The following is a 144179-nucleotide window of genomic DNA, read 5'->3' as shown; positions in this document are numbered from 1 at the left end:
CACAAAAGGTCACCTACAATGTCTAGCTCATTCTTCTCTGTCTCTCATTTTTTCTCTTGAGGCAAATAGAAAGAACCAGGCTGATCATTAGATACTTCTTTTTTAAAAAAAAAATTCATTATTCATTTATTTTTAAATTTCTTTTCAGTGTAACAGTCCTCCTGTCCTCCATGTTACTTGTTATGCTCCACAAATAAGTGAAACCATATGATAATTGACTCTCTCTGCTTCACTTATTTCACTCAGCATCATCTCTTCCAGTCCCGTCCACGTTGCTACAAAAGTTGGGTATTCACCCTTTCTGATGGAGGCATCATACTCCATAGTGTATATGGACCACCTCTTTCTTATCCATTCATCTGTTGAAGGGCATCTTGGTTCTTTCCACAGTTTGGTGACCGTGGCTATTGCTGCTATAAATATTGCATGCAATTTTTTTTTTAAGCTTACTCCCTAAGATTATCTATTTTATTCTTTAATGCTTCAGTTTTTTATAGTTTTCATTTTATAAGTGTGGTTTGGGAAATTCACTGGTGTTCCTTCATCTTAGAATAAGATGCACCTTATAGCTCAGAATGCAAGAAGGGGGCCCAGAAGGCTGCTGCCCATCCTCACAGCAAAGTCCCAGCACTGTAGAAGGAGAGCACCTGCTCTGGGGACACAGATGACAGAGGTCTGGAAACCACAAACTCAAAGCTAAGTGACGGCCAATGTCCCACACTGATTTGGACACTCATTTTTATTTTTATGAGGCTTTACCATGAAGCTTGTGCATTTGCAACTTTGTTGTTGTAACCCTCTCTCTGCTCCATAAAGGGATAGCTGGGTACTGTATTTGTGCTTCCAGCATGGAGGGAAGCTGGGAGCAGCCAACTGGGGAGACCTCTGAATAGTTCTGTGAGAGAGAGAGAGAGAGGAGAAACACTTCTGGAAAATATGCAAAAATTGCCAATACAGCTTAGTTGCCAAATAAACAGTGAAACACAAGATGAAGGTCAGAAGAGAGCAAGGCAGAGAGTCAGTAACCTGCTGCACCAGTTCTAAATCTTCCCTCACGAGGCACCTGCCCCACCAGCATCGTGACCTAAAGCCATGACCTCCTGGCACATGTGCTCACCCAGGAGGACACATGACTGGCCTCCCATGAGTTGAGGGAGTTGGCTGAAGTTCACTGGAGGGTCGGTTCTGAGCCTGACCCCTGGAGTGGTATGACTGAGGTTGTGGTTAGGACCATAATCCCAGGTGAATCAGAGGCCTCGGGGAAGTTCAGTGGGAGCACAGAGGCTGGAAGCACAGATGGGCAAAGCCACGGACATACAGGGTGTCCAACCATTCTGTTCAGGAGCAACTCATAGAGCATAGGGCTGCATACAGGCTGGTGAGGACCATGCATCTCAGAAAATAATTCTATTTATATGTCTATAATAGGAGCTATAATAGTCACTGCAGCATTATTACCTTTAGAGGGCACTTGGCAGACTGCATGGGTGTCTATAAATCAGTGCTGGACTCAAGGTGAAAATGGCTGGGCAGACAGCCTAGCCTGCCAGACAACAAGGAAAAAAATCATCAAATGAGACCAATCTGGAATTGGAATTAAATGTGCAAAGAGTCCCCAGGACTCCAACAGAAGTAGGGCTTCTCATAACAAAGGGAGATAGATGGGAATGGACTCCTGGAGGCTGTGGGAAGACATTACCCAATGCTCTGTGTAACAGCTTATGTGTATTGAGCATTTGTGTCCCTGACACTAGTAATCTAACCCTCCTCACAAGAGGCAAGATCTGTTTGTATTCCCATTTTACAGATGAGGAAGTTGATCCTCAGGGAATAGTTTGTGGTGATTTCCCTAATAAGAAGTAAAATCAGGGTCTGAACCCAAGTAACCTGACTCTAGAACTTGATGCTTCCCCCCACCCCCGCTTTGTTGAGGGATAACTGGCAAATACACTTGTATATATTAAAGGCCTACAGCTTGATTTAATATAAATACATTTTGTTCTCTCTCTCTGTCAAATAAATGAATAAAATTTAAATAAATAAATAAATACATTTTGTGAAATAATTGCTACAATCAAGTTAACACACCCTTCACCTCCCATAGTTACATTTTTTGTGTGTGAGAACACTTAAAATCCACTCTCTTAGCAACTTTCAAGTGAACAGTACAATATTACTAACTGTGTAGCCACCATGCTGTCTCTTAGGACCCCAGAAGTCAAACATCTTGTACCTGAAAGTTTGATTTTTTTTTTAATTTTATGTTTTTAATAACTCTATTCCTTATCTCTTTTTGATCATCCTCCCCACCACCTCCTCTCTATTCCAATCACTTCAAAAGTGAGTCAGAGAAGGGCCAGCTGCTGGCCCTGGAAAAGCAATTTTTTGTGTAAAGGGTGGAATCTGGTTTATGTCCCAGCATTCTCTGAACCCTGACACCGGTTCAACAGCCTCTAGGGAGTTGCTTCCACTCTCGCTCAGAGGGTTGGAAAAGGTAAACCACACTTTATGACAGGTGGAAAAGAAGGGATTAGACTCAAGTTCACTTTTCGTTTTTAAAAATAAGAGCAAATTAGGGGCACCTGGGTGGCTCAGTCAGTTAAGCATCTGCCTTTCAGCTTAAGTCATGATACCAGGGTCCAGGGATCGAGCTCAGCATGGGGCTCCCTGCTCAATGGGAGCCTTATTCTCCCTCTCCTGCTTCCCCTTCTTGTGCTCTCTCTCTGTCAAATAAATAAATAAAATCTTTTTTTAAAAATTCAAAAAAAAAAAAAGAAGAGCAGATTGGAAGGTACATAATGGAGATAAAATGATACTTGAATGCATGCAAACCAATGGTTTAACTTGGTTAAACGTGACTGCAGCCAAGCATTTTCTAATGGTACAATGTTGGCTACTCTGGTCATTTTCCTTGTCACAAGGACTAGCCAATAAGCTAAAGAAAGATCACTAGGCAATTGCTTAAGCCAACCATTACAGTAACTGAATAATTATCCCACTGCTTGTGGTTCTGTTACCACGATCCTTTCAAAAAGAGATCAGAACCATCCACTTATCTGCCTGATGGGTGGTTCACACCTGCCATAAAACCTGTGACCAAGTCTGTTTGGCTTTGGCTTCCCTCTGAAGACAGCCTGTTCTAACTGGACTGCTCCACAGAATCCAGACTGCCGTTGGAAGAGGCTGCAAGGGCCACAGTAAACTTCTCTGATGAGCGAGAATGAATGACAACTAAAATCATGAAACCACTCCTGATTCACTCAGAAAGAAGGAAGTGAGGCAAAACCTCTCAGGGCAGACATAGAGAAAGTAAGGCCGCCAAAGAGGCAAAGAAATGGAACTTTGCAGTGGGCACTCATCTGCAGTAATGGGCCTGCACGTTACAGCTGCCACAGGAGACACAGAAGAGGAGGTTTGAAGAAAGGATTGGTGGGTCATTTTTGTTTAGTGTTTACTGCTGATCCAGCCAAGTATCAGAAGAGGCAAAATCCAAAATGCCTGCCATGACTTCAGTATTGATCCCGGCTTATCAGCAGCAGAGGACCCCGTTATCCCCAGAAGAAACAGGCCATCCTGGGCAACCACTCACGGACCAAACACCACATTTAGCTCAGTAGGAGTCGCCCTACCTGGGGCTCTGGGAGCTTGAATGTGGGTGGCGGTTACACAGCTCCACCCAGACAACTTCTCCTGTACCACATGCTCATTCTCAGCAGAGCATTCTCTCAAGAATATAACTCCCACAAGGCTACAGGCCCACCATCTTCCAGACAAGTCCATTTAAAGAACCCAAGCTGGGAGCCATCATCTCTAATTTTAGCACATCCCCGAGACTTCAGTTCATTACTTAGCTGATAATGAGCCAAAGACTCAATTGGAAATGTAGGTTTCCCAATCAATATATCTACAACAGAATACTCTTCTCAGAAAACAGAACTTCCTATTTGTCATGGAACTGCTTTCATGTTTTAAATATGTCCATATTTCTTGGCACACACGAAGAATTTTGTGTTCCTCTAAAAATGGAACTTTCCAATAAATACATACATACATACATACATACATACATAAAAATAAAGCTTTCCATGGTATATCTGGTGCAGGGATAAATCTTCTCTACAGGGAAATTCAGCCATGAAATATGTAGAGGACTAAAAATCCAGATGTACCAGGTGCCTAACGCTTGTTGTGCAAATAGCCCAGTGCTCTGTTTCTCTCTTTACAAAATGAGCTTGTTATCACCTTACCAGCCTCACTGCCATTCCTTTTTTTTTTTTTTTTTTTAAGATTTACTTATTTGAGGGAGAGAGAGAGAATGAAGGGGGTAGCGGCAGAGAAAGAGACACCACACTGAGCGCAGAGCTCTATGCAGGGCTCCATCTCATGACCCAGAGATCATGACCTGAGCTGAAATCAAGGGTCAGATGCTCAACCAACTGAGCCACCCAGGTGCCCCCTCATTGCTATTTCTATTCTTAGACCAAAAAATGCTGATGTTGCTTTGTAGAAAGTAAATTGTGACGAAAATCTCAGAAATAAGAAGTAGTTAAAAGATATTACCATGACTCATGCAGCCATATCTAGCTTGTCTGAGCATCAGAATCATGGACACTGTTGAGGAAAATGACAAAGCATGACCCATGAACATGTTTTTGGACTCCACTTCAGCTGGATACAGTCTAAGCTGCATTTTGAAAGTTATCATTTCACATATTGATGGGCTTGAGGAAATTTCATGGATGGGATCAAAGAAATGTCACTAGATCAGGCAGACTCAGCATCCTGCCATAAGGTTATCACCTGAACTCTGTGGGGTTAGATATGGGATATTACGGCTGTCACATAATTCCTTCTCAGCACCTGCCACTGGCTACCTGTATCTGTTTGTATTCCAATGAACTCTCATTTTTTGTTGGACCTTAAAGTACCTATCTACCCCATCTCCTTTGCAAATCTGTTCTACACTGCTTTTGACTTGCTTTTGTCCTGAGGAGTAGAGAAATACCATTTTCCCTCACTTTCCTTGGGATACTCCTCACTATGCCCTGTGCCAATGGACTGATTTCAGAAAGGCGGTCAGACTTGCAGCTGAAAACTATACCTCTGAAATTTATCATGAAAAACAGCTGTTAGGCTTGATTCTGAATCAGATTTTTATAGAAAATAGTGGGAGCTATTCTCTTCTTCTTTGAAAGGGTATGAACAATAACCAAACCCTAGTCAAGGCCTTGAGTGCAATCAGAGCTAAGAAACCTTTGCACGCACAACATATGCCAGTTTAAGGTCAAGCACAGGATAACAACACTGTCTGGCCTTGTCAGCTAATGATTTGACCATTAGACTCCCACTCATGCTTCTATTGTGTACTTTTCAAGTTTGTGTGAAATAATCTTTATTATTCTACCCTACTATACACTCCTTCAAGGAAATGATCTATTCCCCCATAGTGCTTGGCACAAATCTTCACAAATATTATAAAATGAGTAACTTTCATAAACATATTTATAAATAACCAATGCAGGCAGGAGATTCTTTGGGGAATAGTAATTTTATAAAATTATATGTATAACAAAGGTACATGTTTCAACTTAAACCCACGTTTACTATGGCACTAAAACAAACCTCTATTTCACCAATTTGCTCATGCCTTTGGCATATACAAGCCTTCCATCTCTGGTCAGAAGTTACTAAGAACATTCCCAGAAAATTCTTTAATTTCAAGACCCGGAGCTAATGTCAGCGCTAGCTGGAATGGGATCATACACATAAATTCGAACAACGGAGACTGAGAAGTGCCTTCCAGCAGACTCTAACCTCTTCTTCCTGGAAGAACTCGAATTTTCAGTTGGGATCATTGATTCTCCAGACGTCCTAGCAGCTGATGGTGTGCATGTGACCCCGTCTTAGTCATTGAGATAGGAGCGGAATATTGCATGTGGTTCCTAGAAACTCATCAGTGGGAAGGAGCTAGCCCTTTGCCTTCCTCCTTCCTGCCATCTGGAAGAAGAGCTGGAGGCTGGAGCTGGTGATATTGGACCACGAAGCTATCTTGGATATGACAACCCCATATGGTAAAACAACAACAGTAAAGCTCTTCATTTCTCTTTCAAAAACAAAAAATAACAATGAAAACTCCACTTCGCATGACTTTTCACAATCAACTCAGCCATCAGTCAACCTGGTGCCTCCCAATTACTACCACCACCATTGGATTATTCATATACAAAATATTTTTAGAATACCATGTAGTTGTTAGGGTGCTTAAAAATACACCACAGGGGGTGCCTGGTTGGTTCAGTGGGTTAAAGCCTCTGTCTTCAGCTCAGGTCATGATCTCAGGGTCCTGGGATCAAGCCCTGCATCAGGCTCTCTGCTCAGCAGGGAGTCTGTTCCCCCCTCCATCTCTGCCTGCCTCTCTGCCTAATTGTGATCTCTTTCTGTCAAATAAATAGATAAAATCTTTAAAACACACACACACACACCAGCCCTGACTCCGTCCTCATATTCTAGAAATAAGAAAACTCAAACCGATTAGACAACTTACTCCAAAACAGAGTATCTGTCCTGAGTCTCAGCATTCTTCAAAACCTCCAGAGCAGTCCCTGTCATCTGTCTCTAAGAGCCGGGCCCGTGGATCTGTGACTCACATGTTCTTCCCCATCCTCCTCAAGTTCCCACTTGCCCAATGCTTGCAAGGATGGGGGAGCTTGGGTGGAGCTGGGTGGCTCTCATTCCCCTGCTGCTGAAGATGCACCCTCTTTAGTGTCTCCCTCTGCCTCCTCTATTCCCCTTCTCAGAGAACTTCCCAACCTTGTTGCCCCTCTGTCCATTTAGAATGTCTCTATAAGATCTAGTTTTGTGAGCTACACCATGTCAAGGAAATGGGATGGTCTCACTTTCATTGAGCATTTAGTATCTGACACAGCACTTTTTTTTTTTTTTCACATTTTTCTCATCTAATACTCACAGCTAATCAGAGTGGCTTGTATCAATATTCCTATTTTACAGATGAGAAAACTGAAGCCTTTGAATGGATAGGAAATTTTCCCAAGATCACAGCATACATTATAGCCAACATCTGAATCCAGGCTTGTATGATCTCAAAGCCCATCCTTCCACTACAGCCCAAAATAGTGCATCTCTAATAAATAAATACATTAGAAATTGTTAACATTTAATAGCTACCTAAAAATACAATTCAATTTCTTTTCCTCTGGATCCATGGAAATAAGGCGGTGAGGGAAGTAATTGGCCCAAGTTGGAAAGGATAAAAAGTTGGTTTAAGGGAACTCTTTTTTACCCAAAACGCCTCAAGAGAATAGCATGCCAGTTTTCAAGACCAAGCTAAGAAAGAAGCATTTAAGTCCTTATTTCATCTTAAAAGAATTAAGTGTTTCATTAAGGTAAAAAATAGAGCTTAAGACACGGAGTCCAAAGTTTAGCTGTCCTAAATCTTAGGCAGCAACAATCCATCTAAAAAGAAGTAAAGTAATAGTATGAATAATGGAAGGAAGAAACATTTTGTAAGTTTAATATATAAAATTAAATTTGGCATTATAAAGTCCCCACTTAATATGTATTATGCCAGTACAGCCTTAGCTCCATCTGCTTCAAGCATACTTCAGTTTCTAGAACTGCCAACTTTCTCTAGTACCAACACATAGGGAAAGGAAAGAAAACTTGCTTTCTCATATTGCCTTCTTTGTTTAAAGGAAATGAAAGGAGGGTTAATCTAGGTGAACATCTCGACAATTCTTATTACGTATGTGGAAAATGGAGCAAAATTGTCAAGAAATTGATTTATGTAAAGCCGGGAGGTCCACAGGCAGGAGTTTATTCTTAGCAGTTAAAGTCACTGCTTATCTTTTTTAAATAAATTTTTCATCTTTGGCTTTCAGCATGGGTGCCAAAGTTCCATGAGAGGATGCTCAAAGATCCGTTAGAGAAAAGGGCCTCTCTGTAGTCTGAGAGTAGTCCCCCAGCCCCCGCCCTGTAACCCCCAGGGCCTTTAACAGACACAGAAAATGCATAAATTCCATGTCTGTATGTGGCTTGGAATGCTTCTTGTCCTCACGCTATTGTGTCTGACCTAAGTATTTGCGCTCTGGGAAAGGGGAAAGGGTTTGCTTACAGCTCCCTGGGAGGCGGGGGACCCTCGGCCTTTTCTCTCTTTCCGTTTCCATTATCACCCCCATTTTTCCTCCCATCTGAGAAACTGTAGGACTGTGGGAAGTTCTGAACTCAGGGAAATTCAGGTCATCATAACCAGAGGTGCGGAGACGGGATCCAGTGCTCACGCTTTCTCCTCACCACAGGGCTCACCCGCATAGCCCAGGAGGGGGGAATGAAGGGGAGGGTGGTCTTCATTTCAAGTGGGCAGGCAGTGCTACCCTTAGTCTTGAGGCTCCAAGAACTCTTAATACAGTTCAGCCTACCTTTTGGTGTCTGGTAGCCTACCTACCAGACACCAAAACAGTCAGCTATCAACTGCACCAGGATGCCTGCTCCCTACATTTTTCCTAACAAATAAAGATCACTGTCATTGTGAAGTATTTTAAAACATACATAAAGAATACTATAACAAACACCCATGTGCTCATCATCCACATTTTTAAGTGTTGAGGATACAGAAACCTCTGGGCTGGTAGTCGTTCCAGATCAGCTTTGTAAGGCGACCATGTCCCTCATTTGCTTCGGTGTCTGTGTTGTGACATTCGGGATTTGTATCACTTCTGTCAGTGAAGCTGTGTGACCAGCACTTGGAGTTCTCGGATCCGATAGAAGACACTGTGGGACCCTGGTATGCTCCGCTCTAGCAGGACTCACTCCTGCTTCTCATGCCCAGAATACACATGGCCCATCAGAGGCTGCAGGCCCTCAAGAAGGGCCTCCCATGCAGCAGATGAATCATAAATTTTTCTGAGTCTAATAGTCATAATCATCCTAATTTAGAGCTGAAAGAAATCCCAAGGCCCATCCAGTTCAACCCCTCATTTCACAGACGCAAAAATTGAGTCTCAAAGGGATTCAGGAGTGTTCACATGTCACACAAACACTTGATAGAATCTGGGATGGAACCCTGTTCTCTCAGAGCCCTCAGCCCAAGGTGTTTCCCATTAGCTCATCATACGGCTTTCCTAATATAAACAGTGCAGTCCTTACTCAAGCCATCAGCCCTGCCTCTTCTTACCGTCTTTGCCTCCTGACAGGTTCTAAGGACGCTCACTCTCTTCTGATTGCTCGGAACACCGCCCTCTGTGACTTCTTCCCTCGCTTGCCCCATTTATCCCTTGAACACCACACGGGACCCCATTCTCACTACCCGTATCTGTGCTGGCTAATCTGAGCAAGGAGTTCTCTTTGAGGAGATTGCTCTATGTGGTTAGTGGCCCACTGTGGCCCTCAGATCTCACCACATTAATAGTATGCCTAACACTTGACATGAATCTCCTCCTACCACCATTGGACCAATATTCCTTGACTGGGTCTTCTCTGTCGCCCTTCCCTCCACTATCAAATAGCATAAGGGCAATGTCCAAACTGCAGAAACATAAAGGTAATAGAATAGAGAAGGAAAAGACCTGGATCACCCACTAAAAGAACAATCTAACACTGGAAAAAAAAAAAAAAAAAAAAAAAAAAGAACAGCCATAAATACCACCCTTCTCTCTAACATATTTCCAAGTGACTTACACTTCCACGCCTTCAGTCACTGCAGCAAAACGGAACTCTGAGACACCGAGAAGGCTTCCACACAAACATTTCTAGGTCATGGGAAAAAAGGCATCTGGACTTCTAGTTACCTGTGGTGCTGACTCTTGCCATGAATCCGAACCCCATTTCCCAGATACCTCCTTGAAAAGCCCCAGGCCCTACTTTCACGGCACAAGCCCACCTCAGAATAGGTCAGTGCCAGGCATCCCCAGAGCCTGAAAGATGCAAAGGAGCCAGAGTCTCAGTCCAGAATGAACTCTGCACACAGTACTCTGAACTCCCCCGTCAGCCCACCCTGGGGAGCTCCAGAGACTGGAATCTCCTGCAGTTCCTCTCTTTTTCTTTCTTTCTTTTTTTAAATATTTATTGTTTGTTTGTTTACTTGAAAGAGAGAGCAAGAGAGTGTGCCCAAGCACAAGCAGGGAGGAAGGGCAGAGAGAGAGAGAGAAGCAGACTCCCCACTTCCCCACTGAGCAGGGAGTCCAAACTGAACCGAATGCAGGTGCTCAGCCAACTGAGCTACCCAGACGCTCTGCTCCTGAAGTTTCTGGATATGGCTTTAGGCTACTGGTTTCAGACGGACTCACGTATTAGAGCTGCTGAATGCAGAAATCCTTTTATATCTAAAGTCTTAAGACTCTTTGATTCCCAGGTCATTTTTCTGCAGAGCTGGGGTATCCCTGAGCTGGGGCCGAAGGGTTGTGGATAATTCTTCATTGACCTTCCTGGCTCCCCCTTTGAAGATGAAAGAAGAAAACATTGAACATGAAAACTATTGAGCATGAAAGAAGAAAACATCCTCCAGCTTACGAGAGGACCCCAGAGAAACTGACATTCCGCCACTGGACTAGAACAGATTTGGGACCAGGCTGGCCTCTTCTCTCTGGATGCCACAGGGACAGAAGCAAATCTCCTGAATCATCCAGTCAGCCCTTCTCAGAGTTAACGCTGCCTCCAAAACCTTTTATGCCTATGCAGCTCACCGAGTTACTTCACTCTTTCAAGACTCCATTTCCACCCCTGAAATAGGAAAAGTTTTACTTAGCCCGTAGGGATGCCTGCAAAGAGTAAATGGGAAAACATATATAATCTCCTAGCACAGTGCCTGGGACATCGTAAGCAAACAATACATGCTGCTCGTCCTCAGTGGGCCTCCCAGAAGCCAGGGACTAGGATAATATAATATTGGGAATCATAAGGCCCAAGGCCCCCTCTAATACAGGAAAACACAGAGACCCAGAAAGATGAATTATTCTCCCAGGCTCATGTCCCTGGTCAGCATAGAACACAGATCAGAATTTGGGTCCCTAGCCCACATCCAGCGTGTTCATGTGCCTTCAGCCTGCAGGTAGCTTTCTCTCTCGGCTCAGCCCTTCTCTCGATGGCCACAAAGCCATCTTGATCATCTACTTGTTTGTTCCTTTTTCTTCATTAAACAAAAACCAGCACCCTCTGAAGGGCCCATTCACTTTCCAGAACAGACCATCTGCCTTGAGTTGCTTTTCACACAGTATTTCCATAGACTTGGCATTAAGCTGCCTTTCCATTCCCTCCTCTCTTTTTCCAGCCCTTTGGATACTCAACAGAGCCTCGTCCAAAACTTCCTTTGGAAATCCAAATGCTCATAATGATTCATGTCAAAGAGCTCTCCCCTTACCTACTCATGACTCAGACCCTCCCTGCTGACAACTCATGTGTCCCCAAGAGGGGAAAGGTATGGGTCTGGCTCCCAGAAGTCACCTCAGGTCCAGAAGCTACTGCAGGGCTGTGGCCCATGGCCCCAATTACAGAGAAACAACTCACACAAGGAACAGCTTACAACTGAGCTGAAGAAATGTGGTTTCTGCTCAGGAAATGAATTTGATAAATGTGTTTTCTTACTACGATTCTCACCCAGCTTCCCCCACATTTTCTGCCATAAGACACATTTTCAGTACCCATTGATCCTGGGTGAGTTAGATCAAGGACTCCCAAAATAAATTTGCTGAGTTCTTGGGTGAAAAATGTATTTAGAGGCAGTGCCACAATTTGTGAACTAGAAATTCTATTTTCAAAGTCATCTCAACTCAACACATATTTATGGAGAATCCTCTGAATACAGGGCTCAAGCCAGGCATTTTCATATACATGTCTTATTTACCTCACCACCTCCCAGTAAGTAGATTTTCTTCTGTGTCAGTTAGCATTTTAGGAAGACAGAAGTAAACAGTGGGACAGCTCAGGGTCAGAGGCAAAAAAGGAATGTCTTTGTCATCAATCCAGTATAGAATTTACACATTTCTCTACTTACACGATCTATAGAATAAACGTTTCATTAGTGAAACTAATATTCCACATAGCTTGATGTAAAGAGAATTGATTAAAGTTGTTTTATTCTGAGCAAGCAAATTTATGACAGGCCTTTAGCAACTATTTTTTATTTACATTATCCTTCAGGAAGCAACGTGGATGGTAGAGACTCAGAGGTTACCTGTGATTCACCAAGACTTTCAGATTTTTTTTTTTAAAGATTTTATTTATTTATTTGACAGACAGAGATCACAAGTAGGCAGAGAGGCAGGCACAGAGAGAGAGAGAGAGAGAGAAGCAGGCTTCCTGCGGAGCAGAGAGCCCGATGCAGGGCTCGATCCCAGGACCCTGAGATCATGACCTGAGCCAAAGGCAGCAGCCCAAACCACTGAGCCACCCAGGCGCCCCAAGACTTTCAGATTTTAAGAGTCTTCTCAGTGTGACCAAGACACAGCAGGGTCCAGGTAAGGGTCTTCTTGTGGTGAATGTTTGCAGGGTACACACAAACCCCTCCACCCCTGCAAGGCGTCTCCATGGCGGGTTGATTGCATCCTGGAGTGCCGGTCTCACATGGTGACACCAAGTTGTGAAATCCCAGATAGATGAAGTGTGTGTTGGTCAACATCTGCTCTGTCAATTAGAAACAGCCCAAGGAAATGATCATTCTTTTTGCTGGGTAATTTATAACACACTCTCTGATCTTCTGCCCTGGGAACCGTGTGCTCCAAGACATCTTCCACGGGGATGAAAACACTCTGCTGCAGTAAAGCATTGTTTACATTACTATTTATTGAGATGCCTTGAGGCCTCCCACTAGTCCAAGCTGACGGATTTCAGCAGGGTTTTATCAATGCTGGGAAAGCTGGCTCTTGGGCCTTGCCATGGTAAATAAAGAAGCAGCTCTTTCATGAGGTCGTGGGTTGGCCCCTTTGGTAATTTGCCTGCACAGGTCGAAATCTCGGGGTGGGGGTGGAGGGCTCAGTAGTCCTGGTTGAATTCTCCTTCCCTCCACACCAACAACATCTTCATTTATTTTTCATCCCTGTTATCAAGCTAGTGTGTCCTCTTATTGCGTATGCTGATGTTTGTTACTAAGTTAAATAAAGCATAAAAGAAAGGCAAGTGTCCGGGCACAGATGGACTGAAAGAGAAAAGATAATTTCAAAGTTTTTGCAGGGATTATTCCACTGATTCCCGCCAGTAATGCAGCGGTGGAAGCTGCTATAGTAAGTATGCATGTGTGAACATAGCTTTGATGTTATTTCTGAATTGTGGACACAGCAAACACCTCACTTGCTTTGGAAGTATGTAGGACCACATACTGCTCACCAGCTGTGGTGAAGGCAGAGGAAGGTATCAGCATCCCTCTGGTTACCACCAGTTTCTCCTGCATATTTTCCTGCTAGAGAAAAACAGCCTGTTTTTCACTGTAAACTGAAATTTTAATGATTTGATGTCTAATGTCTTTCCAGAGTGCAGTCATGGGGAGCCAGCTCCCCTCAGGTGATCAGCCCTGAGATTGTGTGGAGACCCAGAACTCAGGCGGAAGAGAACCCTTATCACCTGCCACCAAAGGCTTTTTCTGAGCTCTTGGATAGTCTCTCAGTGTCCGGTGGCCTGACTTCAAGGTCTGAGTCAGCCTGAAGCAACCATCTTTCCTACAGAGCCAGGTTCATCCAGCAAACCAGATATGGCAGGAGGCTAACCAGCATGCTCTGTCCTTGCCCTGCCCCCCAACAGTGGAAGATCTCTCAACAATTCTTGCTCTACAACTTCCCTCCCGTGGATTCTATTCAAATCATCCTGTATATAAAATACAACATGATTGGGGTGCCTGGGTGGCTCAGTTGGTTAAGTGACTGCCTTTGGCTCAGGTCATGATCCTGGAGTCCTGGGATCAAGCCCCGAATCAGACTTCCTGCTTGGGAGTCTGCTTCTCCCTCTGACCTTCTCCCCTCTCATGCTCTCTCAATCTCTCTCTCCTCTCTCAAATAAATAAATAAAATCTTAAAAATATATGCAACATGATTGATTAGGTTCTTTATTAGTCACAACTTTTGTGCTGCCATGTCCCTGAGTCACCTTGATCAGACTGTGTGATCCCAAATCTCTCAGACACACATTTATAAATTATTGGGAAACCATTCTTAGAAGGCAATCTCCTTTCCAATTTAACATATTTCACTTAATAAGGGGTAAGGGAAATTTGGGAATACTAGAGGTGGGACACAGTTGAAGCTTTAAGTAGGAAGATCAATGCAGACCTTATGAGAAAGTAATATTTAAGAAAGACTATACTTCACTGCAGTAGATACTGCAAGACATTAAGATGAGTGAGACATAGCATCTGAATGTAGAAGTTTGTCATCTAATGGTGGAAAATTTTCAAGAGACAACAGACTGAAGTCATAAAAAACTGGCAGAAAAATGTATATAAATAACAGTGAAAGAAAGAGCATTCTAACTCTAATAAGATACATATACATGAACAGCGTTGGTGGGTCCCAGAATGAAGACAGGGTTGTAAAAATATACCAGAAGTGTATTGGTTTCTGTACCAGAAGACAGTGATATCTATACCAGAAGTCTGATGAGGAAGGGAGAGGAAAAATGAGGGACCAGCATGACAGGACTGGCCTCAAAGACAGGGGTGTTATAATGTTGGGAAGAACTGAGCATGTGTGAAGCCTAGGGAAGGGAGGAGGAAGACCCTGTAAGAGTCATCAGAGAGAACTGACTGTGGATAATATGACAGAGGAGTCCCTGAGGAAGTGATGGAGGGTAGACCAAATGGGAATGTCGCCCCTGGAAGTGAGGCAGAGTTCTGTCTCTGAGATGCATGGGAAGTAGAACCAAAGTAGGAACGCAGAGAAGGTTAAGATGAAGAGAAGCAAGGGGAGTCAGATGCCTTTATCAATTTCCTGCAGAAAGTGGGAAACAAGGTCATTTGCCAAGAGTGAGTAAGTAGGGATGAAGTGCAGGATTTGGGAGACCAGAAGAGATTTAGAATAAGCACACTGAAAAATATGCTTATGGGTCAGATAAAGATAATTTAAAAGGAGCACAGAATATCAACAATTGGACCGCAAAAGTTCATTTTCGCTTTTGTTTCCTTTGCCTTTGGCGATATGTCTTGAAAGAAGTTGCTGTGGCTGATATCAAAGAGGTTACTGCCTATGTTCTCCTCTAGGATTCTGATGGATTCCTGTCTCACGTTGAGTTTTTTTATCCTTTTCGAGTTTATCTTTGTGAACGGTGTAAGAGAATGGTTGAATTTCATTCTTCTACATATAGCTGTCCAGTTTTCCCAGCACCATTTATTGAAGAGACTCTCTTTTCTCCACTGTATATTTTTTCCTGTTTTGTCAAAGATTATTTGACCATAGAGTTGAGGGGTCGATTCCAGGACCCTGGGATCATGACCATGCTGTCTTGGTGATCAAAGCTTTGTAGTAAAGCCTGAAATCAGGTAACGTGATGCCACCAGTTTTATTTTTGTTTTCAAGATCAAAAGCTTCTGCTCAGCAAAGGAAACAGTCAACAAAACAAAGAAGCAACCCACGGAATGGGAGAAGATATTTGCAAATGACAGTACAGACAAAAGGTTGATATCCAGGATCTATAAAGAACTCCTCAAACCCAACACACACAAAACAATCATATCAAAAAATGGGCAGAAGATATGAATAGACACTTCTCCAGTGAAGACATACAAATGGCTAGCAGACACATGAAAAAATGTTCAATGGACGAATGGATAAGGAAGATGTGGTCCATATACACTAGGAGTATTATGCCTCCATCAGAAAGGACAAATACCCAACCTTTGTAGCAACATGGACGGGACTGGAAGAGATGATGCTGAGTGAAATAAGTCAAGCGGAGAGAGTCAATTATCATATGGTTTCACTTATTTGTGGAGCATAACAAATAACATGGAGCACAAGGGGAGATGGAGAGAAGGGAGTTGAGGGAAATTGGAAGGGAAGGTGAACCATGAGAGACTATGGACCCTGAAAAACAATCTGAGGGTTTTGAAGGGGCGGGGGGTGGGAGGTCGGGGTACCAGGTGGTGGGTATTAGAGAGGGCACGGATTGCATGGAGCACTGGGTGTAATGCAAAAATAATGAATACTGTTATGCTGTAAATAAATAAAAAATTAATTAAAAAAAATAATTCCCCTGTCAATGTGGCTGTCATACCTTTACTTAGAAGGTGGGTTTAAAGAAAACTGAACAATCCTTCTCTTCCATTGGAAAAAAAAGTTCTCTTGCCCAAGTGCCACAGAGTTGGAAACGCCCACCTCTTGATTAATACACATGGCTCTAAAAGTCTTGTGTTAAAATGCAACTTCTCATTGCAATGGAGGATTAAAATAAACACTTAAAAATTGCAACTTCTCATCAGGAGGAAGGAGTATTAGTCATTGTTCACTCTCAGCTTTATACAGTGAGTTAATTCATGGAGTGCTTTCCACTGCATGGCTAGGTAATGATGTTGGCTTGGAGTGGGGTCACAAAGGGATAAACAGAAAAATTAATTTTGATAGAAGGAGAGAGAAGGACAGCTTCTGAGCAAGGATCACAGCCGTGGGAAGTCTGAGCAGTCTGAGGAAGCAAGGTAGGACAGCCTAGACAAGGGTTGCTGGCTGGGAGCATTGGTTCCTGGCAGTGAGTGGGGGATTGCTGACCATGTGTTTCAGGGTACCTCAACTTTCAGCTCTGAGCTCTTCAGCTCATGCGTCCCCACTTCTTCCTCAGCTGTGGCCTTGAGAAAATGAAGTATCAGATGAGAACTTTTGCCACTAAGTCAACAACTTCATTTCACAAACTGCCCTTCTCCTTCTTACCAATTTCCCTTTGGTCTTCTGCTTATAAATGTTTGAATCTCTTGCATTAAAAACCCAAACCAAAATCCCTTTACTGTGATAAATGCAATAGAGTATTCACTGTACAGAATCTGGAATATACACAAAATTACGAAGAAGAAAAATAGAACCCACATATAAACATCCCTAGAAGATAATCACTTTTAACATTTTTGTTTATTATTTTTTAGATTTTTTTTTTTAATGTGTGTTCTCTATCACTGTCTAACCCTCCTCCCCACCACATACAAAATTAGAATGGTAATGAAGATCCATGTTCTAATTTACTTCATCTTTCTATTGCTATGCTTTTTCTGTCTTGTTATTGTGTTTTCCTGTCTTCTTTTCCCTCATAAACATAAGGCTACACTCCCTGTCTACAATTCTGCCTTCTCATTCAGTCATCAAACTCTCTCTCTCTTCTTTTTTAAAGATTTTACTTATTTACTTGGAGAGAGAGAGAGCACAAGTAGGCAGAGCCTCAGGCAGAGGGAGAGGGAGAAGCAGGCTCTCCACAGAGCAGGGGGCCTGAGCAGGGTCGATTCCAGGACCCTGGGATCATGACCTGAGCTGAAGGCAGCTATTTAACTGAGTGAGCCATCCAGGTGCCCCCTATCCTCAAACTCTTGAAGACTGTACTCTGTGCTCTCCCAAGTCCCTCTTTCCCATTCCCCACCAGAAGCTGACAGATGCTGTCAAAGACCTTGGCACTGGTGAATCTGATAGACATTTTTCTTTCCTCATTTTATTGAACTTGCAGTGGCAATTGTCACGATTGTTTCCTGCCTCCTGGAAGCTCTCTCCTTCCTCAATTTTCATGAACATTTCACCCTAATTTTCTTTTCCTTTTTCCTTCTTAAACTGTGTCTCCAGCTTCTGGGGATAGTTTCACTTGTTAAGTGCTAGTGGTCTTTATGGATCTGCCCTTGGCTCTTTCTCATTCTCCAGTCTCTGGGCAATCACATCTCTGTCAGTGATTCTACTTGTTTTTCCCATGAGCTTCTAACCCACAGATCTGGATGTCTCAATGTCATGTCAGACTCAACATGACTGAAGCAGAACACCCACCGCATTAGGGAAGGTTTTGTGGGCCAGTCTGAAAATAGTGGACCTCATTCTGTCCACAGTCTAAGTCTAGACTTCCGTCACATGGGTGCCCCTAACAGCAAAGGAGTCTGGGAAATGTCATAGCTGGGTGCCCAACAGTAAAGAAACACAGCTTGGAGAACAACCAGCTAGTCTCCATCACAGCTACTTATGAAGAATATTACATAGCAAAACTCACTGAAGGAGTGACTTCTGCATTTATAGATAAATGATCAGAATGGAGTGCCCTGGAAATAATATTTCAGGAAAGTTTGGAACTGAAATTACTCTGGAGATTATGCAAAGAGAAATAAGAGAACAAGAACAAATATTAAAAGCAGCACATCCAACATGATTTGCTTATCCACGAAGCCATCCAAGATGAGCTCAGTGAGTGTGAGGTCAGTGAAGGATGTGTCCAAAGCATCCAGATGGGGCTTTTCTCTTGGCATAGAGATTTCTAACACTCTTGCAGGACACCCAGGACAGCTTAGACCATGTTTTGGGCATGCTCTTACTTATCATTATCCTTTTTTCCATTTCAGTTGCAAGTTTGAAAAGGTTCTATGTTTTTAGATTTCTGGTCATTTTCAAAGATAGCTGAAGTATTTCAGCTCTGTTTTTTTTCTCTTGATCCCTCTCTTTAACTCTTCCAGTCTTTATATTCTTCTACCTTTTATTGCCAAGTGTCTTCTAGAATGCATGGCCAGGAAAGATGAAGGAGTCTCACAGCAAACACAAGCTGGGTGCCTGTCCTTCCTGTGTTTTCTTTGCTTGAGCCATTACTTATTTGGTTTCTGTGAGGCATTGGTCCCATCAGACCAAATAATGGGCTTGACAGATAGAAGGAAATTCTTAAAACATCTGTGAATATTTCCTTGCCTGCAAAATGTGGATGAAGATGAAAATGACTCATCCTTACCAACCGTCCTTCTATTTATAAAGATGTTTAATAAGACATCTTTGATCCACCTGGCAGGTAGATTTCTACAAACACTAAATTATATTAGAAACTTACATTTAGGGTATGTGCTATGGTGAGTGCTGTGAAGTGTGTAAACCTGCCAATTCACAGATCTGTACCCCTGGGGCTAATAACACATTATATGTTTATTAAAAAAATGAATAAATTACATTTTTTACATTTATTTGTTCTTTTAAAAAAATTTTTTTTTTTAAGGATTTTATTTATTTATTTGTCAGAGAGCAAGCGAGAGCGAGCACAGGCAGACAGAATGGCAGGCAGAGTCAGAGGGAGAAGCAGGCTCCCTGCGGAGCAAGGAGCCCGATGTGGGACTCGATCCCAGGACGCTGGGATCATGACCTGAGCTGAAGGCAGCTGCTTAACCAACTGAGCCACCCAGGCGTCCCTGTTCTTTTTAAAAATTTTAATCCAGTATAGTTAACATACAGTGTTATATTAGTTTCAGGTGTACAATATAGCAATTCAACAAATCTATACATTACTTAGTGCTCATCATGATAAGGGCACTCAATCCCCTTCACCTGCTTCCCTCATCTGCCACCCACCTTCCCTCTGGTAATCATCAGTTTGTTCTTTGTAGTTAAGAGTCTGTTTCTTGGTTCCTTTCTCTCTCTTTTTTTCCTTTGCTCTTTTGTTTTGTTTCTTAAATTCCACATATAAGTGAAATCCTATGGTACTTGTCTTTCTCTGACTTATTCACTTAGCATTATCCTCTCTATCTCCATTCATGTCATTGAAAATGGCAAGAGCTCATCCCTTTTTATGGCTGAGTAATATTCCACTGTATATATCCACCATGTCTTCTTTATCCACTGATCTATCAATGGACACTTGGGCTGCTTCCATATCCTGGCTATTATAAATAACGCCACAATAAAACATGAGGGTGCGTGTATCTTTTCAAATTAGTGTTTTTGTTTGCTTTGTATAAATATGCCCTGCCCTAAGGGTGGGTGCGAGAATTAAATGAGTTAATTCTTTTTTTAAGTTGAGGTATAACTGACATACATCTTATTTGTTTCAGGTGTATAACATAATGATTTGACATTTGTATACATTGTGAGGTGCTCATCACAGTAGGTCTAATTACCATCCATCTCCACACAGTTATAAATTTTCTTTCTTGTGATGAGAAATTTAAAGATCTTCTCTCTTAGTGACTTTCTGATATGTAATACAGTATTACTAACTATAGTCACCATCTGTACATTACATCTTCATGATTTATTTATTTTATAATTGTAAGTGTGTACCTTTTGCCCCTCTTCACAGGTTTCTTCCATCTCCCCATCCCCTGCCTTGGCAACCATCAATCTGTTTTCTCTATGAGCTCTTTCTTTTTTAAATGAGTTCTTTTTTTAAAAAAAATTTATTTTTTTTTTCTTTTCAGTGTTCCAGAATTCATTGTTTATGCACCATACCCAGTGTTCCATGCAATGCGCATCCTCCATAATACCCCTCACCAGGCTCACCCAACCTCCCACCCCTCTCCTCTCCCAAACCCTGTTTGTTTCTCAGAGTCCACAGTCTCTGATGGTTCATCTCCTCCTCCAATTTCCCCCAAGTGACTTCTCCTCTCCATCTCCCCATGTCCTCTTTGTTAAGTGCCTTATTAAGTGCTTTGCTTTTAGTATCATCATCATCTTCATCATCATCGCCATTTTAATCCACTTAAAAAGCTGGGCCAGGGTGCTTGGGTAGCTCAAAGTGACTGCCTTTGGCTCAGGTCATATCCTGAGTCCTGGGATCGACTCCCATATTGGGCTCCCAGTTCCACGGGGAGTCTGCTTCTCCCTCTGACCTTCTCCCTTCTCATGCTTTCTCTCACTCTCTCTCTCAAATAAATAAAGAAAATCTTTAAAAAAAGAAAAAGCCAGGGCCAGTGTTGAAGCTATCAGTTTTTCTGCTAACAATCTTCAGCAAACTGAATTGTCAAGCAAATAAAGTGTAAATGTAATTCAAAGTACATTATGATCTGGCCAGGATGCTTCCTGCCAACATATTCTCTTACTCATCAGAATCAACTCTGAGCTTGTTCTTCAGATGTATCCATTTCTTTCCTGTCTCTGCATTTTAGCACATGGCCTTCTCTTCACATAGAACCTTATCTTTCTAGTAGAACTTTCACTTCAAGCATGCTGATTTCCTCTTACCCTGAGCAGTTTTTGACTTAATGAATGGCTGTTTACTTGGGGCTTCTAACCAACTCCCCGTACACCTGTGTGACTACCTGGGGAGGGGGTCAGATGTGCACTGGGGAAGTTGGTGGTCAAGTGAGAAGAGCAGGAAGGTGTTTGTTAGGCATTCAGATGTGCTCAAGGCTAATCTTTACACTGCCATAAAATGCAAGTTTTGCATCTATAAAGTGAGCAAACATAACATTCTCTGCCCCCTTTCAGAGTTACTAAGAAGTCTACATGATATCAACAATGCGAAACTTCTGTGGGAAGAGGAATTAGCTCTGCAAATATACAAAAGATCATGATATTGTAATAGATAGAGGTCAATGGGAAAAGTATACTGAAGACTTCAATTCATTACCAATATTTATTATCAGTACCAGCTTGAACATCAACTGTGTACTATGCATGGTCTTTAATTTTTACAACCACCCTTGGAGTTGAAGTTCAGAGAGGTGTAGGGACTTGCCCAAGTTCCCATGGTTGGCTGTCAGTGAACCCATAGACTAAGGCTATAGATTGAATCTAGATCCACCTGGCTCCAGAACCTGGATTTTTTTGCAGTGAAATTCTGCCTCCAGAGCCCATGAGTGATGTTAGGGGTGTGAGTGCTTGGAATTTGGAGTAGTATCTTTAGGGCAGAGGCTTTCAACCATGGGCAGCATCTGACTCATCTGAAGTAGCTTCTCCAAATACAATTGTCCAAATGTAGCCTGAGAGATTGGATCCATTGGGTCTTGGGAACAGCCAAGAATTCTGCATTTGAAAAACTTCTCTATTTTCCCTTTGATATTTTTTCCTGCTTTGTCAAAGATCATTTGACCATAGAGTTGAGGGTCCATATCTGGACTCTCTCTTCTGTTCCATTGGTCTATGTGTCTGTTTTTATGCCAGTACCATGCTGTCTTGGTGATCACAGATTTGTAGTAAAGCTTGAAATCAGATAATGTGATGCCCCAGTTTTGTTTTTCTTTTTCAACCTTTTCTTTGCAATTCAGGGTCTTTTCTGGTTCCATACAAATTTTAGGGTTGTTTGTTTCAGCACTTTGAAAAATGTCATTGGTATTTTGGTTGGGATGGCAATGAAAGTATAGATTGCTCTGGGCAGCATAGATATTTTTAAAATGTTTATTCTTTGGATCCATGAGCATGGAATGTTTTTCCAATTTTTTGTGTCTTCTTTGATTTCTTTCATGAGTGTTCTATAGTTCCTAGAGTATAGATCTTTTACTTCTTTGGTTGGGTTTTTTCCAAGGTATCTTATGGTTTTTGGTGCTATTGTAAATGGAATCCATTCTCTAATTTCTCTTTCTACAGTTACATTGTTAGTGTATAAGAAAGAAATTGATTACATTTCTGTGCATTAATTTTGTTTCCTTCAGTATTTAGTGATGGGTGTTAAGGAGGGCAGATATTGCATGGAGGACTGGGTGTTATATGAAACAATGACTCATGGAACACTACATCAAAAACTAATGATGTACGGTGACTAACATAACATAATAGAAGAAAAAAAGAAAAATCTCTCTAGAAGATTCAACCGTTTATCCCTGTTTAAACCCCGCATACTCTTACATATTAATTAGTTACGCACAATGTGCCAGTCTTTGTGTTAAGCACTGGGGTGTAGACATGAATAAATCTTACTCTTTGTCCTTAAAGATCTTGCATTTTCAAAGATAACTGATTATGTGGAATTTGCAACACAGAGCAATGAATGCTGCCGAGACTGTGCACAGTATTAAGAGATGGAGGAGAAGCAAATGCCAGGCTTTACTCTGGAAGGCTCCTCTCTTGAGCAGAGACTTGAACAGTGAGCAAGCATTTATCAGTTGGAATAAGTAAGCAATATGGCATTTATGAAATGTGCATCAGTTCAGTTCAGATTTTGCTGTTGGAATGATTATTCTGGCGATTTTAAGAAAGATAGATTGGAGAAGGAAATCCAGACACACAGTATGTCAGCCTTCTGATCCCCAGTGACCTTGGGCTCCAGTCCAGATCAGTTATCTCATTCACACTTGGAGCTCTTTCATTAGGAGCTACAGTACCTGTAAACTTGGGCCTTCCCTTCCTGAAAATTCTCTCTGGCACTTCTTACTTCCTGCATCCTCCCTGGACTTCCTCACCCTCATAGAACAGTTCTTCAGTCTCACCATCTTCACATCTCTTCCTAGGCCTCAGGAGACCCCAATCCTTCCAGTTCATAATTCTCTGTCTGACCTTACTTGGTTCATGCACAGCATGGAACTCTTTGCTAGTCATCTGATGACACATTGGCTAATGTATCCCCTTTGCCTAAATACAGAGAAGGGTTTATTTTGAGTCCATAAGCGAATCATTTTCATAGCATTATTTTTTGAAACCCCAAATGTTTTAACATAAGAGGTATGATTGCAGAAAGATAAAGCATTGACATTAAATGCATAGACAATATTGTGTCAATACTGACATACTTCAGAACATAGAGTTTGGATGTATGGATTTGTATTGGGTTGTATAGGAGGTGTGCTTAGGCCAAATGATTTAGGAGCAAGTTGTCAAATGCAGTACTTTATGGAGACATGGTTTACAAGCTGACATTTATATTTTCTTCAGAACTATGCAATTTGGTTTTGTTCCTGCTTAGCTGACTATGAATTAAAAAGTTGAGATGTGAATGTCTTTGTACAACTGACAAAATGATACATTAGGGGCTTTAAAGTTCTTTGAGGAGCAAATAGGGAAATTTTCTCCTATTCAATTCTCCTATTGTGGAGGCCCAGGACCAGATTAAAGTAGGTATGCCAGGTCAACACTGTATGGCATTCCAGCCAAATTTGAATGATTTTCCCAACAATTTCATTTGCTTGCTCATGATGATGTACTGATTTTTAGTGCAGATACTGTAGGACTACTGAGAGGGCCCATGTGGCCCATGAGCTGTGAGGTAGATCACTCAACCTTCTTTGCTCTCTCACAGTCCACATCCCTGGTTCTTTAGTCCCTGGTCTTCTGCCTTGTCCCATGAGGCTGAATATATCAGGGTAAGTCCTGAACCAGGGCTTCTTGATTCCAATTGTTTTTGGTGTTGTTGTTTTTTTTTTTAACATGATTAGCTTTTTTTTTTTTCCAGGAAAGAAGAAAACAGATAATGGATATGTTTTCAACCATTTGTGAATAAATTTAAGACCTTCTGCTCTACCTTTAACTTAGAAAAATTAGACATAATTACTGTAACTTCTCATCTCTTTTTTGAGAACAAGAAATACCTCTTCCCCAAAATGACATTGATTCATTACTTGTGTCCAAATAGTTAAATAACTGACAAAGTAATGAACATAACCCAGAATACATTCAATGAGAGCACTTTAACAATTCAAAATGTTGGTGTAATTACATAGAAAGACATGCTTGATGCTTCCTGGCAGAGCCCAATTTACATATGAATTTCTTTTTTTTTTTTTTTAATTTTTTAAAATTTCTTTTTCAGCATAACAGTATTCATTGTTTTTGCACCACACCCAGTGCTCCATGCAATACATGCCCTCTCTAATACCCACCACCTTGTTCCCACAACCTCCCACTCCCTGCCCCTTCAAACCCCTCAGGTTGTTTTTCAGAGTCCATAGTCTCTCATGGTTCACCTCCCCTTCCAATTTCCCTCAACTCCCTTCTCCTCTCCATCTCCCCATGTCCCCATGTACAGATGGCCCTTCTTTTCACTACATCTGTATCTTTGGGGTAAATACCCAGTAGTGCAATGGCAGGGTCATAGGGAAGCTCTATTTTTAATTTCTTGAGGAATATCCACACTCTTCTCCAAAGTGGCTACACCAACTTGCACTCCCACCAACAGTGGAAGAGGGTTCCCCTCTCTCCACATCCCCTCCAACACATGTTGTTTCCTGTCTTGCTAATTTTGGCCATTCTAACTGGTGTAAGGTGGTATCTCAATGTGGTTTTAATTTGAATCTCCCTGATGGCTAGTGATGATGAGCATTTTTTCAGTGTCTGATAGCCATTTGTATGTCTTCATTGGAGAAGTGTCTGTTCATATCTTCTGCCCATTTTTTGATATGATTGTCTGTTTTGTGTGTGTTGAGTTTGAGGAGTTCTTTATAGATCCTGGATATCAACCTTTTGTGTGTACTGTCATTTGCAAATATCTTCTCCCATTCCGTGGGTTGCCTCTTTGTTTTGTTGACTGTTTCCTTTGCTGTGCAGAAGCTTTTGATTTTGATAAAGTCCCACAAGTTTATTTTCGCTTTTGTTTCCTTTGCCTTTGGAGACATATCTTGACAGGGGAATTCTAAATACTCATCAATTACAAGACACTTCAAGAGAAGGATAAATAATGGCATCAGAAAAGAAGATTGTATCCATCAAATACACCTTTCAAGGACCAGGATAAAATAGAGATTTTTTTTTTAAAGAAACAAAAACTGAGAGTTTGCTAGCAGCAGAGGCTCACTAAAGGAAATCCTTAAGCATTTATTTCAGGAAAAGAGGATATTATCCCAGATGGAAAGAATGAGATACAGAAAGAAATTAAAAACAGAGAAAGGAAAATATGTGGGTAAATCTAGGAAAACATTGATATATATAAATAAGGAGAAGAATGAGATAATAATAATAATGTTCTTGGACAGTAATTTCAACAAATAGAATTGAAATACACAACAACAATAGCACCATGTTAGAAGTGGTGATTGAAACAGAAGCATTGTAAAGATTTCATGTTATTTGGAAAGAGAGTTTAGCACCAATTAACTTTATAGTTTGATAAATTACGCATGTTAATTTTGCAGTAACTATGCCTGAGTGGCTCAGTGGGTTAAAGCCTCTGTCTTCGGCTCAGGTCATGATCCCAGGGTTCTAGGATCAAACCCCGCATCAGGCTCTCTGCCAAGCAGGGAGCCCACTTCCTGCTCTCTCTCTGCCTGATTCTCTGACTACTTGTGATCTCTGTCTGTCAAATGAATAAATAAAATCTTTAAAAAAAAAAAAAAAGGAAATAAAATGCATAACTTTTAAACTACCGAACAAAAGAAATGATGTGAGAAAAACTAACCAAGCAATCCAAATGAAGATAGGAAAAGACAAGAAAAAGAATACAAAAATGGTGAAAAAGACAGAAATCACAAAATAATATAATATTATGGGAAATATAAACACAGATAGTTCATTAATTATAATAAATGTACACATTAATTTCCCCAGTTAAAAGGCAATAATTAAGAGACTTTTTTAAAGGAATACATTAAAAACATAGATACAGGAAGCCAACATTAAAGGAAAAGGATAAAAATATATATGCAGATGAATACAAATCCAAAAAAGAATACTGCATTTGTAGTAATTTTAGAAAAAAACTGGACTTTAAAGCAGGAAAAGTATTGCTAGAGGTAAAATAGGTCACTACATAATGATAGATGCTTTAATTTGCTAGAAAGTTAATGTAACTTTAGACAATTATGCACCTAATTACAAGGCCTCAAAATAGATAAAGTAAAAATAAGACATTAAAGCCTACCACAATTGTGATAGATTTTCATATAATATTCTCAGAAATTGTGAACCCAAGCTTTCAAAAATCGGCAAAGACATAAAAGCTTTGAAAATACCACAATTGTATCCAATAGCTACTGGGAATATTTATAAATACTTACCATATACTGTGCCATACAGCAAAATTCAACACATTTAAAAGAACTAGTATCATACAGAATATATTTTATAACAATGCTAGCAGTAAAAATCAAAAACAAAGACATCACTGAAGTTACCATGTTTGAGTTAAGAAATTCTTTTCAATAATGTATAGATCAAAAAACCAAAATAAAAGCTGAAAATATTTTAACTGAATGATAATGAAAATGCTACTAATAAAAATATAACAAAGTTGCCAGGACGTAGCTGAAGAAGAGCTTAGATGGAAATTCATGATAATTTAGATAAATTTACTCATTTAGATAAATTTTTTAAAATTTTTTAGATAAATAAGTAAAAAAGAAAGGCCAGGAATGAATGATGCAAGCACACATCTCCAGAGTCAGAAAGAACTGCAAAAGAAACCATATTGAGTAGAAACAATGAAGAGAGAAAACAACGAAGATAAGAAGAAAATATTATGAAACTAAAGAAAAGATAATGAGAGAGAACTACAAACTGTGAGTGCTTTGTAAAGACTAATACAATGATGGAACTTTGAATCAGAGGAATAAAAAAAAAGAGAGAGAGAGAGATCACAATCTCCATAAGAGACATAGCTTCAAGTATTGTCAATATTAAAAACCATAAGAGCATATTAGGAACAGTATTCAGGAGCAAAGTTATACAAAGTTTGTAATATAAATGAAATAGTCCAACTCCTAGAAAATTATTCCTTACCAAAACTAAGTTAAGAAAAATTAACCAGCGCCATTTATTGGAGAGACTTTTTCCCACTATATATTTTTTCCTGCTTTGTCGAAGATTATTTGACCATAAATTTGAGGGTCCATATCTGGGCTCTCCTCTCTGTTCCACTGGTCTATGTGTCTGTTTTTGTACCAGTATCATGCTGTCTTGGTGATCACAGCTTTGTAGTAAAGCTCGAAATCTGGCAACATGATGCCCCCAGTTTTGTGTTTCTTTTTCAACATTTCCTTACGAATTCAGGGTCTCTTCTGGTTCCATACAAATTTTGGGATTGTTTGTTCCAGCTCTTTGAAAAATGCTGGTGGAATTTTAATTGGAATGGCATTGAAAGTACAGATTGCTCTAGGCCATATAGATATTTTAATTATTTTTATTCTTCCAATCCATGAGCATGGAATGGTCTTCCATCTTTTTGTATCTTCGTCAATTTCTTTCATGAGGGTTCTGTAGTTCCTTGTACAGATCCTTTACCTCTTTGGTTAGGTTTATTCCCAGGTATCTTATGGTTCTTGGTGCTATAGTAAATGGAATTGATTCTCTAATTTCCCTTTCTGTATATTCATTGTTAGTGCATAAGAAAGCAACTGATTTCTATACATTGATTTTGTATCCTGCCACATTACTGAATTGCTGTATGAGTTCTAGTAGTTTGGGGGTGAGTCTCTTGGGTTTTGCATGTAAAGTTTTATGTCATCTGCGAAGAAAGAGAGTTTGACTTCTTCATTGCCAATTTGGATTCCTTTTATTTCTCTTTGTTGTCCAATTGTTGTTGCTAGGACTTCTAGTACTATGTTGAACAAGAGTGGCAAGACTTGGCATCCTTATCATGTTCCTGATCTCAAAGGGAAGGCTGTGAGATTTTTTTCCCCATTGTGAATGATATTCACTGTGGGTTTTTCATAGACAGATATTATGAAGTTGAGGAACATTCCCTCTATCCCTGTATTTTGAATTGTTTTAATCAGGAAAGGACGCTGTATCTTGTCAAATGCTTTTTCTGCATCAATTGAGAGGACCGCGTAGTTCTTCTCTCTTCTCTTATTAATTTGTTCTATCACAATGATTGATTTGCGAATGTTGAACCACACTTGCATCTGAGGGATAAATTCAACCTGGTCATGGTGGATAAGCTTTTTAATGTACTGCTGGATCCTATTAGCTAGGATCTTGTTGAGAATCATGGCATCCATATTCATCAGGGATATTGGTCTGAAATTCTCCTTTTTGGTGGGGTCTTTGCCTGGTTTGGGTATCAGGGTAATGCTAGCTTCGTAAAAAGACTCTGGAAGTTTTCCTTCTGCTTCAGTGTTTTGAAACAGCTTCAGGAGAATAGGCATTATTTCTTCTTTGAATGTTTGGTAGAATTTCCCCAGGGAATCTATCAAGTCCTGGGCTCTTGTCTTGTCTTTTTTGGGTTTTTGGCTTTTTGTTTTGTTTTGTTTTGTTTTTTGTTTTTGATCACTGCTTTAATCTCGTTGCTAGATATTGACCTATTCAGGTTGTCAATTTCTTCCTGATTCAGTTTTGGAAGTTTATACATTTCCAGGAATGCATCCATTTCATCCAGGTTGCTTAATTTTTTGGCATATATTTGTTGATAATAATTTCTGATAATTGTTTCTATTTCCTTGGTGTAAGTTGTGATCTCTCCCTTTTTGTTATAATTTTATTAATTCGGGTCTTCTCTCTTTTCTTTTGGATTAGTTTGGCCAATGGTTTATCGATCATATTGATTCTTTCAAAAAAAAACCAAACAGCTTCTAGTTTCGTTGATCCATTCTACTGTATCCCTAGTTTCTATCTCATTTGTCTCTGCTCTAATTTGATTATTTCCCTTCTTGTGTGTGGAGTTGGTTTAATTTGTTGTTGTTTCTCCAGTTCTTTAAGGTGTAAAGAAAGCTGGTGTATTCTGGATTTTTTTTTTTTTTTTTGAGGGAGGCTTGGATGGATCAGAAGAATAAACATTGTTAAAATGTCTATACCACCTAGAGCCATTTATACTTTAAATGTCATTCTGACCAATATTCTACCGGCATTTTTCAAAGAGCTGGAACAAACAATCCCAAAATTTATATGGAACCAGAAGAGACCCTGAATTGGTAAGGAAATGTTGAAAAAGAGACACAAAACTGGGGGCATCATGTTGCCTGATTTCAAGCTTCACTACAAAGCTGTGATCACCAAGACAGCATGGTATTGGCACAAAAACAGACACAGTGGAACAGAGTAGAGAGCCCAGATATGGACCCTCAAATTTATGGTCAAATAATCTTCGACAAAGCAGGAAAAAATATACAGTGGGGAAAAAAAAGTCGTTTCAATAAATGGTGCTGGGAAAATTGGACAGTTATGTGTAGAAGAATGAAATTCAGCCTTTCTCTTACACCATACACAAAGATAAACTCGAAGTGGATAAAAGACCTCAACGTTAGGCAGGAATCCATCAAAATCATAGAGAAGAACATAGGCAGTAACTTCTTTGACATCAGCCGCAGCATCTTCTTTCAAGATATGTCTCCAAAGGCAAAGGAAACAAAAGCAAAAATAAACTTTTGGGACTTCATCAAGATCGAAACCTTCTGCACAGCAAAGGAAACAGCCAACAAAACAAAGAGGCCACCCACAGAATGGGAAAAGATATTCACAAATGACAGTACAGACAAAGGGCTGATATCCAAGGTCTATAAAGAACTCCTCAAACTCAACACCCCCCAAAACAGATAATCGTGTCAAAAAATGGGCAGAAGACATGAACAGACACTTCTCCAAAGAAGACATAGAAATTGCTAACAGACACATGAAAAAATGTTCATCACCACTAGCCATCAGGAAGATTCAAATCAAAACCACACTGAGACACCACCTTACACCAGTTAGAATGGCCAAAATTAGCAAGACAGGAAACAACATGTGTTGGAGAGGATGTGGAGAAAGGGGGACGCTCTTCCACTGTTGGTGGGAATGCAAGTTGGTGCAGCCACTTTGGAGAACAGTGTGGAGATTCCTTGAGAAATTAAAAATAGAGACTCCCTATGACCCTGCAATTGCACTACTGGGTATTTACCCCAAAGATACAGATACAGTGAAAAGAAGGGCCATCTGTACCCACAATGTTTATAGCAGCAATGGCCATGACTGCCAAACTGTGGAAAGAACCAAGATGCCTTCAATGGACGAATGGATAAGGAAGATGTGGTCCATATACACTACGGAGTATTATGCCTCCATCAGAAAGGATGAATACCCAACTTTTGTAGCAACATGGACAGGACTGGAAGAGATGATGCTGAGTGAAATAAGTCAAGCAGAGAGAGTCAATTATCATATGGTTTCACTTATTTGTGGAGCATAACAAATAACATGGAGGACATAGGGAAATGGAGAGGAGAAGGGAGTTGAGGGAAATTGGAGGGGGAGATGAACCATGAGAGACTATGGACTCTGAAAAACAACCTGAGGGTTTTCAAGGGGCAGGGAGTGGGAAGTTGGGCCAGCCTGGTGATGGGTATTGTGGAGGGCACGTATTGCATGGAGCACTGGGTGTGGTGCATAAACAATGAATTCTAGTACATTGAAAAGTAATTTTAAAAATAAAGAGGACATGGGGCGCCTGGGTGGCTCAGTGGTTAAGCCGCTGCCTTCGGCTCAGGTCATGATCTCGGTGTCCTGGGATCGAGCCCCGCATCGGGCTCTCTGCTCAGCAGGGAGCCTGCTTCCTCCTCTCTCTCTCTCTGCCTCTCTGCCTACTTGTGATCTCTGTCTGTCAAATAAATAAATAAAATCTTTAAAAAAATAAAAAATAAAAATAAAGAGGACAAGGGGAGTTAGAGAGGAGAAGGGAGTTGAGGGAAATTGAAAGGGGAGGTGAACCATGAGAGACTATGGACTCTGAAAAACAATCTGAGGGATTTGAAGGGGCAGGGGGTGGGAGGTTGGGGAAACCTGGTGATGGGTATTAGAGAGGGCACGGATTGCATGGAGCACTGAGTGTGGTGCAAAAACAATAAATACTGTTATGCTGAAAATAAATTTAAAAAATAAAAAATAAATAAAATAAACCAAAATTTAAAAATAATAATAATAAAAATCAATTTGCATTTTCCTAATTTAAAAAATCGAAGACCTTCATAGTCCAATAAATATTAAAGATATGGAATTAGTAGCTCATTCAAGGAACAGATAATTACATCTCTGCACAAACAATTCTAGAATACAGAAGATAAGGGAATGTCTCTCAATTGTTATGTGAGGTCAGTAAGATGTAGGTCAGTGGTGAAATGGAGAGGCAGAAAGAGCAAGATAAGCACTATATAGTATATGATTAAGAATAAAGTTTCTGCTATAAATACAGGGAACAAACCAGTGGTTGCCAGAAGAGAGGGGGGTGGGTAAAATGGATGAGGAGGAGAGGGAGGTACAGGCTTTCAGGTATGGAATGAGTGAGGAATGAAAGACACAGTACAAAGAATACAGTCTGTGGTATTGTTAATGGCAGCATATGGTGACTGATGGGAGCTACACTTGCAGAGAACACAGCGTAACATATGGAGTTTTTGAATCACTACATTGTACACCTGAAACTAGGGTAACATCATGAGTCAGCTATACTCATATAGTTATAAACTAGAAAGAGGAAGAAGTGGTCTAGAGTTAAACCTTCTGAGTGTGAATCTTAGCTCTGGTCACTTACAAGCTCATCTTCTGATGAGCTTGAGATCAATGTGCGTTGGATTGAGGATTGTGTGAGGATTAAATGAGTCACAGGATTTAGAAAAACAACCACCCAACCATATATTGCTGCTGTTGCTGCTGTTTTTCTTATGAATTATTATTAGCTTCTTGATATCAAGCCTGACAAAGACCATATGAAGAAAGAAAATTACAAGTCATTCTTTGTCATGAAAATGGATACAAATAACCCAAACAAACAAGAAAAGAAAAAAAAGCAGAAGGAAAACATATATGTATAAATAATAGAATGATCTAACTAAGTTTATTCCAGAAATTTATCATCGATTTAACATGAGCATATCAGCTAATGTAAGTCACCACATTAACAGCCTAAAGGAGAAAAACATACATTTATCTTAATATTATGTACAAAATCCTTCTGAAAATAATCAACATTCTTTAATGATTTAAAAATATTTCTCAGCAAACTTGAAGCAGAATACTTCCTTATTGTGCTGAAAAGTATCTAAAACAAAACCAACAGAAGGCTCATTTTTAATGACAAAACATTGGAATTTCTTTAAGACCAAAAATCCTTGGGGTGCCTGTGTGGCTCAGTCGTTAAGCATCTGTCTTCACCTCAGGTCATGATCTCAGGAGCCTGTTTCTCCCACTCCCACTCCCCTTGCTTGCGTTCCCTCTCTTACTGTGTCTCTCTCTGTCAAATAAATAAATAAAATCTTTTTTTAAAAAAAATCGAAATCCTAGGTCTACTGGGAAAATGGAACTTCTGGAAAATTGACCCCTGCTTCACTCCATGTCACCATGGGTTCTTAGAAATTGGCCACATTTGTTTTCAGTTACCTGCTCTGTTGGGCAAACAGGCTTGGAACCAGACTGCAGGGTGAAAACCCTGGTGTGAATGGAATGGCGCCTTGTGTTTGGGCCTGACAGTCTCTTCACCCCCAAACAGGCAGGATTAGCTATAGCTGGGGTCTTCTGGGCACATAAAACCCTGCAAAGCTTCGGCTTCATCATTTCCATCATACCACGGTGAGCATTAATTTAAGGGAAATATGAAAGCAAATCGCCAGGACCTAAAGGTACTTTACTCAGATGTTGGGATGTAAGATAATTTGGTATTTGTTGAAAAGAAACTTGTTGAATATTTACAATGAACAAAGTAAACAAAGAATCTTGGTGAGTTGACCCATCAGCTGGAGTTAGCTCCTAAGTAAGATAAAACTTGTCCATGTCCTAGTCTCCATCACAAGTAGAAAGAGTTGGGTTTTTTTAAACTTTTTCTACTATATTTTCCCCTTGTTAAATTATTCTACTATAAGACACAGTGTTCACCCATCTGAAATATAAACTATTTCTATTGGGATGGATACCCAAGCTGGTTAGAGAAGCTTATTGTAATTATGTGGCAACTGGAAGTAGGGGAAGAAATAGGGACCATTTATAAAACGTGCTGATTGAACAATCAGACTGAGTAACCAGGTCTGTTTTCTCCCCTAAGCAGTGATTTCAGTGAGAGCACTTCTAAACAGTTTCAAATCCAAAAACTGAACACAGATCTATGCACTTCCAAGGGAGAGTGGAAAACTGGCTGAGTCCTCCATTCCACACCAGCTATCACTAAGACATCTGCATCCTTTCTACATACGGCCCCTCTGCTGTTGAGTATCACATTTGGGACAGAGTAATTCTTAACAAGGCTCAGAACACCTGTCCTGTTACATCCCAAGACCATGAATTTCCCAGGTCCTGCCATCTTCTAAGGGCACTGTCAGAAACTTAAAGAGCTGCCCCTGCCTTCATTCCAGAGCAACATCTACTCCTGTTTCTCCAAAATAAATTGCTTCTTTCCTCCAACCTTTTTCCTTTCTCTTGTTCTTGCCCTGGTGGATATTAATAGCCCATTAAATCCAGATTCTTGGGATACCTGGACAGCTTAGTCAGTTGAGGAGCTGACTCTTGATTTCAGTCAGGTCTTGATCTGAGGTCATGAGTTCAAGCCCCACATCAGGCTCCTCACTGGGCAGGGAGCCTAATTTCAAATAAATAAATAAATAAATCCAGATTCTTAACCATTACTACCCCTAAAAAACAGTTGCTTTATCCTCAAGGGCAAAGAAAATTTAATTCCTAAAATCCCCCAGGAGGTAAAGAGACATATTTATGTTCTATCCTTCTAGCACATCAGAGAATGACCAAAAAGAAAATAAAACAAACCCAAATGGTTTCACTTCCTATTAAAACAGTCTACACATTCATTTGCTATTACACTCTGGTTGTGAAAATTTACTGAAATCAGCTGTGTAGGAGCCCCAAGCAACTGAACCCACCCTGGTCATAGTGGAGTCACCCCAGGGAGGACAGTGCTGGAGGCAGGGACACCCCCATATCCTGTGGCTTGTGTGCTAAGGAAGCCTGGAAAAGTAAGTGGGCAAGGGGTAGATTCTACAAAAATAATACTAAACAGAGTTTTGTAAACTTCTTTTATTATTTTTTTATTGCAGACATTTTGCCATCATCAAGTAATCTTCAACATTACTTTTTATGACCACTTAATAATCCATATACATGCATATCTTAGTTTGTTACCAATGAACCCCTATTATTAGATATTCTCATTGTTTCTTATTTCCAGTTATTATAGTTAACTCTTCAACAACCATTTTTGTGAATAAATATCCTTGCAGCCATGACATTTCATTTGGAAGCATTCCTAGAAGGAAAATTGCCAGGCTAAAGGACCTAGCAATAAAAGAAAGAAAAAGAAGAAAACTGATAAACATTACCAAAAGGCCCTGCAAAGGCTTGTGTCAATTTCCAACCCTGCTATCAAAAGAGGACACTACACTGCAGTCCTCAAAAGGCAGTGTCTCTGGGCTTGTGAACTCAGTCCTCAGTCTGACAAGACTTCCCTTGCAAGTTGATTGTTACCACAGTCTCTCAGATGTCATTCGTTTCTTCATTTCCAAACTGGAAGCATTCTGCTGAAACAATTTCCAAATCTGATAAATGCTAGTAAACTGATATCTACCATGCACTTCCATTCAAAGGAATAATTAAAGTTAACCTGTATGTGTGTATCAAATACTTCATACCAGGTCTCATTTTGAGCACTACATATGTGTATATATAAATCTTCACAATTCAGTCAAGTAGGTGCTATTATTTCTTTACAGAAAGAGAATCTTAGACACAAATAGCTGAGCTGATAAAATCCAGGTGTTTTGGCTCTAGAGCCCAGAATCTAAATACTATATTATACTCTGTCTCTCAAAATTAGCTATAATTTGGTCCCTTAAAAGTAACAAAAATAACATTTTGGGGGCACCCTGGGTGGCTCAGTTGGTTAAGCATCTGACCCTTAATTTGGGTTCCATGACCTCAGTGTCATGGATCAAGCCCTGAGTTGGGATTCCCTCTCAGCACAGAGTCTGCTTAAGTTTCTCTCCTTCTGTCCCTCCCCTGCCAAGTAAATAAATAAATAAATCAAAAAAGAAGAAAGAAAGAAAGAACACACAAAAATAACCTTTCTTGGCTGGTTATTTCCTAAACATCAAGGGCACAAAAACTTTTCCAAAAAATAATTGTAATATGCCATCCAGATATCCCAGTCCAAAAGTTCTTTCTGCCAATGTACAAGTTTAACCCCAAATTGTTCTAGAGCATAGTTAGCCTTGTTCCTATTGTATTCATAGAGAGCATTTTTCTGTTTATTTAAGGCAAGACTGTACTTGGAAACATCAGGGGGTCCTTCTCTATGATATTTATTCCAGAAAAAGTATGAATAATCACCATGGAATAAAGACATAGTGATCAAGACTCAGCAAGTTTGGATGGTCTAGTAGATAACTGTTAGGCAGGATTCATTCTAGAACAGCCCTTAAAACATCTGACTTGGAGATTACTCAAACAAAGGAACAAGTTCTGCAGTAAGCACCAAATGACTTTAAGGGAAAGTTCTAAGCCCTGAGATGACAGACCTGTGGTCAAAAGCATCATTTGCCTTTAAAAGTAAGCACTGGGGGCAGAGAATCCTGGAGACTCTGATGCACAAAATCATAACAGGAGCTGTTGATCTTCACAGGAGGTCAAGTTACCATCCCTCAAAAGTGAGGAAAGCAGCTTAGCCTGGGGAAGATCAGTTGCCACTTCCAATGTTATCTTCTCTGGCATGCTTGGGTGTTATCACCAGATGGGAGAAGGGCAAGCACAGAGATTACACAGTAGAGGCCAAGAGCAGAAACTGACACTTAAAACCATTTGGTAGAGTTGGGTCACTGAAATTTTGAGTTAGACTTGAGTAAAAATGAAAAAGTGATTCCTATTTGAGATTAGCCAGGAGCAAGGACTGTAGACCATAGGTTCTATTTTGTGCCAGTTACTCAGGTATCCTGACAGTTAGGATCCTCTTTCACTCTCAAGTGTCCCAGTTTAGCTGACAAATTGTACTATCAGACTTGTGGTTCCAGTCAAGATGTAGAAGCCCCATTCATTGTTATTCTTCCCTCTTACAGCCCAGAACCCCTGGGCATAATACAACAAACAAACATAGAAGGACTGAATGGTAGAAAGAAGAAAGAGAGCCAGCTAGGGACCACAGGACTTGAGAAAGAGCACAAAGGTGAACTCTCTGAGTTTCTTTTAGCCTCCTATATATCTGCGAGGGGTTCTAGAGGAGACTGCAACACAGATATACCAAAAGGAACAGACAAAGAAGCTTACCCCTTGAGCCAAATGACAAGGAAAAAGGCACAACAGAAATATTTTTTGTAATACCCACCCACCCAAACACCAAAAGGAAAGCTGCCCACCGCCCCCAACCAAGGTCAGTAGGGCTGAACATGGAGCTGAAATTCCACCCACACGTGACAACAAGCCAGAGTGCAGTTGTGAATTGGTGTTCTGCTTCTACAGGGGTAATGCCAGCAGGGCCAACGGGGGAACTTTCACCACCACACAACAGCAACAAGGTCTAATGAAGCAGTGCAAAGCAATCCCCCTCTATTTCTAACACCAGCTGGTGTCCTGTAATTTGGTTCTGATGTTAACCACTCAGAGTTAGTAGAGACCACGTCACTTAAAGGGCATGGTCCCGAACAACACTACCCTCACTTCAGATGCCAACTGCTAACTTCAGCAATTCCCAGGCCACCCACACTTATTACCACTGAATACAAATATGAGGGGTCCCTCTCAGGTTTGACAACTCACTACAATGACTCCCAGAACTGAGGAAAACACCATACTTTTGATTAGTTTTATTATAAAGGATAAAAACAAGGACCAGTCAAATGAAGCACATAGGAATAGCTTTGGAATAATCTCAAACTCAAAGCTTCTATGCCTTCTCTCCATGGAGTCAGGGTGTGTCAACCGCCAGTACATCAGTGTGGTCACCAACCAGAAAGCTCCACTGAAATGTAGTGTCCAGAGTTTTTACTGGGGTTACATACTCAATATTGATTGAATCATGGGCCCCATGACTCAACTTAATCTCTAGCCTCCCTCCATTCCCAGAGGTTGGGCTGGCTCAAATCTCCATGCTCATAATCATAAGGTTGTTGTTTCTGGTGAATGGCCACCAGCCTGAGTCATCTCATATTTTAGAATAAATTCAGTGTGATTTCAGGGGTTCATGATGAACAAAGATACTCCTATTACTGAGGAATTTCCAGGCAATTTTCTCCTAGGAATCAAGGACACAGTCAATCAAATTATTTAATACACAACACCTTCCTCTGCCACCACTGCACCCCTGAAGTTCAGTACAGCACTAAGCTTCCATGACCAGGCATCAGCTACAAAGCAGGGGAAGGCAAGCAAGGCATGGCCCTCTGGCACTCCACTTTTGTTGGGGTGATGTCAGTAAGCCTAGGGAGCACTGAACATCCATTCCCTTCTGGACCTGCCTACTACACTCCAAGATGGTGATTGCTGGCTAAAGCAGAGGATTAAATGAGATCCAGAGTCTCACTATGTATTATTCCAAGTGTCTAGAATACAACAGAAAATCACTTGCCATACCAAGAACCAGAGAAATCTCTACTTGAAAGAGGAAAGGCAATGAACATTAAGATGCTACAGATAATGGAAGGACTTTAATTGTGTATCGTAACTACTAGCATAATGCAGGAGAAAAGTTCTGTTTTGGAAATAAGTGTCATGAGGAAAGGTTTCTGAGCATTGGCAGAGCCAGCCTTAGAGTTTTCCAGAATCAGAATGAAGTGGAGGAGAAAGGGAAGAAACAAAAAGCAGTAACTGTGGTAGAGCTAAGATCCAGCTCTATCATTGACCAGCTGGCGGTGCGGCCAGATTTTATAACTTTTGTAGTAAATGCTAAAGGCCTTGAAAGCAAAACAAAGAAGTCAGTGGAGACAAATATATCAACTCTAGCACTAGGAATGATGATTTTTTTCATGTAATGTACTATAAAACCTGCATACACAAACACACACACACACAAAAGGTTGGGTCTCCCTGACTTCCCGAGGGCAAAGATTTTTGTATTCTAGCTCATAGGAAAAACTCTCAAAATACTTGCCACAATTTCTCCTGTGCTCCAAGCAAATCATCTCACAGGTGTAAGATGTTCCTCACCTCTCCTCATCCCTAACTGAACTCTCTTCTGCAGATACCTGCCTGGTCTGTGCCATCCCTGGGCACTGCCTTGGTCCCATGTCACTTGCTCCTCACAGTGGTGATGCTTCCCAAGTCTCCAGACAGGTCTGTGCAGAATGGGGGTGCAGGTCACTCATTGCTCTTGGCCTAAAACAGTTTCAACATCTGTGTCACCTTGGTATTGATTTTCTTTTCTCAATCAAGTGAAGATTTTCCTGTTTCCTGGTGTGATGAGTGATTTTCAGTTGTTTCCTGGACACTTTAGGGTCATGGTGCCAAGAGTGTGATCTTGGAAACTCTTGAAGGTACTAAACTTGTGCCCACACCACACTCCACATGGAAAATCTGTCATCACTTTACCACAGTGCTCACAGGGACAGACCTATCAATCTTCCCATGAAATCTCAAAGTGGGGAGATCACAAGGTAAGGATCATTTGTTTTTCCCTCCAATGAATATCAAATATCATAAGGAAAAACCTAAGAAAAAATAACTTAAAATTCCCCTCAGCTTCTCAAGTTTGAAACACACATTTCTCAAAGGAAAGCCTCCTGTTTCTTATTTCCATACCTCCAACCTATAAAGTAGAGAAAACACAGAGTCTGCCAGGCCTTCTGCTAAGAACTATTTATTAAGACAGAGCCAGTTGTCACTGTCCACATGAAGTCATCTGGGCCTGAGCACATTAGGCGCCTGGCTTAGAAGGCCACTTCATTCCTTGAGCTATGGAATATTGTTTTGGCAAAAAGCAGCTAGTTGTATGTTCTCACCCTTAGGAAACCATCCAACATCTCCCCTCATCCAGTTCATCATAAGCACGCCATCCCCTAAACACGCTCCCCTAGCCCTGGATGTTCTCTGCAGACATATTCTCCTTCTGGGGGGTGGAGGGAGCTGTGAGTGGGGGTGGTACAACTCTTGATGGAGCAGAAAGGTATCAAGGTGACTTGATGCCCAGGGAAGCTAGATACAGGAAGATCTACAGCCCAGCCTGGCATCCCTTAGAAGCTCATGGTGAAAGTAAACATGAGGTGTTCTCAGGAGTCCAGGACTCTGAAACTTTTCCTAAGTAGAAGGGCCTGTGTGCATCTTGCCAGCTTGTACTTTTTCAGCTGAATCTACTTGAGAGCAAACTTGCCAGAGAAAATGGAAAAACATATCTTCAAGATAAATCAACATCAGTTCCAAGTTTTTGTTTCAGTTGTTTTTGCTTCATGGTCTGCCCTTACTCATGATTGTGTTGCAATGACCTACTCCTGCATGTTCTCTTAAGTCAAACAATGAGGTATGCTCTAGAGAGTTAACTTTTCACCTGGGTGGTCTATTATAAAATAGGGCTCCTGTGAGAGAATCATAGGATTCTAGAGTAGAAAGAAGCATAGACATGAACTTCTCCAACATTCTTCTTTTATTGATGAAAAGACAAGGCCCAGAGAGGTTAAATAACTTGTGCAAGCTTGCATAGCAATCCAGCTGCAAAGCCAGGAATGGTACAGAATCTCCAGAAAGTGCAGGATCCTTTCTATCTCAACATGGTAAACTCCTAGACTCTCTAGTTTTGGGTTGAGCTTGATTTCAAAATTGATTCCAAATATATTCATTTTAAATGGAGATGCCTAAAAACAATTTAAGCCTCTGGGTACTTTCTGAATTTTTTCTACTTCTTTGGATCAAATAATATACCATTTTACAATTTAAGCCATCAAGATTTGAAGAATGCTTAACCTAATCTTATTCAACTGAACCAAAGAATTGCAGACTTTGAGATGTTTAAAACAGTATTTCAAGTCAATTTCTGGTTTGAGTTTAGCATCATAAGTAAACATGTCATGTTTGTCATCTCCTTTGATGTATTTGGAGCCTGGGATTTATAGTCATAAACTATTCAACCAGTACGTCATCCTCATAACAGGAATCAATCAAATCATCATGGTAAAGATGGGACTGGTATGTCAGATATACTGATGACATTCTAGGCCAATAACACAAAGCCAAGAAAGCAATTACTAGATAGGACATATGTTCAACCTAATGTAGAACATTTTCAAACAATACACAGGCAGTATTCAATTGTGTGTTTTGCATAAAGCAATAATTGGTCAACACCTATACTAAGAGCTTTCATATTTCTTAAAATATATGTTCTTTAGATAAGGGTAAACTACTCATTGAATAAAATCTTCCACTAAATCTGTTTTGGAGACACTGCCTGTCCCAGAGTTACTTTGGAGAGACATTGATATCTCTAGTTGGTTGAATGATGGCTTCCCAAAACCTGTCCACTCATAACCTGTGTATGTGACCTTATTTGAGAAAAGAATCCTTACAGATGTGATTAAATTCAGGATCTCAAGATAAAGAGACAATCCTTGATTATCTGTATGGGTCCTAACTCCAATGATGTGTCCTTATGGGAAGAAAAGACATAGATGTGGGGGAGAAGACACAGAAGAGAAGCTCATGAGAAGTCAGATGTGGAGTTCGAAGTGATACTGCCACAAGTTAAGGAATGCTGGAGCCCCAGAAGCTAAAAGAGGCAAGAAAAAAATTCATCCAGTGTTCAAAGGAAATGTGGCACTGTAGACATCTTGATTTTGGCCCAGTGATACTGTTTTCAGACTTCTGGCTTTCAGAGATGTGAGAGAATAAATTTCCTTGGCCTGTGGCCACATCACTCCAATCTCTGCCCCCATCATCTTCTCCTCTGGATGTATGTCTAAACCTCCTCTGCCTCTCACCTATGCAGACATTTATGATGGTATTTGGGACTTATCCAGATAATCTAGGATAACCTCTTTTTTTTTAAGATAATCTCTTTATCAAAAGGTTCTTAATTTAATTACACTTGCAAAGACTTTTTTTTTTTCATTTAAGTTTCCAGAGATTAAAACCTAATATCTTGGAGGAGGGTTATTAATCTGCCTACTATGTCCCCTAGTCTCATTGGCTTAACAGTAAGGACCAACATGAACAGGTGGCCTTCTCCATCTTTTGGTATGCCATATGGAACATGTGGCTGCCAAGGGCATAGCAGCAAGGAAAGAAGAGAGAAGACAAAGAATCCTAGGCTTCTATTACCTTAGCCTGAAACTAACTCACATCAGTTCTGCTCATAATCCATGGACCAGAACTAGTCATATTGACCCAACCCAACTATAAGGAAAGCAGACATATATAAGGGAGGAAATAAATATTTGATATTTGATGGGCAATAGCTGTCCTTATAACATACTGAAAAAGGTCACAAAATTACAAGGGACCTGCACCATGGAAGACAACTCCAGCTCCTGTCACCCAACACTATTCCTTGCTTCCTTCACTCAGGCATGGATGAAAAAAATTATTTAAGCTCAAAGGTGGCAACATTACCCAGTCTGTCTAATCAAAGTCTTAATGTGGAATTTTCCATTTCAATGTTAGGAGGAAAAACTATCTCATTCTTTGCCAAGGTAGCTGCAAATTCTATTTGGAAAGAAGAATGCGATGGCCATGGTCGCCAAACTGTGGAAAGAACCAAGAAGCCCTTCAGTGGATGAATGGATAAGGAAAATGTGGTCCATATACACTATGGAGTATTATGCCTCCATCAGAAAGGATGAATACCCAACTTTTGTAGCAACGTGGACGGGACTGGAAGAGATGGTGCTGAGTGAAATAAGTCAAGCAGAGAAAGTCAATTATCATATGGTTTCACTTATTTGTGGAGCATAGCAAATAGCATGGAGGACATGGGGAGTTAGAGAGGAGAAGGGAGTTGGGGGACATTGGAAGGGGAGGTGAATCATGAGAGACTATGGACTCTGAAAAACAATCTGAGGGGTTTGGAGCGGCAAGGGGTGGGAGGTTGGGGGAACCAGGTGGTGGGTATTAGAGAAGGCACAGATTGCATGGGTGTGGTGCAAAAAACAATGAATACTGTTATGCTGAAAATAAATAAATAAATAAATAAATGAAAAAAAATTTTTAAAGAATATAATTCTAACTATCCAGAGTTAGGTCAAAGTTCACAGGTTAAGAGCACAGTCCTATAACTATCACCCTCAGCTCAAATGCCAGATATAAATTGAGGATCGCCACTGCTAAAAATTCAGAGATTCCCACCACCTCCTCAGGTTTGATAATTCACTAGAATGATTCATAGAATTTGGGAAAACATTATACAGCTTTATTATAGCACAAAGATACCAATCAGTACCAGCCAAATAGAGACATACAGGACAATATGTAGGAGGGTTCCAAACACAAACTCCCATGTCCTCAGGATGGTGTCACTCTCCAAGCACACTGATGCATGATTACCAGAGTTTTTACTGGGGTTTTGTTCTGTAGGTATGATTGATGGTGTCACTGGCCCCCATCTCAACCCTCCTTCCCTCCAGAAGTAGGGCTTCTACCACAGCCCCAACCCTCTAACTACATGGTTGGCCTTTCTGGCATGGCAAACACCTGTCCTGAAACTATCTAGGGGATGACCATGAGTCACCTCACTAGTATAAACTCAGGTGTGGTCCAAGAAACCCACACTGAATTACAAAGACACTCCTATCACTTGGGAAATTCCAAGAGGTTGGAGACTTTCTTTCAGGAACTATGGACAAAGACCAGCCAAATTCAGCATACAACAGCTGGAATGATTAAAGTCTGTAACTCTCTGCTACCAGGTCCCCTGCTTCCTATTCATTCCCTCTGCCCACCCCCATCACCTACCACATAGAGGAAAAGTCTTGTAATAACAGAATAAAACCAACACAAAGAGAGAAGTAAAGTAGAGAGAGAAGATGTAATAAGAAATAAAGAATAAGAACAGCCCTGACAACATCCTTTGATTCCTTTAGGGCAGCCCTATCTTTCCCAGGTATAGTAGTCAGTAAACCCCAGCTCTTGCTTAAGCTACATGGACTTGAATTACTACCACTTGGAACCCAAAGGAGCTCATACCCCTGCCTTCCAGGTGCATACTATTTAATTGAGGTGCGAGATATACAAATGAGAAATTAAATAACAATTGCCAAGCAATATTTTAAGAATAATCACACATCCTTTTGAGTAAATACCAAAAGCAGAAGACAGAACTATTCTTCCCAAGGAAGAGTCCAGAGCAAGAACTCTTGCTTTTACTCCCATTCTCATTTATTCAGCAATATACCAGTGCTTGAGAGGTCAGGACAGAGTCACTATGAAATATACCCAAGAGCAGAAAGAACACAAGGAAGAGAGTTGGATCTTATCTTGTACCTTAAAGAAGTTCAAATTATCTTCAAGGGAAGGAGTCAGTTGGAAGAATAAGCAGAGTCACAAATTCTTAAAAAAATGTGTTGATTTTAAAACTGAAAACCATCCTTAAGTTTCAATCACTTTTTAAAAATATAACTTATAATATTTACAATCCCCAAACTAAATGGAAAGGTGTATTTCAATGAATGAAAGATGGAGAATGATAATGACAAATCACCCAAGTGACAACTTCCATTTCTGAAAACGTTGGAAATCACTACTTTATACAATAGGTGTGTTTCTGAGAATCTCTGTGACAATCCACAATTCAGATCTGATTTTAGTATTGATTACCATGACTATTTCAGAGGAGTAGTCAGTCTCATTCAACCTGGCAATCAGCTCTATGTGTTCTCCCCACCAGTCCCTACTGAGTCAATAAGTACAGCAAAACAAGTACTGATGCAGCATTCCTCCTCCAAAAAGTATGTTTAATGGCACCAGCTGAATCCTTTCTGTTGTGGGTGTGGCCCTTGTAGACAGCCTGGCAGAATGTCATGTCAGGCCCATCTCATTCATGTACAGAAAGCTTCCTTCCAAGGAGGCAAACTGTCAGCTTCAGTGTGAGTTGGCAGGGTTCAGAGACATGCTTCACCTCCTCCAACAGTTCAGAGTTTTGATGAGGAGCTTTAAGCCTAAGGGTCCTTAAACCTGAGAACCTGGACAGGCTCTGAAATCCCTGGAGGCAGGTAGGAGTGGGATTGGCATCTGGCAAGAATGAATGGTTGGATGAAACTTCCAAACACACTGGGATATCCCTTTGTGGTTCAGAGGACCCTTTTGCTAAAATGACATTATCATCATGCGCCTGTGATTTTGGTAAATTCTGAATCCTGGGAATAATATACCTCACATATGCCCAGCTAATGTTTCAATAAACCAGAAAAAAGTTTCCGTGGTGATGATGTGCTTCCAACACTACAGTTTAGAAAACTGGAACTTCGGGACATTGCCAACAGCACCTGGGAATGCCAGCCAAGGACAGTCTGCCCCGCAATGGGGCTAGCCAAGGCGTGAGAACTAAGAATAGTAACGACCATTGATTTGTGCCCATGAGGTCCCAGGCCTGTGTTAAGAACTGTATAAATATCATCCCATTAATTCTCCAGTGACCTTACATGCTAAATACTATTATCCCCATTTCACTGAAGAGAAACTAAAGCTCAGAGATGTTACCCCCTGATTAGTGGGTCTAGAATCTAAAGGCTTGTCTAGCTCCAAACCCCACGTTCCAAACACCTGCTTCCATGTAGCAAACACTGTTGATTGTCTTCCAGTGGCCGTTCCCCCGCTTCTTCAATACTTGCAGAACTCCAATTCTACATGAGTGAGCACCCCTTCCCCACCATGAGTCAAGTAAAGCATTACTGGTCTAAGCCAGAACTGTGCAAGCAAAATTGAATGTGAGCCACAAACGCAAGCTACATATATAATTTTAAATTTTCTAGTAGGCATACTGAAAAAATATTTTAAAAATATTGTTATAATCTGTTTTACTTAACCCAATATATTCAAAATATTAACCATTTAACATGCAACCAACTTTTTAAATTACAAATAAAATCTTATAAAATTATCCACATAAGGACAATAAATAAAAGGAAAAAGAAACCCATGGATAGAGAGTGATGGGTGAGGAGGGTGGTCACACAAAAACTTTGAGAAGATACAAGAGGGAGGTGAGGAATGAGCCACATGAATATCTGGGGTAAGTATCCAAAGCTGAGGGGAAAACAAGTGTCAAGATCTCAGGGCAGGGTGGGGTATTTGGGCAATAATAAGAAGGTGGCAGCATCACGTTACCTGATTTCAAGCTTTACTACAAAGCTGTGATCACCAAGACAGCATGGTACTGGCATAAAAACAGACACATAGACAGAGTAGAACAGAGTAGAGAGCCCAGATATGGGCCCTCAACTCTATGGTAAAATAATGTTTGACAAAACAGGGAAAAATATACACTGGAAAAAAGACAGTCTCTTCAACAAATGGTGCTGGGAAAACTGGACAGCTATATGTAGAAGAATGAAACTTAACCATTCTCTTACACCGTACACAAAGATAAACTCAAAATGGATAAAAGACCTCAACTTGAGACAGGAATCCATCAGAATCCTAGAGGAGAACATAGGCAATAACCTCTTCGATATCAGCCACAGCAACTTCTTTCAAGATATGTCTCCAAAGAGGCGCCTGGGTGGCTCAGTGGGTTAAGCTGCTGACTTCAGCTCAGGTCATGATTTCAGGGTCCTGGGATCAAGTCCCCCATCGGGCTCTCTGCTCAGCAGGGAGCCTGCTTCCCTCTCTCTCTCTCTCTGCCTGCCTCTCCATCTACTTGTAATTTCTCTCTGTCAAATAAATAAATAAAATCTTTAAAAAAAAAAAAAAAAGATATGTCTCCAAAGGCAAAGGAAACAAAAGCGAAGATGAACTTTTGGGATTTCATCAAGATCAAAAGCTTCGGTACAGCAAAGGAAACAGTCAACAAAACAAAGAGGCAACACACGGAATGGGAGAAGATATTTGCAAATGACAATACAGACAAAAGGTTGGTACCCAGGATCTATAAAGAACTCCTCAAACTCAACACACACAAAACAGACAATCATATCAAAAAATGGGCAGAAGATATGAACAGACACTTCTCCAATGAAGACATACAAATGGCTATCAGACACTGAAAAAATGCTCATCATCACTAACCATCAGGGAGATTCAAATTAAAACCACATTGAGATACCACCTTACACCAGTTAGAATGGCCAAAATTAGCAAGACAGGAAACAACATGTGTTGGAGGGGATGTGGAGAAAGGGGAACCCTCTTCCACTGTTGGTGGGAATGCAAGTTGGTGCAGCCACTTTGGAGAACAGTGTGGAGATTCCTCAAGAAATTAAAAATAGAGCTTCCCTATGCCCTGCCATTGCACTACTGGGTATTTACCCCAAAGATACAGATACAGTGAAAATAAGGGCCATCTGTACCCCCAATGTTTATAGCAGCAATGGCCATGGTCACCAAACTGTGGAAAGAACCAAGATGCCCTTCAACGGACGAATGGATAAGGAAGATGTGGTCCATATACTCTATGGAGTATTATGTCTCCATCAGAAAGGATGAATACACAACTTTTGTAGCAACATGGACGGGACTGGAAGAGATGATGCTGAGTGAAATAAGTCAAGCAGAGAGAGTCAATTATCATTGTGGAGCATAGCAAATAGCATGGAGGACATGGGGAGTTAGAGAGGAGAAGGGAGTTGGGGGAAATTGGAAGGGGAGGTGAACCATGAGAGACTATGGACTCTGAAAAACAATCTGAGGGTTTTGAAGGGGCGGGGGTGTGGGAGGTTGGGGAACTGGTGGTGGGTATTAGAGATGGCATGGAGCACTGGGTGTGGTGCAAAAATAATGAAAACTGTTGTGCTGAAAATAAATAAAAGAAAAAAATAACAAGAAGGTGGATACAGCCTAAAGTAAGTGAAGGGAAAGCAGAGGCATGTGGGAATGAGGTAGACCCACACAGTCTGCTGTAAGGACTTTGGCCGGGGATCTGAGCAAGACCTGAAGCCACTGAACAGCTCTGAGAAGGAATATGGCATGCACTGCCATTACATTTTAATAATCTCACTGCTAAAAAGGAGCGAGAGTAGAACCACAGAAACTAGTTAAGAGACCACAGCCACTTCCCAGGTGAGAACAGGTAGTGGCTTGAATTGGGCTGGTCAGAAACAGTCAGGATCTGGATATAATTTGAAGATTTGCTAGCACTTAGGGAGATGCTGGAGAAAGAGTTGAGTAGAACTCCAGGGTCTGGGGCTAGAAGAAGTGAAAGAATGGAATTGCCATTCACTGAGATGAGACAACTGGAGGAAGAACAGGTTTGAAGCAGAAAAGAAATCAGGACTTGGTTCTGATGCTTTAAGTTTAAGATGCCAATTAGGCATTCCATACTCAGAAAAACTTGTGGATTTATGAGTCTAGAGTTTGGTGGAGAGTCCCAAGTTGGAGGTCTAAACTTGAGAGTCATTAGCAAATAAGTGACATTTAAAGTCATGAGATAGGATGAGATCACCAAGAGAGAACATGGGTAGAAGAAAGGTCTTAGGACTGACCCAGCTTATGTCAACACTTGAGGTCCCGAAAACCATAATAACCCAAAAAAGAGACTAATAAGAATATCAATGATATAGGAAAGGAACAAAGGCCAAGTAAAAAGTGTTTCAAGGCAGGAAGAGTAATCAACGACATCAAATGTTGCTGAGGAATTGAGAAAATTATCCACGGAATCTGTTAACACTTCTGGGACCTTGATGAGAGTAGATTCAGAGTAAAGGGCATGAAATCCTGATTGTGCTCAACATCACTCTTCACCAGGGAAATGCACATCAGCACCACAATGGGACATCACTTCATACTTGTCATAATGGCTAGAATCAAAAAGACAAGAGATAAGTTTCAGGGAGGATGAAAAGAAAAGGGAGCTCTTGCACACTATTGATGGGAACATGACTGGTGCAGCCACAATGGGATACAGTAGGAAGGTTCCTCCAAAAATTAAAAATATAACTACCATATGACCCAACAACTTTATTTACTCAAAGAAAACAAAAGCACTAACTCAAAAAGATATATGTACATCATGTTCATTGCAGCATTGTTTACAATAGCCAAGAGGTGGATACAACCAAGTGTCCATCATCAGATGCATGGATAAAGAAAATGTGGTATATATATTCAATGGAATATTATCCAACCATTAAAAAAATGAAATCTTGCTGTCTTGATAATATAGATGGACCTTGAGAGCATTATGCTAAATGAAATGTCAAACCCAGAAAGACAAATACTTTATGATCTCACTTATGTGGACTCAAAAAAAAAAAAAAAAATCACAGAAAAAGAGAACAGATTGGTGGTTTCCAGAAGCAAGGAGTGGGGGTGGGCAAAATGAGTGAAGGTAGTCAGTCAAAAGTCAATTATAGGGGCATCTGGGTTAAACCTCTGCCTTCAGCTCAGGTCATGGTCTCAGGGTCCTGGGATCGAGCCCCACATCAGGGTCTCTGCTCAGCAGGGAGACCTGCTTCCCCCTTTCTTTTGGACTGCCTCTCTGCCTGCTTGTGATCTCTCTGTCAAATAAATAAAATCTTTTTTTAAGTCAATTATAAAATAAATAGGTACCTGCATTATGGAAGGGGATAATCTTAATGTTTAAGCCATTTTGTTCAGTTTTTTCTGCTGTCTACAGGAAAAACAACATCCTAACAAATACACTGCACTAGGAAACACTCAAAGATTATACCAAGTGACTTATATGATCAGTCAAGATTAGGCTTTGAAAAAAAAAATAGACCAACAGACAATGCAAAGATTCAGATCTTCAGAACAATGACTCTCAGCTGCCGTAGGCTGCAACCAGATTGAATATCAAACCAAGAGGGGTTTAAATGCTTTAAGAATTTCTGATTTAATTCTGTTACCCATTTTTCCTATCCTAATGACTCTCTCAATAAAAACAAAGAGTTGAACCTCTTCCAGCACACTCATGCTATTCTGAGGTAATTTCCCTTGGGTAAGAAGCTCCCTTGGAAGTAGATGTACTGTTTGGCAGAAGACAGCAAGAAACTGTCCCACTTCTGTGTTAATAAAATTCCCCAGTCTCCTACTTAAGCTCAGTGGGTTTTCCCATAGTCAGTAGAGGCAGGTCAGTTTTAAGGATAGGGAAATGAGATGGCATGAGGAAATTAAGGGCTCTGCACCCCACAGTTCCAACATGTGGGATATAGTCTCCCCATACCACCAAGCATGCTCCAAGACTCAAGCTGGGTGCCCCACCATCAACTCACATTTGACACTATCTACCCCTATGTACCTGGAGACAGCATCAGATTCCACAGGTAAAGGGTTCAGTCCTACCAGTCTGCCCTCCACTTAGACACCAATCACAAGCCCGGATTCTTATGTGTGCTTCTGACCAACTTGCTATAGATCAGAGGTTCCCATGAACCCCTCCTTGGGTTTGATTAATTTGCTAGAGTGGCTCACAGAACTCATAAAACCCATTAACTCACTAGATTGCCCATTTATCAGAAATGCTACTGAAGGATACAAATCAACAGCCAAATGAAGAGATAGGCAGAAAGAGGTCCCAAATAAAGGGGCCCTGTTCTTAGAGACATTGGCAAGTAGAAGTGTCTTGGTTCCCGTCTGGAAGCTCACTGAACCCGATCTTTGCAGGTCTTTATGGAGGCTTCATCACATAGGTAAGAGCGATTAAATCATTGGCCATTGGTGATCACTTCCCCAGAAATCAGAGAGTGGGCCTGAAAGCCCCACCCCTCTATTCATTTCTGGTTCCCCTTTGCAATCAGCCCCCATCCTTGGAGGCTGCCCCATGAGCATAAAGTCAGTTGGGATAGTAAGGGGCTTGATATGGATAACAAGACACCCATTTCACCTTCATGACTCTAAAGCATTTTCAGGAACTGAAGACAAGAGACAAAATATTGTATATATTTAATATATAACAAGAGATGTTCCCATTGCTCTAGTGCCTCAGGAGATTCTAAAAGTTTGAGGGCCTATGATCCAGGGACCATGGGTAAAGACCAAATATATATGAGAAATATATTTTGGTCATCTGAATGGCCAAATATATCAATTCCTTATAAATCACAGTATTACAGAAATGGGAATATTCCACATATTAGCTTTGAGCTGCATATTGCTCTCAGAGCATCCTAAGCATCGAATTAGAAAGAATTCCATGGGAAACTGTTTGACCTTAAGAACAAAAAGATAGAGGAAAGGAACTTATTAGAGGACCAGCTTCAGCGTGTATAGTCTCTCTACATACTGAGGTCTTACCCCATCTTATCAAGCATGATAATTTATTACACTCATCTCCTTGACTATAGTGTAGTGCCAGTAATAACTGATTGACTCAGTCAGTGGATGCCTCTTTTTGGTTGTTGAAAGGACCTTCTTTTTAAGACAACATGAAAATGCCTACATTTTAAGACATTTGTAGAAATAACAGAAGGCAATTCTCACACTTAAGGTACCAAACAGATGGAAGTTGAAGCCACGTAGGTGGTGGTCAGAACTCTCAAATATAGGATTGGGTTGTCATCTCTCTTCAAGTGGAAAGAAAAAATTATCTGACAAAAGGTGAAATTCAGTTTGATCTTTTTGCCTTAATAATAAAGATTATTATTGATTAGGGAAAACGATTTTATTTATATTCTGAAGTGATAGTACTCCAAATAATCAAGTTAATTAACAAGTACAAAGCAAACAGTAAAAATTTAAGGAATCTTCTGGAATACATTACTGCTTGAGAGTTAGATAAAAAGAGTTAATCATGAAAATGCTACATTCTCCATTTTAAACACTTTGTATCACGTTGATATCTTTTATCCATTTTGAGTTTATCTCTGTGTATGGTGTAAGAGAATGGTCGAGTTTCATTCTTCTGCATATAGCTGTCCAGTTTTTCCCAGCACCATTTATTGAAGAGACTGTCTTTTTTCCACTGTATATTTTTTCCTGTTTTGTCGAAAATTAATTGACCATAGAGTTGAGGGTCCATATCTGGGCTCTCCACTCTGTTCCACTGGTCTATGTGTCTGTTTTTATGCCAGTACCATGCTGTCTTGGTGATCACAGCTTTGTAGTAAAGCTTGAAATCAGGTAACGTGATGCCCCCCAGTTGTATTTTTGTTTTTCAACATTTCCTTAGTGATTCAGGGTCTCTTCTGATTCCATACAAATTTCTGGATTATTTGCTCAAGCTCTTTGAAAAATACTGGTGGAATTTTGATCGGAATGGCATTAAAAGTATAGATTGCTCTAGACAGTATAGACATTTTAAAAATGTTTATTCTTCCAATCCAAGAACATGGAATGGTCTTCCATCTTTTTGTGTCTTCTCAACGTGAGACAGGAATCCATCAGAATCCTAGAGGAGAACATAGGCAGTAACCTCTTCGATATCAGCCACAGCAACTTCTTTCAAGATATGTCTCCAAAGGCAAAGGAAACAAAAGCGAAGATGAACTTTTGGGACTTCATCAAAATCAAAAGCTTCTGCATAGCAAAGGAAACAGCCAACAAAACAAAGAGGCAACCCATGGAATGGGAGAAGATATTTGCAAATGACAGTACACACAAAAGGTTGGTACCCAGGATCTATAAAGAACTCCTCAAACTCAACACACACAAAACAGACAATCATATCAAAAAATGGGCAGAAGATATGAACAGACACTACTCCAATGAAGACATACAAATGGCTATCAGGCATTGAAAAAATGATCATCACTAGCCATCAGGGAGATTCAAATTAAAACCACATTGAGATACCACCTTACACCAGTTAGAATGGCCAAAATTAGCAAGACAGGAAACAACATGTGTTGGAGGGGATGTGGAGAAAGGGGAACCCTCTTCCACTGTTGGTGGGAATGCAAGTTGGTGCAGCCACTTTGGAGAACAGTGTGGAGATTCCTCAAGAAATTAAAAATAGAGCTTCCCTATGACCCTGCCATTGCACTACTGGGTATTTACCCCAAAGGTACAGATGTAGTGAAAAGAAGGGCCATCTGTACCACCAATGTTTATAGCAGCAATGGCCATGGTCACCAAACTGAGGAACGAACCTAGATGCCCTTCAACGGACAAATGGATAAGGAAGATGTGGTCCATATACACTATTGAGTATTATGGTTCCATCAGAAAGTATGAATACCCAACTTTTGTAGCAACATGGATGGGACTGGAAGAGATGATGCTGAGTGAAATAAGTGAAGCAGAGAGTCAATTATCATATGGTTTCACTTATTTGTGGAGCATAACAAATAGCATGGAGGACAACGGGAGATGGAGAGGAGAAGGGAGTTGAGGGAAATTGAAAGGAGAGGTGAACTATAAGAGACTATGGACTCTGAAAAACAATCTGAGGGTTTTGAAGGGGCGGGGGGTGGGAGGTTGGGGGAACCAGGTGGTGGGTATTAGAGATGGCACAGATTGCATGGAGCACTGGGTGTGGTGCAAAAATAATGAATACTGTTACACTGAAAAAATAAAATTTTTTTTAAAAATTTACAAAAAAACACTTTGTATGACAAATTTCAATAATATGATAGTATACAATAAAAATATAATGAATCCTCCATGTCTCCATCACCCAGCTTCGGCAATTATCAGTACAAACCAGTCTTGCTGCACATACCCAACCCAGACATTCTATCAGTTTATTCATAAATACTTTGGTGTGTATTTCACAAAGATCAGGAGTTGGTCTACCATAACCACACCTAAAAATTAACCATTCTTTGATACCACAGTCTCTCTTTGAATTGAGAATAAATCTTTTGAGAGAGCTCCATATAAGTAATTTAAAATATTTTCGAGAGGGCATGGATTGCATGGAGCACTGGGTGTGGTGCAAAAACAATGAATACTGTTATACTGAAAAAAATAAATAAATTTTTTAAAAATTATTAACATAAAAAATAAATAAAAAATAAAATATTTTTAAATTAATGAATATAAATATTGTGTATAAACATAAATACACAATGAAGTAGAACATAAAGTTTGCACAAATTTTTTAGTTTATTTTACTTTTAAAAATTTCTTCAGGGGCACCTGGATGGCTCAGTTTGTTAAGTATAATCATCTCTTCAGCTTGGGTCACAATCCCAGGGTCCTGGGGCCCAGTCCCACATCAGACTCCCTGCTCATAGGGAGTCTGCTTCTCCCTCTACCTCTCCCCCTGCTGTGCACTCTTTCACTCACTCTCTCTTTCTTCCAAATAAATAAATGAAACCTTTAAAAATATTTTTTCTTCAAACAGAGATGCCTGAGTAGTGCAATCAATTAAGCATCTGACCCTTGGTTTCAGCTCAGGTCATGATCTCAGGGTCTTAAAATTGAGCCCCAAGTTGAGCCCCACATCAAGTCCCAGGTGGGACTCCATACACTCAGTATGAGGTTTGCTTAAGATTATCTTTCCCTTTCCCTCTGCACCCCCACTAATGTTCTCTTTCTCTCTCTAAGATGAATAAATAAGCTAAATTTTTTAATTTAAAAAAGATTTCTTCAAACATACATATATAGACTGCTACATAAATATGTAAATATGGTAATATATAAACCATTTTTTTCTTGGACCCCTTTCACCCATTTAACCACATACACTGGTATTCGTTCAATCTGGTATCTACCTTTCTAATTTTTTCTCTAAATTTACACTGGTCTCCTAAGCATTATAGATTATGTGGTAAACAATTAATAAAGTTCCTGTGCTAGTTCCATATAGTTACACTTATAAACATGCACCATGCACATGTGCTGTGAACATATCACAGTTTTCTGATTCTTGATTTTCTCACTCATCACTATCAAGTCCACTGGCATATTTTCCTTCATCCTCTTTAATGCTTGTGTAATACTTTAATCTATCCCATAAACAGCTTGACCACTTCACTGATAGTAAGTATTCCCTTCGTTTACTTTTTTTTCTTGCCGCTATAGACATCCTTACACATGTGTTATTACTACCCAGTGTTTTTATTTCTATAGATTTTGGTTCCTAGAAGTATAACTGTTGGGTCTGGATATGTATATTTATATCCAGAGTACAAATATTTGTTAGGGGAAAAGCCATATAAAGGAGGGATGTTAAGACATGCCAGAGCCATGAAAGGAATATCAAAAAGGGGGTCACATGTGGAATCCTCAGCAGATCTGACTCTTTCCTTATTCCTTCTGCCTAGAGGCATTTAGAGAAATATTTTTCCCTCTATTCTTAGAGTTCTGCATTGTTACTAGAAATGCCTGGACAGATGCTTTCTCTCAACAAATTGGCCTCAAACCTGGCTAACTCTTAAAAAAGCAGATTTTCAAGAAAATGAGAAAACAAGCCACAGACTTGGGAAAAAAACATTTGAAAAACACATATTTGATAAACGACTATTATTAAATGTCTTTTAATTTTTTAACTGAAATTCAATTTAGTTAACTTATAGTGTATTATCAGTTTCAGGGATAGGATTTAGTGATTCATCAGTTGCATATAACACTTAATTATATGCTGTTATCAAAATTATGAGCTGTTATCAAAATTATGCAAAGAACTTTCAAACTCACAACTAAGAAAACAAACAACCCAATTTTTTTTTTTTTTTTTTTACTGCTGAAAGACCTCACATTTATTATCAAGCCAACCCACTGGTGCAGAGGTATAGTAACAGAAAAATCATTTCCCTGATCAAAGGTATCTATTGGCCAGGTAGAAAGGTGTTTACAGGGTGACAGAATAGAACACATGATCTTCAAGGAGCTTAATTAATTAATTAATTAATTACGTGGTGCCAATTAGGTGTGTCATCTCATGATGTGGGACGCCTTAGAGACCCAGCCTTGTTCTCCTCCAGTGCCTCCCCTTGGAGTTGTACCTGATTTTATTACCAGTTTTCATCCAAATCCACTGGGGAATTTGTTAACTCTGCTTTTGTTTCTTGGCCAGGAATTGCTTCATCCTGAAAGTCTTGTGAGAAGACATGGTCAGTAACAGTGAGTGGCACACAGCAGGATGGTGGCAAAAAAGAGAAAGAAGTCAAACAACCCAATTTTAAAATGTACCAAAGATCTGAATAGATACCTCATCAAAGACAATATACAAATGGCAAGCAAACATTGATAAATGCTCCATATCACATGTCATCAGGAAGATACAACTTAAAACAAAGATGAGATGCCACTACATACCTACTAGCATGGCCAAAACCTGGAACACTGACAACACCAAGTGCTGCTGAGGATGTGGACCAACAACAGCTCTCATTCACTTCTGGTGGGCATGCAGTACAGGGCAGCCACTCTGGAAGACCCTTTGGCATCTTCTTACAAAACTAAATATATTCTCACCATACAATCCAGCAATTGCATTCCTTAATATTTACTCAAGAGAAATGAAAACTTATCCCAACATAAAAAACCCACCCTCCAATATTTATGGGAGGTTATTCATAATTGTCAAAACTTGGAAATAACTAAGATGTTGTTCGGTAGGTGAATGGATATATAAACATGGTATGTCCAGGCAATGGAATAGTATTCAGGACTGAAAAGATATGAGACATAAAGCCATGAAGAAACACAGTAGAGGGGGCTAGCAAGATGGCAGAAAAGTAGGAGACGTAAATTTCATCTAGTCCCAGGAATTCAGCTAGTTATCAAACCATTCTGAATACCTATGAACTCAACAGGAGATCAAAGAAAAGAATAGCACAACTCTATGAACAGAAATGCAACCACTTTCTGGCGGTAAGACATGTAGATAAGTGAATCTGAGGTGATATATGGGAAGATAGAACGTGGGGCGGGGGGGAGGTGGTCCATCAGCGGGCTCCCAGCAAGTGATAGAGCAACAGAGCACAAAATCAGAACTTTCAGAAGTCTGCTCTACTGAGGAATGTTGCTCCAGTGGCTAAGCAAGGGATGGAACCTTCGCTGGGACAATGTGGTCTCAGAACCCTAAGTGTCACAGAAAGACCAGGGGTGACTAAGTGTGGTGGAGCTTCCAAGTATCAGAGCAGGAAGGCTGGCTGCAGAGATGGACCCGAAGAGAAGGCTCTCAGCTCAGGGTTGCCATAAACCATGACCCTTGGCACAGTCAGGCCACTACTCTTCAAGCAGGGACCCCACAAGTGGCAGATCTGGGGACACCACTCCACTTCCTCCAACAGGAGGAACAGCATGGGAGGGCACTGTAAGAATCTGCTGGTTTGGAAACTCCAAACAGGGTGATGTGCCAAAGATAGAAACACTTGGTCACAGGCCAGGTGAGCTCAGAGTGCAGCTGGAGACCAGAAAGACAGGAATAATTGACAGTTTTTCTCTAAGGGCTCACTGAGGAGTGGCGCCCTGAGCTCTCAGGTCCACTGTGTTGGAGATTGGGAGGTACGATTTTCATTCTGGCCCACCAAAGCTGTACAGAAAGTATTCAGGGAACAAAAGCTCCCCAGAGCAAACCTGAGCAGATTGCTTATCCTAGCCCCTGGCAAGGGTGATGCAAGTTTGTCTGGGGCAAAGACATTTGAGAATCACAAGAGCCCCCTCTCCCAGAAGATGAGCTAGAACGTCAGCCAAGACCAAGTTTACTGATCAATGAGAACTGCAAATCTCCAGCACTAGGGAAATACAGCACATATAATTCATGCTTTTTTCCCATGATTCTTTTTTTTTCTTTACTTTTTTTTTAGTGTTCCAGAATTCACTTTTTATGCACCACTCCCAGTGCTCCCTGCAATATGTGCCCTCGACAATACCCATCACCAGGCTTCCACCCACCTCCCCTCCCAAACCTTCAGTTAGTTCCTCAGAGTCCAGTCTCTCATGGTTCGTTTCCCCCTCCAATTTCCCCCAACTCCCTTCTCCTCTCCATCTCCCCATGCCCACTGTGTTATTCCTTATGCTACACAAATAAGTAAAACCATATGATAATTGACTCTCTCTGCTTGACTTATTTCATTCAGCATAATCTCTTCCAGTCCCATCCATGTTGATACAAAAGTTGGGTATTCATCCTTTCTGATGGAGGCATAATACTCCATAGTGTATATGGAGCACATCTTCCTTATCCATTCGTCCATTGAAGGGCATCTTGATTCTTTCCACAGTTTGACAACTGTGGTCATTGGTGCTATGAACATTGGGATACAGATGGCCCTTCTTTTCACTACATCTGTAACTTTGGGATAAATACCCAGTAATGCAATTGCAGGGTCATAGGGAAGCTCTATTTTTAATTTCTTAAGGAATCTCCACACTGTTTTCCAAAGTGGCTGCACCAACTTGCATTCCCACCAACAGTGCAAGAGGGTTCCCCTTTCTTCACATCCCCTCCAACACATGTTGTTTCCTGTCTTGTTAATTTTGGCCATTCTAACTGGTGTAAAGCGGTATCTCAGTGTGGCTTTGATTTGAATCTCCCTGATGACTAGTGATGATAAACATTTTTTCACGTGTCTGATAGCCATTTGTATGTCTTCATTGGAGAAGTGTCTGTTTGTGTCTTATGCCCATTTTTTGACGTGATTATGTTTTCTTGGGTGTTGAGTTTGAGGAGTTCTTTATAGATCTTGGATATCAGCCCTTTGTACTGTCATTTGCAAATATCTTCTCCCATTCCGTTGGTGGCCTCTTTGTTTTGCTGACTGTTTCCTTTGCTATGCAGAAGCTTTTGATCTTGATGAAATCCTAAAAGTTCATTTTTGCTTTTGTTTCCTTTGCCTTTGGAGACATATCTTGAAAGAAGGTGCTGTGGCCGATGTCAAAGAGGTTACTGCCTATGCTCTCCCATAGGATTTTGATGGATTCCTGCCTCACATTGAGGTCTTTTATCCATTTCAAGTTTATCTTTGTGTATGGTGTAAGAGAATGGTCAAATTTCATTCTTCTACATATAGCTGTCCAATTTTCCCAGCACCATTTATTGAAGAGACTGTTTTTTTCTCACTGTGTATTTTTTCCTGCTTTGTCGAATATTATTTGACCATAGAGTTGAGGGTCCATATCTGGGCTCTCTACTCTGTTCCACTGGTCTATGTATCTGTTTTTGTGCCAGTACCATGCTGTCTTGGTGATCACAACTTTGTAGTAAAGCTTGAAATCAATCAACATGATGACCCTAATTTTGTGTTTCTTTTTCAACATTTCCTTAGCAATTTGGGGTCTCTTCTGGTTCCATACCAATTTTAGGATTGTTTGCTCCAGCTCCTTGAAAAACGCTGGTGGCATTTTGATTGGAATGGCATTGAAAGTACAGATTGCTCTAGGCAGTATAGACATTTTAACAATGTTTATTCTTCCGATCCATGAACATGGAATGGTCTCCCATCTTTTTGTGTCTTCTTCAGTTTCTTTCATGAGTGTACTGTAGTTCCTCGAGTACAGATCCTTTACCTCTTTGGTTAGGTTTATTCCCAGCTATCTTATGGTTCTTGGCGCTATAGTAAATGGAATCGATTCTCTAATTTCCCTTTCTGTATTTTTATTGTTAGTGTATAAGAAAGCAACTGATTGCTGTACATTGACTTTGTGTCCTGCCACATTACTGAATTGCTGTATGAGTTCTAGTAGTTTGGGGGTGGAATCTTTTAGGTTTTCCATATAAAGTATCCTGTCATCTGTGAAGAGAGAGCTTGACTTCTTCATTGCCAATTTGAATAGCTTTTATTTCTCTTTGTTGTCTGATTGTTGTTGCTGGGACTTCTAATACTATGTTGAACAAGAGTGATGAGAGTGGGCATCCTTGTTGTGTTCCTGATCTCAACGGGAAGGCTGTGAGCTTTTTCCCATTAAGGATGATATTTGCTCTGGGTTTTTCATAGATAGATTTTATGAAGTTGAGGAATGTTCCCTCTATCCCTATATTTTGAAGCATTTTAATCAGGAAGGGATGCTGGATTTTGTCAAATGCTCATTCTGCATCAATTGAGAGGACCATGTGGTTCTTCTCTCTTCTTTTATTGATTTGTCCTACCACATATAAGATACAACAAAGGCAGTCCTAAGGGGGAAATACATAGCCATCCAAGACTCCCTCAAAAAAATTGAAAAATCCAGAATGCACCAGCTCTCTTTACACCTTAAGGAACTGGTGAAACAACAACAAATTAAGCCAAATCCACACACAAGAAGGGATATAATCAAGACTAGAGCAGAGATCAATGAGATAGAAACTAGGGATACAGTAGAACACATCAATGAAACTAGAAGCTGGCTTTTTGAAAGGATCAATAAGATTGATAAACCATTGGCCAAATTAATCCAAAAGAAAAGAGAGAAGACCTGAATTAATGAAATTATGAATTAAAAAGGAGAGATCATAACTAATACCAAGGAAATAGAAACAATCATCAGAAATTATTATCACAGTTATATGCCAATAAGCAACCTAGACAAAATGGATGCATTCCTGGAAAACTATTGACTTTCAAAACTGAATCAGGAAGAAATTGATAACCTGAATAGACCAATATCTAGTAACGAGATTGAAGCAGTGATCAAAAACCGCCCAAAAAAGACAAGACAAGAGCCCAGGACTTGATGGATTCCCTGGGGAAATTCTACCAAACATTCAAAGAAGAAATAATGCCTATTCTCCTGAAGCTGTTTCAAAACACTGAAGCAGAAGGAAAACTCCAGAGTCTTTTTATGAAGCCAGCATTACCCTAATCCCCAAACCAGGCAAAACCCCACCAAAAAGGAGAATTTCAGGCAAATATCCCTGTTGAATATGGATTCCAAGATTCTCAACAAGATCCTAGCTAATAGGATCCAGCAGTACATTAAAAAGCTTATCCACCATGACCAGGTGGGATTTATCCCTGGGTTGCAAGGGTTTTTCTTTTCTTTTTGCCCAGTTTCAGGTCTCTTCTGATCTGCTTAGTATATATTTTTCTGGAGTCACTGTTACCCTTTTAGCATTTTGTTCTCTCATTCATCTATTCCTCTCTGGCAAAATGACAAAACTGAAAAACTCACCTCAATAAAAGAACAAGAAGCAGTACTGACTGCCAAGGACCTAATCAACATGGACATTAGCAAGATGTTAGAACTAGAGTTCAGAACGCTGATTCTCAAGGTGCCAGCTGGGCTCAAAAAAGGCATGGAAGATATTAGAGAAACCCTTTCTGGAGAAATAAAATCTAAACAAGTAAAAATCAAAATGTTTATTAATGAGGTGCAATCAAAAATGGAGGCTCTAACTACTTGGATAAATGAGGCAGAAGAGAGAACTAGTGATATAGAAGACCAAATGGTGGACACTAAAGAAGCTGAGGAAAAGAGAGATAAACAACTACTGGACTATGAGGGAAGAATTCAAGAGGTAAGTGATACCATAAAGTAAAACAATGTTAGAATAATTGGGATCCCAGAAGAAGAAGAAAGTGAGTGGGGGACAGAAGGTACATTGGAGAAAATTTTAGCAGAGAACTTACATAGTTTGGGGAAGGGAACAGGCACCAAAATCCAGGAGGCACAGAGAAACCCCCTTAAAATCAGTAAAAATAGGTCAACACCCTGACATCTAATAATAAAACTTACATATCTCAGAGACAAAGAGAAAACCCTGAAAGGAGCTTGGGACAAGAGGTCTGTAACCTGTAACAGTAGAAATATTAGATTGGCAGCAGACCTATCCACAGAGATCCAAAGACCAGAAAGGACTGGCATGATCTATTCAGGGCATTAAATGAGGAAAATATGTATCCAAGAATACTATACCCAGCTAGGCTGCCATTGAAAATAGGAGAGGTAAAAACCTTCCAGGACAAACAGAAACTAAAAAAAATTGCCATCACCAAACCACCCCTACAAGAAATATTGAAAGGGGTCCTCTAAGCAAGAGAGCCTAAAAGTAACATATACCAGAACAGAATAGAAGCAATATACAGTAACAGTCACCTTACAGGCAATACAATGGCAGTAAATTCATCTTTCAATAGCTACCCTGAATGTAAATGGGCTAAATGACCCAACCAAAAGACACGGGGTATCAGATTGGATTTTTTTTTTTAAAAAGACCCAAAGATTTTATATATATATATATATATATATATATATATATATATGCAAGAGACTCATTTTACACCCAAATACACCTCCAGATTTAAAGTGAGGGGATGGAGAAAATTTTAAAAATAAAGTGAGGGGGTGGAAAATAATTTACCATGCTAATGGACATCAAAAGAAAGGTGGGGTGGCAACCCTTACATCAGATAAATTGGATTTGAAACAAAGACTATAGTAAGAGATGAGGAAGGACACTATATCATACTCAAAGGGTCTGTCCAACAAGAAGATCTAACAATTTCAAATATCTATGCCCCCAACATGGGAGCAGCCAACTATATAAACCAATTAATAACAACAACCAAAGAAACACATCAACAATAATACAATAATAGTAGGGAACTTTAACACCCCCCCTCACTGAAATGGACAGATCGTCCAAGCAAAAGATCAACAAGGAAATAAAGGCCTTAAATGACACACTGAAAACAGATGGACATCACAGATATATTCAGAAAATTCCATCCCAAAGCAACAGAATACACATTCTTCTCTAGCGCACATGGAACATTCTCCAGAATAGACCACATCCTGGGTCACAAATCAGGTCTCAACCAGTATGAAAAGATTGGGATCATTCCTTGCATATTTTCAGACCACAGTGCTCTGAAGCTAGAACTCAATCACAAGAGGAAAATTGGAAAGAACTTGAGTACATGGAGGCTAAATAGCATCCTACTAACGAATGAATGGGTCAACCAAGAAATTAAAGAAGAATTTAAAAAATTCATGGAAACAAATGAAAATGAAAATGAAAACACAACTGTTCAAAATCTGAAGGGAGTTGCGGGAAATTGGAAGGGGAGGTGAACCATGAGAGACTATGGACTCTGAAAAACAATCTGAGGGTTTTGAAGGGGCGGGGTTGGGAGGTCGGGGTACCCAGTGGTGGGTATTATAGAGGGGACAGATTGCATGGAGCACTGGGTGTGGTGCAAAAATAATGAATACTGTTATTCTGAAAATAAATAAAAAATAAATTTTAAAAAAATCTGTGGGACACAACAAAGGCTATCCTGAGAGGACAGTATATAGTGATACAAGCCTTTCTCAAGAAACAAGAAAGGTCTCAAGTACACAACCTAACCCTACACCAAAGGAGCAAGAGAAAGAACAGCAAAGAAAGCCTAAACCCAACAGGAGAAAAGAAATCATAAAGATCAGAGCAGAAATCAATGAAATAGAGACTAAAGAACAGAAGAACAAATCAACAAAACTAGGAGCTGGTTCTTTGAAAGAATTAATAAGATTGATAAACCCCTAGCCAGACTTATCCAAAAGAAAAGATAAAGGGCCCAAATCAATAAAATCATGAATGAAAGGGGAGAGATCAACTTGAAGAACAGTGTGGAGATTCCTTAAGAAATTAAAAATAGAGCTTCCCTATGATCCTGCAATTGCACTAATGGGTATTTACCCCCAAAATACAGATGTAGTGAAAAGAAGAGCCATCTGTACCCCAATGTTCATAGCAGCAATGGCCACAGGTGCCAAACTGTGGAAAGAACCAAGATGCCCTTGGTTCTTGGTTCTGGATAAGGAAGATGTGGTCCATATACACTATGGAATATTATGCTTCCATCAGAAAGGATGAATACCCAATTTTTGTAGCAATATGGACGGGACTGGAAGAGATGATGCTGAGTGAAATAAGTGAAGCAGATAGAGTCAATTATCATATGGTTTCACTTATTTGTGGAGCATAACAAATAACATGGAGGACATGGGGAGATGGAGAGGAGAAGGGAGTTGAGGGAAATTGGAGGAAGAGATGAACCATGAGAGACTATGGACTCTGAAAAACAATCTGAGGGTTTTGAAGGGACAGGAGGTGGGAAGTTGGGCCAGCCTGGTGATGGGTATTGTGGAGGGTACGTATTGCGTGGAGCACACGGTGTGGTGCATAAAAAATGAATTCTAGGGCATTGAAAAGTAATTTTAAAAAATAAAAAAATTTTTTAAAAAGAAAGAGGAGAGATCATAACCAACACCGAAGAAATACAATTATAAGAACATATTATGAGCAATTACATGCCAGCAAATTTGACAATCTGGAAGAAATGGATGCATTCCTAGAGACATATAAACTATGAAAACTGAACCAGGAAGAAAGAGAAAACTTGAACAGACCCATACCCAGTAAGGATATTGAAACAGTCATCAAAAATCTCCCAACAAACAGGAGCCCAGGGCCAGATGGCTTCTCAGGGGAATTCTACCAAACATTTAAAGAAGAATTAATCCCTATTCTCCTGAAACTGTTCCAAAAAAAATAGAAATGGAAAGAAAACTTCCAAACTCATTTTATGAGGCCAGCATTACCTTGATCCCAAAACCAGACAAAGACCCCATCAAAAAAGAGAATTACAGACCAATATCCTTAATGAACACAGATGCGAAAATTCTTGCCAAAATACTAGCCAATAGGATCCAACAGTACATAAAAAGGATTATTCACCACCACCAACTGGGATTTATTCCTGGGCTGCAAGGTTGGTTCAACAACCACAAATCAATCAATGTGATACACTTACATTAATAAAAGAAAGAACAAGAACCATATGATACTCTCAATAGATGCTGAAAAAGCATTTGACAAAGTACAGCATCCTTTCTTGATCAAAACTCTTCAAAGTGTAGGGATAGAGGGTACATACCTCAATATCATCGAAGCCACCTACAAAAAACCCACAGCAAATACCATTCTCAATGGGGGAAAACTGAGAGCTTTTCCCCTAAGGTCAGGAACACAGCAGGGATATCCACTATGACCACTGCTATTCAACAAAGTATTAGAAGTCCAAGCCTTGGCAATCAGATGAAAAAAGAAATAAAAGGCATCCGAATTGGCAAAGAAGAGGTCAAACTTTCATTCTTTGCAGATGATATGATACTTTATGTGGAAAACCCAAGACTCCATTCCAAAACTGCTAGAACATGTATAGGAATTCAGTAAAGTGTCAGGATATAAAATCAATGCACAGAAATCAGTTGTATTTCTATACACCAACAGCAAGACAGAAGAAAAAGAAAGTAAGGAGTTGATCCCATTTACAACTTCACCCAAAACAATAAGATACCTAGGAATAAAGCTAACCAAAGAGGCAAAGAATATGTACTCAAAAAATTATAAAGTGCTCATGAAAGAAATTAAGGAGGACACAAAGGAATGGAAAAATGTTCCATGCTCATGGATTGAAAGAACAAATATTGTGAAAATTTGTAAACTATGTAAAGCAATGTATATGTTTAATGCAATCCCTATCAAAATACCATCCATTTTTTCAAATAAATGGAACAAATAATCCTAAAATTTTAAATGGGGCCAGAAAAGACCCCGAATAGCCAGAGGAATGTTGAAAAGAAAGCCAAAGTTGGTGGCATCACAATTCCAGACTTCAAGCTCTATTACAAAGTTGTCATCATCAAGACAGTATGGTACTGGCACAAAAACAGACACATAGATCAATAGAATGGAATAGAGAGCCCAGAAATAGACCCTCAACTCTATGGTCAACTAATCTTTGACAAAGCAGGAAAGAATGCCCAATGGAAAAAAGACAGTCTCTTCAACAAATGATGTTGGGAAAATTGGACAGCCACATGCAGAAAAATGAAACTGGACCATTTCCTTACACCACACATGAAAATAGACTCAAAATGGATGAAAGATTTCAATGTGAGACAGGAACCCATCAAAATCCTTGAGGAGAACACAGGCAACAACATCTTCAACCTCATCTGCAACAACTTCTTCCTAGAAACATCACCGAAGGCAAGGGAAGCAAGGGAAAAAATGAACTATTGGGACCACATCAAGATCAAAAGCTTTTGCACAGCAAGGGAAACAGTCAACAAAACCAAAAGACAACTGACAGCATGGGAGAAGATATTTGCAAATGACATATCAGATAAAGGGCTAGTACCCAAAATCTATAAAGAACTTATCAAAAAAAAAAAAAAAAGAACTTATCAAACTCAACGCCCAAATAACAAATAATCCAATCAAGAAATGGGCAGAGGACATGAACAGACATTTCTGCAAAGACGACATCCAAATGACCAAAAGACACATGAAATCAATCAGCATCAAGGAAATACAAATTAAAACCACAATGAGATACCACCTCACGCCAGCCAGAATGGCTAAAATTAACAAATCAGGAAATGACAGATGTTGGCGAGGATGTGGAGAAAGGGGAACCCTCCTGCACTGTTGGTGGGAATGCAAACTGGTGCAGAGACTCTGGAAAACAGCATGGAGGTTCCTCAAAAAGTTGAAAATAGAGCTACCCTACACCCAGCAATCACACTACTGGTATTTACCCTAAAGATACAAACGTAGGGATCTGAAGGGGCACGTGCACCCAAATATTTATAGCAGCAATGTCCACAATAACCAAACTATGGGAAAAACATAGATGTCCATCAACAGATGAATAGATAAAGAAGATGTGAGATATATTCACACAAACACACAAACACACACACAACACACACACACACAGAGAGAGAGAGAGAGAGAGAGAAGAATACTATGCAGCCATCAAAAGAAACAAAATCTTGCCATTTGCAATGATGTGGATGGAACTAGAGGGTATTATGCTGAATGAAATAAGTCAATCAGAGAAAGACAATTATCATATTATCTCTTTGATATGAGGAATTTGAGAGGCACGGTGGTGGGTTGTGGGGGTAGGGAAGGAAAAAATGAAAAAAATGGGATCAAGAGGAAGACAAACCATAAGGGACTCTAAATCTCACAAAACAAACTAGGGGGTGCTGGGGGTTTGGGGAGGGTATATGCTATGGTGAGTGCTGTGAAATGTGTAAACCTGATGATTCAGACCTATACCCCTGGGACAAGTAATACATTATATGTTAATAAAAAAAATGTTTTAGGATCTATCTTCCAAGTTTCTTATCCTTTTCCACTTGCTTTCCATCTCTTCTTATTTTTGCTCTATGTCAAGATATTTCTTGCCTTTGATTTTCCTAGGATACTGATTCAGATCTCCTGATGATCAGCCTCAGAACAAGGGCAGGGAAACTGGAGTGGGAGCAGAGGATGGAGGGACTATGTTTGCTGGGGGGTCTTCCCAGAGACCCAGCATGAACTCTTAGACAAACTCACTTCAAAGGCAAGTCCAAGCAGCATCAGGAAGCCCCCAAGCATTCTGGCAGTACACATTGTTCTTTCTCTACTGCCTATGGTGTTTGCTTGGGAACAGTTGAGAAATATGGGACCAGTGAAACCTGGAAGAAACAGGGAAGTGAGAATAAGTAGATACACTGAACCAGATGGTTGGAAAACAAAAGATCTTTAGGAGGAATTCTCAGAATGTGACTACCTGATTCAACTGTACTTAGCTAGTCAGATTCGTGTGTCTGCTCGGGCTGCTTTCACAAAGTAACAGACTGGGCAGCTTAAAGAACATTTATTTCTCACAGTTCTAGAGGCTGGCAATCCAAAATCAAGGTGCCAGCCAATTCAGCTCCTGTGAAAGCCTTCTTTCCTGGCTTGCCTTCTGTCTCAGTGCTCACGTCGGAAAGACAGCTTTCTCTCTTCCTTTTCTTACAAACCACTAATGACATCATGAGGGCCCAACCTCATGACCTTAAACCTAATCCTAATTACTTCCAAAGGGCTTCGTCTCCATATGCCATCCCACTAGGTGTTAGGGCTTCAGTACATGAATTGATTGGGGCAGGGGCAGGGGACACAATTCAGTGCCCAGTACAGAATTGCAGCCCACTGCTACATAACAAACTCCCAACTTTCAGTGGCTTAATATTGCAGAAGTTTATTTCTCACATATATAAAATCCAGCTGGAAGTGGGGTGCGGTTCATGTAGATGTTTAGGCTCTGAGCCGTCTTTGACAGCTGATTCCCAAGGTCATTTGAGGACCCACCATTCTGTCAGCAGAAAGGAGAAAAGATCAGGCTCCTACATGGGAGGTTTTTCTAGGCAAGTCCTGGAAATTATCCACCTTAATTCCACTCAAATTCCATTGGGTCATGTGGCCTTAACCTACCTGCAGGAGAGACGGGGAACTGTAGTCTGACTGTGCACCCAGGAAGAAATGTATACTAACTACACCAAGGTTTAAGCTTGGTGAGCATCTGGCACATCTTCCCAGAAAACCCTATTCATGAAGATATTCTACAAGTGACCCACTAAGATTCACTTCCCCAAACTGTATTAATTACCCAGACCTCCAAAATCAGCATAGGATTACTCAGATTTCGACTTTTAACAGAACACATGTTTTATAAGTTTCCTCCTTGTTGTCAGCTTCAAGGTAAGTTTTGAATTTATAAAATTAATGCAATTAAAATCCTAAATAATAAATGTTTTCAACAAGTAGGGTATTATTTATAGGACTTATTAAAAGTTTCATAACAGGGCGCCTGGGTGGCTCAGTGGGTTAAGCTGCTGCCTTCGGCTCGGGTCATGATCTCAGGGTCCTGGGATCGAGTCCCACATCGGGCTCTCTGCTCGGCAGGGAGCCTGCTTCCTTCTCTCTCTCTCTCTCTCTCTCTCTCTCTCTCTCTCTGCCTGCCTCTCAGTGTACTTGTAATTTCTCTCTGTCAAATAAATAAAATCTTTAAAAAAAAATAAAAAAGATTTAAAAAAAAAAATAAAAAAAAATAAAAGTTTCATAACATACAGTGGGCCTCTGGCTATATCCCATCACTATAAAAAGGAGGAACATTAGGTCCACCAGAGCAGCTGTTCAAGCAGCCAACTTTTCTCAGAAAATGCAACAGGACCATCATCATCAGAGAAGGTAGACCAATGACATAGGCTTATGTCATAAACAGAAGGTCAGCAGCCTTGCTGTCTTTTGACCCTGGGTGCATAAGAACAGCATTTCAGGGCCCCTGTCTGGTAGATAAGCCAGTAGGTCCACATTCAAAGACTGCATGCCAGAGAGGCCCCTTAGATCATCCCTTTCAATGGGGGCCAGTAGGGTATCTGGATCAATATCCCTTGTCTCTAGATTTTATCTTCAAGATATTACTCAAATCCACCTCTTCTCCCCATCTCTGCCTCTGCCATCTTCATCCCAGCCGCCATCAGCTCATCTCTCACCTGGCCCACACAGGCCTTCCAAATGGTTCCCTATGCTCACCTCCCCTCTTCTCATCCATTCCTTGTCACAAATTAAATACTGCCGCTATTTCCCATTGCTCTTAGAAAGCAAAACTCCAAACATGGCCTACCAGGGCCCACGTGGCTCCTTCCTACCTGTGTCCCCCTCCCCCTCCACAGCCCACTGGGCTCCAGCCACACGGGCCCTTTCTGTCCCACAAGCTCTTCCCTTCACCTAGTACACTACTCCCTCCTTCCCACCTCCTGACCTCTGCTTGAACCTCATCTCCTAGCAGAACACTCTTAACATCGTTAAGTAGGTATAGGAGATCAGAATTTACTACCTCAAAATAGGTCTCTTTGGCATAAGGATTATTTTAGGCTGATTATTTTTAAGAAACTGCAAACACAGGAGAAACTCTAGAAATCAAGTCAAAATTACCCTTTATAAGGGACATTTGTGTGTGTAAGGGGACTCTCTCTGCTGTACTAGGAAGGGGATGATGACTCTAAGCCCCTAGAAACTCTCACCAGTGGAGAAGACAGCAACTTAAATCTGCATAACAAACTTGTCATCGTTTATTGTGCTTTTCTTGGTCACCTGATCACCTCCCATAACCATCCCCACCCCCCACATTTTATTTTGTCTTTAGAGGAAGATGATACTTAAAGTGATGACTTTGGGGGCACCTGCATGGCTCAGTGGGTTAAGCATCTGCCTTTGTTACAGTTCATGATCTCAGGGTCCTGGGATTCAGCCCCAAGTCAGGTTCCTTGCTCAGTGGGGAGTCTGCTTTTCCCTCTCCCTCTGCCCCTCCCCACTGCTCCCTATCTCAAATAAATAAGTAAATAAATAATCCTAAAAAAATAAAAATAAAGTGATGGCTTTAGCCATTTTAGAGAGTTTTTCTGGGTGTCTCCCCGTGTATATGTAGGGGAAGAAAGTTTTCTTCTGCCCTTCAAGGTCTTCCAGCTGGACTAAATATTAAATTTTACATGAGACGTGCTAAAGGAGAAAAAAACCCGACATTTTATTACATGCACAAGAAGACCCAATGAAATTGAGCCCTAAGGAAATAACCGAGGCAGACAGTTTTTATACGTTTTAAACAAAGAGACAATAAATTTGTAAAGAATTAACAGAGTAATGAAAGAGGTATTTGGGAGTTTTAATTAGTAGGGAATTCTAAGCAAATTTCGGTTGAGGTAGTAGAATAGAGGAAAATAAGGTCTGTTTCTACAGCTTTCTTGGCTTTAAACTCCAGATCTCTGGGGTTAGGAATATCTTTTTACTTCTTAGTACAGGAAGGGTATTTTTCATATGGGAGATTTGTTTCCTGCTTTCCAGGGGGCAGAGGAGGGTTTGAGTGTTCTAGCAGCCGGCTGTTTCTTAAGTAATTTTTATTTAAAATAATCAAAAAATAAAATAATCAATGTGCCAAGACTTTTGTAGACAGCCTCCCCTTGGCCTCTGCATATACATGTTAATAAACTTTTGTTTTTCTCCTGTTAATGTGTCCTGTACCAATTTAATTATTAGACCAGCCAAGAAGAGAAATTTTCTGCTCCTACTTATAACCTCCTAGGCTCTATTACACAGTGGATGTCCCTTTTGCCACACATACTGATTTGGGACATATTGGGTAGATATTACAATTGCCACTACCCCTATAGAGGGTAAGTTCCCAGCAGGCATTGAACTCCAGCTGTCAGGCAAGTTGTCTGGCACAGAGCAGGTCAATAGTAAGAATGTGCTAGAAAAATTAAACAAGGACAGAAGTGCACATGAATATTTCTCTACTTTTTACAAAGTGCTTTTGTACGATGTATGACGTGACTTTCATAACTTCACTTTCAAGTGGATTTTAGCACTTCCTTTCTAGAGATAAGAAAGCTTAGTGTTGGGGCGCCTGGGTGGCTCAGTGGGTTAAAGCCTCTGCCTTCAGCTCAGATCATGATCCCAGGGTCCTGGGATCGAGCCCCGCATCGGGCTCTTTCCTCAGCAGGGAGCCTGCTTCCCTTCCACTCTCTCTGCCTACCTCTCTGCCTACTTGTGATCTCTGTCAAATACACAAATAAAATCTTTTAAAAAATTTTTAAAAAAGAAAGCTTAGTTTCATTTTACTCCTCTGTGGGTTTTTAAAATGCTATTTTATGATTCCTGTTCTTTGTCCTTTATATTTGTCTTTATCCCTTGGGGATTTGCTCTCCTGTCCTTTCCCTTACTTTTCAGTTGAAACTCGGCTCACTGATCTATGAACCTTTTTTGATGTACACATTTAAAGCCAAAAGTTTCCCTGTATATATATTGTTTCAGCTACATCCCACAATTTTTGGTAGTGGTTTTATTGTTATTCACTTCAAAATATTTGAATTCGCTATTATGAGACTTTCTTTGAACTATGAATCTTTCAGAAGTGTTTGTTGAATGTGTTACTTACATAACACATTTTGTATATCTTTTGCATTGTTGCTTTCACATTTTGTTGTATTTTGGTCAGACTTTTTATTATTGATGATGCTAATCTTTTGGATTTGTTGAGATTTATGGTCAAGTATGTCACCAGCTTTTTTTTTTTTTTTTTTTTTTCAGATTTATTTATTTTAGAGAGAAGGTGGGAGGGGCAGAGGGAGAGGGTGAGAGAGAGTGTCAAGCAGATTCCCTGCCAAGCATGGAGCCCAACTCGGGGCTCAATCCCAGGACCCTTAGTTCATGACCTGAGCCAAAACCAAAAGTCAGAGGTGACTGTGCCTCCCAGGCACCCTATGACTAGCTATTTTTAAATGTCCCTGGAGTGCTTGAAGACTGAAAATTATGCCTGAGAAGGCCCAGGTTGACAGTGGCAACATGGGGGAAGGGACACCTGAGCCACTGTCAGGAGGGACGAGGGTCTGCATCTAGGCTGGCAGTGAAGTACGGCTGAGGGAGTAGAGGATCCTCAGGGCATTCTGAAATGTCATCTGGGGACAATACTACCCATCTCACTGTGTCACTACTATTGTTTCTAATTAATTCCATGAATTCATCAGGGTGTTTGAGGTTACTTTGAAAGGAAGCATTGGAGAAGTGGGTGGTTTTCTCCTTTCATTGTTAGGTGACTAATGGAGCAATCTTGTTTTGCTTTCTGGCATGAGACCCTGTGAATAGTTTAAGAAAGAATAGAGACCTTTTCATTCAACCCAGAACCTCTGTTTTTTAAACTCCTCAGGAGCTCCCGGAAGGAAAGCACCTCCGCAGCTCTCCTCCACCCAAGCAAGAAAACAGGAACTCCACGTGTGGGACACATGCACCACATAAAATGGAGATGTTAATTTCATTCACAATTTTTAAAGCATGACCTCAAAAATCCTCAGAAAATGAAGCTAATGGCCCATGTGTTCACCTTCACCTTCATCATTACAAGACCAAAAAGAAACATCTTTTCATGAAATTCAACCCTTTGGGTTCTGGAGGCTGCACAGCACTGGGAGGCCCTCCTAGGGTGGATCCTGCAGTGGGAACTGCCATAACTCCAGAGACAAAGGATGTCACCAAAGTCAGGAGGAAAATTCAGCAAAGAGGAAGGCAAGGTACCGCCCAGACACATTGGCACCAGGCTGGATGGGCTTTCAAGTGCCAAACCCTGACTGGAGCAGGATTTCCTGTGTTCCCAGAATCTCACTCACCCTCATGATTGTGGGTACGAGACAATGTGTGCATCTAGAAGGACACACATGCTCATATCACAGTGAGAATTATGGGTTTTTTTTTAAGATTTTATTTATTGATTTGTCAGAGAGAGAGCACAAGCAGGGGGAGCAGCAGTCAGAGCAGGCAGAGGGAGAAGCAGGCTCCTCTGCTGAGCAAGAAGACCCATGTGGGACTCGATCCCAAGATCCTGGGATCATGACCCAAGCTGAAGGCAGCAGCTTAACCTACTGAGCCACCCAGGCGTCCCAGTGAGAATTATGTTTAATCAGTCAGAGATATAATGACCTCATGATTACTAAAAATAGGGTTCAAATCAAATGAATCCACTAGTGCAGAAACCATACCTTCTGACTGAAATATTCCTTTTTCAGTTGTCAGTTTCTAATTTGTCATTACTTCTTCCAAAAACCATGCAAGCTGAAAGTTTGATCGCAACCAGTTACTTCTGAAGGAATCATGGCCTTAATGCCCTTGTTTGTTAAAAATGCTGCAACACACCCAACATATCATTCAAATTTTTGCATGCATCTACTCTACCTATGAGACTGAGCCAAGAACAGAGTAATGTAAACAATACATAAACACATGAGAATGTCAATAACGATGCCAAACAATGAATGTTGGAGGTGCAAAAGAAATCTGTTTACCTCTTACACTGCTGATGAGAATGCAAGCTGGTGCAGCCACTCTGGAAAACAGTATGGAGCTTCCTCGGGTTGTTGAAAAGAGAGCTACTGGGTATTTGCCTCAAAGACACAAATGTAGTGATCCTAAGGGCCATGTTGCACCCCAGTGTTTATAGAAGCAATGTCCACAATAGCCAAACTGTAAAAAGACCCAAGATGTCCATTAACAGATGAATGGGTAAAGAAGATGATATATTTATAGATAGATAGATGATAGATAGATAGATGATAGATACACAAACATACAATACACACAATAGAATACTGCTCAGCCATCAAAAAAAATGAAATTTTGCCACTTGCAATCATGTGGTTGGAACTAGAGGGTATGATGCTAAGCAAAATAAATCCAACAGACAAAGAAAATTATCATATGATCTCACTCATATGTGGAATATAAGAAAACAGGGTCATAGGGGAAGGGAGGGAACAAGACAAAATCAGAGAGGGAGACAAACCATAAGAGGTTTTTTAAAAAGATTTTATTTATCAATTTGACAGACAGAGATCACAAGCAAGATCCCCAGTGAGCAAAGACCCCGATGCGGGGCTCAATCCCAGGACCCTGAGATCATGGCCTGAGCTGAAGGCAGAAACTTTAACCCACTGAGCCACCCAAGCACCCCAAGAGATTCTGAAACATAGGAAACAAACTGAGTATTGCAGGGACCTTAGGGCAGTAAAGCAGAGAAGAGAGGAGGTAGGGCAGCAGATCAATTCTTCCTATGTATTAATTCCATCACTGGTTGGCTCTGGTCTCAGGTAGTGAAACTTACCTTTAAGAAACTTTATTGACACTGTTCAGATTTCTTGACTTTATACATCCATCATTTCATCTGCCCTGGAATGTTTTCTACTAGGCTCTCTGATTTTCCAACTTCTCCCTTTTTTAGGGTTCATATCAAGACTCATCTGTCTCATAAGACTTTTGATCTCTCCCTCCAGGCAACACTGCTGACTCTCTGTGCTGAACTCAAGATTGTATCTTTCCCAGCTCTATTTGCAAATTAAACACATTTCCTTTTAAAAAAAATAAATTTCTATTTATTTTCTTTTTTTTGAACCTCTTTATTTTCTTATTTATTTATTTATTAGTTTGGGAGTAGGAAAAGAATAAATCAAACAAGATGGGATAGTGAGGGAGACAAACCATAAGAGATTCAATTTTTTAAAAAAAAAAAGATTTTATTTATTTATTTGACAGAGAGAGATCACAAGTAGGCAGAGAGGCAGGCAGAGAGAGAGAGGGAAGCAGGCTCCCCACCAAGCAGAGAGCCTGATGCTCGATCCCAGAACCCTGAGATCATGACCAGAGCCGAAGGCAGAGGCTCAACCCACTGAGTCCCCCAGGTGCCCTTTCTTTTTTATTTTTATTTAATTATTTTTAAAAATTAAATTCAGTTAACATATAATGTATTAATTTCAGAGGTAGACTTTAGTGATTCATCAGCTGCATATAACACCCAGTGCTCATTACATCACAAGCCCTCCTAGTGCCCATCAGCCATAGTCTCTCATGGTTCACCTCCCCTTCCAATTTCCCTCAACTCCCTTCTCCTCTCCATCTCCCCATGTCCCCATGTACAGATGGCCCTTCTTTTCACTACATCTGTATCTTTGGGGTAAATACCCAGTAGTGCAATGGCAGGGTCATAGGGAAGCTCCATTTTTAATTTCTTGAGGAATATCCACACTGTTCTCCAAAGTGGCTGCACCAACTTGCATTCCCACCAACAGTGGAAGAGGGTTCCCCTTTCTCCACATCCCCTCCAACACATGTTGTTTCCTGTCTTGCTAATTTTGGCCATTCTAACTGGTGTAAGGTGGTATCTCAATGTGGTTTTAATTTGAATCTCCCTGATGGTTAGTGATGATGAGCAGTTTTTCATGTGTCTGATAGCCATTTGTATGTCTTCATTGGAGAAGTGTCTGTTCATATCTTCTGCCCATTTTTTGATATGATTGTCTGTTTTGTGTGCTCTGAATTTGAGGAGTTCTTTATAAATCCTGGATATCAACCTTTTGTGTGTACTGTCATTTGCAAATATCTTCTCCCATTCCATGGGTTGCCTCTTTGTTTTGTTGACTGTTTTCTTTGCTGTGCAGAAGCTTTTGATCTTGATGAAGTCCCAAAAATTCGTCTTCACTTTTGTTTCTTTGCCTTTGGAGACATAACTTGAAAGAAGTTGCTGTGGCTGATATCGAAGAGGTTACTGCTTATGTTCTCCTCTAGGATTCTGACGGATTCCTGTCTCATGTTGAGGTCTTTTATCCATTTTGAGTTTATCTTTGTGTACGGTGTAAGAGAATGGTCGAGTTTCATTCTTCTACATATAGCTGTCCAGTTTTCCCAGCACCATTTATTTAAGAGACTGTCTTTTTTCCACTGTTTTGTTTGTTTGTTTGTTTTGTCAAAGATTATTTGACCATAGAGTTGAGGGCCCATATCTGGGCTCTCTACTCTGTTCCACGGTCTATGTGTCTGTTTTTATGACAGTACCATGCTGTTTTGGTGATCACAGCTTTGTAGTAAAGCTTGAAATCAGTTAACATGATGCCCCCAGTTGTATTTTTGTTTTTCAACATTTCTTTAGCGATTTGGGATCTCTTCTGATTCCATAAAAGTTTTTGGATTATTTGCTCAAGCTCTTTGAAAAATACCAATGGAATTTTGATTGGAATGGCATTAAAAGTATAGATTGCTCTAGGCAGTATAGACATTTTAACAATATTTATTCTTCCGATCCAAGAGCATGGAATGGTCTTCCATCTTTTTGTGTCTTCTTCAATTTCTTTCATGAGTGTTCTGTAGTTCCTCGAGTACAGTTCCTTTACCTCTTTGGTTAGGTTTATTCCCAGCTATCTTATGGTTCTTGGTGCTCTAGTAAATGGAATCAATTCTCTAATTTTCCTTTCTGTATTTCCATTGTTAGTGTATAAGAAAACCACTGATTTCTGTACATTGACTTTGTATCCTGCCACGTTGCTGAAGGATAAATCTTTTATTTGTTTTTATTTTATTTTATTTTAGAGAGAGGATGTGTGAGAATGTGTGAGGGAGAGCACTGGTTGTGGGGGAGGGAAAGAGAGAAATAGACTCTCCACTGACCAGGAATCTGGCTGCCACCAGGCTCAGTCTCTGGACCCTGGAATCAGGACTGAATACAGATTCTTAACAGGTGAGAATGACAGGTGCCCCAGAAGGATCATTTTTTAAAATAAACTTTTATACTCCATCATATTACAGCAGAAGGAGCTTCTAGGGACAAGAATGTTAATGCTATGTGACACAGAGGGATATCAAAACCCAAGTTTAATTTCTCTCTCTGACACAGAAGAAGACACTACAGGACAGACAGTCAGGCAAAAGTGGTAGAGGGTCAAGCTGTCCTTTCAACACACAACACAAAGCGGTTCTGGTCATTTTCCTCCATTCCAGAGACAACCAGAACAGTCACTTTCTCCCCCTGGCTGGCCACATCCTATCACTCTGTAAGAAATAAGCACCTGCCACTTAAGAGATAATAGGCAAAATCAAGTTTTTTCATACATCACCAAGTGATTTCATGTGCAAAGCCAATGATAATAGCATTAAACCTGAGCTTGATCTTTCACAGTTGAGGTAACTTTGAGAATTTTCCCATTTTTGTGTAGCCTACTTTTCTGTAGGCTACTCCTTCTCCTTTTGTGTAGCCTACTAGGACAAAAGGCCAACTATCATGTTTGGAACAAAAAGCCCCTGAGAAAATGAAGATCAATTTTTTTAGCTATTTCTTTCATGTCATTCAATTACTGGTGCTTTGCTTAATTTTCAAGCACTGTTTCATATCTCCCAAAAAAAAAAAAAATGTTGTTAATTTTTATTCTTCACACCTGAGAAAATTCCGGAATTTAACTCTGTGGTTCAGTTCCCTGGTTTGTTGCAAAGACCTCTGACTAACCTTAAAAACACATAAAATATGCATTGTATTTCAGAATTAACCAATAGTCTACGGTCAATTCTCTAATACAAACCTGCCATTAGCCCTTTAATCTTAGCAGAAAGTTTTTCTAAAGGTAATTTGAAATCATGAAGTATTTTGTTGGCTAATTTTTTTTTCCAGCTTTCCGTTTTGAAAATGTTCAGGCCTAGAGTGAAATGACAAATGACGCACTGACTACCTTTCTACTCTTCACCTAGAAGTACTGCGTTAACACTTGGTCACTTTTGTTTGATCAAGAAGTACTTCAGTTTGTAGTCTCCATGGCATGGTCCTTGGAAAGGGTACAATGAGCCTCCTTTAGACCAAGACCCTCTTGTTTCATGGCAGAGCGGGTATTTGCCTAGACAGTAGGTATGGTGACATGTCTATGATCCTCTCCCCAGTGAAGTTTGACTGCTGTTTCTGAATTAAGAGCCAAGGGAGATTAGCTGCACAAAAGCAAATATTGCACTTATGCATGCATACTTAAGAAAATGTCAATAAATTCAGCAAATACAAAGTTTCTTTTCATTTACTGGTGTCCATGAAAAGCAAAACTCTTCTTTAAACATTTTCACGTGTCATACATTGATTCACCAAACACCCATGAAATCCATGTTCCTACAGTGGGGTGCCCCGTTCTGGACACTGGGGCACCGCCCTGCACAGAGGAGGCTGAGATCTCACGAGCTCCCCATAGAGGGCGCGGGGACCAACAACAAACTAGTACAGAAATGTCACAAGGGGACACGTGCTCTGGGCGGAAATCAAGTAGGGTTAATATGTAGGGCCAGGTTAGTGACTCCAGCTGATTCCTCTGGGACCAGAGAACAAGCAAATAAAAAGACCATTAGCAAGTGAGGTCCCAGATGCGAACAGGCTGCTTGTGCTGAAGATAAGGAACAGAGGAAGGGGTAAGAGATGAGGTCAGAGATAGCGGGGCCAGATGTCAGGCCTCCTTGACCTTCCTGCAGTTTGGATTTTATCCCAACTTCAGAGAAAAATCAGTAAGAGATACAGAAGAGCACAATCTGAATTAGGTTTCAAAAGATCCCTCTGGCCACTATGTGAAAAGGTGACTATAGGGCTAGTACTAGGTCCTTAAAGCTGCAGGAGCAAAGTAACACAAAGTGGGGTGCTTCAAACAGCAGAATCTGATTGTGTCACGGTTCTGGAGGCCAGAAGTCCCAAGTCATGATGTTGACAGTGATACGCTCCCTCAGAAGGCTCTTGGAAAGGAGGTTTCTTCTTCTTTTTTTCCTATTGCAAGGCCTCGGTTTATTAATTAGATTTTTTTTCTTCTGCAGACCTCTACTCAAAAGGTTGTGATTTTAACTGTTTATGACATACTATCCTTATTTGTCTGTGTGGCACATTTAATTGTTAACAATGTTTTAGGTAGTAATTTACAGTTGAGAGATGTTTCTATGTATATAAATTATGACATCATGGGCTCTTCCTGTTGATGATAATTACTAGAACGGAACTCCAGCTACCTACCATTCAACACAATATTGAAAGACTGAACTAAATTTTCTTACTTTCTTTTCTTAAAGACATAATGTACTTTCTTTTTTTTTTTTAAGTTTTTATTTTAAACCCAGTTAGTTAACATCCAGTGTTGTATTAGCTTTAGGAGCACAATATGGTGATTCAATGCTATTAGGGGAGGATCCTTCATTGCCTCTTCAACTTCTAGTGGCCCTGGTATTGGTATTCGTGGGCTTATGGCTGCATCACTCCAAGCTCTGCCTCAATCTTCTCATGGTGCCTTCCCTGTGTGTGTGTGTGTGTGTGTGTGGTGTGTACATTCGTGTCTTCTCCTCTAATAAAGACACCAGTCAGACTGGATCCACACCCACCCTAAGGATGGACTTAATTGCATCTGCAGACCCTATTTCTCAATAGATCACATTCAGGGCATCTGGGTGGCTTTGCCAGTTAACCATTTGACTCTTGGTTTCAGCTCAGGTCACAATCTCAAGGTCGTGAGATGAAGCCCTATGTGGGGCCCCATGCCCAGAGTGGAGTCTACTTAAGACTTTCTCTCCCTGTCCCCTCACGCCACTCCCTGTGCTTACTCACACGTACTCTGTCTGCCTAAAATAAATAAATAACTCATAAACAAACTAAATAAATAAATAAATAAATCGCATTCAAAATTCCCAGGGGTCAGGACTTCAACACACCTCTTGGGAGACCACAGGTCAACCCACAGCAGGGGCACAGGAAATGACACAGGGGCTCCTACAGGGTGCAGGCAGAAAAAAATTGGTGGAGATGTCTTGGGGAATCAGAGTGAAAACAGGTAAGATTCGGGTTGTTTTATAACTCTACCCACGTGACTTATGGGGGTGAGAGTAGTGACTGCTAGGATCTTGGGTAATCCAGCTGGGGAGATGAAAAAGTAAAAAGATGGGTCAAGTTGTGAGGGCCAATCAGGAGCTGTATTAGGAGCATGTTCCCTATGGGATGTTTTCTCAACACACACGTAGACACACCTGCTGGCTCTCAGGTGACAGGTGCCCAGTGGACATGTAAATCTGGAAATAAGCAATAAAGAGCCTCATTTGAAATTGAATTTCCTTGCTAATAGGGCCAATGAGACTACTGAGACTTTGAACAAGGAAATAATTTTGAAATAAATGATAAAGTCTATTTTAATCACCTCTTATATCATGACCTGAGGCTTCACGCTGACAGCATAAGGAGGTCATCTGCTGGTGGCTTAGTTCACATGGGGTGTCTGAAGAAGTGAAGCAGGCTGTGTTGCTCGCTTTGTTGCCCACAGATATCTAGTGTTGGCGCCCTCCCTGCCTGCAGAGATGACACAACACCAACACACACACAGGTCGATGCCCAAGCCCTTGTTTATTCCCTGGTTGATCTTTCTCCTCCCTTTCTTTCTCCTTCCCCTGCGGGGAAGTTCCCTTGCCTTATATAGGGCATAACAGCCAATCACAGAGGTGTTCACGTGAACAGGAGGTATCTGGGGCTCATAGGCAGTGGTGGCATGCGGTGTTCATGTGACGAGCACGAGGTCACATGTGGCCAGGGCGGATGTTTTTCAGGCTGTCCGTGCTGCTCGGGCTATGTAGCCCGCACCATCTGAGGGGCGCGACCCCGACAATCTAGACTTTTAAATCTGGTTATCAGTTAAGGACAGGTAAATCTTCTCTGACTTGACAAAATATCTCCGTAGTTTGAATAATTGTTCTTAAATCTGAAATAAACCTATAATAAAAAGTATGCCTCCCTTTTTTGATGTTCCCTGATAGCTTTTAAGCCTCCCCCATCCATCACCTTCCATCCACACCTGAGCAAGCTGACAAGGCCCCAGTGCTCCCTCTTTGTGGATACAGGTGTGGGTCAGATGTCTCTCAGGATATTTCAAGCCAGCAAGGAGAGCCTGCCTGCTCTCCCCAAAAGCCTCCCTATCTGTGTGATCAACTTCTCGCATACCCTCTTGGTGTGAGTATGGCATCAAATCAAACTGGAGGCGGGGCATCCCTCTTCTTCAAAGTACTTAAAACAAAACCCAGGAATCAATCATAAAATATTGCTTAGGAAAGAAAAGAAACGCTTAGCACTTCAATCAAAAAGACGCAGTTTGGAGACTGATGAACAGCGAGCATTAACAGAGCCGATCCTGAACAGAGACACCCCACCAACCCCTTCTCAAAGGAGCCATCGATGGGGGCCCATCTCCCGCTGAGCCCTACCCACAAAGCCTGGCTGAAGGCAGACTGGGAGCTGGCCAGTCTCCTTAGGCGAAGTCTTCCACTACCACTCAGAGGCTAAACTGGAAAGAGAAATGTTAGCAAATTACAGAAACTCATCTCCTGCGAAGGAGCCAGAGGGTGGGTGAGGAAGGACAAGAGCAGGAGGAAAGGGTGCAGCACCACCCTGGGAAATGTGCATGAGAAGACCCTCCAACTGGCCCGGGAAGCCAGTGCAGCAGCGGTTTGAAGAGCAGCTTTTCCAAACCTCACTCCTGTGCAGGGTCTGGGTTCTCGGGTCTGAAACCCGAGCTGTTCTGACCCCACACCCTGTTTTGTCCTTGTCTGGAGGGAAGTGCCCCGGACCGTGGAAAGGCCTGGTGTGTGTGTCTTTGCAGAGGAAGCGAGCAGGCACCACCGCATGAGCAGGTGCAGGGGGCAGGGGCAGGGGGCAGGTGCAGCTCAAAGATGGGTGGGTGAAAATTGATGAACAGTCCCATTTAGACATGCAAATGAGTGATAACCTTAGCTTTTGCAGAGTCTTCAAGTCACATCAAAATATACGGTAAATGGTGCACCTTGGTGGTTCATTCGGTCGAGCCTGACTTTTGACTTCAGCTCAGGTCATGCTCTCAAGGGTATGGGGTTGAGCCCTGCATGGGGCTCCATGTTGAGGGTGGAGTCTGCTTCAGATTCTCATCCCCCGCCCTGCACCTTCCCCGCTCACTCCCTCTCTAAAATAAATAAATAAAATCTTTTTTAAAAATACAGTAATGTAATTCTTTTAACTATTACCATTCCCATTTCAAGGATGGGAATATTGAGACATTAGTGAACGTAACTGTTTTATAGCTCCAAATATCTACCAAGTGTGAATGTAAGACTGTATTCTAGTCCTCCAGGTTTCTACACCTATAAAACAGACACTGATAGCACTCATTATGTGTTGTCTGTCCCACCCACACACCTAAAAAGAGAGTTTTAGTGTAATAAGGGAAACATTTTTTATTGCTGAACAAGTGGAGCAGCAGAGGGACCAGCAGACTCCCCACTGAGTGGGGAGCCCTGTGGGGTGGGGGGAGAACTTGATCCCAAGACCTTGAGATCATGACCAAAGCTGAAACCAAAAGTCAGAGGCTCAACAGACTGAGCTATCCAGGTGCCCCTCATCTTCTTATGATTGCCTCTTAGCCTCTTCCCAACTCCCTTATACCAGCTTACTGATGCCTTACCCAGATCAGACCTGGAATAAATATTTGTGGCTAATAAACATGCTGAAACCTGCCATCCTGGACCAATCTCTCCATTGTTAGAACCAAGTGAAGAAAACAGAGAAGGTACTAACTTTAATATGTCCAAGCAATGTTGTTCAGTAACAAAGCAGAACTTCTTTGTTTGTTATTTCTGTTACAAATAAGAGCTTACAGGCTCCGAGGGGCTTTTTGACATGCGTGTGATCACAGCAGTGGGAAGGCTGTTTCCAACTCAAGTGTTCTGACCCACCAGCTTGCGCTATTTCCATAATATTTCCATCATTCTGTGTGTGCTTGACTCCAAGCCAAATAAGAACAGAGACATTTTGTATTGACTCTTTTATCAGGCTGAGGAAGTTTCTTTCTGTTCCTAGTTAACTGAGAGAGTTTATCATAAAGGGATACTGAATTTGGCAAATGCTCTTGACAACAAGCTTTAGTTTTTGGTGTGCACATGAGCATGTGCGTTTTAGTTTGTTAACATGAGGAATTACGCATGTTAATTTTCAATTTTTTTTATTTTCTAAACCAGTCCCTGGAAAGGGAAGCGGAATGTTTATTTTTTAGTTTTTTAAAATAGACTTTATCTTTTTATAGGTGATTTTTCAGGTTTATAGGAGAATTACACAGGAAGTACAGAGCTCCTATATGATCCTGCTACACATAGTTTCCCTTGTTATTAACATTTTACACTAACGTGGTATAGTTTTAATTTTCAAATTTTAAACCAACTTTGCATTTCTGGGATAAATATAGTATATTCCTGGCCATGATATATTATTCTGTCTATATGTTGTTCTGTACAATCTGCTATAAGTTTGTTAAGAGTTTTTACAACTATTTCTATGATGATATTATGTATGTAGCTTTCTGTTCTTATAATGTCTTTGCTTGTCTTTTAACATTTACCATTTATTAAGAGGTAATGTTAGCCTCATAAAATGACTTATGAAATATCCCCTTTTCTTCAACTACCCACAAGAGTTTGGGCAAAACTGATTTAAGTTTTTCCTTAAAAGTTTTGTATGATTCATCAGTAAAGACATTTGAACCAGAAATTTTCTTTGTGGGAAGTTATTTAACTATAAATTCAGTGTCTTCAATAGGACTATTTAGGTCATCTATCTCTTTTTGAGTGAGCTTTAGTGGTTCCTATTTTTCAAGGATTGTGCTCATTTCATCTCAGTTGTCAAATTTATTAATTTTGTTCAGAATAGTCCTTTATCATAACTTTATATCTGTAAGATCTGTGATGATACCATGTCTCTCATTTTTTTGAAGATTTTATTTATTTATTTGACAGAGATCACAAGCAGGCAGAGAAGCAGGCAGGATAGGGGTGGGGGAAACAGGGGATTGATCCCAGGACCCTGAGATCATGACCTGAGCCAAAGGCAGAAGCTTTAACCCAATGAGCCACTCAGGCGCCCCTCTCATTTTTTATACTGGTAATTGTACCTTCTCTCTTTTTTTCCTGATTAGTATGGCTAAGGCTTGTCAGTTTTACTGGTTTTCTCTAAAAATGCAGTTTTTGACTTAATATTCTCTATTGTTTTTTGTTTGTAATCCATTAATTTCATCCTTGCATTCTTTCCTATGCTTATTTTGAGCTTAGTTTGCTCTTTTTTTGTTGTTTCCTAATTAGTAAGCTGAAATTGTTGATTGAAACCTTTTTTCTTTTCTAATATATGCATTTAGTGCCCTAAGCTTCCCATTGTACCAATTTAGAGTCATGTCACAAATTTTAAGCGTTGTGCCTTCATTTTAATTTCATTCAAAACACTTTCTAACTTATCTTTTGGGTTCTTTCTTAAGTCTTTTAGGTTAAAGGGAGGCATAATTATGAGTACATATCTACCTTTTCCCCAAAGGTCTCCCCAAGAGCAGACTTCGCTAAGCCTTAGAGAGACCAGAGCTATGAATAAAATTGACCACATTTTTCTCCTGGGAAGACCTTGTGACCCAGCCATGCTGTTTTAAGATCATGTAGCAAGACCCATTGCCCCCATAGCTACAGCCCCAAATATCCTGAAGTCATGAAAACTTAAAAACACAAACACCATTTGACTGATAGAACCTTAGGAGAATCATATTATGAGTGTTAAGAAATATTTGAGACTCTCCTATGTAAGCCATGAACTCCAAAATTACAACTTCCTATCCCTTCTTAATACTCCATCCTCAGCTCAATGCACACTGTGACCCAGATATAATTGGATGCTGAAATAAAGTGGACTGTATGTTACAGACCACATAGCCATATAATTGATCACCAAAATCAGGAAACTTCTGAAGTTGTAAAGGAGCATTATTAGAATTATGTCAGGACAGCAGGTGTCAGCCAGGATTATCCCAGGCAAACCAGCATCTGACAACCCTATGATTCTGCGGGTTGTAGAGGACAACATTTGTGTCCCTAACTTTACCCTTTTGTTGTGATCAGCTCTTCACCTCATCAAGTGTTCCTGATCTTTTAGATACATCTTTGGCCACTCAAAGCAAAAACCCAGACTTTTCCAGGCATTTTTATGCACCCTGACAAAACTAGAAAATCCTAAATAATCATCCTATATATGTTTATCTTCGAACTTTCCCACCTGCACCCTTACTCCACAGACATTCAGAGAGACAAGTTTCCTAATAAAAGAATGCAAGTAGTTAGCCATTCAAAACAATCCTACCTTAGACAGCTGCCTCTTGTTCATCAAAAACAAACAACAACAACAACAAAAGCACAGTTACTACATGCCAGGCAAACTTCTAGGTATTGGGTGACAGAGCTTTTAAAAATATCGGACCATCACCCATTTCAAGTGATATGATAAGCAGTGAGGGAAGCAATTAATGAATAAGCCAAAGGCAGACACAAGCAACTGAGCCACACAGGCACCCCATTATGCTGTATTTTCAATACGTTTTAAACCCCACACTATGTTGTTTTTGTTTATTTGTTCAATTATTATTCAAGGAGAATTAAATAGTAAGAAAAAATAATTTTACATTTATCCACATAGTACTATTTCTAGAGCTCTTCATTCCTCCGTTTAGAGCCATATTTCCATCTGATACCATTTTCCTTCTGCCTGGAAGATTATCTTAAAAATTTATTATAATGTAGGCCACTGGTGAAATCTTTCAGCCTTTGCATGTCTAAAGAATTCTCTATTTCCTCTTCATTTTTTTTACTTTTTTTAATTTTTATTTTTTTATTTCTTTTCAGTGTTCCAGAATTCATTGTTTGTTTGCCACACCCAGGGCTCCATGCAATACAGGCCCTCCACAATACCCATCACCAGGCTTACCCAACCACCCACCCCCCTCCCCTCCAAAACCCTCAGCTTGTTTCTCAAGAGTCAACAGTCTCTCATGGTTCGTCTCCCCCTCCAATTTCCCCCAACTCCCTTCTCCTCTCCAACTCCCCATGTCCTCCATGCTATTCCTTATGCTCCACAAATAAGTGTAACCATAGGATACTTGATTCTCTCTGCTTGACTTATTTCACTCAGCATAATCTCTTCCAGTCCCATCCATGTTGATACAAAAGTTGGGTATTCAACTTTTTTTTTTTTACAGACAGAGGCAGACAGAGGGCAGATGTGGGGGGGAGCAGGCTCCCTGCCGAGCAGAGAGCCTGATGTGGAGCTCTATCCCAGGACCCTGGGATCATGACTTAAGCCAAAGGCAGAGTCTTTAACCCACTGAGCCAGCCAGGTACCCCGGTATTCATCCTTTCTGACGGAGGCATAACACTCCGTAGTATATATGGACCATATCTTCTTTATCTATTTGTCCGTTGAAGGGCATCTTGGTTCTTTCCAGAGTTTGGCGACCATGGCCACTGCTGCTATGAACATGGTGGTACAGATGGCTCTTCTTTTCACTACATCTGTATCTTTGGGGTAAATACCCAGTAGTGCAATTGCAGGGTCATAGGGAAGCTCTATTTTTTTTTTTTTTTGTAACATTCATTCTTTTTTTTTTTATAATTTATTTTTTTCAGCGTAACAGTATTCATTGTTTTTGCACCACACCCAAGTGCTCCATGCAATACATGCCCTCCCTAATACCCAACACCTCGTTCCCCCAACCTCCCCCCCTTCAAAACCCTCAGATTGTTTTTCAGAGTCCATAGTCTCTCATGGTTCACCTCCCCTTCCAATTTCCCTCAACTCCCTTCTCCTCTCCATCTTCGACAAAACAGGAAAAAACATACAGTGGAAAAAAGACAGTCTCTTCAATAAATGGTGCTAGGAAAACTGGACAGCTATATGTAGAAGAATGAAACTCGACCATTCTCTTACACCATACACAAAGATAAACTCAAAATGGATGAAAGACCTCAACATGAGACAGGAATCCATCAGAACCCTAGAGGAGAATATAGGCAGTAACCTCTTCGATATCAGCCACAGCAACTTCTTTCAAGATATGTTTCCAAAGGCAAAGGAAACAAAAGCGAAGATGAACTTTTGGGACTTCATCAAGATCAAAAGCTTCTGCACAGCAAAGGAAACAGTCAACAAAACAAAGAGGCAACCCACGGAGTGGGAGAAGATATTTGCAAATGACAGTACACACAAAAGGTTGATATCCAGGATCTATAAAGAACTCCTCAAACTCAACACACACAAAACAGACAATCATATCCAAAAAATGGGCAGAAGATATCAACAGACACTACTCCAATGAAGACATACAAATGGCTATCAGACACGTGAAAAAATGTTCATCATCACTAGCCATCAGGGAGATACAGATTAAAACCACATTGCGATACCACCTTACACCAGTTAGAATGACCAAAATTAACAAGACAGGAAACAACATGTGTTGGAGGAGCTGTGGAGAAAGGGGAACCCTCTTCCACTGTTGGTGGGAATGCAAGTTGGTGCAGCCACTTTGGAGAACAGTGTGGAGATTCCTCAAGAAATTAAAAATAGAGCTTCCCTATGACCCTGCCATTGCACTACTGGGTATTTACCCCAAAGATACAGATGTAGTGAAAAGAAGGGCCATACGTACCCCAATGTTTATAGCAGCAATGGCCACGGTCGCCAAACTGTGGAAAGAACCAAGATGCCCTTCAACGGACAAATGGATAAGGAAGATGTGGTCCATATACACTATGGAGTATTATGGTTCCATCAGAAAGGATGAATACCCAACTTTTGTATCAACATGGACAGGACTGGAAGAGATGATGCTGAGTGAAATAAGTGAAGCAGAGAGAGTCAATTATCATATGGTTTCACTTATTTGTAACAAATAGCATGGGGAGGATCTATTTTTAATTTCTTAAGGAATTTCCACACTGTTTTCCAAAGTGGCTGTACCAACTTGCACTCCCACCAACAGTATAAGAGGGTTCCCCTTTCTCCACATCCTCTCCACTACATATTTTTTACTGTCTTGTTAATTTTGGCCATTCTAACTGGTGTAAGGTGGTATCTCGGTATGGTTTTGATTTGAATCTCCCTGATGACTAGTGATGATGAACATTTTTTCATGTGTCTGTTAGCCATTTCTATGTCTTCATTGGAGAAGTGTCTGTTCATGTCTTCTGCCCATTTTTTGACGTGATTATCTGTTTTGTGTGTGTTGAGTTTGAGGAGTTCTTTATAGATCCTGGATATCAGCCCTTTGTCTGTAGTGTCATTTACGAATATCTTCTCCCATTCCGTGGGTGGCCTCTTTGTTTTGTTGACTGTTTCCTTTGCTGTGCAGAAGCTTTTGATCTTGATGAAGTCCTAAAAGTTATTTTTTGCTTTTGTTTCCTTTGCCTTTGGAGACATATCTTGAAAGAAGTTGCTGTGGCCAATGTCAAAGAGGTTACTGCCTATGTTCTCCTCTAGGATTCTGATGGATTCCTGTCTCACGTTGAGGTCTTTTATCTGTTTTGAGTTTATCTTTGCGTATGGTGTAAGAGAATGGTCAAGTTTCATTCTTCTATGCATAGCTGTCCAATTTTGCCAGCACCATTTATTGAAGGACTGGGTTTTTTACCACTATATATTTTTTTCCTGCTTTGTCGAAGATTAGTTGACCATAGAGTTGAGGGTCCATAACTGGGCTCTCTACTCTGTCCCACTGCTCTATGTGTCTGTTTTTGTGCCAGTACCATACTGTCTTGGTGATCACAGCTTTGTAGTAAAGCTTGAAATCAAGCAAAGTGATGCCCCCAGTTTTGTTTCTCTTTTTAGACAATTCCTTAGCAATACAGGGTCTCTTCTGGTTCCATACAAATTTTAGGATTGTTTGCTCCAGCTCTTTGAAAAATGCTGGTGAAATTTTGATCGGAATGGCATTGAAAGTACAGATTGCTCTAGGCAGTATACACATTTTAACAGTGTTTATTCTTCTGATCTGTGTGCATGGAATGGTCTTCCTACTTTTTGTGTCTTCTTCAATTTCTTTCACAAGTGTTCTGTAATTCCTAGAGTACAGATCCTTTACCTCTTTGGTTAGGTTTATTCCCAGCTATCTTATGGTTCCTGGTGCTATAGTAAATGGAAATTTTTTGCTCTTTTTGAGTGCTTTTAACCAGACTCCAAGTTAATGCTGGTCCCCAATCACAGGGCACTCTCGTATTGGGGTATTACTTTCCAATGGGTTGCTTCTGGTGGCTCCCTCCCCCTTTTGTTTATCTTCTGATATCTGTCCAAAGTTCCCACTCCACTTTACCTGTCTACTGGTGTCTTCTGCCCCCGCAGAGATCTAGAAGCGTACAATCCTACATCTCAGGCTTATTTTATGTCTGTTCAGAGTATTCTGGGAGATAATCAGCTCACTTTAGGGGATCGGTTGAAACAGCATCTCCTACTTCTCCACCGTCTTGCCTTCTCTTCATTTTTGAAAGATATTTTTGCTAAGTGAAGAATTCTATGTTGACAGAGGTTTTGTTGTTGGAATTTTTTTTTCATTCAGTAGTTCTTTTTCTTTTTAAGATTTTATTTATTTGACAGACAGATCACAAGTAAGCAGAGAGGCAGGCAGAGAGAGAGGGGGAAGCAGGATCCCGAATGAGCAGAAAGCCTGATGTAGGGATGAATCCCAGGACCCCAGGATCATAATCTAAGCCAGAGGCAAAGGCTTTAACCCACTGAGTCACCCAGGTGCCCCTCATTCAGTAGTACTTTAAAGATGCTGCACCATTATTGTTTTGCCTGCATTATTTCTGGAGACATTTGCCATCATCCTTAACTTTGCTCCTCTGTACAAATGTGTATTTTCCCCACTGGCTGCCTTTGACATTTTCTCTTTATTGCTGGTTTTGAGTAATTTGAGATGTGCCTTTGTGTAGTTTCTCATGTGTGTTTCTTCTCCTTGGGGTTCATTGAGCTGTTTGTATCTATGAGTGTATAGTTTGTATCATACTTGAGAAACTTTCAGTAATTATTTCATCAAAAAATTTTTTCTGACCCCTTCTCAGGGGATTCCAATTGTGTATACATCATACTGCTTATAGTTGTCCCACAGATCACTGGGACTCTGTTTTATTATTCTAGTTTTACTCTTGTTATTGCTTTCCTCTTTTCTATCTTGGTTTAATTTTGCATGGTTTCTATTTTCTGTCTTCAATCTTTTCATTAAATTTTTCTTGTGTAATATCTAATCTGCTTGCAATCCCATTCAGTGTATTTTTATCTGATACTCTGTAGTTTTCATCCCTAGAAGCTCTATTGGGGTCTTGTATAACTTCCATTTCTCCACTTAACTTTCAAGCACATAGGACATAGTTATAATCTCTTAATGTCTTTGACTGTTAATTTTAATATTTGTCAGCTCTGGATTGGCTTCTGTTTGACTTTTTTTCTCATTATAAAATGTGTTTCCCTGGGTTTTTTTACATGCACAGTAATTTTTTATCAGATGTCTGATATTTTGAATTTTCATTTGTCAGGTATTGGATATTTTTGTATACCCATAAATATTCTCAAACTTTGTTCTGAGGTGCAGTTACGTTTCTTAGAACCAGTTTAATCCTTTTAGGTCTTGCTTTTAAGTCTTGTTAGGTAGAACCAAAACAGGGTTTTGTCTAGAACTAATTACACCCTGCTACAGTGACCAGACCCTTTGAGAGACTCTACTCAATTTCACATGAATTATGGGGTTTTTCAATCTGGCTAGTAGGAACAGGTATTATTGCTGTCCATACAGGTATGGACACTGAGCACTGTTCCCTCTAAATCTTTCAGAGTGCCTTCCTGATCTCAAGTGCTTTCTACATGCATATGCTGATCAGTGTTCTGATGAATACTCTAGAGGTGCCCTCTGCAAATCTCCAGAATTCTTTCTCTGTGTAGTTCTCTCCTCTCCAGAATTTAGTCCTGTGAACTCTAGCCACCTTGGTTCTCTACCCTCAATCTGGGGGTAATATTTGTGGAGTGTCCCATGAGTGCCCCATGTGGATTTCCCCTCTCTGTGCTGCAGCCTAAGCCTCCAAAGCTGGAGCAATCACAAGACACATTTGTGTCTTCCTATGTCAGGAGTTAGTCCATTGTCTGATGTTTAGTGTCTTGAAAACTATTGTTTTCAAAACACATATTTTTTCTGGTTTCTTCTTTTATTTTTAAGATGTATTTATTTGAGAGAGAGTTGGGAGGAGCAGAGGGAGAGAATCTTCAAGCAGACTCTCCACTGTACATGAAACCTGATGTGGGGTTCTATGTTATGGTCCATGGGATCGTAACCTGAAATGAAACCAAAAGTCAGGCACTTAACTGACTGAACCACCCAGACACCCCTGGTGTGTGTGTGTGTGTTTGTTTGTTTGTTTGTTTCAAGTGCAAAAGTAAATGTGGTCCCTGTTACTCCATCTTAGCCAGACTTAGAAGTCCTCTTCTCTGGATTCCTTTATTTTTTTTTTCTTCTCTTAAACTTTGATCCTAAGAGACAAATTGGCATTGCCCATCCCTTAGCTCCATGATGTGGGAAACTGTAAAGGCAAGAAGACTCCTCAGGCTCTTTCCAGCCTCATAAACCTTTGTGTCTGTTGGCTTGTGGGCCTTGTATCACTCCAAAGTAGACAGATTCCCTGCAATAGTTAGAACATTGGATCTCACTTATTTCTACCAACATTTGGATTTCTACTGTGTTGTAGAATATATATTGGTCTCTGCCATCAGTTCCTGGCACAGAACTCCTAAAAGTCTTGGAATTTCATAAGTGATAAGAATACTAGGACTATCTCTTGTTTTAATATTTGTCTTTGGCCTCTCCCTGACATAGATCTCCTAAAACTCTTATAAATTTCTAAGTGATAAGAGTACAAAAACATAATTTTCTAAGTGATAAGAGTACAAAAACATCTTTTGTTCTAGTGAGGTGACTCTACTGGGTTCCTGAATGGGGACTGGTTACAAGAAAGACCAAGCCATTGGAATTTCCAGCCTTGGGGCACCTGGGTGGCTCAGTGGGTTAAAGCCTCCACCTTCTGCTCAGCTCCTGATCCCAGGATCCTGGGATTAAGCCCCGATCGATCGATCGGGCTCTCTGCTCAGCAGGGAACCTGCTTACTCTTCTCTCTCTGCCTGCCTCTCTGCCTTCTTGTGACCTTTGTCTGTCAAATAAATAAATAAAATCTTTAAAAAAGAAAAAAAAAGGAATTTCCAGCCTTACCTTTAATCCTGGGAGCTTCCCAATTGGTGAACACATCCATATCAGGAGGGTGATGCTCCCCCCAACTCCGTAGGAAAAGAAACTTCTGCACTTGGGACCCTCCCACACCTTGCCCTATGTACATCTTCATCTAGCTACTCATCTGTGTCCTTTATCACATCCCTTAATAAACTGGTAAACAGAAATAAGTGTTTCCCTGGGTCATGTGAGCTGCTGTAGCAAATCAATTGAAACTGAACCCCCAATTTGTACCCAACTGGACAGCAGTTTTGGATAACTTGGGGACCTACTCTTTACATTTGGCACCTGAAGTGGAGGGACACCTCATGGGGCTGAGCCTTCACCTGTGGAATCTGATGCTTTTTCTAGGCTGGTAGTGTCAGAATTGAGTTAAACGGTAAGCCACCCAACTGGTGTCATGAAGAATTGGTTAATATGGGGGAAAGTCTCCATACACTTAATAACCAAAAATGTCTGAAGTGAAATGTGCTATGAAAAGTGAAAGGTAAAGGAGACATGCAGGAAAGCAACACAAAGATGGCAAAACCAAGTTTCTCTGACTCTACCTTGAAGTGGGCTCCCACGCTCCCTTCCCCACCTCATTTAGGATAAACAGAGATGGGACTAACCCCATTCTCCCACCCCACTCTACCCCAACAGGAATACCTGTCCCACCTTTCTGTAAGTCTCTGCTGCCTGCTAACTTTTCAAAACAGTATCACACTCTGTAGACCAGACATTTCCCAGGGCCTGGCCTCCCCTTCAGAGTTACTTATTGGACCACACACTGTATTTACATCTTTAATTTCCAAAATTTTTTAAATTAGGAGGTTTTTACATTAGAAGTATTAATTTCCAGGCTATCTTGAAACATCAGAAGCTGTGGCTATTCTGCATTGGCCTTTCTCGATGGCAGCTCCCTTCAAATGAGCTGCTGTGTCCAGGTGGCCAAGCCTCCACCTGCTGGCTTTGCCCCCATAATTTAAAGCTTGGTCCAGATAGGCATTTAATATTGCCACAGATGGAAACTCACACAGGATAAATATGATCAGATGCTTTTTTTCCTCTTTGTCGAAGTCATAGACATGATGTCCAGATATAAGAATAATTTTTAAGAAAGCAAAAGCGTGAAACATTTGTACAAAATTATGAACTATAATGACATTGTCTTGAACAATCTGACTCGAAGCCTTTTCTTTAGACTTCTCACCTGTCTCCATTCTCAGACCTGTGATTCAGTTCTGCTCATTCATCAGGATTTTTATTCTGAAAAGATTTGTTTTAAAAGACTTATATACTGACATACAAGTTTTTGGCCACAGCATTGTCATCCTCTGCTTTTAAATCAAGATGGTATGGAAAATGCATCACAAGGAAATTTTGAACCTTAAGAAAATGCATATTTCAGCACATGTTTTCAATTATACTGGAATGACTTTGAAGCTATGGAGACCCAGCTTGGCACAGTGAACAGCTGGCCGGTGACCATCCCCATAGCTTTCATCATGTGATACACATGAGCCTTCCAAATAGAGCCTTCCGAGGTCAGCTTCTAAGTGTCGTCTGGCCCAACCCGGACCTTTTACGAAAAGAGGAAAATATGTATTATCCACCCCTCAAGCTCATATACCAGTGAGTAACTCAGGACACAAGATTCCAAGGTTTCATTCGTCCTGAACACTGCATCTCAGAGGCACTAGCCTACCTGCCCATTGTCTTTCAAGTTCTATTCTCCATTCGAAACAGAAATGCCAGTTAGGGTAAAACTTTTATTTTTCTACATGTGTTGGCTTGGAAAATGCTTTGCTCTGAATAGCCACTGAGGTTGGGTGAATCTTTCATGAGTCAAAATTGGCATAGTATTATTTTCTGGCCAAAGGTTGCATTTCTTTGCTCATATTATAGTTGGAGTGTTCTGGGGGTCCACTAGGCTTCAGGGGTACTTGAGAGTCCAGAAGGAGTCAAATTCACATGGACCACATAGATTCCAAAGAGTTACTCCTTTCACTGAATGGCCTCCCAACCATTCTTTAAGAGACTGGCAGTTCCACAGAAGTGCTCATGCACTGCTTCAAGGAGGAAAAACCAAGAGTGAAGTCTCAACTGCCAACCCAGTTTTCAACTAGGGCACTTCTGTTTCATCTGTCATAGTATTAGCTTATTTGGAGTAATGCTGTTTCACTTAAAGAAAAATCCAGTGGATAAAAACTTTGAAAACCACTGTTTAGGGACAGACAACATCCAGGCAACCCAAACACTATCTTCAGAAAAAAAGAATACACAGGTTTGTGTTGTGTTGTGTTGGGTTGGGTTGGGTTTTAGTAAGTTGCACACATGATCTAATATAACTATCCCTCACTATCCAGAGCTGTTTGCTTCCTGAATTTAGTAACAGGAATCCCAATTGGCACATGGGCTTCTCCTACTGAGTGATTGCTAGGAGGCTCACATTGCAAGTTCACAGTGAATCTTCATTTAATGGCATAATTTTGAGTTTTTCATGTTTTAACCACTAAACCTCAACCATGAAGCTTAGGAAAGATTGCTGACACCAGAAAAAAGGATGTGGCCAGACTCCACACATTCTTCAAGTCATGTCTAATGCTCAAACCCCCTCAAATTATCATTCTATAAAAGAAAGTATTAACAGTATTCACATACATTTGGATTTTTGGTCATGTATGTACCTCACAATTAAAAACACAGGAACACTTGGTTACCCCTGAGTTGAGAAACTGGCTTACTTGTTTTAAATATAAACCCTCCTGTAAGCTGACCCAGTAAGATATTTGTGACCACTAGTGCCATAGGTAAGGTGGCTCAGCAAAAAGTTGAGCTCAGGTCTTCAAGGAATGGGATATCTTACAGCAATGCCTCCCCACTATAAGCCTATATCCAGGCATTTTTTTTTTTTTTAGTAAATATTTCCATCAATTTATTTTCTGTATTCCTTAAAAACAAACAAAAATCACAAGTTTAATACTAATGCTTTAAAATATACACCAAAAGAAAGCCAACTCATTCATGCTGAAAGTTGGTCTGTTTTCTTTACTTCTGTTTGCCAAATGATCTTCAATAATTTCTGCAAAGAGATTCCTCTTCAACAGATTATATGCAAGAGGTAAAAGCTGGCCAGCAACTTTATGAAAATAGTGTGAGCCATAACAAAAGAGATCCATTCCCAGCTCAAGCCCCATACCATAATCACATTCATCATTAGCAAACTGCACAAAAGTCATCATTTCCTGAATGGGAGCAAAAGCTTTTAGTCTGTCCTCATCACTTGGTGCCTCAACAATTGTCTTGTAAATTCTCTTGAGAACTCACTAAAACTAGAATTCATGATCAAACAAATTCAACTATGCTTTGGGGAAGGAACATTTACACTGAACCTTTAAAATCAGGACTGTATTGCAATGTCTTGATTATATACTTGCCAAAAGCTCTGAGCTCCTGTGGGAAGTGTGGAAGCCAGAAGAGAAATAAAGCTGAAGAAGGGGCCTGGGAGCTTAGCAGTCACACACTTGGCCTGCTTCACCATTTGTTCATCATGAGCCCTGAGCTTCACAGCTATTTCTCACAGGTGGTGAAACCAAAGCCCAAGAGGTCGCTGGACAGGTGTTGGCTAAATTGGAAGAACACCCTGGCTTGCTCAGGAGCACAGGCAGGAACTTGTGTTTGGAGCCAATTCCTAAAACTAGTCCACAGCTCCAAAAACTCTATGTAGTTTTCTTTAGAAAGAAAACCAGTATTTCTCACCTTGTTTTTCTTTTTTACCAAACACATAGGCTTCTTTTGAACATTGGTAATCTGACCCAACCCCACTTAATTTTATAAATATTTTCAGATCAACTTGAGCAGGCATTCCCCGTATACCAACATGAAGCAATAACCTGAACAGGAGGTGGGTTGAGAGGAGGATCTAATACATAAGAGCACAGAAGAAACTGAGATCCAGAGGGTGACCACTGCCAACATGACAGTGGTGAGAAGCAAAGGTCATGGGCAAAGGAAAGCTCCTTCCCCAACCCTCCACCAATCACCAGTTTCCACTTATGTTTAAGGTTGTTCCTGTTTTCATTATCATAAAAGATGAGTGAGTTAAGATTGTATCCTTGATGCCTGTTCAATTTACCCTCAACAATGAACTTCTCCATCCGTGAGTGGACACAAACATCCCAATGCCCACTACTGGGACTGATAGATGTCTGCATTTAACTAGAGCATAGTCATGTCGTGTGATTTTCTTAAGTTATTACATAGAATTATCAAAACTTTGGCACTAAGGAAACTAAGATTGGGGAAAGTCCAAGGGAGAAAAAGTATCAAAATGTAAAAACTCCATTTTTCCTTTATTCTCCCATTTTATGAAATAACTTATTTTCTTTCTTCTTGTCTTTCACTTAGTGATCATTTATTTAATCACCATGTCTCCCCTTGGGGAGGCCAGAAAACTTTAGACTCTTGCATGAGGATGGCAGTTGACATATATAATTTCCAGACATCCATGCTAAACCCAAAAGAGCTGCCAAGCTGTCTAATTGCCCCATAAGTCACATTTATGAAGCCCGGAATACTTATTTCCCATATCCAGAAAACTAATTTTTGTCAAGAAATTCTTTCCAGTACCATCATTAAGTTCCTTCTCCAGTTTAGCCAAACACTAGACTCACAACAGGAAGAGCGGAGTCTCAGGGACTGGTGGTGACTGAAGAAAAGAAGCTGAAAATTGGTAGAGAGCAAGCGGGTCCCCTTGTCATCAGCCTCAGCTCTTGGGCACACAGCCATTGGGTCACAAAGGAACACAGCTGAGTGTTGTTAGTGGCCAAAGGAAAAACAGAGCAGAGGATGTGAAATTATAGAAACCAAAGTATTATTGCTTTATTCTATCACATCAAACTTAGGGAAATACATTCTCCTTCCTGGTTTTGTTAAATGAAGTGTTTCTATAGCTAATGGTGCCTTTACTTTCATTATTTCATTTTTCTTATTGGTATTCTCTGGATTAACGTAATGTAGACCTGTGCCATGGAGTCGAGTAACCATGTATACTAGGTGCCAGAAAAGGTTAAATATTTGTTCACGTCTTCATAAATATTAGATCCTAATTTTTTTAATTAACATATAATGTATTATTAGGCCCAGGGGTACCGTTCTATGAATCCCCAGGTTTACACACTTAACAGCACTCACCATAGGACATACCTTCCCCCAGGTCCATAACCCCACCATCCTCTCCCTACCCCTGCTCCCTCCAGCAACCCTCAGTTTGTTTTGTGAAATTAAGAGTCTCTTATGGTTTGTCTCCCTCCTGATCCCGTCTTGTTTCATTAATTCTTTTCCTATCCCCCAAACCCCCCATGTTGCATCTCCACTTCTTCCTATCAGGGAGATCATATGATAGTTGTCTTTCTCTGATTGACTTATTTCACTAAGCATAATACCCTCTAGTTCCAGCCACATTGTCGCAAAAGGCAAGATTTCGTTTCTTTTGATGGCTGCATAGTATTCCATTGTGTATATATATATATATATATATATATATATATATATACACCCCACATCTTCTTTATCCCTTCATCCGTTGATGGACATCTAGGTTATTTCCATAGTTTGACTATTGTGGACATTGCTGCTATAAACATTGGGGTGCACGTGCCCCTTCTGATCACTACATTTGTATCTTTAGGGTACATACCCAGTAGTGCCATTGCTGGGTCGTAGGGTAGCTCTATTTTCAACTTTTTGAGGGACCTCCATGCTATTTTCCAGAGTGGCTGCTCCAGCTTGCATGCCCACCAAGAGTGTAGGAGGGTTCCCCTTTCCCCGTATCCTTGCCAGCATCTGTCATTTCCTGACTTATTAATTTTAACCATCCTGACTGGTGTGAGGTGGTATCTCATTGTGGTTTTGATTTGTATTTCCCTGTAGCATCCTAATTTTTAAAATATGAAAGGTAGAGAAAGAGAAAATCACATCAAAAAACCACATTCCCCTGGTCCAGAAGAAAAATCAAGGAAATAAGGATGGGGATGAGAATGTGGACAGCTGGGGACAGGGACAAGCTCCAAGACATATTGTTCTTTGTCCATCACTCAGCCAGTAGCCAGCAGCCAGCTGCTCCCTCAGTAGGATCCTCGAGCTGCCCAGGCAGGGCCAGTGCATTTCACCCAGAATACCATCTTCTCACAGGAAGTACAAACAATGATTGCTTCTCCTTTCAAAGCATGGACAAAGAAGATTATACAGCGGAGACAGAGACTTTGCAAAGGAAAGCCAGATTTCTGTACTTTGCTAAGACTTTTTTAAAAATGACATGAACTCAGTGTTATACATTAATGAGAACTTGGCTGTCAGTATTATTTCCATTCTTATAATCTAACACTATATCCAGGCCTGTGAACCTCTGATCTCAGTGGGGGTTGTGGAATTATAACCTTCAGGCAAGAAACCCTCTCATCTACAGACTAAATAACAAATAAATAGATTGATATATGCACCACTTTTTCTAGTCTTGTAAACACTTTATACATAACAAAATACAAGTTTATGGAAGCATTACTAAATTCAGGTCACCTTTTATATTTACATATTTGTCAATGATTTGATATAAAAAATATATCATATAGCAGATTCACTGAGGGAATCTTGTCTGTATTTTCTTTCAACTTTGTTCCAATTCTGAGTTTCCATCCCTCTGGACAAGCCAGAAATTCAAGCTTGTTTTCTCCAGGTTCCTCTCATTCACATGTGAAGCTAGTGTTACATTATCAATTCTCATCCATTCTGCCCATTTTGTCAAGTATGAAAATCTTCAGTGAGCCTGGGTGTCAGCAACTTGGGACCCTGTTCCACTGGACACAACTCGCAGCTTCTGGGGGTTGGCACCTCTCAGGACCAGGATAGAGACTCCTTCTCCTCAACTATAGCCTTCAAATAAGAAGGAATTAAAATATATAAGGGAACAAAATCAGTATTTCTAGCAATTATCTTGTACTAATTGGGGTTTAGTTAGGAGACAGAAACCACATAACAATTTTAATAGGGAGACCTTAATACAAAGAATCATTAACCATAATAGGGGGTTGACTACCAAGGGATAAAGAGAACTCTAAAGAATACCCAAGAGTTGAAGGAGAATACCCAATGGAAGAACAAACTCAAAAAGAAGAACACTCCCTATTCCAAACCTGGGATTCAGATCTCACTGAAAAGGTATGATTGATGCCCACTGGGTGGTGGGGAAATTCCCTGGGCTGACCTGAGCCCGAGCTGGTCCACAGTGGTTGGGCAGAGGTTGGAAGGCGGGGTAACATGGGCTGCGACTGGCCAGTAGGAAACACCCCTCTAGGGTGTAGGAGACACAAGGCTGAGAAGCCAACCTCTAGGGTCCCTGTGAGACTCACTGAGAATCTGCGGCACAGATGTTACAGAAACTCAGTGGAGGGGGTACCACTAGATGTCCACCACTTGTGCCACTAACTACCACAGTAGAACTTAAAAAAAAACAAAAACCTAGAATCGCACCAGTATAGGAAGTGATACATATCGTCCTTTACTTGCTGCAGTGCCCTGCCCCAGCTACGTTTGGGCTCTCATGGTGCCCAAATTGTTCTGAGGCATAATGAAACAGGATGCCTCATCACCCACTGGAGTTATGTGGGCAAGATTACTTGAGAGATTCCATGGTTCTCCATTCCTTAAGAGATTGTTAGTAAAGAAGCTTCTGGGACCCAGACACTGAACCAAGGAGACAAGTTACAGGACGCATGATGAAACCTGGAAATGCTTCTCCCTTCCCATGATGGAAGAAGTGTCTAGGTTTGCCTGCCCCTTCTGCAGGCTCGGGCAAATGCACTTGCCCTAGCTTCTCCCACCGTCGGTTTGCCAACATGCCCATCTTCAAGCATGGTCAGAGTTTATCCCAGGAGGCTCCTCACCAGCAGGGGTTCCATGAAGGGCCTGAAAGGAATGCCCTTCCTTCCCCCTCCACATCCCACTGTTGTCACCAGCAGCCCTCTTCCACATTCTTCAATGAATTAAGCAAAGATCATTTCCGTCTTATATAAAGTACTGTGCAAATGCAGCTGTTAGTCACGTCCCCAGCGCTATGCCCTTCTAGCTTAATAGCCAACCTATAGACAAGTTCTACAGGCTCATCCTGTAGTAAATCCTGGCATCTCTGCCTCCAAGAATTCACAGCCTCACCCCCACCAGAGAGGCTTCAGTGGATTCTGTCCAATCCTGGTGATTGATTTAGAGGGACACATCTCAGTCCTCATAGATTCAAACTAGGACCCTCTAGCACCCACAGCCGGATGTCCCACCAATGACGGGCCACTTTCTGAGCAAGTGGGGAGACAGGAAAACAGAAGCCTCCCAAACTTGCTCCTCTCCTCGCTCTTTCCATGGTAAACTTTCTAATGAGAAGAATTTTATTATTGTAAAGAACTGGAAAACAATGAATATTTAAGGGACTTAAGAATTTTAAAAGAGTTGCTCATATCAAAATTTCCATTTGGCAGGTTCAGAGATGTACCTTCTCTGTAGAGCAAGAGGAATTGGGGGCGGGGGGAAGTTGTCTGGTTTTGATCACATATGAGGACCTGATTTTTTTGGAGAGGTTTTGGTTCAACCTGAGGGGCTTTTGGTTAGTTTGCTCATTTTTTTTAGGCAGTGGGCTTTTTGGTTCACTGGTTGGTTGATATTTTAAATCATGGACATGGGTTTAATTTTGAAAGACAACTTCACCCACAGGTACTGACTTAAAAATACAAACTCAGTGACTCAGAATTCAGAGACCAGATTGGAACAGGAAACATTCAAGCATCTCTCAGTGTTCTCATATACCCATTAAGGGATCATTTTCCCTTGATGTAGAAGAAAGAAGGAAGGAAGGACAGAAAGAAAGAAAGGACGAAAGAAAGGAAGAGAGAGAATGGGAGGAAGGGAGGAAAGAGAGGAAAAAGAGGGAAGGAGGGAAGAAAGGAAAGAAATAATGAAAAAATTGGTTCTTAGAGTTTCTTTTTCGACAGGGGTAGAAAGAATTCCTAAAGCATTACTAAAATGTGTGTGTGTGTGTGTGTGTGTGTGTGTGTGTTCCAAATGCATACATTTAGATATTAAAGGAAGATTAAGAGTTTAGCAATTTGCTGTTTTAAAATATTAACCCTATAGAGATCACTCCCTAAGAAGAAAGAAATATAATGTGATGAGAACTAGGTGTTAAATGCAACTAATGAAAATTGAACATCATTGAACACGTTGAAACATCAAAAACTAATGATGAACTATATGTTGGATAATTGAATTAAAATAAAAAAGAAGAAAAAGAAAGGAATATATAAAGAAAGAAATGGGAATTGGGTGTAAATTTGGAATATACAATTGGGTGGTATGGCCAGAACATTAAGGTGAAGGTAGAGCTTTTTCTAAACACAGAGAAAAAGCTTAGCATTGTAGAATTATAGTCAGCAAAGAAATAAAAGCACAGCTGTTAACATTCAGATTCGAAACATATGACTGCTTTGGGATTTATTTTTTATTGGACTTTGTAAATTGCTAAAGCCAGGACCAATAACCATTCTCCTTGGCAATGATTTTCTTCTATTCTTAGAATTTACCCCCTGTGAGAGTGGTGCTGAGCAGCCACTTCTGACCCTTAAGAAGACTTCACAAAGCAGTCAACTTCTGAAAGTGGGGAACAGCTTCACTGGCCCCAAGGACCATACAGTGGATCAAGCATCTATCTAGGAAATCAAGCTTCTTTGTCCAAATTCTTCTACTGATGCTGAGTAAAACGGGGAAATAACATTACCTACCTCCTAGGGTTGTCATGAGAATTAAATGGGTTGACAGTTGTACAGTATACAGCTCTGTGCCCAGCACACAGTAGGCGCTTACTTAGTGTTAGCTCTGCCCTTACTTCATGTGCCTGGACACTCTACTTTAAACTCTGCAAAATCATTCTCAGCGTCTTCCAACACTTCTACCAATGTGTACAATTCCATCAACTGGAGGCTATAAAATCCCATCATTCTACAATGTTCCATATCCCCTATGAAACTCAGAAATCTGTCATAAACACCTTTAAGCTTTTAGATGTACACATATCTCTAAACAAGTCACCCAAAAGAAACATAAGCAGCTGTCAAATAAAGTTTTTCCTAAACTTCATCACATCAATCTCAAGCATGCAAAGGGGAAGCCCTTTTTTTTCCTCAAAGAAAACAGTTTTTAAAATAAAACCTCACCCAAAGCCTCCTATTTTAATTCCTCATAAAGAAAAGAAAAACAGTAAACTCTTCTTTAAGGCCACTCAATAAAGCAAGGGAAGGCACGCAAAAGACCCACAGAGACACGCTCTTTGCCTCTTGTGCAAATGTCTTCTACCTCTCTGCCCAGAGAAATCAGTTTGCCTGCAGGCCATTAACCTGCTTTGAGAGAATGCAAAGGAAAGAAAACAATCCATATAAAGGTTGAAACTAGACATGCAACGTAGAAATGCAAGTACTTCTTATGTTGTTGCACAAAAACCAATGTCGTGTATAGATGGAAGGGTTTTCCTCACTCACTTCCTTCCCCCAGACAGATTAGGAGTACAATGTTTCCATTCAAGGTCCAGAAAGTCATTGCTCATCAGATTGTCAAGTCCTTCACCAGCCTGCTCTGGGGAGTTCACTACCACGCACCGGGGACATACTGCAGACAGATGACAGAGCACCATGAGGAGCGCTGTACAGACAAGGACATGCCTTTTCCAAGTCACTGCTCCTCGGACCCTCTGCCAACCTGCTGCTCTTCAAACCATCCTTAATCTTTCTCCTCTTCATGAATACTCATCTTAATCAACTAACTTATAATATGGGGAAAGGTGTGTGCATATTTCCAGCTTTTACAGACTTTTACAATAGAAACAAGGAAACAACCTAAATACACAAAAGTTGAAGAATGTCTAAGTCATGGTATGCCAACCCAGTAGACTGCTACGAAAATATTTTACATGGTGGTGATGAAAACTATGGACAGTCTGGATACACAGGCAAAAGAACATAGAATATAATTTATTGATATTACATTACAATATACCTCATGTGAAATGGATCACAGGTTACAGTCAATGTAGCTTCTCTTAAAGTAACGCGCAGGTCAATTGCAATGGACACAATGCATTAGGGCAGCATTTCTTTCTGCCCCTGTGCCTGCATCAGTGATGCCTTGTCTCAGATTATCTGTGTCTCTGATTTTCATTGACTAAAACTGTAATTCAGATCTAGCAAGCATGTGGCCCTCTCCTCTTGGCCGTATCATCCACTCCGGTTTGAGAAATTTATCACCTAACCACTTTGGTGTCATGCGGTGACATGTTCTTCTTCTGGAACAACTCAGTGACCTTCCCCAACCTTCAAAGGCATGCATTCATCATCGACAACTCAAAAGTGGTCAAATATATTAGACAGATGCTGGTGTTAGCAGACTTTATGTCTAAGAACCCAAGTATTCTGACATATCTGGGCATGGCCTGAGCGCTCTTTTAGATGTCTCTTTGCTTTAAGGATCAAAAGCCATCTTCAAGAAGAAAGCAGTGGGTATTTAAGAAAAAGTCTTTTAGGTTAAAGGGAGACATATCTCCCTATCTCCTTCTCCCCAAAGGTCTCCCCACGATCAGACTTTGCTAAGCCCTAGAGAGACCAGAGCTATGAATAAAATTGACCATACTTTTCTCCTAAGAAGACTTTGTGATCCAGCCATGCTGTTTTAAGATCATGTAGCAAGACCCGTTGCCTGCATAGCTATGGCCCCAAATATCCTGAAGTCATGAAAACTTAAAAACACAAAGACCATTTGACTGACAGAACCTTAGGAGAATCTTATTATGAGTGTCAGGAAACACTTGAGATTCTCCTACATAATCCATGAACTCCAAAACTACAACTTTCTATCCCTTCTTACTATTCCATCCTCAGCTCGAAGCACACTGTGGCCCAGGTATGACTGGGCGCTGAAAGGGAGTGGACTGAATGTTACACACCACATAGCCATATAACTGATCACCAAAATCAGGAAACTTCTGAAGTTGTAAAGGAGCATTATCAGAATTATGTCAGGACAGCAGGAGTCAGACAGGACTGTCCCAAGCAAACAAGCATCTGACAACCCTATGATTCTGCGGGTTGTAGAGGAGAACATTTGTGTCCCTAACTTTACCCTTTTGTTGTGATCAGCTCTTCACCTCACCAGGTGTTCCTGATCTTTTAGATACATCTTTGGCCACTCAAAGCAAAAACCCAGGCTTTTCCAGGCATTTTTATGCACCCTGACAAAACTAGAAAATCCTAAATAATCATCCTATATATGTTTATCTTCGAACTTTCCCACCTGCACCCTTACTCCACAGACATTCAGAGAGACAAGTCTCCTAATAAAAGAATGCAAATAGTTAGCCATTCAAAGCAATCCTACCTTAGACAGCTGCCTCTTGTTCATCAAAAACAAAAAAACAACATCAACCACAAAAGTACAGTTATTACATGCCAGGCAAACTTCTAGGTATTGGGTGACAGAGCTTTTAAAAATATGGGACCATCACCCATTTCAAGTGATATGATATGCAGTGAGGGAAGCAGACAATAAATAAGTAAGCAAATAGAACATAGTGGGATTACCTGACAGTATCACCTGGGGGGGTTGGGGGGGGAGTCTACTGCAGTAAAAGAGGTCCAAGAAGACATCTCTGGAAGTGACATTTGATCTGCTTTCAGGACAAACACTGGCCAGGGTGACAAGCCCCTTTTACAGTTCACATCAATTTCATTTCCTGCGCTACACCAACTTTTCCTGTTTCCTCCCAGTTTGTGAAGATCAGGGACCCCTCTATATCTTTCTCACAAAATTGAATAAATACAGATGAAAAGCAAAAGTGGTTTCACTGCTTACTCTAGAAGTCATCGGAAATAGAATCACCACTGTTAGTCAGCATAAGGTCGCCACAGGGTGCCTGAATGACCGTCTCCTGAGTGTGGCTTTAATCATCGACAAGGTTCTGTGCTCCTCTGACAGTCCTGGGTGTGGGGATCAGAGGACTCTGCACCCAAAGTCCTGAGGACAGGCAGCTCTCACTGGGCTTAGCTGACCACAGTATTTTTCAGGGCAACTTTGGGCTCATGTTTATGCCAAAGTCAGCCTGAAAGGCAGTTGTCTGAACCCTTCATGTTCCCGGCATCATTCTTAGCCTTTGGTGGCCACTGGTGCCACTGACCGATCCATTCTTGTGGTTAGATTCCTCCTGCGTTTGATGTCTATCCCCCCTGCTGGCAGTGTCACACTGCAATTTCTGTTCCCCCGTCCTGACTAACCAGAAGAATCAAAACCTCTCTTTTCTAAACATGAGCCACAAGTCACTGTCAGCATCAGGCTGATCTGGCTGTTTCTGTATCCCTCTTGCTTTCCAAACTCCAAGTCAGGATCCCTGCACTCCCCTCCACATTCTGCAACATGGGATTTTTGGAAATGTAACCCAAAAAAAGTCTGCCTAGAACCCAGCAAGAGCCAAAGGAAATGAAATAATGAAGTCTGTCCCGCTGTTCAGCCTGGGTCTGTTACCTTGCCCAAATGTGGTTTTGCCTTCTACGGTATTTAGATCACACTGTTGACTCATGTTCCGTAAGAACAGACTCGTTTCATCCATGTAGCCTCTTATACTCCCCACTGACCTTCACACTCACCCTTCCGCCCCTTCCCGCTGGGAACCTTCCGCCCAAATCGTTTTTATAATGGCACATTTGATTGGACTATTGTTCACACTTAATTCACCCAATTGTTCTTTATTAACTCTCCTTTGATTGGTTTCAGATGTTTTCTTCTACTTGTCAAGATAGGTAATGCAGTTTTCATTTCTATGTTACATATTAAAATGTTATTTGCCAAATCATTCGGATCCTCAGTAGATCTTTTTTCAGGGATTCTTACCACCGGACATGCAGGTAATGTCAGTCACGATAACAAACTTGTAAACAGCACTTACTATATTCCACTCTTCTAAGGATTTTACATTCATCAACTCATCAAATCCCCTAAACTGTAACAAGTAGGTATTATAATAACACGTTACAGGGGCGCCTGGGTGGTTCAGTCAGTTAAGCATCTGCATTCAGCTCAGGTCATGATCTCACGGTGCAGGGATCGAGCCCTGCGTGGGGCTCCCTACTCAGTGGGGAGTCTCCTTCCTCCCCTCCCTCTGCCTCTTCCCCACTGCTTATGCTCTCTCTCGCTCTCTCTCAAGTAAATAAATAAAATCTTTTAAAAAATAAATAACCACATTACAGTCGAAGAAACTGAATCACAGAGAAGTTAAGGAACTCAGTGTCACACAACTAATAGTGCTGAGCCCATAGCATTTGTTCCTCAGCACTCAAACGTAACAGTAAAAGTTTACCTTGTTTTGTTCACATTTAATTATCATAAAATTCCTTTCTATCTCTTTTCTAAAACAGGAGGAAAGAAATCAGACCAAAATAATCATGAACATCATCAAACCGGGACCCGTCATCCCCTTTGGACTGAGTGATTAAACTGAATTGTTTGTACCTCCCATCTCCCAAGAGAACAAGTAGTTCCCTTCTAGAGAAATGACTCAGATACATTAGCTTTTCCAGGCCACTGGGCTAGGGCTGAACTCAACAACATTTAAATTTTTTTTGTTTGCTTTTGGTCCAAGTTCTATAGCTTGGCACATCCAGCTTTCCACAGTCTGTCTCCAGAGTCCCTCCTCCAATTCCCATCTTTTTCTCCTCCCCCACACTGTCACCCCCATAGGCTCCTGCTCACCCCTGTGTTCCTGCCATTAGCCCAGAATGCTCCACCCACCCCCACACCAATTTTTCTCTCACCTTTAGTTAATTTGCATTTTTCTCAAAATTATACATGTAATTTTTTTAAAGATCTTATTTATTTATTTGACAGAGAGAGACACAGCGAGAGAGGAAATACAAGCAGAGGGAGTGGGAGAGGGAGAAGTAGGCTTCCTGCCAAGCAGGGAGTTGGATGTGGGGCTCGATCCCAGGACCCTGGAATCATGACCTGAGCCAAAGGCAGACGCTTAACAACTGAGCCACCCAGGGGCCCCTATACATGTAGTTTTTAAAAAAAAAAAAAAAGTTCTATAAATCTTAGAGTAAAGAAAAACCGTCATCCCCTCCCCCATATTTTCCCCACCGCCAAGTCTTAACTACTTTCAACTCCTTTTTTTCCTTGTTTTTTTTTTTTTTAATTTATTTATTTATTTGACAGAGAGAGTGAGAGAGAGCGAGAGAGCACAAGCAGGGGGAGTAGCAGGCAGGGGGAGTAGCAGGCAGAGGGAGAAGCAGGCTCCCCACTGAGCAAGGAGCCCATGTGGGACTTGATCCCACGACCCCGAGACAGTGACCTGAGCCCAAGGCAGAGGCTTAATCTAGGTGCCCCTACATTCAGCTCTTTTAATTGTGTCTTCTCTGTATTTCTTAATAACTTTTGTTAAATGGATTAGAATTAGATTCATTTGCAAGTAACAGAAAACCTTTATAGAATGACTTAAACAAGCAAGGAGTTTAAGAAGCCCGCGCATATAAATAAATAAATAAAATCTTAAAAAAAAAAAAAAAAAAAAAAAAAAGAAGCCCGCGCATGGATGTTCCAAGGTAGGCATGGGTCTCAGTGGGCTCTTCAGAAACCAGGCTCTCTCCACCTTTCTCTTCCACCATCCTCACTTGTGACATCCAACTGCATCGTCACAACATGGCGGCTCTCACCTCCAAGCATTGTGTCCACATTCCAGGGTAGAAAGAATAGCGGAGGACAAAGACATCTTTCCTAGTAAGACTTTGCCTTTTATTTGGAAGGGAATATCCTTTCCAAGAACCTCTGTCTGTGTCCTCTCCAGTGTTTTCAAAGTAACCTGCTGGGGGGGGGGGGGGGGGCAGGCTTTACTGCTTCTCGAAGTGTTTATTTCCTCCAAATGGGTCTTTTTATTTGTTTGTCTTTGCCCTTTGTTTGTTATTGATCTCTCTTCAATGTTGGAAACTTTCCCCTAAGTCTCATGATCTTTGTCTACTCATTCCTGGTTAAGAGTAAATCTCAGATAAAGCGGCTGGAATTTCCATGTGCATGGCAGGATTTGTGGACAAGCAGCTTCGTTTCAAGGAAACTGGGATGTTTTCATTAGATACACACATGCAGTTGTTAGTATGTGAAGGCATTAATCTCTTGGGCTGCTCAGCTTCCCCAGAAGAGAACTCCAATATTCTGCTGGGGTATGTAAGCATGGCTGCCAGCACCCTGAACAGGGCTGGGGAAGGTTCTAGTGTGTCTCACTCTCCAGCATGTAGCCTCCAGGCTTAACTGTGCCGGACACCTCTGAGTCCAGAGCACGGTAGTCGGGATATCCTCACAGAGTAACCATATAGTCTTCTGCCAGGGCAGAGGAGGGGCAGCTGCCTAATGGTGTGGGATGGGGAGGAACCCTAAGCACTTCCCCTGCAGACCGTCCGCCTGTCCTCCCATCCCAGCAGCTCCTGCATTTTCAGAGATTCCTGTAGCTCCAGATCCTGAGCCGTTCTGGGGGCCGCTGCACAGAGCCTCAGCATCCTGGCCCTTCCCTCTCTGTCTGCTGGTGTTTCGTCTGCAGGCAAAGCAGAACTTTACCTGCTCTGCTCAGTCAGTTCTCACTCATTCGGATGCTGTTTGGCCTCCAGAGTAGATCCCATTCATCTCTATCCCTGATATCACTTACAATTTAAACACAAATTTTAAATCACATATGGTTGTTTGAATGGGGATTCCAGAAGAAGCGGAGGTCAATCCACCACATTTATCCAGAAGTCAGTTCTTGGGTATCAGAATCCATAGTCATCCCTCAAGGCAAAATGCAAATGTCTGCTGTAAAGCTGTCCCCACTTCCCCTCCACTTTCTCTACCCTATCAATTAATGTCTTCCTTTGCACAGCGCTCAGTACACGCTTCCATCACCCCTCTTATCACACCATGTCACAATGAGGGCTCCCCACAGCTTTCCTCTGGCTAGACAGTGAGCTCTACAAAGGCAGAAATGGTGTAATATTCATCTTCATATTCCTACTTCCTGGCTCTCTGCTCACCCAAGCAATCTCTTCACGTTTTTTTGACAAATTTAATGAAACCTGATATTAAAAATAATAGGAGATAGGCCTTCAGTATTCCAATCTGGACTGTAGTGCTGAGATACCTATCACCTTAAATGTATGTCTTAGTCAGCGGGGGCTGCTACAACAAAATACCATGGACTGTGTAGACATTGACACCTGTTTCTCACAGTTCTGGACTCTGGAAGCTGGACATGAGGGGCCAGCAGACTCGGTGAGAGCCCTCCTCCTGGTTTGCAGATAGCCACCTTCCTACTGTGTGCTCACATGGAGGGAGGAACTAGAGCAAGCTCTGATATCGTGGTCTCATCTTCTCCATATAAGGTCCCTAATCCCATCACTGAGGGCCCCAGTCTCATGATCTCATCTAAATATAATTACTCCCCATAGTCCTCACCTCCAAATACCACTACATTGGAGGTTAGGGCCTCAACATATGAATTTGGAGGGGGGCATGTGCATGGAGGAGGAAGAAAACATTCAGCGCATACTAGTGTATTTTGCGGTGCCCAATAACTGGTCGTTATTTTTATTTTCAATATCTCGCAATGGCAATAATATTCACATCTCACTTTAGAAGGTAAGCAATATGCTTTCTGGGTAAGGGAAGTCCAAGATTAGGAGCACGTGGTACATACTGTGAGCCAGACTGCCTCATGCACAGAGTGGAAATATTCTGGTGTTAAGGCAGTTCAGCCACTGAGATGGCCAACTGTTATTGCTCTTCAATGGCTTTCTGTGCTGTAAAGCAAAACTCTTAATCAGTTCACTCTTAATCAGTAAGTTGCATTTTGCCTAAACTACAGTCTTCATTAAAAATGGTAGCAAGCCTTTTTTAAAATTCTTACCAGTTATCAACTCTGGTCATGAGAGATTTTTAAATAACTATGCTGTGGGTGCCCTTATTTTACAGAAGAAGAAATACATGTGAAAGCAAACACGACAAGTAGGTGGCTAAGATGGACATATATCGACAGAGCTTGTCTCTCAATTCAAATTCCTTCCTCAAGGTGGCACTGGGATGAAAGTGTATTCCAGGATCTACATCTCCTGTATTTAATAATGGTATTCAGAAGTACTGTTAAACACAACAGGCCCAAAATGGATTTATATATGCTAACCCCCACATCACCAACATGGGACTTAATGATAGTTTCGACCCTCATAGAAATGGACTCTTAAGCCAGTCATCAGGAATCACTGGATCAGCATTAGTTAGGTAATATGCCTGATCACACTTCATCCCTAAAGAAGAGTAACCTCACAACAACCAATCTACTTTTTCCTAGTACCATCTCCTTGTTCCTACTCCCTTCTGCTTATACAGCTATGCAGAGCTCCTATCTGCTAGATTAGATGCTGCCTAATTAATGAATTGCTGAAAAAAGTCAATAATATCTTTAAATTTTACTCAGTTGAATTTTATTCTCTGACAGCACTTACTAGTAAACTGAATTACCATGTTTCATTTGTGGGTGATGAGGACCAGAACTAATATCCTCTGATTAAATTCCCCAAATTACTCCTTATTCCTTATTCCTAAAAAACTATCCAGAAAAAACTGTATGAATTGATGTGGGAACCACTGATTCCAGTCTTAAATCCCACAATACTCTCACTTGTTTCCATTATAATTGAGCTCACATAGTCAAATAGAGAAGGAAGAACTAATTCACAGAGACTGCAACTCTTCCACAGAACTTTCCCTAGCCACAAGAAAGCCACTGATGTCTGATTGCTTAGCTCAAGTTCTCTCTAAGGATCATGCTTGGGTTTCTGCTGGAGACCCCTCATCCTCACCCTTCCTGCTTTGAACACACAGAAACCTGGACACTAGAAGAAAAACAAGGAAGGAACATGCACAGAGAGACAGAGCTCAGGTTGTAAATGTGGAAATTGAGGTACAGGCAGATGCCCTTCTGCCAGCACCTAGCACCTGGAGCTACCATAGGGATGGAGAGTCAATGCTGACCATGACCATGACCATGACCACACTTAGAGCAGAGTCTGGCCCACAGAGAGTAACCACAGCTCTTACTTCAGCAAGAAAAACATTTAGCCCAGAAAGGAGAAGAGTGCTTGAAGCAATCATGATCTCACACAAACAACAACAAAAGACTTAAAGAATCTAAAAAGAAGCCCCATCTCAAAAATAAAGATAACAACTCATTTGAGATGACAAAGATAGGATTAAATGAAGGAGCAGGAGGCTGGCTGAGGACAAAGCAAAAGCAGGCGCCTTGCACCCCCCCCCTCACCCGCTCCCCTCCATATGTGTAGCATTCCTCAGGCACCCCTGACTGCCATAAAAGGATAAATAGTTAACTTGCAGAGATCACAGTCCTGCAGGGTAGGAGTCTCCCTTGGTTTGCAAATATCCTTGAGATTTACAAACAAAGAAGTTACCTTATCAATAGCCCAATTTCCAGGGACACAGAACTCAGTTCCTCAAGCCCTAATGTCACCCTCCCCTCCATGAAAACGGAAGGAGGTGGAGGTAGAAGGAAAAGTAAATAAAGTTCAATTTCTTCTAAACCTAAATCTCATTAACAAGGATTCTTGAGAGCAGGAATGTAACATTCCACCAGGAGACTCCCAATTGTCTTTACTTGATAGTAACCAGGCCTTCAATATCCTGATAGTGCTTTTCTCGCAAGCGTGGGCTAACCGGCCAGTTCTGCTTCTGTAAGATTGCTTTGTCTGCTTTCGCGCGGGGTCCCCTGACCCAATCCACTGACGCCAAGTATGCCTGTTCAAACTATCAATCAATCAGCTCAGCCCCACCCGAAACTTGTTTGTATCTGTCTATAAAAATCCTGCACCGACCCAGCTCTGGACCTCTCGGCGTTATCGGCAAAGAGCGCCGCAGAGGTCCAGGTTCGAACCTGCAATAAACGACCCTTGCTGATTGGCTTTGACTCACGTCTCTGGTGGTCTTTTAAGGTGGGGGTAATACTCTATTGGCATTTCATAAACAATATACAACAATGGAGTGCTGTGAAGTGTATAAATCTGGTGATTCACAGGCCTGTCCCCGTGCGGCTAATAATACATTTTATGTTAATAAAAAATAAATAAATAAAACAGCAGAGATTTAGGGGAAAAAATACACAACAATGGAAGATGGCAAGTGAGTTTATTTTTTTTATTTTAAGTAGTTTCCATGCCCAGCTTGGTGCTCAAAGTCACAACCCTGAGATCAAGACTCACAGGCTCTACCAACTGGGTCAGCCAGGAGCCTCAGAGGGCAAGTGAGTTTAAAGAAAGTCTAAGTGTTCTAAGGTTACTGTCTTTTCAAGAGGGGGAAAGAGATATTTATTAACTTTAGATATTGTTAAAAATATTAAAATTAGAGGTATGTATACATATATAAATAGAAGGCATAATTTCCAAACCAGTAAAGGAACAAGATAGAAAATATTAAAAAAGAGAGAGCGAAGAAAGAAAAGAAAAAGAAAAAAATACCTTTTATTGATGAAGTCCCAGAACCTAAGTCAGGTTCGGTGGGGTGAGGTTCGGAGTTGACAGCTAAGAAAGAATTCTTAAGATGTCTCTGGTGCAAAAAGGTGGTTTATTAAAGCATGGGGACAGGGCCTGTGGGCAGGCGGAGATGCAGCTGCCCCGGGTTGTGAGGGATGGCAGGTTCTGTACCCTGCGGTTGGGGGAAGGTGAGGGGAATGAAGGTTTCAATGGAGTTTTCATATGCTAAAGAGGGCCTACAAGGTGCTAGAATGTCCAAGGCCTACGTGAGGCCTTGCCCTTGGGACTGGATCATGTTGTCTTTAGACCAGCCATTAACATTAAGATAGTTGGGAGACTTTTTGGTGGAATGTCATAATCCTGCTGTCAATCGTTTTTGTTAGTGAGATTTAGGACATTGTAACCAAGGAAGACTCCTGTCCTGCAGGATTGTGAGCCCTGCAAGTTAACTATTTGCTTATGGTTCACGGCAGTCAGGGCTGCCTGAGGGATGCTACACAATGACTGAGAGGGAGCGGATGGAGAGGGGGGTGCAAGGTGTCAGCTTTTGCTTTGTCTTCAGCCAGCCTTGTGCTCCCTTATCATTATTTCAACAGAATACAGTAAAGAAAAAATCAGAACCAAAGAAAAACATAGTAGTTACATAATGAAATGCTAGGTAGAAGTCTAAGTATATAGTAACTACAATAAATATAGGTGCCTTAGATTTGCCATTTAAAAGAAAAACTCCCATATTTATTTCTTTATTTTTTGACTGTTTAGTCTTCCACTTAAAAATTTGACATTAAGGAAAAAAAATTTTGACATTAAGGGGGGTGTGGGTGGCTCAGTCTGCTGAGCATCTGACTCTTAATCTCGGCTCAGGTCTTGATCTCATGGTTGTGAGTTTGAGCTCTGCATTGTGCTCTATGCTGGGCATGGAGCCTACTTTTTTAAAAAAGTGATATTCAAAAGTCAAAAATAGGGATGCCTGGGTGACTCAGTCAGTTGAGCATCTGCCTTCAGCTCAGGTCATGATCCCAGGGACCTGGGATTGAGTCCCACACTGGGCTTTGCTCAGCAGGGAGCCTGCTTCTCCAACTCTGCCTGCCACCCCCCCATCTCTCTCTGGCAAATAAATAAATAATATCTTTTTTCTTTTAAGTTGAAAATAGAACCAGTTTAGCAATATTAACTTAGTCAAATAAAATTAAAGAAAAATATTAATGAAGATACAGAGATTACTTAATAATTAAAGGGGAAAATAACCAATAAGATACAAAAATCATGAATTTGCTTCACTAGCAAAATTCCCTTCAAATATATATAATATATATGCCAAATTTACCAGAATTAGAAGGAGAAATTGACGATTTCACAATTATAATGAGTTTTTTTAACATATTGCCATCAGAAACTGTTACATCAAGCATAAGAGCACAAATAATTCAAGCAATGCAAACAGCTTGATATACTTCCCGATAAACAGATAATATACAATATTTTATGAAAACAAAGCAACTTTCAGCACACTCCAAAATATTTGTACCACGAAAACCAGGTTCTATGATCACAATGCAATATAATTGGAAACAATAAACTTTTTAATTGAAAAATTAAAATATGCTTGGAAATAAGAAAACATTTTTTTTTTAATTCTTGGTTAAGGAAAAACTCACATAAATTTTCCCAAGTACTTAGAACAAACAACAAAAGTACTGAAAGACCCCTCCCCTAGAAGATAGATAGGATAACTAACTGCTTGTTTGCTTTTCTGTGAATCGCTGGCTTTTAGGCATAAATTAGGTTATTAATTGCTTATTAATTGCTCTTTTGCCCTTCTGTAACTGCTTGGCTTATAGAAATAATAGAAGACGCCATGATGGCATTCCTACCTTCCCCGTTCTTGTTCCCCCTCCCTACCTCTCTCCTCCTGATGAGGGAACAGGAGGCTGGCTGAGGACAAAGCAAAAGCTGGCGCCTTGCACCCCCCCCCCTTCATCCGCTCCCCTCCATAGGTGTAGCATTCCTTAGGCACCCCTGACTGCCATAAAATGATAAATAGTTAACTTGCTAAGATCACAATCCTACAAGACAGGAGTCTCCCCTGGTTTGCAAATATCCTTGAGATTTACAAACAAAGAAGTTACCTTATCAATAGCCCAAATTCCAAAGACACAGAACTCAGTTTCTCAAGCCTAATGTCATCCTCCCCTCCATAAAAACGGAAGGAGGCGGAGGTAGAAGGAAAAGTAAATAAAGTTCCATTTCTTCTAAACCCAAATCTCACTAACAAGGACACTTGATAGCAGGAATGTAACATTCCACCAGGAGACTCCCAATTGTCTTTATGTTAGTGCCTCATTAGAGGGAATGTGGCCTTGGCTTGATAGTAACCAGGCCTTCAATATCCTGATAGTATTCTTTGCCCCAATAACCCTTTGTCCTCACCTACCCAACTCCTGCGTATATAACCAACCACCCCTCACAACCCGGGGCAGCCTCATCTCCGCCTGCCCACGGGTCCTGTCCCCGTGCTTTAATAAACCACCATTTTGCACCAATGACGTCTTAAGAATTCTTTCTTTAGTCGTCGGCTCCGAACCTCCTCACCCCACCGAACCTGACTTAGGTTCTGGGACTTCATCATTTTTGGCGAGCCAGCCAGGAGATTTGTGAGTCTTTACATTTGGACTCTGAGCTTCGGTGCAAAATTGGTGAGTACTTTCTCTCCTTTTCCTGTACTCTCATTCCAGGGCTTTTTCAAGGAGTATGGTCTTATTGGAACACTTGCATGTCAATTGCTCAGGCTGTAATCCTCTAGCCCGTGGCTACTCCACGGGGAGGAGAGCGTCTGCCTTTTGGCTGTAAGCTAGTACCCTGGCCGGAATGGCAATAAGACCCAGAAACTTGATGGCCTCACTCTATTCCTGTTCTTATAGAAAGTTGTCTCTCTTGGGCACGGGACAGCCAACTAAGTCACCAGGACGGCTGCCAATCTTAAGACTCCCGTGTGAGGTTTCCTCCTGATTGATCTAATGTGATCCCCTCCACATGCCCGGTCTAGCCACTTCTGGCCACGAGACCTCCACTGGGAGCCGGCCAAAACCAGTACCCGATTGAATTAAAACGCAACCGGGGACCGTTTCCTAGGGAAGTTGGCTGTAAGGACCACATGTGTTGGAATGTCGCTTAGACCATGATGGATTTCAGTCTTTACTGTTTCTCATCAGTGTCTTCTGCAAACCGCCTAAAGCTATGAAATTGGGTAATTTCCCCTTGCCAAACTTTTCTAGTATTTCCATGGGTTAATATGACAAAACAGTATGCAGTCTTCAGGACATACGATAGCATGGCACAAGCATTTTAGTCCATTCACCAGGCACCCATCAGCAGCCTAGGATGCGATGGGGAAGTGGAGGGACGCCGGCACCCCTCCAGGGCCTTTTAAGACATGACGGTGATCAATAGCGATATCTTGAGGGACGCCTCTGGTCGCTTTTGACACACAGGAACCTCTGACATATCCTGCGTGGGACGCTACCCAGGAGTCAGGGGGGATTTGGTAATGGACCTTCATTACTTTTCTGGAAGCATGGCCTCAGTAGGCTTCTTCAGTTCCCAAGGACTCTACCTTGGGGTGCCTTTTAACCCACTGGAAATAATTTGGATTGCAAAACTTAGGAAAGGACTGAGCTCCTGTAACACTGCATGGCCTCAGTGGGATCTATCAGTTAGATCTCCTCTGCAGGAAGCAGGGCAAATGGACCTAGGGTGCCTGCATTGCTCATACCTAGGCCTTCATTGCTCTGCACCAGGACCCCAGACTAAGGGGCTTTTGCGGAATGTGTTTGCCCAAATGAGTCAGCTAGTAAACTTTCTCCTGACATATTGGATGGTAATTACGTAAATAAGCCTTCTTCTAGTAAATCCAGGTTGCTGGGCCATCCCTACCAAAGGGGACTCTGGCTTTATTTCTCTCTGTTTCTCCTAATAGATGTGGGGGCTTCTCCCTCACTCCCTTCCCGTGTTAATGGCTATAACTGGAGCCAACTGGGGTTAGTCTAACTCGAGACAGAGACTATAAGGAATATTCCCAAGCAGCTGCCGAAACTATCTTTGTTTCGGGGAAGTTTCCCTGTGTTCTCTGGCCTGACTTGGACTGCCTAACCCCTCCCCCCTGGCTGGTGGGAAAGCATGGCATCTGCTCCTCTGTTGGGGCTTATGAGCTCTGAAACCGGGAATCTTTTCTCTGCCTCCTGGCAGCACTTTGTTTCCTCTGTTTTCCCCTTCTGTTTCTGTACCAACACGCGTGCAACCTGCATGACTAGCCTCTAGATCATGCACCACAGCTCCTTCTCTCTTCACTGTCAAGGAGCAAGAAGAGAACCCCCTGGACCTAACACCCACTCCAGATCTTCCCACACATGTCTCAGGTAAACATTCAAAGCGGAGTGGGCCCAGGTGGAACGTAAATCAGTGTTGGAACTAAGTTAAGTCTGTTGGTTTAATTAAGATAGATGCATCTTTGAAGTTAACAGCAGTAAATGTGAAGCTTTATTCTATCGAAGTTTACTAAAGGTCAAATAAGCTTGTGTTACTTGTTAAAATTTGTTAGCAAAGAAATGACTAAACTGATGGTTAATTGTCTGTCTCAAATTTCTAATGGGTAATTGCTGAAGTAGCTTTCAAAGTCTTTGGTAACCTGAAAGTTTTTTAAAGTTTTGCTTGGATGACAAATGGAATTAAATTGTGGACATCTAGGTCTTAACCAAACAGGATAAAATGCTAAGTTGTTAATTACTGAATGTAGGTTTGTGCTTTTGACTTCTTACTGCAAAGAAACTAAGAGCATTTAAATCTGCTGGTAGACTTGTTTGCCACTTAACTGATTCATAAATTTGCCACCTGAAGAATTCTGTTGTAGCAGTTCACAATTGGTTAATAACTAAAGGTGTTTCTAAGAATACAAAGTTCTGCTTAGTGTAACTAAGACTGATGGAAATAAAGGGAAACTGTATGTAGGAAAGTAGGAGACATGTAAGAAAGATTTAAGGAATGGGAATACATTTTGTTGAAGGTAAAGGAAGGTAATTTTGTCCTAAATGAGATGGTTGTTTAGAAGGAAATGGCTTGGGACAAACCTGAATGCCAAGGAAAGTTGTAGAAGGTTTGTGAAGGGAAATCTTCAGAAAATTTTAGCTATGGTCAAGAATGGATTAAGATTGAAATGAATGGGTTTTAAAGGTACATTGGTACAAGACTGGAATTCTCTGTTCAAAAGGACAATGTTTTCTTAGATCAATTGATCTGCTGTTAAGAAAATGTAAATGGTTTTCTCTTTGCCTGCCCAGAAAAACGAGTTTCTATGTTTTGTTTATCAGGTGTTTAACATCCCTAATTATATTTAGGCATGTGCTTTAAAACTTTCTAAAATTCTAGCAAATGTTGACAAGATTTAAATTGTAAATCTCTTTAACTCAGGCTTTTCCTTGGTATGTGAAGTTGCTCATGAAGTACTACTGAACCAATGATAAACCTTGGATTACATTTGGGAAAATGCTATAACTATTCCAGAGATTCTACACACTTCCTAAAGTTTTAACGTTTTGAGAGATCGCCGCTTGATACTGTAATTATGGAAATGTTATGTATCACAGAAATAACCTGATTTCCTTGCAGCTAAATTGTAAACTCCCGTGTCTCTTTAGCTCTAACCATATCCATTCTGAGTTTTTGTCATTTATAATTGTTTTAATTCTCTGGTAAAATGAGTTTTATCTTCAAGGATATTCCTATAAAGGACTTTCAGGACAAATACAGATATTTGATATGCTTGAAAATCCCAAAACTGAAATGGGTAAGAATTTCCAGAACTGACTAAAGCCGCATTCACCAGAATTAGCAACATGGGACTAAATGAACTAAAAGATTATAGTGTTGTGTCTCTTAATGTTTTGTCTTACTTTAAACATTGCTGGTTCTCTTTAATGTTTGCTCTTCCAGACTAGGGATACTCCCTCCTAGTTATCTGTAACTTACAGAGATGTAAAAGTATTGATTTGTAAACAAATCAAAGCATTCAACTTTTCTCTCTATCTGAACCCTCTGAAACCAAAAGGTCTCAGTAAGTATTCTTTCTTCCATGGCAATCAGTCATTTGCATAAGTCCAATAAGAATCTGTTCTCCTTATAACAGGAAAGAATTGGAAACACGGGTTATTTTACCAAGGCTTTGACTGGGATGTCATATTTGAAAAGACTCAGATATGACCAGACAGCTTAAAGGAACTAAGGTTGACTTTATGAAACCTGGAGCCATAAAGCCCCTTGGGACTGTTGGCCTGATACCTTGCTTACAGAGTTCCCAGCAGCCTCACCAGGTGAGTAAAGAATGTCACTCCTTGGTAGGTGCAGTCTCGGGAAGAGGAATTCACCCAAAGGTATTGCAGGCATGCCTCATGGCAAGTACAGGGCTTGGCTTCTGGCCCAGAGAGGCTACTAAAAGTTCAACCTAGAGATTCCTTATACAAAGTTCCAGCAAAGCAGATTCTAAAAGATCTATTGATCACACTCACTGTTCTTGCTGAGCTTATGTAAATAATAGGCCAAGTTTGTTAAAACTGGACTTGTTTCACAAGTGAATTAGTCCTGATTTGGCTATCTCTGTAAATGAGGGTTATTTTAGAGAGAAAAATTATGTTTTAATAACACACCTTTATGGGTGTTGAATTCTAGATTTGATTGTCTTTAAATGTTTGTTTACCTAAGCTAAACAATTTGAGGTAAACTTCAGAGAAGTTGCACAATAGCTTCTTTAGTCGATCTTACTGTTTTGTGGGGATATTAGCAGACCCCACGGCACATGATTAAACAACTGGAATAATGAAATTGCCTAAAAGCCAACCTATTGCACTCCATAGGATTAACTATGGACTTGTGGAAACAATGGATGACCCCACTTTCTTTATGAGTGGATTGAATGATCCATGGGGGACTCCCCTTATCTCTTGACAAGTTTTCTCTCACTTGCCAATGATCCTCTGTAATCAGGATATTGTTAAGGCTGGACCACTCAAAGGTCTTCTTATTGGTTTCATCCCTTAGTTATATTTATCCTAGAGGCCACCTCTGTTGAGGTGCAATTGCAAACAGATGCTTTAGCTAAGCATGGAACAGCCCTCCTATAAAAGAGCCTCAAAGCTCACTATGGGACAGTCCTTGACTGTAATGATGTCACATCAGGTCCAGATTTGTCTTAGAAGGCAAAGGCCACCAATGGATGATGGAGGCCAACTTATTAAATACTGGGCTACATTAACAGATATGCCAGAAATAAAACTTGTCAACCTGTATGCCTGAACCTGACCACTGTACTTCTTTCTCTATAGAGCAAAAAGGTTATTGATCTTGCTTACTCTATTTGGCCAGATTTAAGATGCCCCTGTTAAAAATATGAATGACAGTTGGTTTTCTGATGACAGTAGTTTTCATAGAAAAAAATAAGAAAAGCTAGGTGTGCCATAGTGCTCACTAGCACTTTGCAATTGCCAAAGTCTAAGAATTAACATTTATACTGACTCCAAATATGCTTTCCTGGTACTACATGCCCATGGAGCTATTTGGAAGGAAAGGGGATTGCTATCAAGCCATTACTTCAAATATGGGCCTAAGTTACAAAACCCTCCTTATCGCTATACTGAAGATGGCATATATCAGATCCGGGATACATATTTGTGGTTCACACCCACGATTGGACAGCTCAGTTAAAAGGCAGTTTTATGCTGGGAACAAAAGAATCATACGAGTGATACTTGGGCAAATAACGCACGATATCTGGGATGGCTATCACTAGAAATGTGTTCCCAGATAATAGTACTCCAGGCTACTGACTGGTTTGCTACTGGCTGGGCAAGGCAACCTGGCATCAGATGGCCAGCTCCAAACGGAATCCACTGGATACGTGGAACCAACCTGTGGCCCTGTCTTCCTCCAGGGTAGATAGGTCGCTGTACTTTAGGATTTGCCTGGATTCATGGGCGCATTACTAAAACCATTACAACTCCAGCTAATCTCCCCAACTTAAAACAAAGATGGACACGATCTGTTTTTAAATGGTATGATCACTTAGCATCCATTTTTGTTCCGTCTGCGGGACTAGAGGATGTCATGTGGCATGTAGAAGCCCTTAATAAATATACTACAAAGGCACTCAATGACTCACTGAACAGCATCTCCCTACTTAATACCGAAGTGTCACAAATACGCAAGGCAGTCCTACAGAGTAGGATGGCCTTAGATGTCCTGACAGCAGCCCAGGGTGGCACATGTGCAATTATCAAGACAGAATGTTGTGTGTACATTCCAGACTATCACAAAAATGTCACAGGACTAATAAAAGATATGAATACCCAGATTAAGGCCCTACAAGATCCTTCTCTCTCTCTCAGTGAATGGTTAAGTTCCTGATTTGAAGGAGGGCTATGGCCGAATCTCCTTTTCGGGCTTCTTATTCTTATCGCCTTATTAACCTTAATATGTTGCTTTGTTCCATGTTTCTCTACTTGGTGCTGAGACTCCATTGCTACAATGACTACACCACGGCAGACGATCCTTGTCGCACGCGAGGACGCCTCCTCACTGTCAGCGCTGGATTCAGCTGCCTCCACCTTTCGTAACTCTCTTATACGTTCCTACCCTGACAAATATTGACCCGAGCAGGTAGGGACAGCTCTACGCCCCTATTCAGCACGAAGAAGTTACAGAAGATGAGACCTTCCACCTTCAACCACCTTAAAGATTTAAGGGTCAAAATTGTTCAGGGGGGAATGATGAGGGAACAGGAGGCTGGCTGAGGACAAAGCAAAAGCTGGCGCCTTGCACCCCCCCCCTTCATCCGCTCCCCTCCATAGGTGTAGCATTCCTTAGGCACCCCTGACTGCCATAAAATGATAAATAGTTAACTTGCTAAGATCACAATCCTACAAGACAGGAGTCTCCCCTGGTTTGCAAATATCCTTGAGATTTACAAACAAAGAAGTTACCTTATCAATAGCCCAAATTCCAAAGACACAGAACTCAGTTTCTCAAGCCTAATGTCATCCTCCCCTCCATAAAAACGGAAGGAGGCGGAGGTAGAAGGAAAAGTAAATAAAGTTCCATTTCTTCTAAACCCAAATCTCACTAACAAGGACACTTGATAGCAGGAATGTAACATTCCACCAGGAGACTCCCAATTGTCTTTATGTTAGTGCCTCATTAGAGGGAATGTGGCCTTGGCTTGATAGTAACCAGGCCTTCAATATCCTGATAGTATTCTTTGCCCCAATAACCCTTTGTCCTCACCTACCCAACTCCTGCGTATATAACCAACCACCCCTCACAACCCGGGGCAGCCTCATCTCCGCCTGCCCACGGGTCCTGTCCCCGTGCTTTAATAAACCACCATTTTGCACCAATGACGTCTTAAGAATTCTTTCTTTAGTCGTCGGCTCCGAACCTCCTCACCCCACCGAACCTGACTTAGGTTCTGGGACTTCATCACTCCCGCGCGTGGGCCCTCAGAACCAATCAGCTTGTTCCCCCTTCCCGCCTTTCTCTTCGCGCGCGGTCCCCAAAGCCAATCAGCAAACTCCACGTATGCCTTTTTCAAAAGTTCTAACTGTCAACCAATCAGTTGCGCCCCACCCAAAACTTGTTTGTACCTGTCTATAAAAACCCGGCACCACCCCAGCCGGGTGTGCTCAGCTAGCAGGAGCTGCTGACCACCCGCAGGCGCCTGCGTAACAATAAAGAACCTCTTGCTGATTGCATCCAGTGGCAGTTGGATTCTTGGGTAAGGGGATCCGCGGGTCTTTCAGTACTACCTATTAACACTTATTGGATGCAGCTAAAACAGGAAGCATATTTTTTTAAATGCACAAATTAATGAGATAAATATAAAGGTGAAGAAACGAGAACCTATAAATACAGAGAACAAAATGGTGGTCACCAAAGGAGAAGAGAGTGAGAAACGGGCAAAATGGGTGAATGGGAGTGGAAGATACAGGCTCCCAGTTATGGAATGAGAAAGTCACAGATATAAAAGACACAGCATGGGGGACGTACTCAATGATCCTATAACACAGATGGGTGGTGACAGATGGAAGCTAGCACACTTGTGGTGAGCACTGTGTAATGTATAAACTTGTTGAATCATTGTGTCATACACCTGGAACTAATGTAACATTTTGGGTTCACTATGCTCAAATATAAATAAATAAATAAATATTTAATCAATGCAAAAAGCTAGACCATATAGAGAGCTCGTGAAATTGAAAACTAAAATTAAAAACTAAATACATTCAGCATATTGCACGTTAATTATACCCCAATAAAACTGTTTTTAAAAGTTTAGGCAAGGGGTACCTGGGTGGCTCAGTGGGTTAAGCCTCTGCCTTAGGCTCAGGTCATGATCTCAGGGACCTAGGATCAAGCCCCTGCATCGGGCTCTCTGCTCAGCAGGGAGCCTGCTTCCCCCCCTCTCTGCCTGCCTGACTGCCTACTTGTGTCTTGTGATCTCTCTTTCTCTCTCTCAAATAAATAAATAAAATCTTAAAAAAAAAGTTGAGGCAAGAGTGACAAAAAAAAAATTCAATGAATCAGAGAGTCCAGAAATTGGCCTGTGTATACACACACACACACACATATGTATACATATATACATATACATATATATATAGTAACTTGGGATATGATAGGATGGCAATACCAACCAGTGGAGAATTGATAAGCCATTCAATAAATAGTATTAGGGCAGTTGGCTTTCCATATTGAAAAGTTAAACCAGTACACTCAATCATGATGAGCATGAGGCCTGCATAGAATTGTTGGATCTCTATACTGTACATCTGACAGTAAGATAAGACTCTATATTAATTCTACTTCAGTTAAAAAAAAAAAAAAAAAAGAAAGAAAAGCTAAAATAGATGCATACCCCCAAAATCAACACCAGATTAATCAAAGGCCCAAATGGGAAGAAGAAAAATATCTTAAAATCATTCATGAAAAGTATAAGAATATATTTATGACTTTGAGGTAGTAAGGTTCTTTTAACCATGACACCAAAAGCATGATTAATAAGGGAGAATGTTTGACTCTGTCAAATACAAAACTTCCAATGTATCAAAAGATGCCATAAACAGAATAAGAGAGGAGTCACAGCTTGAGAAAGTCTTTGCCCTACATAGAACAAACTAAAGATTCATATCCAAATAAATACTTTTTTACAACTTATAAATCAATTAGAAAACAGCAAACACCCAATAAAAACATGCAAAAGTGATGACTACAGTCCTCAGAGGAAGGAATGCAAACAGCCAATACACTAATTGGGAAAAAAGTTCAATGGGGAAAGAAAAGCTCAACTCCACTGGTAATTAGAAAAGTCTAAATCGGGGCGCCTGGGTGGCTCAGTGGGTTAAGCTGCTGCCTTCGGCTCAGGTCATGATCTCAGGGTCCTGGGATCGAGTCCCGCATCGGGCTCTCTGCTCAGCAGGGAGCCTGCTTCCTCCTCTCTCTCTTTCTCTGCCTGCCTCTCTGCCTACTTGTGATTTCTCTCTGCCAAATAAATAAATAAATAATCTTAAAAAAAAAAAAAAAAGAAAAGTCTAAATCAAGGGAGCGATAGCACTTTTCACCCATATGAGACTAGCAACAATTTCAGAGGTAAAAGTATCAAAAGTAGGCCAGGACGGCTTTGGGGAACAAGATGGCACACACTATCTAATAAAATTTAAAATGTTTTTATCTCACAACCCAGTAGTTTTATTGGGAAGGGGACAGGGATGACAGTCTGGGAAGTTGGCACCATCTGTGTTCCCTCAAAGATCTAGACTGTCTGCACAAGCTCCAGACTACAGGCAACTTGTCGTGCTTCTGCACTAAGGAAGGAGATGGGGCCAGCGTGGCATCACACAGGAGAGGAGGAAAGCACAAACCCACTTCATCATCCTTCCAACGGCTGCTGCTTGCTCCTCCACGTCACCTCTTTGGAAGCTGGACACCACGTGTCTTCTCTTTCTGCCCTGCTTTTGCCCCTCTGCCCGACAGGGCTGCTCACTCCGTGTTCCTCACTGCAGCCAGCATGCTGCTCTGCCCCATCAGACAACGGTGAGACTGAGCACAGGATGTTCACAACAGGGGGCGCCTGGGTGGCTCAGGAAGCTGAGCATCTGGTTTTGGCTCAGGCCATGATCACATGGGTCATGGGATCGAGTCCCACATGGGGGAAAAAAAAATCCATGCTCAGCAGGAGGTCTGCTTGAAGATTCTCCTCCACTCCCCACCCCCCACTCGTGTTCTCTCTCTCTCAAATAAATAAATAAGTCTTTTAAAAAAAGAAAAAAAAAAAGATATTAACAACAGGCCTGGCAGCACGTCTGATCTGGTGAAAATAAGGGAGACAGTCTTCATCCTCACCCACAGAACAAAACAGCTTTCCCACAGAAGAATAAACAATCTAACTTTTCCATTTGTAGAAAACAGCAGAGAAGCTCTCTGAGTCTGTGGTATGGCGCATGCCCGTCTCCCATGAAAATTACCTCACTGACCCACCCGCATTACAGCCGTGGCTTGGAGATGTTCCCGAGTCAGCGAAGTGGGCTGGTGCCAGTCTAACCACACATGTCACCAGATAGCGCTCGCTGTGGCTTGATGTGGGTGTGCGATGGAGCAGAGCCCACGGCCCTGACCTCACCCGTCCCCTGCCCCAAGCCCCAGAGCCATCCAGCCCCAGACAGCCCCCTAGTTTAAGGAGAGAGCAGCTAACACTTGCGCCATCCTGTAATTCATGACACAGAATGAACCATCAATGTGCACCCAGACTGCCTAACGGATGGTCTTTCAAAGTTTGTTTGACACTTATTTATTGACATTCTATCTATAAAAGTGTGTATATAACAGACTCATTACCAATGTATTCATTACCACAAGCCAACCCAGAGTCAAGGTTTTAGAGGAAAAGTAAACTGGCAATTTCCCCACTTTTCTGCAGTTCTTCTTCTGTATTTGGTTTTCCTTTGGGACTTTCAGGATGAGAAGATTCCAAAAGGCAAACAAAAAGGGTTTTGATTTAGGACGGAATAACCAATTCCCAGTGATAGAAGGGCTCATGCACCAGCGTTCCCTCTGGCCTTGACTTTCAGCTTATAGAGCAGCCCCACATCACAGAAGCCCAGGGATGGCAGGCGTTTCCGGGGGTGCTGCTCCGCTCCCACACCCTCACCTTGCTCTAGGGCACCTTCCACCTGGGAAGCACAACCAACATGTCTCCAGCTGTACAAGGATTCGTCTGTCCTTCAAATGACCCATATTCCTGCTTCACTCCAGCGAAGGTGCCATGCTCTCTGGCAATCAAATCCTCAGCTGACCTGCCCATAATTCAATTCTTATTTTAGTCTGAACCTTCCAACACTGCCGGCTCAGGCTCAAGCATGAGCAGGCAGGACTGCCAGATTGAGGGCCTCCAGGAGGTGGGTCAGTGAGTATACAGCTGGCAGGTGCAAATATAAGAGTTTCCTGTCGGTGGCCAAGACGCAGGGACACGGACAGAGCGGCTGAGCTCAGTCCCACTCACCCCTTAGCTGGGCAGCTTTGGGCGGTGCAGAAACATCACCATTCTCCAGGGTATCTCTGGCGGGAGTTCCTTCCTTAGCTTGAAGACTGTCTGTCAGCTCCATTTTTCCCAATCTTCATATTATTAACATCTTTCTCCCCAAAAGCCATACTGGGCATTTTTTTCCTAATCGCTCCCTTGCATAAAATATTAATGCCACAGATATACTGTGAATTGAGGCTGTTTGAAAGGCTATAGACCACTGCAATATCTAAGATTATTTTGCCTCCCAAGAACCGTATTTGTGATATTCTCGCCCTCCATCCTCCACCACTGAGAAAGCATGCATTAGTGACTGCCGTAGGGTTTTCCCTCTATCACCAGAGGAATCCACCTGCCCAGAGAGGGAAGAACCAACTCGTGACCAGCACTGAAATGACCGGTTCTCACACCAGTCCCAGGCACCCCCCCTGGCCAGGCAGCCCTGGTCAGGGCATGGCCCCTCCTCTCCTGTCCTGGGCCCGAGCATGGCCCCTCCTCTCCTGTCCTGGGCCCACATTCCCTGCGTCCTCACTACCCTCCGGTCTTCAGTCTCCTTTCCTTTCCATGAGCTGCTTCCTGGTGTGCTGTCGGGGAGAGATTCGGCCCACAAGGGAATTTCATAATTCTTGAATATTCAGTCAAGCAAAAACTCCTAAGTCTGTAGGTTGGCAAATTGATAAAGTAGCAAATCTATTCATTTACTTCTATACTGATGCAGTTCGTCAGGTAACAAAGAGGAGGGCTCTGGCAGGTGAACAAACAAGAAGCAGTGTGAAGCACGGGACGGGGAGAGCGAGGGGCACACAGTGACTTCTAGAAAAGCTGAAGCTCGCCCAGTCCTTGAGGAGAAAACACAACCTGATTTGAGGAGTTGGGGGGACCTCTGGCCAAAGACCAGGCAGGCAGATGGAGCATAACCAGCAGGCTGGGCAAACTGTGCCAGAATTGAGTGTGCTGAGGGCAGGCAGAGAACCTGGAGCCCCAGGTGAGCGAGGAAGGCAGAGAAGGGGCTGAGAGAGGTGGTGTCAAGTCAGTGTGCGCCAAGTCAGTGTGTGCTCTGGCATGAACATAGAAGAAACACATGTGGCCCCTGGGGAGAAGTGACATCACATGCTGTGTCCACACGGGGACTGTGGGAGTTAAGGAGGGGCTGCTGGAGGGTGGAGGGAGGTCGGAGGAGACAAAGAGAGGAAGTGAAAGAGATGGCCCACCAGGTTCAGACGGAGCAGGATGGGCTGAACATGAGAGAACTAGAATCAGAATCCGCAGAGACCCATGGGAAGAATGAGGCTGAGGTTCTAGGCACAAGCACTAATTTTAATTCCTTCTGGAAGTCACAAAGGCTTATGCAAGTTTGAAACTAAAAAATGAAGCCGCCAAGAACTATGAGGGGAAGATGTGACTACTCTAGATAGCCACAGGTCTAAGTTGGACCTAAAACATCTCGTATCTAAGCAGCAGCCATGCGGGAAATTGTCAGATTTCAGATGGACAATCCAACCTCAAGACCGGAAATAACCGGCAGCAAGCAGAACTAGATAGTTCATGGGCTTCTGACCTACAGTTTTCTGTATCTTCCTCGTTAGACACAGGACTGTCCAATAGCCTGTGACAGGGTCAGCCTACAGCCAGGGGCAATGTGGATGCAGATTCCCAGGTTAAGAAGGGAGCTGGGCAGAACCCTGAATCAGGAGAGAAAAATATCAGTGCAGACAGAGGAACTTACTTGTGACCTGAACGCGTTTGTTTCATGTTCGTGACCTGAATGTGTCCATTTCAAAGCATTATTTTCCAACAATTCTCGAATTCTAGAGTTCTCACTAAATGACCCCAACTAATGAGATATTGACGAAGGGAATTGATTTTAATTTAAGAAGTGCAACTGTGGGACGCCGGAGTGGCTCTGTTGTTAAAAGCCTGCCTTCGGCTCAGGTCATGATCCCAGGGTCCTGAGATTGAGCCCCGCACTGGACTCCCTACTCTTTTGGGAAGCCTGCTACTCCCTCTCCCATTTCCCCTGTCTGTGTTCCCTCTCCCACTGTCTCTCTCTCTGTCAAATAAATAACTTAAATCTTTTTTTTTAAAGTGCACCTGTACTGAAAGAATGTCCACCCCAGCTGAGGTAGTAAGAAGGAACACAGTTTTCAGTGGATAGAGAAGGAAAATGCAATGCTTTAGAAGAGCCACTGACAGTAACAAAGCACATGCATGCTGTAAACTTTTGAGTGACCTGCGTAATGGAGAAAAAGGTCACAGATTTACCCAGATTAGTCACACATAGTACAAATACAGGTAAATGTAACAAGTGATTATTTGCAATTAAATTCTTAAATTTATTTATTTATTTATTTATTTATTTGATTTTTCACAAAAATTAATTCAAAACAGGTTCTAGACCTAAATGTAAAATGCAAAACTATCAAAACTTTTCGAAGGAAAGTATAGAATAAAATGCATGTAACCTTTGAGTTTGCAATGACTCTTTGGATACAATACCAAAAGCATGATCCATGAAATAAAAACTATTAAGTTACATTTCATTGAAATTTAAAAAAAGGAAAGACACTGTTCAAAGAACGAGAAGATCGGCCACAGGCTGGGAGAAAATATTTAGAAAACACATAACTGATAAATAACTTGATCCCAAAATGTATAAAGAACTTTTAAAACTCAACAATAAGAAAGCAAACAATCCAATTAGAAAATGTGCAAAAGATCTGAACAGACACTTCACTAGAGTAGATGTACAGATAGAACATTCCAGATGAGCATATTCTAGTCAAAGAAAAATTGACATATTCAGTCCAGAGGTAACTCATTCTGTCTGCACTGAGGTTTTTCATTCCTGAAGCAGTGATGACATAGAAAAAGATGCTCAACATCACTGGTAATTAGGGAATTGAAAATTAAAACAAGGCAACAATGAGATACCAACACTTAATAAAATGGTCAAAATCTTGGGTGCCTGGGTGGCTTGTCAGTTAAACATCTGACTCTTGATTTAGATTCAGGTCAGGATCTAAGGGTCATGAGATCAAGCCCCATGTTGGGCTCCGCAATGCGTGTGGCGCCTACTTAGGATTCTCTCTCTGCCCCTCCCCCATGCTGTCTCGCTCTGTCTCTTCTTTTTTATTTTATTTTATTTTTTCAGTGTTCCAAGATTCATTTTTTTATGCACCACATGCAGCGCTCCATGCAATACATGCCCTCTCGTTCTGTCTCTTCAAAAAAAAAAAGAAAAAATAATCAAAATCCAATACGCGAAAAACACCCAAGTGCTGGTGAGGATGGGGAGCAACGGGAATTCTCATTCACTATTGCTGGGCAGGCAAAATGGAGCCGTGACTTTGGAAGACGATTTGACAGTGTCTGACAAGGCTAACCATAGTCTTACCACAGGATCCAGCAATCACACTCCTAGCTCTATACCTAACTGATCTGAAAGCGTGTATCTAGACAAAAGCCTGCAAATGAATGTTTATAGGCATTTTATGCAACCAAGATGTGCTTTAAAAAAACGAATGGTAAGCAAGCTTTGGCACATCCATACGATAGAATATTATTCAGCAGTGAAAAGAAATGAGCTCTCAAGCCATGAAATGACACATAGGAAATTTAAATGCATAGGGCAAAGTGAAAGAAACCAGGCTGGAAAGGCTATATACTATATGATTCCAGTTATATGACATTCTGGAAAAGGCAAATATGTAGAGACAGTTCAAAGATGAGAGGTTCAGGTGGGAAGGCGGGCTTCAAAAGTGGACTACAGGGGATTTTAGGATGGCGAGACTATTCTACATCATACTATCTTGGTGACTACATGACGCTGTGCATTTATCAAAGTCCAAAACACGTTACAGCACAAAGATTGAGATTTAATGCATGCACATTGCAATAAGTTCATTTGGAAGTCACAAAAGTCCCAGGAAGGCAGGCAGACTATGACAAAGGTATGACAACCTCACCAAAGTTGTTGGGGAAAGGAGCTGAACTAAGTAACTTTGGAAATGTGTGGAGCCTAAAGATTAAAAGTAGAAAGGAACTGCACACAAGCACCATACTCTAGTTGATAAAATTGCTCCCTTGGAGTGTACAGCTAAAAGTTGTGATGCTGCTATCCTCGATACTGGAATTAAATAACCAAGTAATGGCTAGTGGCACTGATGGAGAGGGAATTGATAGGTGAGCAAGAAAGCCAGAATGATTCACATGGTGCTATATTAGAAATGGAGACATCAGTCACGAGTCATGTTTAGCTTAATGGAGGTATGCAAGGTTACATGTAGAAATATTCCCAGCGAGGGGCCTGGGTCTGGGCAGAGAAGTCTTGGCTGCACTTTCCTGCTCTTTTTAATGGACCGTCCTCTCATCGGAAGTCACAGAACCACATCCCATCTGGGAGGGATCCTTTTAAGAAGACTCCAGGCCAGCTTCCTTTTAATGCACTCCACTTCTGGCTCCTACAAACGCACACATTGACCTGCCCTCGACTGAGGAACTGCCCATTAGCCAGCTCCCTCCCCACCACGCTCCAGCTCGCAGGAGCAACAGCCACATCCTCTTACCTTTACGCTTCTTGGATAAAGTATTAGACACTTACTCACATGCCCCAACTCTCCAGGGGACACATTCTGAGTTCTCCAAGGTTCCTCTTGGAGGCCCCTATTGTGAGTTAAATTGTGCCCTCCAAAACTTTACATTGAAAGCTCTACCCCGCAGATACCCGAGAATGTGACCTTACCTGGAAATAGCATCTCTGTGGATCATAATCAAGTTACCATGTGGTCCTACTGATTCAGAGAGGGCTCTGAACCCACTGGTGTCCTTGTGAAAAGAGAAGAGATGGACACCGAGGGAGAAGATGGCCATGGGATGACAGAGGCAGAGACTGGTGTGGCGCAGCCATGATACGAGGAGCACCAGGGAAGCTGGGGGAGACGGAAAAAGATCCTCCCTTAGAGACTTCAGAGGGAGCCTGCCCCTTGATTTCAGACTTTGGGACTCCAGAGCTGTAAGACAAAAAAATAATCTCTTGCTTGAAGCGACCAACTCTGTGGTACTGCATTAGAGCTGCCCAGGAAACTATACACTCCATCTGTAACCTGGCTGGAGAGGAGGGGCATCCCCCAACCTCCCAAACTCCCACCCCCACCCTTCCTGCTAGAGAAGGAGAAAAAGCACAGCATGGCCACACCTCCCTGCAAAAAATCCAATCTCTTCCTCAAGTCTTGAACCTTGATGATCTTCCGGACTGGAGGAAGGTGGATCACTAATAAAACCTCCCCTAGAGCCACTCCCTTTGCAAGTCCTATACAATTGAAGTGCTCCTCCCTTCAAAACAAGAGACCTCACAGCACCCAGGTTTTGTTTTGGCTTTGGGGGCCTTTGCTCAAACCCTGAGTGTGCATGCGTGTGTGTGAGTGTGTGTGTGTGTGTGTGTGTGTGTGTGTGTGTTTAAAGAGAGCTCTTGGAGGGTGGAGACGCCCCGAGCAGGAACAGGCTGATGAGGGTTCAGATGCCTGGTGGGCAGGACTTGTTCACACCCCAGGTTTTGGCTGGCAGGGTGGGACAGGTGTGGGGACTGCACCCTTCTGCCCACGGTTTGTCTTAAGACCTGCAGGGACAGGTCACTGACCAAGGTGCTGGACTGTGACCGTTCAGGTCGGCCTGGGGTCCGAGATTAACAGGGGGACTGGACAGGAGCACGGTGGGTATGGCTGGGCAGGGCTCCAAGGCCTCTTGCACAATCCCCGTCTCTGCCTTGGCGGGCCACGGATGAACGAGGAAGGAGGCGGGAAGACACACACTCCTCCCTGACCCCGGAGTCCCCGGTCCTGAGAAGGCCCCCGCTCCCTCCCAGACCACTGCCCGCGCTACTCCACTGGACTGCGGTCCTGGACGCGGAGCCCACGGAGGCCAAGACCGAGGGCGACAAGGCTGGGACCGGGTACCTGAGGCTGTGTGGGGAGGGGTCGCTGGTGGGCCCCACAGGGAGAAGCCCCCACAGGCTGGGGTGGGGCCAGGAGCCACGACGTGGCTGAGAGGACCCAGGGGGTGGACTGCAGTCAGGGAGACGCCCGGGGAGGGTTCCTTCGAGGCTGCGGCTTCTCTGGGAATTCCCCGGCTGTGCTCTGTCTCTGCAAAGCCACAGGGAGAGGCAGGCCCGCGGGTGACCTTCTCTCCTCTCCCAGCTGCTCCAGCGGAGGAGCTTGACCCACTCCCAACTTCAGCAACTCCGGAGGGGGACATGGTGACTGGAGACGCTTCGGCGGGAGACCAGGAGCCGACAGGTGCCCGGGCGCCTGCCCACGGACATGCTGATGCTGTCCGAGGAGAGCTGGCTCCTGCTGCTGCCCCCAGCCCTGCTCCTGCCGCTCCCCCTTCCCCTGCCCCTGCCAGAGCTACTCCCACTTCCCCTGCCCCTGCCTGTGCTCCTGTTCTGGCCCCTGACCCAGCTCCTCCCTTGGTCCCACCCCTTCCCCGGCCCCTCCCTGTGCCCCTGTTCCTGCCCTAGACCCAGCTCCTGCCCTTGACCCTGCACCAGTCCTCACCACTGCACTTGTCCCAGCTCCTGCCCCTGCCGCTTCCCCTTCCCCTGGCCCTGGCCCTGGCCCTGCCCCTGCCCCTGCCCCTGCCCCTGCCCCTGCCCCTGCCCCTGGCCCTGCCAGGATGGCCTCCCCTTGCCCTGCCTGCGCAACTGTTCCTGCCCCATACCCGGACCCTGCCCCTGCGTCTTCCCCTTCAACTGCCCCCGTCCCTACCCCTGGCCCTGCCAGGACCACTGCCCCTTCCCCTGCCCCTGCCTAGGCCCCTGTTCCCGCCCCAGACCCAGCCCCTGTCCCCTGCTCCTGCTCCTTTCCCTGCCCTTGCCTGGGCTCCTGTTCCTGTCTCTGACCCAGCTCCTGCTCTGGATCCTGCACTGGCCTCTCCTGTGGACCCTGTCCCCGCCCCGAATCCGACCCCTGCCCCGACACCTGCTCCTGCGGGGCTCCCAGACCCGCCTCCAGAGCCCACAACTCTGCCGGGAGATCTCCCGGTAAAATTGCCCTCACTCCCATCCCCTGACCCCGACACCCCCCCAGAATGTTTCATCCCCTCCCCCCGTGTTCTTCCTCTCCTCTATGTAGTTACCATTATAGTCGCCGCCCATCTCCTGTATGCTCCGTATTATTTATTCTAAATAAAAGTACTTGTTTTTCCCTCGAACACCGCATGAGCATGAAGTACAATCCCAACGCCGTGCCACCACACCCCAGAACATTGCTGCACGACATCTCCTACCCCAGAGGAGGCCCTGAGCCCAAGCCCTCCCTGCCCATTGCTCCCCCAGCCTGGCCCCTCGCAACCCCTAAGCTGCTTCCTCTTTCTGATCCTGCACGTGTTCTGGAGGTTTCTGGAAGTGGAATCACTCAATAGGTGCCTTTGTGTCTGCGCCTATTTTCAAAGGGCACTCCTTTTGTTTTTTTCTCTGTGTGACATAGAATTGCCCTTATTTGATGTTGAAACGCCCAATGCATTACAGAGGAGATGTCATCCTAGAGACCCCATTAGAAATTCTGGGCACCATCTTGGGGCCAAGCCCCCTGTTCCTGCTGGGACACCACAGTCGGTCCCCAGGCAGGACACGCTATTTCCTCCTGTGGCCCACACAGAAACCAGGGAAATACAGAAAGCTGGAAGACACACCGCAGAGGGCAAAAGCATCGCTCACAACCCAAGGCCAGAGAAAGGTTTCCCATGGGTCTGCTCCAATCCATGCTCCAAGAACCTGGGTCCCACAGGGACAGAGACAGGGACAGAGACTAAACACGTGCCAGTTCCAGGGGGAGGGTAGGCACACAGGGAATATGTGTCAGGAGATGCAGGAGCTCCCGGGGAAGGACTCAGGCAAAGGAAACCCTGGGGAGGCAGTGCTGGTCACCCTCAGACTGGCAGGTGTCTGGTCTGGGGACCAGCAGCCCTGGGGAGAACGTGAGGAAGCAGAGGTCCAATGCAGGTCCCCTGGAGAGAGGGGGGGGGCAGGGGTGCCTGTCTGGGACAACAGTGAGCGGCGCCCATCCCAGGACACAGGTGCACCTATCACCTACAGGGCTCAGCCTGGACTCACCCCCAGAAACTCTGGCTCAGTGTGGCACAGATGTGTTTTCAGTCGTAGTTGGCACAGCAGTGGTGGAGACAGCAGCAAATGGAACAGTGTTCGTGCCCAAGGAGATGGCGGGGACCCTCATCCCAGTCCTCATGACAAAACACAGTGTCCTGGGGCTACTTACTCAGTGCTGTCTGGGGCACGGGATCGCGGCAGCCCCTCCTGAGACTCACTCCTGCCACCCTGCTCCTGGGGACATTCGTAATTGATGAAGGAGGAGGTGGAGAGGATCCAGCATGACAGAGGGCCAAGGAGAAGGAAGGTCAGCACTGGGACCACAGAGGGACGTGCCCCGAGCCACCATGCAGGGCCTAATCCTAAGCCGAACCAGAAAGCCAATACGAAACCTAACCGAAACGCGTACCCGAACCCATAACCCATAACCCTGACCCCAAACCTGAACGTGAACTCGAACGCTAACACCGAATCCGAAGACCTAAGCCCAGACCCTAAACCGATCCGAAGGCTAAGCCTAATCCTAACTGTAACCCTAACCACTAAACCTGAGTCTCACCCAGACCCTCAGCCTGACTCTAACCCTAACCCTGACCCTAACCCTAACCCTAACCCTCACCCTCACCCTAAACCTACCCCTGGCCCTAACCCTAACCCGAAACCTAACCCTATCCCTCTAACCCTAACCCTAACCCTCTAACCCTCACCCTAACCCTCTAATTCTGACCCTAACCCAAAACCTGACTGTAACCCTCACCCTAACCCAAACCCCTAACCCAAACCCTAACCTTCCCTCTCCTCCTTCCCACCCACTGACTCAAGCCCGGGCTAAATCCAAGGACAGGCTGGACCTCTGTCCCAGGGAACAACCAGGAAGACCGAGCAGAGGGAGAGAGAAGTTGAAGGGGCCCAAGGATCTCCCTGCCCTGATTTGGCCTCCACTGATGTCTCCCAGTCCTCTGGCTCAACCCCGCATTGAGCAGGACCCTGGGAGGGATTCTGAATTCCAGGCCAGCTGGCTGGGGGTACTCGGTGACCTCTGCATGCCCAGATGTCCAACCCGCCTGGCCTTGCACCTGAGCCTTGCTTCCCAGGATGGGCACGGTTCTGGTGCTCAGCAGACTTCGGGGCCACAGAGCACTTGGCAGTGGTGAGGGAACATGGGGGACCGGTCAGGGACAGTGCCATGGGTCATGTACACATCCACCACAAGTCTGGGTCATGGTACAGGGGCTGTGTGCAGGTCTCCTGTGCACACCTGGCCCTCGCGGAATGGAGGTTTGTGTGTCTGGGGCACCTTTCCTCCACCTCCACCTACCCCTGGAGGAACGGCCAAGCTCAAGCATTTCCATGTCCAACCCTCAGGGACAGTTGGGATCCTGGGGTCAAGAGAGGCAGGGACTGGCCCTGGACCAATGACGGGTGCAGAGTCCAAGGAGCAGAGCTTCCCTCCAGTCCTAGGCAAGCCCTGACCCTCCCATGAGGTTTGCTTGGAGGGTAAGAGCCCCTCAGATCCTTGGGGAGAGTTAGCCACCCCGTCCCATGTGGGGACATGACCTCTGGCATCCCCTGACATGTTGTTGGCGCCACATGAAGTTGGTTTTCTCATTTATTCTTGGTATCCTCAGTTCTGAAACTGAGACTTAATACTTCCTATGTCCCACTTCCTTCTTTCCCCAGAACCTTCAGAGACAAAATTCCTTCCCCAGCATGTGGGTTCTCCTAGCTGCCATGACTGCATTCTTGGCTGAACCCCAACCCCATGTGATTAGATTTTAACCATCTCTGCTCAATCTTTGACCCGCCCTTTGAGGAGAAATCCTGGCTATTGGATCGGCTCCGTATCTTCTGCTAAGGAGTAGCATTCATGCCTCACCTACTTTTCTCCCTTCTTTCCCCATCCATGTGGTTGACTTCAAAGAGCCACAGGACACCAGCCCTCCCTCCCACTGGATGGGAATAGACAAGCATGAAGCCCTAACTGAGCTGCTGACCAAACCACAAGTGCTCAGAAAATAAGCATTTGCTTGAGCAGATATTGTGGATGTCAGAATGGACAGACAGAAAAGACCAGGATCCTTGAAGACCACATGAGCCACTGGCTCACCCAGACCCGAAGTCCACCATGGCCTCCAACTTCTGTTACACAAGCCATCCAGTGTTCTCATTAGCTAAGCCAGTGTGAGTTGCGATTCTTTTTCTTTGCAACCAAAACGCCATCTGATTTTGGACCAACAATCAGGCTTGTCACCTGAGGTTCAACTGAGTGTGTGTTTTTGTCTAACATCTATATAAACACTTTGAAAAACCTAAAATCCAAATTGAAACTTCTAACATGATATTTTTGTATTTGCATACTCTACAATGTGTCAGTGAATCAAATAAAAAGAGACACAATAAACTTTGCATAATTGCAAGCACACAAAGACACCCACACATAAATATAGCTTACTCAGCATCATCTTAACTAGAGGGGAAAAAAATCAGTGCTTTATGTCATGAATTATGACACTCTACCAAAATTACTTTAATGGTGTCCCCCCTGACAGTAAAACTTAAATGCTTTGGTGTAGTTTTAGGATGGGATTTTAAAAGCTATCCTAATAGCCCTTAGGATCCTAGTAAAAATAATGAGCAAATCTTGTGGTAAGAAGACACAGCACCAAGGCTATCACAATGGCCAAAATTCCATACAAATAAATACATCTATCAGCTATGCTATGCTATGGCCCCCTACACTACACCCAACATCTGACTGCAAACTAAAAATAATCAAATGAAGATGGGTGTCTCCACAGTCATGGATTAAGACTGTGAAATAGAATTTTACATATTAACATTTTTACTCCATGGTCTGGCCCTCATACAGCTTTGCTCTTTATCAAGGTTAGAATTAAATTTTAACACTGAGATTAAGAGTCACTTATGGTTTGTCTCCCTCTGAATTTTAACATTTGTTTATTTCACTAGTTAGAGCTAATGTATTTTATTTGCAAAGCACTAGAATTGTTCCCCACATAGACCTCGAAAGCAGACCATGAAACTGAATCTGAAGTCACTACACTTTCTGTTAATTGGTCATCTCAATAGTGAAGCTCTCCTGCATTTTCAAGACGGAGATTCCACATTAATGTCACAATTTGGTTTTTAAACAAACATTTCAAATGTTCACAGATGTTAGAGTTCAAAAACTCACATTTAAGGCATATACATTCTTTGGCAGCAGTAAAGTATATACTTTACTTTTAAAGAACTCATTGAACACTCCAGAAAACATTTGTATAAAGAAAGAAAAGTAACTTGACATTTTAACTGAAGTCAGCCTCACAACAATTACAAAAGACTAAAAACAGATAATTAATCCATTTATTATAATCTAAATAAACACCAGTAAGCTTTAGATAAACTCTCTAATGAACAGTCTAAAACATAACACAATGGCAAACACCATCTCCAAAGAACATTTTAAAAATATTTTACTTAAGTGGAAAATAAAAAGCAATAGTCTTGGCATTTGCCCAAGACATGCATTCCCAAATTCTTGTATTTATTTACTAGAACTACATAGTATCTTTCATCTCAAGAATGCCAACTTAATGTTAAGAATATTGAAAATAACCAGAGGCAACCATACTCTTGATTGTCCTCAAAGATCTCCAGAAGAAATTATGTACCTATCTAAATTTTAGGACTCACCTAAAATAAACAAGTACATTTCAAGAATAACATCTCTCTTGCTCACTCCTTCCCTCTCTCTGTCGCTCACACACACAAATACACACACCCCACATGCACACACAGAGAAAGAAAAAATACCAAATTGATTATTTGGGTTTGAATGAATTGGCAGTAAGTCACTGTTTAGCCTGATGTTTTTTAAGCCACAGTCCTCTGGTCTACATTTGGTCACTCTCAATTTTTTTTTTTACAACAAATTAGTATATAGTTATTTTTCATTTCAGTTGTAATGCATAAACTTTTTATGTAAGCACTGTCTGGGCTATCGGAACATCTGCTTAACATCTAGGGACAGTGAGCGAACTCCACCGGCAGCTGGGCTGATTGATTAGATAGTCATCGAGTAATACCACTTTAAATTTGGTGAACTGAGCAGAAATTGATTTAGTGACCAACGAGGCATTTTTAATCCAGTGGAGGTAAAAGGTAAATTGCATTGCAGATGGCAGAAAGCATATGTATTTTGCAATATTTTGAGTAAGAGGAATGTTGAGATAAGTGGCGTGCAGTGGGGTATGCAAGCCTGCCAAGGGAAACACAGGCATGGGCGTGGGAAGGTAGGCCAGGGTTCACGCAGGAGGCACCGTTAAGTTCACCGATGCTGTTCCTTCGAATTATATCACTTTCATAACTGTGTTCATGTTAAATGACATATTTATTTGGTTTTGTAGTTAAGTAATATCCATAAAAGTAGATATTTTTATAAAGGTTGGTATTATTATGATGTATTCATATTAATTTAAGAATCATTTAAACTAGGGGCACCTGGGCATCTCCGTCGGCTGAGTGTCTGACTCCTGGTTTTGGCTCAGGTCATGATCTCAGGGCTGTGGGGTCAGCATGGAGTCCGCTTGTCCCTCTCCTGCCTCACCTTCTAACCCCGCCTCTTGCTCGCACACAATCACGTGTGCTCTCTCTCTCTCCCTCTCTCTCATAAATAAATAAATTAATTAAATATTTTTTAAAAAGAACACCGAGTATCATGAATTCTTTCATTTACACATGCATCCACACGCGTGTGCACATACACACACACACACGTAGGTTTTCTTATCAAATCTTACCATTCCTCTGAAATCTTCTTATCTAACTTCCCAACAAACTGGCAGAGAGGGGACATTTCAGACAGTTGCTAAATCATGACAAAAGCTGGGCCCCATGGCCCACATTTTGCTGGCACAAACCACAGTCTTGCAACATATTCTTAAACAGATAGATTTATGCAGTAATATAATTGCCTATGGCTCTGTGAGCACAGGTTTCTTGTGTGGTTCTAGCATTATGGCAATAAAGAAACTAGAAATTATCACACTTATCCAATATTTATAATATTCAACCAATATTTGTAAATGAATAGGGCAGTGTAGTGGTTTCTGGCACCACAATGCTGATTTTTAAAACAGTTCCATGACCTTTGCCTTCATGAAGCTATGGTCTAGTGTGGGAAACCACTAGTAACAAAACGATCTGCCAAAACAGTCAAAATCCATGTGTACGTGTTCCGAAGCTGCCTACTGCTATGAAGAAGCTGTGCAGGTCACCAAGTCCGGGTTCATCAACCTAACACTCTGTCATCAAAGGGGGCCCTTGCGTTGACCTGAAAGTGGATAGAGAATAGCCCTCTGGCTCTCAACGGAATGACACAGCCTCAGAAGTCACAGCAGTCACACTTTCCAGCTGACCTGATACTGCTATTTTTTTTTTTAAGATTTTATTTATTTATTTGATAGAGAGAGATCACAAGTAGACGGAGAGGCAGGCAGAGAGAGAGAGAGGGAAGCAGGCTCCCTGCTGAACAGAGAGCCTGATGCGGGACTCGATCCCAGGACCTGAGATCATGACCTGAGCCGAAGGCAGTGGCTTAACCCACTGAGCCACCCAGGCGCCCTGATACTGCAATTTGAAGAAAAAATTTCCTATTGAACTACCCGAAGGAGGAAGAGAAAGGAGAAGAGGAAGGAGAAGAAAGAAAAAAAGGAGAAAGAAAAGAAGAGGCGAGAAGAGGGGGGTGGGCAGGGGTGGGGGAGGGGAGGGAGAGGGGAGGGGAAGGAGAGGAGGGAAGAAGAGAGGAGAGGAGAAAGAAAAAAAGAAAAGAAAAGAGAAAAGAAGAAAGGGCTACCTGGACAGCTCAGTAGCATAGCGTGTGATTCTTGATCTCAGAGTTATAAGTTTGAACCCCACGTTGAGTGTAGAGATTACTTAAAAATAAAATCTTAAAAAAAGAAAAGAGAGTGGGGCGCCTGGGTGGCTCAGTGGGTTGAGCCTCTGCCTTCGACTCAGGTCATGATCCCGGGGTCCTGGGATCGAGCCCAGCACTGGGCTCTTTGTTCAGCAGGGAGCCTGCTTCCTCCTCTCTCTGCCTGCCTCTCTGCCTGCTTGGGATCTCTCTGTCAAATAAATAAATAAATCTTTAAAAAAGAAAGGAGAGAGAAAGGAGAGAAGGAAGAAGACAGTGAGACACAAGTTGAACAACATATCCCTCACCACCCTCCAATGGCTCTCATCTTATTCAGAGCAAAAACCAATGTCCCTCTTGAGGCCAACAGACCCAAGTGAACGATGCCCCCACCCCAACCTCATTACCCACTGCTACCTCCTTGCTCTCCAACTACAGTGTTCTCCTGGCCATTCCTGAACACACCAGAAACTCACTCCAACACCAGGCTTTCGTAGGGTTCCCTTCCCCCAGCTGTCTGTGCCCCTCCCCCCTTCTTCCTTCAAGTATTCACTCAAAGGCCACCTTCCAGTGAGGCTCACCATGATCACGTTCTTAAATGCACCTGTTCGCCCACTTTCTTATTCTGTTTCCATAGCACTCTCGCTTTCTAACGTATTAAATATTTACTTATTTTTATGCTTATTGCCTCCCCCCACTGACCAGCACCTTGAATATAAGCTTCTTGAGGGAGGGATTATTCAATGTTTTGTTCATCGCTCCATCACAGCAATACGAATCGTGCCTGGCAACTACAGTCAACAAATACTGCATAAATAATGAATGAATGAACATCTTGGCAAATCCCTACCATGACATCACAAGGAAACTCCATCATAATGCTACCCCAATGAATGCCAATGATAGTTCACTAACGTGCAGGTAATAATTATGATAAAAAGTTTTAAATCGTTTTTAAATATAAATACTGAGACTGCTCAGCCAAGGTCTACAGAAGACTGAAATAATGCGGTGCACCTGAGCAGTTATCCAATGGTCTGCTGAGTCCACGAATGATTTTTAGCAGGTCCAGCCCAGTTTGGAGAACAGGTGGACTGCATCACTTTTGTCGTAATTATCACCAAAATAACCACAAGGAGGAGGAAGCAGGTGATGGCGAGGATCAGAGCCTATCACTCATGAGTGATCGCCACGCGAGCTGCTAAGCAGCCATGCTTCCTTCACAGGTCTATAAATATTATTTCTTGTTTTTTACAAATATTGGCCAGGAGAGAATTGGGGGTTTGACGACTACCTAAAGTGCAAATTGCATACTGCCAAATATGGGCGGGTCCACACCCCTTCCCTGTCTGCCGGGTTGAGATAGGATTTGTAGAATAAAGTACAGTGTGCGTGAACAGAAGGTGGCTCACTCCAAAGGAGGTGGCCAGGGCGGTCCTCTTCCCGACGGGACCGTTTCTGAGTCCGCCTCAACACACAGACAAGCCAACCCTCGAAGTTGAATCTTCAAGTGAAGATTCAAATGAATTTTACCAAATGTTATTTATAGCCATTGTTTAATAAAAAAACTAGGAAAGGGCAAGAAATGTCTTAAAACATGGTAACCTTCAAAAAGCCTAAATAAATCGAATGGACTATTGTAGAGTGGTTAGCAATGAGCCTCTAAAATGACAGTTTGGGTTTCCAAAGAGACTTTTATGTTCTGCTTTTTGAGAATAATTAAATGTCTTTTAAGACAACATCTAGTAATTGAAAATAAAGCCATGTCATCAGCATATGAGATAATGTTTTCTATTCTATTTTCCACAACTAAAAACATACGCCAGGTAAATAGAGGAAAATGCCAGACTAAAATGTGAGAAGAAACTAGCCAAAGGAAAGAGCTGTTGAAGGCACGTGTTTTTGGAGAGGCTGACAATGAGCCAGGGGTGAAGCCCTATGAGAAGTGTTAGGGATACAGAATGAATAAAGGCCAATTCCCACCGTGGAGAAATGTGAAGCCTTTTGGAGAACGCAGACCTGGAAGCCGGTTATCACCATGTAAACCAGGACACACCAGAACGGAGACAGGAACAGAGAGGGTACAAAGTTCTGACCAGTTTAGCCTGGGGCGTCCAAAAAAGGCACCATTACACCAAATCTTAGAGACTAACTGGATTTTCCCAGGGAAAAAAAAAAAAAAAAAAGAGGTGAAAGGAACAAATGGAATACTTAAAGAAATAGGGTTGAGATTCATGACCCAGACAAATGTGATCCCTTTCTTGAGGGAAGAAACTCCTTGGCAAGACAGGGAGAAACAGGACCAGTGGACTACATCATGGCTGAGTCCCACACACGGTTTCCCTCGACAGCAGTTGGGTCCTTCTTAAAATGTCTGAAAACTAAGGATGACATCTCATAACTTAAATAAGTCAGAACAAAAGATTTGGGAAAAAAACACGACAAAGGAACTTTTGCCTCAAGGAAATGTTTTTTTTTCCCCCCAAGGAGTGAGAAAGATGTGAACAGAAGCCAGTGAACTCAAACGGCATACCACAGAAACTCACCGCAGGCTAAGTGGGAAGCTTCCCATTCTGAGCCTTCACAAAACTGTGCACATAGGCTAACAGCCCCAACTGAAGGTGTCAAAGTTCAAAGCAAAGCAAACGGTGTTTTCCCCACTATGACCCTTTGCACAGGGTCCAGGATGTGGGGGCCTTCTATCAACACCCATGACAGCCTCTAAGGTAGATTCCTTGGATCATCAGATGTCAGAGCCAAGGCCAGCCTTCTGATCTCCTGATCTGTGCTGACCAGTGGGTCCCCAAGCTTAGAAGAGTCCCACGCTTTGTTTCACACTCTGCATCACCTTCTCGAAATTCTTAGCAGTTTTGTTTTTGAACTTGTGCTTTGGAAATGAAGTCTAACAAGACAATAGAGTCTAGAATACGTAGAGAAGATACGACAATACATGTCTATTGTTCCCTGATGTCCCCTTTGCCTGTGGCGTCCGCCATGCCCCATGAGTCCAGGCTCCCATGGACCCACCGGGACTTCAGGGAGACTCAAAGTCAGCACACGGGAAACACATTCCTTCTGTGACTGACAGATTTGAGAGCCATGCTTTCCATTTGGACTAGAACTTGCTAGAAGACAATAGTATTCTAAGAAATACAAAAGACCATATTCTTCCTTACTCATGTTCTCTTGTATGAGCCAACTAATTTTGCCGAAATTCTGGACCTAGAAGGAAAAGGAAAGATAATGGCAATTGTCAGGGAGGAAGAAATATTCTTCTGGCCAAGATTCTTCTGGTTAGACCAAGAATTAAATTGACATAAGACAGATAAACAGAAGAAAAACAAAGATTGGTGACATGTGCATGGAGCCCAGGAATGAAATGGAGACTGAAAGAATGACCCAGACAGACAGATCTGATACTTTTTAGACAGAGATGATAAATCTGTTAGGCACTGACAGGACAAAGAAAACAACTTCCAGAGCTTCAATTAGTAAAGAATTCTCCAGGAACTTGGGCGAGGGTAGTTAATTTAGTAGAATGTCCCAAAAGTATATACAGCATTCTGGGCTCCAAATTCTCCATCTCTGGTGATAGGCTGTCTCTCCCTCCTGATATAGGGAAGGCGCCTGTCACACGGAGGATGTGTTTCCTGCTGTCAGGTGGACAGGAGGGTCTCAGTGTCCTCACACCGAACATCTCTCACGTAATCTATATTTAAAACAATCTATATGCCACAGTGGCCCCTCTTGGGGCAGCCTGCCTGTGGCCCTACACAATTTATAGCTCCTTTCCTTACGTCCCTCCTGGCTCATCAGTGAGCCTAAGCTGAGCAAACAGTGTTGGTAGAACGTGCACAAAGCAGGACAAAAATAAACACAGTCAGTTTTGTGCAGTGTTACAGCTGTTCTACTAAGGACAAAATACGTGTGCCTGTACAAAGTATGTATTAGTCTAGGTGATTCTGCATACAAATGAAATGCTTTCATATTTGAACTGAAAACTGGCATTGCACAATATAAAGATGAAAAGTAAAATTCCTGCTAATGATTTAAATTTTTAATTATTCTTTCTTTAAATACCAAATAAAAGAAATCATGACAAATTAAGAGAAACTTGTGGAATACAGGAAAG

At 41.8% G+C, this 144179-nt stretch overlaps 1 pseudogene; it reads right to left on the bottom strand.

The window, feature by feature from the left end:
- Positions 1-55441: 55441 nt before the first annotated feature.
- Positions 55442-55814, bottom strand: LOC131833078 (large ribosomal subunit protein eL39-like; annotated as a pseudogene).
- Positions 55815-144179: the final 88365 nt, after the last annotated feature.

Source organism: Mustela lutreola, chromosome 6 (genome assembly GCF_030435805.1).
Source record: "Mustela lutreola isolate mMusLut2 chromosome 6, mMusLut2.pri, whole genome shotgun sequence".
Taxonomy (NCBI): Eukaryota; Metazoa; Chordata; class Mammalia; order Carnivora; family Mustelidae; genus Mustela; species Mustela lutreola.
This window is presented reverse-complemented; position numbering and strand designations above follow the sequence as displayed.